The 144,179-nt window shown below is 36.8% G+C and overlaps 1 protein-coding gene across 6 annotated transcripts; it reads left to right on the top strand.

The window, feature by feature from the left end:
* Positions 1-28,477: 28,477 nt before the first annotated feature.
* On the top strand, positions 28,478-140,672 carry STXBP6 (syntaxin binding protein 6). 6 transcript variants are annotated; one of them, XM_038180191.2, is made up of 8 exons: positions 28,501-29,234; positions 32,327-32,470; positions 33,886-34,112; positions 67,424-67,607; positions 117,829-117,959; positions 119,705-119,870; positions 132,218-132,375; positions 137,482-140,672. In XM_038180191.2, the coding sequence occupies exons 4-8, from the start codon at positions 67,454-67,456 to the stop codon at positions 137,503-137,505; spliced, it is 633 nt and encodes a 210-aa protein (XP_038036119.1). In that variant the 5' UTR covers positions 28,501-29,234; positions 32,327-32,470; positions 33,886-34,112; positions 67,424-67,453; the 3' UTR covers positions 137,506-140,672. The 6 variants fall into 6 exon arrangements, with proteins under 6 accessions (XP_071895023.1, XP_038036119.1, XP_038036118.1 ...); XM_038180190.2 differs by lacking the exon at positions 32,327-32,470; XM_027458350.3 differs by lacking the exons at positions 32,327-32,470; positions 33,886-34,112 and having other exon boundaries at positions 28,504-29,234.
* Positions 140,673-144,179: the final 3,507 nt, after the last annotated feature.

The following is a 144,179-nucleotide window of genomic DNA, read 5'->3' as shown; positions in this document are numbered from 1 at the left end:
CCAGCTCAGGGCACCCTGGGTCCCAAAGCCCATCATCGGCATTGAAGACAGAGGCAAAGAAGGTGTTAAGCGTCTCTGCTTTGCCTATGTCATTGCCTGTGAGAAGACCTTCCCTATCAAGGAGCGGCCCTATGTATTCTTTAGTTCTCCTTTTTCCATTCACATATCTAAAAAAACCCTTTTTATTTTCTCTCACAGACACAGCCAGCTTCAACTCTAGGTGTGCTTTAGCCACACGGATTTTCTTCCTACAAACACGAACAGCATCCCTGTATTCTTTCCATGTCACCCGGCCCTCCTTCCAGTCGCGAAACACTCTCTGTTTCCGCCTAATCTCCATAAGAATGTTCCTGGTCAGCCACGCCGGCCTCCTGCCGCGCCTGCCTGACTTGCGGTATTTAGGAATTGATCATTCACTATACTTTACAATAATGCTGAAGAAAAGTTTTCTTAGATGTATTTTTTTGTATGTCCTTTTCAATGTTTAGATGATCCAAATAAGCAGGAATTACTCTCAAGAACAAGACAGATCTTTAATTTCATTATCACCTGCGCAGTTCTGTAATCTGTCATTAATACACTATTCAATTTTCATATAACAGGTAAGTTTTTAATAACAGCTAATTCATATTTTAGAAATAAAAGTCAAAACTATTAATATCCCACTAGGTAGCTAAGCACAGAAAGGCAAGGTGACATGGTCAGGGACATACAAGGGAAAAGTCCAGTGCTATCTCATATGCCAAGTACAACAGAAAGTGAAATCCAACTACTTATTTTCCTATATAAATTATTTTTTTCTACAAATGTTAATATTCTTTCTCTTTTTCACTTCTCATCCTAACACAGAAGTCAATTCTCTCGTTACTGATCCTAGAAATCTATGTATAAGAAAAATCATATATATTATTTATTTTACATATGTAAAAATATGTATAAAAATTATTTTTTTAGAGGTTAGTACCTGGATTTCAATAACTGATTCCAAGTACAATCTTATTTTGTTTTCATGCATAAACCAGACTTCAAAAAGTCGTAAACAAGCAGCAAGAAATAATCATTTTCCTCTATCTCAAATCAATATTCAATGCCTACAAAAATATTTCTCTAAGAATTCCCTATGCTCAGAAACCAAAGGAGAATATAAAAAGTATTTCATTCAGCTTCCTCTTCAAACAATTTCTGCAGAACTAAACGTTTCTCTGAAACAAAACATTTTTTGTGTATGCAGGAGAAATGCATTAACAATCTGCAATAATGCCACATGTGAATTCTCACTATAATATAAAGCAACATTGGCTCAATGCATAAAACTGACTTTCCATTCTTTCTACAAAATAAATTCTCCAGGGAATGTTACAACAATGCTGTGGCTTGACACAGCAGGCAGCTCAGCACCACACAGCCATTCGCTCACCCTCCCACTGCCCCCCGCCCCCACCCCCCCCAGTGCGATATGAGACAGAATCAGGAAAAAAAAAAAAAAAAAAAGATTTTTACTTTTACTGTACAAAAGGGTTGAGATAAAGACAGTTTAATAGGGAAGAAAATAAAAGGAAATAACAATAATTAATAATAATAACAATCACAAAGCAAGTGATGCACAATGCAGTCACTCGCTATCCACTGACTGATGTCCAGCACATTCCCAAACATTGGTTCCTCCCCACCCTGGCTAGCCACCCCATATTAATTGTTCAGCATGATGCCATATGGTATGGGACATCACTTTGTCCAGTTTGGGTCAGCTGTTCTGCTTCTGTCCCTTCCCTGCGCCTCGTGCAGTTCCAGCCTCCTTGCTGGTAGGGCGGTGTGAGAAGCTGAAAACTCATAACTTTTACTTATTGTAAGCACTGCTCTGCAACAATTAAAACATCAACATGTTATCAACATTATTATTATACTAAATCCGAAACACAGCACCATATCAGCTATTAGGAGGAAAATTATCTCTACCCTAGCCGAAACCAGGACAGGCAATGAAAAATTCACCCCAGCTATTTTCAAAATGTTATTTCTTGCACTAATTGTAATTTATTCATCAACTTGTTTACTATGCAAATCAATACTCTAGGGAAAAAAAAATAATGAATCTGCAACAACATAGACTTTTATTTCTAATGCTCTGCTACATTTGCTCAAAAGTTTTATAAGGAACTGTGGTGAGTCAGATGGTGTCTCCAAATAGAACGGTTAGAACGATTTAAAAATGTATATTTAATTAGTTTTACTGGGGGTTAACCTTGGCTAAGGGCCAAACTCCCTCTCAGCTCTTGCTCACTCCCCCTCCTCAGTAGGACAGGGGGAGAAAATAGGATGAGTCAGGATAAAGACAGGGAGATTGCTCACCAATTACTGTTGCAGGCAAAAGAGATTTGACTAGGGGAAAATTAATGTATTGTCAATTACAATAGATTCAGGTAGTGAGAAGCAAAGACAAACATTAAAAACAAAAGCTTGTCTTCCTCCTTTACATGCTCAATTTCACACCAGACTACTCCACCACCGAAGAGTGGTGCAGGGCAGTGGGGAGAGGGTTATGGTCAGAACATGACAGCTTCTCTCTCCTCCTTCCCTCTCACACTTTTCCCCTGCCTCAGTGTGGACTCAGCCCATAGAGTGCAGTCCTTCAGGGAAAAGCCTGCTCCAGTTTGGGCATAGTTCTCATCAGGAGAATCTGCTCAAGTGTGGTCTCTTCTAAGGGTGCTGTGGTGCTTGAAGCACCTCCTCTGCCTTTAGGTGGGTCTGGCACAGGGCAACCCCTGTCCTCCTACCACAGCAACCAACCTTGGAGCCCCCCCAAACTGCTAAAACCTTGCCAGTACATTCATGCATGTGTTATGACAGTTTCATAAAGAACTATGGAGTAAGGACATCATGGTTTTAAAATTCTTTTAAAGATCAAGGGCCAGATCATCATGTGTCTCCTAGCTGACATTGATTAAGACAACATATCTGAGACAGCCCTAAAATGTATATTTTGTTTGTACTAAATACATAAATACATACTAAATACAAGAAACTTTGAGGGCACAGTTGCCCTCAGAAATGGAGAGTGTGAGCCAAAACAGGTTCACACATAATTACATTACAGGCTGAACGATCTTCTTTCTGTTTTGTTTTGTTTTTTGTTTTTTTGTTTTTTTTTTTTCCTGATTGAGCCAAACATGCTGCTGGGCTGCTACATGCCCTTTGTACTCTTTGTTAGATAAAGCAGGTCTTCTCTCTAGTTGACTACCCTGTGATTTCTGTTGTCATTAAATGACACAAATTAATTAACAGATACATCAGGCTTGTCCAAATAAATCACACCTGAGCACTTTCTCTGTTTTCCTAGAGAGAAGTAAAAATAAGCTGTAGAAAAATTAAAGCAACTCAGTTCAAATAAAGTATCCTTATTCTATAGCTTTAATAACTCCTTTTGTGTTTATTATATATCTTCCTGTAATTGTTTCCCTATCATATAACCTTCACCTTGGGAACACCACCCCACACCCACCTTGGATTCCAGGGTAGTATTTTTCCAGACTTGATCAAACTTTAAAGAGTTTCATAAATTCAACTGAACACTGAAATTCAGGTGCCTAACTGTATTTGAATTAAATGGATGCTGTTTGCAACACTGTAAATAGTATTACTGAGAATGCAGAACAAAGATACAGACCAGATGTATCTGAAAGACTGTATTCATTGTGCTGGTTACAAGCAATTCGATGGTGTTTTCCCAGGTATAATAATAGCAATATGTTAGTCAAAGAACAATTTTTGTGATTTTGTTTTGACATTATCTAGCAGGGTTTGTGTGCTTTAACTCTCCAGTGATTAGCATCTATATTAACTTAAAGCTTTAGTTTGTATGGCATAAAAAGCAGGTTTCTTGTTCTCTTTATTTCAGTAACAAACTCCAGAGAATTACCCCATAAAGTTGAACCTGAAAAAAAGGAACAAAGATAGAACCCCATCTGGAACCCAAACTGATTCATAACTAATTTGGTGGCTTTTGAAAGCTTTGAGTTGGCAATGCAGGATTGAAGATTCCATAGTACCAGTTGTTGATTTCTTTTCTTTTCACATTTTGGGGATGTGTGGAGAGAATTATTACTTTGCTTGAATTAAGATGTGTCGTACAGAGAAGAGAGCAATTTTTAAGAGTGAAGAGCAACTTGAATAGCTATTCGATATATTAAGTGAAATAATGGTGCTGACCAAGCAGAAACTGTTTGAAAAGATGAGGAAGAGCTGTATGTCTGGAACAGTTATTCTCTGAGGAAGTTCAGTGGATTGTGCCAGACAGAAAAGAAAACTTGCTTCAAAGGAGAGAATAAAAACTAGAAAACTAGTAAAAAAAAAAAAAAAAAAAATGGTTGCTATTGCACAATAAGGCAAATTATGTCAAATATTTTATCTGATGTCCATTTTTTATTTAAACATGCAATATCTAGCTACAATGTATCAATAAAAATTAATGAACTTGATGGCTTTTATAATATATGTACATCTTTTGATGCAAATGTCCCTGAAAATGTATGCAAGCACAAACCCTAAGTGTTAATTAAATTTTAGATCAAATTGTTTAAAGAGTCACATAGGTGGTGGTTGTTGTTCAATAAATGCTTTTAATGAGCATAAAATGGCAGATATTGGTAAAAAACATTCTTGGTCATTGCTAATAACAAGTTCCTAAGCTCATTCCTCCTATCTCCTACACTGGCAAAAATGACTTTGTGCTTATATAGTGAACTGGGTCAGAGACCAGAGATCAGATAAATATGGAAGGGAGAAAGAGGGAGGAATAATTTTCTGTCAGATCAGATCCTGCATCTGATACACTGCCTTATCACGTGAACAACTTTATGACACAACTGAGCCATGAGAGTAGGCAGTACACAGGTATATAGTAACCACGACTTCTTTAGGCAGAAGTGGCAACCTACAATTGCTGAAGTGATTGCTGATAAATTCCATTTTGAGAAGCACCAGATTCAGCCTGTGGTATGAGTTTACTCTTCTGGTTCCAGTATTTTCTAAAATAATTGTCAGGCTGACTTTTTATTAGAAGTATTTATTTATAAAAGAATTATCTATGAAAGTAAATCAGATCCAGTAAGGATATCAGTTATCCAGTAAGGCTAACAAAGTATAAGATATAAAAACCTTATTTCTCTTATTGTTTGATTCTTTTTTTTTTTCCTTATGTTACATGTTTCTTTCTTGCTCTTTAGCCTGAATTTTACCATTTTAGTCTCTACTTAGTGATACATTAGAAGCTATACTGATAAGGTAATTTAAGATCTGTTTTTTAACCTTCTCAGCTATATGCAGGTTACCCTGTCTGTATACCTAATGAACCCAAGCATCCAGTTGATCATGACATTTATTTACGTTTTATACATCAGTTCAGAAGCCAATGTTGTGAGCAATGACCTATAGTGAAAATTTTTCAACAGATTTATGTCAAATGAAAATTAATGCTCACTTTCTAACAGCTCCTACTGGATTGTTGAGCAAGCAACAATCTTACATTAAATTCTTGACCTGACTTATTTCTGGCAATTGCAGAAGCTGAAGGAATGTATCATGAAGCCAAATTATGCTCTGCGTATAGCTGCTAAATACAGGTCACTGTTTCTATCGAGTGAGAAATTCCTTGACTTTTCCTTTTTCTTTCTTCTTTTATGATAACATTTTCTGTAGGAGATTCTTCTGTTTAGCAGCCCCAGAGCCATCAGCAAATTCAAATTTCTGCAATCCAATGCACAACTTAAAAGATTATTTAACTGAAACCTTCATTTTTTGCTTCCTCTACTATAATCTGGCATAAAAATTACTTAATTTATCAGGAAATTAGGAAATATTTTCTCTTCAGACAGTAATTTTATGCTGTTGATAATCTCCTTTGTTGAGTAAAACCTTGTATAAAGAAATGAAACCAAGTCTATTTTGGTTCTTATGTGCCAGTAGCAGATGACAACATATAAAATATTGCATATATCTGCTCAGATTTCCTGTTGCAGTGAAGAGGCAGAAAAGTACCATTGATCACCACTGCAGATGAATCTTGTCTTTCTTAAATGACAGCAGAACTAGAACTTGCTATCTAGGTCCATACCAAAACTAATTTGGGAACCTTGCTTCTGTGCATGGTGGAAAACAAGATACAACATGAAATTTCACAGGCCAGAAAAAGTGATATGAACAATTGGTACACATTAGAATTCTTCAGATATCATCAAATTATGTCTGGAAAGTTGCCAAGCAAAAAAGGTCATGGGGGTACTGGTGGACAGTTGGCTAAATATGAGGCAGCAGTGTGCCCAGGTGACAAAGAAGGCCAATGCCATCCTGGCTTGTGCCAGGAATAGTGGGGGCTGGAGGACCAGGGAGGTGATTGTCCCCCTGTACTTGGCTCTGGTGAGGCTGTACCTCGAGTACTGTGTTCAGTTTTGGACCCTTTGATACAAGAAGAATAATGAGGCGCTGGAATGCCTTCAGAGTAGAGCAACAAAGCAGGTGAAAAGAGTAGACAACAAGACATATGAGGAGCAAATGTGGAAATTGGGGTTATTTAGTCTGGAGAAGAGCTGAGGGGAGACCTTATCACTCTATACAACTACCTGAAAGGAAACTGCAGTGAGGAGAGTATCAGTTTCTTTTCTCAGGTGACAAGCAATAGGATGCAAAACAATGGCCTCAAGTTACACTAGGGAAGCTCAGGTTGGATATCAGGAAGACTTTCTTTACAGAAAGAGTGTTTAGGCATTGTTACAGGCTGCCCAGGGAAGTGGCAGAGATCTCATCCCTGGAATTATTTAAGAGACATGTAGATGTGGCTCCTAGGGATAGGGTTAAGTGGTGGACTTGGTAGTAATAGGTGATGGTTGGACTTACTTGATGATCTTAGGGGTCCTTTCCAACCTAAACGATTCAATGATTTATGGAAGTTATTTTTGGACAAGTGGGCAAAATATGCAAAGGAGTGTGTCAGAGTCTCCTCTGCAGTCCTCTGCCCTCTGCCTCACATAATTATGACAGCCTAATTTTGTGGGACCTTTCTGGTCCCAGGTTAGGATGAACATATGGCCATCCAGAGGAAATAAATAAGTGAGGTGTTATCTTTGGTACAGGTACTGCATTGTGGATCAGCCCAGACTAAGCACATTATCACTCCTTCTCCAACATGAAGAGTTTTACCATTTGTTGTGGGGCTTTCTGGAGCTGAAGTGCTTTTTAATTCTGGTTTTACTTCCAGGAGGGTATCTCAGGCTGTTTAGGAGATTTTAAAAGGGATTTCAAATAAAAGTTTGGTTTTGGTTTCATTTTCCTGTAAGATTTCTGCATTAGTGCCAACTCACAGGTGTTGTGGCTATGCATATATTGAGGAAAACAGGCTCAAAGATGCAACATAGTCCTTTAAGAAAAGTGGTGTGCTTTTCACTCTACAGCTTACTCCCTGGTAATTTATAAAGACAAGTGAAAGAATAATATCAGCCCTTTCTGACAGTGGAGCACCATGTTTTAACACTCTCATATTTCAAGTCTATAACGCCTAAGACTGTGTCTGCATATTATGCAGGTCTGCAAGTGAGAAGTGTTTTCTGTGTCCTTTTCTGTTCCTCATTAACATCTATGCAAGGACAGCTGCAGCTTAGCCTCTCAGGAATCATAGAGATTAACTATCCACTGTTCTTGGAGACAACCATATCAGCTGCAACATAGATTTTACTGGTTTGAAGCTTAGATAGAGAATGAAAGTGCTAAGGCATAGAAGTGCGAATGTAGAGCAGGAATAATTTTCAAGGTAAGATACAGGCAATTTGGTGCCTGCAATTAAAACAATAGAAACAAGTATCTAGAAACACGTAACTTGCAAAATAAATTTCCAATCTATCATGCAAATTGTCTTTTATTTTTCATTAATCTCATTTTTATAGAAAGAAATAGTGCTAAATTCTTTAATATGTGTCTGTTTCATGCATTTATTCCAGGGTTTATGAATGCTCATATTAGCTCTGAGTAGGTGGCTGGGTGGCTGCTGGAATGGGCACTGACACTGATACCAGGATGCCTTAGCATTTCTTTCATGTGTTTCCCTCCTAGCCAGAGAAGAACTTCTCCACCCCCTCATCCAGGCTACTAAAGCAAGCCCAACACTTTTGGTATAGGCAGAACAGAGGTTTGGTTACTTGTCTTGCTCCAGCTGCAGTGATAATTGGAGGGCTGTCCAAGTCATACACTTACTCATCACATGATTACATAACTATTTTTTTCTTTTTTCCCTTTTCCTGGTCCTCATTTTCTCCATCAGTGTACCTCTTTTCCTCCTCCAAAATAAGCAATCTAGCCCAAATTTGGCCCCAGTTATATCTGTAATCAAATTTGATATTTTTGATACCATTACCTAGGTAATCTCAACCTTATATATAATTATCAACATGCCTATGGCTTGCAGGATTGTACTCCTCTGAAATTAGGTGTGGTATTTAGACATTTCTCACGGTGAGTCACAGAATGATTTAGGTCAAAAGGCACCTCCAGAGGACATCTAGGTCAATACCCTGCTCAGAGCAGATCTAATTTTATCAGGTTTCCCAAGGCCAAGTCTAGTCAAGCCTTGAACACCTTGAAGGCTGGAGATCCACAACCTGTCCTTCATGGGAAAATAAATAAATAAATAAATAAATAACTTTAAAAAAATCGTTATAACTAGCATTTTTCATATTCCAGTCTGTGTCTGTTAAGGTCTCTCCAAAAGCTTTCTCTTCTCAAGGCTGAACAAACCCAATTATTTTGGTTTCTTCTAGTACGTCCCATCCTTTTTCTTGGGAGAGACAGCCTGCATGACACTACCTTGTCGGCTCCTGTCAGCTTCACACACTATTATCTGTCTCATCTGGAAATAAATAAATAAATAAATAAAATAAAATAAAATAATAATAATAATAATAATAATAATAATAACAATAAACATGACATTTACTTTTGGGTGTGAATAACAAAAACTCATTACCCTGGCAGCTATAAAAAAGAATTACAGCATTCATAAAAAGAATGCCTACAACTGATCCTATAAAAAAAAAACTATTGAGCATATTTTTAAGCCTCACAGAATTCTAAACATTTGTTCAAGCATTTTTCTAAATGTAAATAAATTTGGTTTGATTTTACAATGATAGATGAGCTCCAACTAGAGAAAATAAGGTTTGACTTTTTCAATTAAAGAAAAATATGAATGTATAGAAAAACTGTTTTCAACGCAGTCTACAACTTCCTCGTAAGGGGGTGTCGAGAGGCAGGAGACCTTTTCTCCATTAACACCAGTGACAGAACCCGCGGGAACGGGGTTAAGCTGAGGCAGGGGAAGTTTAGGCTTGACATCAGGAGGGGGTTCTTCACAGAGAGGGTGGTTGCACACTGGAACAGGCTCCCCAGGGAAGTGGTCACTGCACCGAGCCTGTCTGAATTTAAGAAGAGATTGGACTGTGCACTTAGTCACATGGTCTGAACTTTTGGGTAGACCTGTGCGGTGTCAAGAGTTGGACTTGATGATCCTTAAGGGTCCCTTCCAACTCAGGATATTCTATGATTCTATGCTTCTATGATTTTTGAATGAGCTTTATATTACACTTAGGAAATTTCTGTACATGTAAGAAAGGAAGATTAGTTACAAAACTATTTTTAAAATTGCACATACCACATTTATATTCATAATGTCTCTTGGAATTAAACTATAAATATTTATGAATTAATGTTATTAATTCTGTAGCAAAACAGATTTTCACTTAAATATTTCTGAAATAAGACTATTTTCTTGGATAATAGAATGCAAATGATTTAATAAATATCTAACATGATAGTTTACAAATAAATGTTTGATCTACTTTTTATTGCTATCACATATCCTACTAAATTGTGTACTATAGAAAGGATCATTATAGTAGGATAAAGCTATTAAACTGGCAAACTAAACCTTTAAATAATATGTGATATTGGAGTATTTTTTGCCTGAACAAATCAAGCTTAATCCTACAAGGGGGCCAGCTTCTTAGACACTCAATAAAACCAAAGAAAATACCTTCAGAACCTGATTTAGCCTATTAATGTATTGCCATTAACAAGTGTTAATTGCCATGGGACTTAAGAAGGGAACTACACTTCTGCTAAAATTAATGGCAACATAATTTCTTAAAACTTTATTTCTGTGAATTATTTTTCTCTGTGCAATATATTACATGCTACAGAAGAGATCTCCAGAGACTTAAGAGCAAGTATCAGCAATTTACAACTAACTACTAGCTGATTACCACTTAATTATTATTAGACGTTAGCTAATACTGCATTAATTCTGTCCATGAAAGATAACATTAAAGTATGTAACAAATGAAAAGTTTATATCCACCAATATGGGGAGCTCATATGACATTAGAGGATTAAATGCAGTTTGTTTAGGAGCCTTGCTAGGTTACTTGCTTGTGATGCATAGATTCTTGACAAGGTTTAAATAAAAAGGAGCACCTTTGTACCGTAGCCAAAGCTTCCAGAATTTCTGTTTTAGGTCTCTCCTCTTCTGTTGGTCAGAAGACTGAGAAAATAGACTTAGATATGAAAGAGGACTGCCAATATTTCATTATTTTTTTTTAATTAAAAAAAAAAAAAAAAAAAAAAAAAGTAACCAAGTAACCAGCATACAAGCTTGCCTATACACATAATTTCATGTTTTGCCCCAGAAGACAGTGGGGAAAAAGTAAAAACAAACAAACAAACAAACAAACAAAAAAGTAATGAAAAATAAAAATCTTCCAGTGATGGAAAACTTTGTTTCCTATATAATTTTAACAGGATTTTTCATCTTTAGCAACTTGAAATGGAAACTATTCCCTTTTTACAGCCAATCTAGGAATAACTTGCCAGGCCATGAAAAAGAATGAGACACCCATTTTCTTAAAAGACAACACCCAGTATGACAGAAACAAGTTTTGAAAGTGAACACAGTGGTTCAGAAGGTGGCACTGTTCCCCTTGCTGAGTTTAAATGCTGGCACGTGTACTGGGACAGGGTACAGCTATCTCTAATGATCCACTAATGTATATAACAAGGAAATGGAAAACTAACGTGTATTTTGCTTAATGTTTTGCTTATCACAATGTGAGCCAAGTAATATCCTATTGCAACTCATTATGTCTGTTACCTCTACCTTCCCTGCTTATAGGATGCAAAATCACCTCTTCACATTAGAGAAATACAGGCAGGCAACAGAATTTCATCAAGAATATATATATTTTTTATTGTTTTTCTCAAGGATAGGCATTTGTGATATGGTCTTTTATGTTTGTTCTGACCACAAATATACACCAGACTCAATAAATAGAATATCTCCTATTTCTGTCTTATCTCACCTCTGTAAACTAGTTGATTATTGCTTTACCTAATAAATAAAACAATATTTATAGCTTTTAGTAGTTTTCAGAAAGGAAAATAATCCACTTTCTAGCTGTAATGCATTAACTGAAAAGCTGTAAAATAACAGATGTCAGTGCAGATTGGATTTATTTTTCCAATATGCTTTTAAATGAATGAATGTGAAGCTGTTAATACTTGTTGTATCCTAGAAAGTTGGTTATATTTACGTGATTTTGATGTGTGTTTTTAATGCAGTCACATATGTGGGAGGTAACTGATGTCTGGCAGTTCCCCAAAAGAGCTTTGCTGCTATGAGCTTGTCATTTAGGATGACAGCCATCTTTCCTTTCCTATTTATTTTGTGATTTTTTTGAATCAGATTTATTTTTTTTTTTCCACAGTTAAATACTGAATTTAGCATTTCTACTCACATTAGAGCTCAATAGTCAGATAAGTGTTCCAACATTGCAATAGCAACAAAGGAAATAAGGTACATATATATTTTTCCTGGGAGACATTCTAGTCTCCTGAAATGGTCTTGTATTGTTGTATATAGATATACTTTCCTCTTGATACAGATAAAGAAATAGATGATGGTGCAGCACATGAAAGCATCTTGAGAATACTGTAAAATGAGATCCACTAGTCAGCCTGCAAAGGTTATGATCTGGAAAAATAACATTGTAAAGAATGACATCCCACTACTCTGTATACATTCTTGAATACTGCGGAGTCAAATATGCTTACTTTAATGGCAATTACTTTTTTTTTTTTTTCCACTTTAGTATTAATACAACTATATGAAAAAGCTGGACTGCAGTTTTCCTCCTACATCATCCAAATTGTCAGCTTAGTTCTGTCTGCAGAATCCTCATTAGTAAGGGAACTGTAGGGACAGAACAGCTTGCTTTTTTCAGATTCCAGATGGAGTTTGTAAATTTGACAGGTGGGGAAAAGAAATGAGTGGGAAAGAAAAATGTTCATACTTGTAAAATGACAAAAATCTGCCTAGAAAGTCTTGAGAAAATGAATATTGGACACACCAGGTTTGTATACTACATCTTTCCTGAGTATATCAGCATTTGAAGAGTTAATCATTCAAAAATACGTGTAACTAATATCCAAATAATGTGCAATTAGAAATATATAAAATTCATACCAGCTGAAATTGTTGCCCTTGAATACATTACTTTGCATAAAGACTTGCACTAGTAGGTGTCTCATTTGAACTTAATTTTCATGTATTCTCCATGTACAAAATATTTTTCTGCTGTAGAAATACCAGTCTTAGGGATGCAACTTATATGTTTCTAAAATTCAATTCCCTAATGTGTTTTCAGCCATCAAATAGCTATGCAGACCCAGTGGAATGCACTTTTTACTTTGCTTCACTGAGTTTTTTAAGATTTCACATTTAATAAGGACTTTCAATACACTGGATCCCTTTCTAAGATTGCAAGCATGACATTGTGATTTTCCAGATATGGGTATGAGACAAAACTGCACAGGGATCAAACTAGGTAGTCCTCTATCTGGAGGTCAGTACTTTTCTGCCTGCTTACTTCACACCTGTCTATGCTGCCCATCTTGAAATGAATCAGACTAAAATATATACAACAGTTTGTATAAATCATACTTTGAGTCCATGATCATTTTCAGATACTGAAGGAAATGGAAAGGAAGTCAGATTGCAGGCTTAAATGCTAAGCTTTGTACTACAAGACAATCAGTTTCTGTATTTCCCAAATGTATTTGAAAAGCAAAAGGTAAGGTAAGAGCATGACAAAATTTGAATGTATGATGCTGAAATATATGAGTGAAAAATCAAATTTCCTTTTGTAGTCTGTGAACATATACATGGACATACCTGATTGTACTGCAAATCCAAACTAAGTAGCTATGCCACACTGCTGGCAACAGCAGGTGGATATAGACCAATAAAAAATATAAAATAAAGAAACGTAATCTCTGAAGGGTGAACAAAAATTACTGACCTTAGGTGTATTCACGTGCTTAACTTTGAGAACATGAGTCATCATGCTGACTTTAGTAACATTATTCTAATGTTTCAGAAAAGACATTCCACTAAGGCTCTTGCAGCCTCAGGATGTAAAACAATGCCTTGACATACGTATTCTGTAAACAGAAACAGTCTGAAGTCTGGTGAGAAGAGACTGAATGATTTATTTTTTTCTTAGTTATGGAATGCAAAACTTCTCTTTGGGGTTTTAACTGTTTTTTGAGGTGCAAATGGACATGAGGAGGAACAAGTGCCCTCCTCAGAAGCATTAAGATTGGTCATAAAGATCATGAGAAGCAGGTTGCTGGTACATCTAGTAGTATTAATGTGCTAGTGAGTCTTTGTTAAGGAAATCAGTAAATAGAGAACAGGAAAGAAAAATCAGGGTTGATGCTTCTCTGCCTTCTTTAGTTTGGAGGTGGGTTTACTTATCAGGATCACAACAAAATTTACCTGCTATCTGCAATTATTCAGATATAGATGATTTACTTGATCTAACTTATTTTTCTGTAGCCGTTGGCCTTTCACTGTTTGGACTTGCATTTATTACAGCAAGTATCTTATGGCCTTCCATGCCTAGGGGTTTGCAGAGCAGTTGTGGAATTCTGAACAAAAAATTTTACTTCCTGGCTATCTATCATTTTAGGAAGATGAACTACATCACCCATGTGGTTTCTTCCATCCTATTTGGGAATAATTGGAGTGAAATACCTGATGATGCTGAAGCAATTCCATTAATTTTAATATGTCTGGATTAAATTTTAATTTACTTTAATTTCATTTTATAGGCAAGCTACTGTGTTTCCATCTGTGAAGTTTCCTATATATTTACATATATATATGAATAAATATATGTATTTATATATTCTATACAAATATATGCATTTTATACATTATATATGCTAATATTTAAAATATATATAGAAGTAATCCATGTCATATATATATAATATGTGTGTGTGTGTTTGTACAAATATATATACTTCTAGATCATAGCATGTCATGATACAGACTTTAGATGGCTTTTAAGCTCCTCCAGAGCATTAATAAATATATGATGGGTAAAATAAACAGCTATGTGTCACTGTGTTGAGTTCTACAGTACTTTATGGCATTTAAGATTCACAGTACAAGTAACTCACAAAATTCTTTTATGTCACTTATGATCCTAACCTTGACCTTTTTAAAGAGTGACATGCACACACACACACCACTTAGTTTAACTAAAAGAAAATGGAATATGATTATATTGAAAATAAGCAAGTTAATCCTGAAAAATAATACACTCCTTACCGTATTTCAAGATATTAAGACAGAAAACTTTCTTTCTGTCAGCTTGTCACTTTTGTATTACACTACTAAATTGAAATTAAAAAAAAATAATAATAATAATCTAAGTTCCCTCTAAAAATTTGCACCATTTTCCTGTTTTGTATACCATTGGTCTTGGAATACATGTAATTTATGAGTATTACATTTTCTTATTATAGGTTTTCTTATTGCATGTTTCACTTGAGGTTTCAAGAGGGAACCAAACACTGCTGAGTTTAGGATACAAACACTGCAGGAGAAAACTGAAATGCAAGGAATGTTACATGGGGTCAGGGCAAAGGTCTATCTAATCCCAGCAATGGCTGGAAACAAATGCATAAGGAAAAAGTACAAGAGCCAGGGTGTTTATATGTTCCTTCCCCTCCTTGATTCTGGTAGATCAGTACAGCTGGAGGTTTAAAAGCAGAATGTTGTACCTAATATGTCAGTGCGATTATCTTCCAAAATTATCTTCTCCTACTTCTTTTAAAACATTAAAAGGTTTGTATTTATTTTTTCCTTAGAGTGTTTTACCCTTAAGCTTTAAAGTTTACCCTTAAGCTTTCAAGCTTAGTGTGTTTTACCTACCTGTATTAGAGTATGAATCGAGATGACTGTGCTTTTGCCTAACAGAATTGTCCCTGAAGCTGTGAGTGTGTCAAATGCAGTCAAAACACCTAGAAAAACTGATAAGTAAAAAGCTGTTTCTATAGACCAAAACGGGCTCCTGGCAGAGTTTCAAAATCCAGATATAAATTCCTTCTGACCACAAAAGGCCTGCTTCTGGGTCACAGAACAGCAAGTGCTTTCAAGGAATACAAGACTCACGATTTTGCTCTTGGTGGAATGCAAACTTCTAAAGGCAAAATGCCTGCATCCCACATTCAGGAAGAACTATGACTCCTTCATATTTACAAAGAAATATTAAACTCCTAGATATCCTCTGTGGAAAAATGCATATGCTGTGAAAATATGTGTCCTGCCTCTGCAACCAGAAAGCATTGCACTAATGCCTGTATAAACTGTGGAAAAATATTTGGGACTTGCTATACTATGTTGTACACCAGAAATTCCTCAGATTTTTTTGTTACAGTTTGTTATATTTGCTGAAGTTGGATTGAGAAAGCAAAATACCTTTTGAAGTAGTATGCCACACCTTGTTGTCTTCAAAGTGCACAGAAGGAAAAAGAGTGTTCACAGGTTGACTCAAAGAATTCTGATTTCTATACTGATTACTGATTTTGCATCTTTAAGGATTAATCTAATCTCTTTAGGAAACAGCCATACTATTTATTCTCACAGAGGCCCTAGGTCAAGATTTATTAAAAGCATGCTTTTGAATTTTTCAGATTAATATACCATTGAAATGCTAAATGTCCTTACTAATTAAAGAAATTGCAGCCTATGTAGCCAAGGTAAAATGTATTTCATAAACTTATGCTGGAATCAAAAGCCACTGTATTTGTTTCCAGAGCACGTATTAGTGGTGTGTAGTAAGAACTACCCATGTTTCACTAATTTCGTTTCCAACCAAAAAACAGGTATTCTAAAAATATGCTTAAAATATTATTTGGGCAGCCTCTGAAAGCACTCAGCTTCAAATTAGTCATCAAGTACTGTGGTATAATTATAGTGCCTTAACATGCTGGATGTGGGGATCCATGGTGGTTCTCTTTGCTGAAGCACAGCCAATGGCTCCAGGATGGCCCTCCACCTTTGCAATTCTAAACATGCTGTTTGGAAGCATGCTGAAGATACTGTGTAGCTTATTTTTTTAACAAAAAATGTCCACGACAAGTGTGACTAGGCTTGTTAGGTGCCCTGGGAGGCTGCACCTTAGTTGCCAAACAGAGTGAGAAAATCGCTTCAGATTTCTTTACATGACATAGTAGGTATAAGCCCTTTTAATGGGCTTTAACCATTTTGATAGGAACTCCATACTAGTCTGGAGAATTAAGAGGAAATTTGTTGTATCAAATCACTGGTGATTTTGCTGTCTTCTTCAGTAGCTGTCTTACACCACCACACCACCAGAGGCCCAAATGTGCTTATCAGCTTGTTTTACCACTGCTTCCTGGTTAGCTCACATACTGGCACCAGTATCATGTTGGGTTTGAACTCTAAAACAGTGAGTTTGGTTTCCATCTGACAAGAGTATCTTCTTTCTCCAGAAGTATCCCCTAAGCCTCAGGACCCTCCCTCTTCTTCCACTTCTATCTAAGTTAGCTTTGCGTGCACTAAAACTGTCACACAGAGAAGCCTGATAAACAACCCTCTCCTTTCTGAGGCAAACCCATATTTCAGGTAACCAGCAACCACTTGACATGTACAGACCTTTTTTGCTCAGTCTATGAATGCCTGCATTATACACTGGTTTTGGAATATTTGGCATATAAAAAAATTTCTTAGGTGGTCCCCACAAATGCCTTGATCACCACCATACTTCAGCTTCCACTGAAAACAACTGTACGTAGTAGCAATCTGCTCTATGCAGAGATAGAAGATGCAACATGCAATCCAAGCACTCTGATGTTTGGCAAAGATGTGTATGTTGGTGTCAGAACATGATATAAAGAATTTGGTTTTGTTCCTCTGTCCCCTTGTCAATCCCAGATGAAACTTCATATTTTTCTCCAACTCTCTTTTCACTCTTTCCCTGTTCTAGAATGGCCAAGACATCTCCAGATTTGGCAGCTTGGAGAAAATCACCTATATTTTTATCCCGAAGTTGCACAATGTGCTGGGGACAGGCTGCTATGCTTCAGTGATCTCCCTCATGGCTTCTCCAATTTTTTGGCCGATAGTGGAACTCCTGCCAGATGGAGAGGTATTTAACATGCAGAAGGAATGCTGGATAGCATGGAAGTCTGGAAAAACATGTAACAACAGGAAAATTCTGAAGTAGCAAGTCATACATGTGATGCCTCCATCTAAGGAAAAGAAGCACACAAAGCACATCTGTTGCAGGCAAGCTAACCATACAGCTGGAGTTCAGATGTTCATCCTAGTTTCCAACAAGGCAAGGAGCTTGTGATGAATTCACCATTGTCTCTCATCAGGAGAAATATAACAGAGGTTAGTAGAGCATCCAAGACCAAGAAAAGAAAAAAGCAGACCTTTCCTTTCCTATTTCCACTTGCTTACACTTCTTAGCCTTTCCTTTTCTAGAGGAATAGCTAGAATAGCCCTGAGTCTCTTCCAGAAACCAGGATCTGATCTCCAATGTGGAGTTCAGCTACATTAAGGTCACTTGTGCTTTCTCAATGGAAATAAAAGTAGACTTCCACAGTCAACATCATCTAAGGCAATGCAAGAAATGTTTTCAAAGTATGGCAACATATTGAAATTATTTTTATGTCACAATAGCCCACAAAGACATTAAAACAAACAAACAAACAAACAAAAAACTTCAAGTTTAAAATTTTCTTCATTTATCTGAGAATGGAATTTTAGTTTTTTTTTTTTTCCTGTGATTTAAAAATCAAGTAAAATATAATATTGTTAGACTTGTCTGCCACTGAAAATCAGGAGTCTGAGTTCCTGCCCCATCCTTCTTTTACTCATGAAAGTATATGTTCACTATTGTAAACAGTGTGTTTTTAAAGCAATTTTATCTTATTTGCAGGTTTCTACTTTTCTGAAGCAATGCAGAACTCAGGTATCAGTATTCTTATATGCATATTGACCAAGTTGCATTTTTAACTTTTGAAAAAGGATTTCACATATACTGGGGGCAGAAAATCCAAGGGATGGTCTCTTTTGTATCCACTCCTCACAGAGATGATGGGCAAGAGATTTCCAAGTGGTGAATGCCACCTCCTCAGTTATTTAGCCAAATGATAGTCAACAGCAAGCTTGCTGGCTTCCAGCAAATATCTGTCCTTGGAGGTCAGTTGTTTACTTCAGCTGCTAAAGGTGAACTCAGCACAGACTTACATGGACATCAGCTCTTTCATCCGGAAGCTCTCCTGTCACTGATGTCCTGTCCTGTCCCTACAGCCCTCAGTCTGTATCTTTTTCACAGTTCTGGGTATCTGCAGCAGATGTCTGTACCTCTGCATGTTTATGAGACAGAAATCTGGCAGACAGATTCACTTCACTGCACAACTCCATAACCACTCGTAGGTCTGCTGTCAGGTTTCAGACTGGAAAGACTTCTAAAAAGCACTGTGGAAATGACTGGGCTAAAAGATACCAGTATCCTGGTAGCAATGTGACTCATTGTTTGGGAATTTGCTGCAGGGCTGACCTCAGATATGGGAAAGTCTATGAACCAGCTGCAAAAAGCCCTCCTCAATGTGCCATGCAGAGGAAAAACATCAGGCAATCTGGAAAAGCAGGCCACATGTTCACAGAGCATGCAGGTGTATATGCCATATTATGTGCTCTCTTTATTCATACCTGATCCTATATGAATCTGTACTACTTAATGATCTGGGAGTATACACGTCCCCTATAAATGAGAATGGATGCGTGGCCTTAGATGCAAAGAGAACCCTTTCTTTCCAAAAACCTTTTCTCTAGTTTAGTTTACCTTTCTGTTATGTTAAATTATAATTCTAGCCATTCCTCTCATTTTTATCATCTGAGAACAAAATCACAGTTCATTGAGTATTTCAAAATCAAATGTGTTCTGAAAAAAAATACAGAATTTCATGAAGTTTTCAGTTTATTTATTTTGAATGGTCTTAACTTCTTAAAGGACATGGTGAAGTTATCTGTATATAATGTTATGCACAATTACAGTGTATTCTTTATTATCTTGGGGAGAAGGCTTTACTATCACAAACACTTGCATCTTACACTGTTGCACACCAGAATATTAAAGACATACAGATAAAAGATGCCAATTGAAAAGAATAAATGTCTTTTGGCCTACAGGCTAAAAGTAGGGGAGGGACTTTGAAATCTTATGTCTGTATGAAAAGCTGAACAAAAATATATACATGTATTTCTAATCTTAGAAATATTTTCACTGGTATACAAGGAAAACATTTACTTTATTAAAGGAAAATGAATAGAAAATTTGGGGAAGGTTGCTAGATGAAAAGATAAGCAACCTCATTGAAATTGGCTAGTTACAAGAACCCAGTGAAGTCAAAGTGCACATTTCAGAGCTGGGCCAGATCACCCTGTAGAATAGTTGTCATCAGCACTGATGATGAAATGGAAAAAGGTAAGTTAGCTGCAGTGATATTCTTATTCTCAGAACACAAACTTTTAAAATTAACATTGGGATATAAGCAAGAGCATATTATTTCATGTTTTTCTCTTGCTCAGTTGTCCTTTTAACTTAGGGATATTTTTTTGCCTGACTACTTTCTTCTACTCCCCCATAGTGAGAACCAAGCATTATGTGACAAAACCTGGGAGGAGAGGGAGAGAGAAAAAAAATAATAATAATTAAAAAAAAAAAATGCCTTTAGGCACAAAAGCTAGTAAATACAGGCAAATTTCCAAAAGTTTTTTTCACTTAAATAAGATGGTGTTAATTAATGCTGATTTTAGCACTGCTTATCTAGACACTAAATTGCTTATAAAAGAGAGATTTTACCTTTTTTTTTTTTTTTTTTTTTTTTTTTTTTGCCTGACAGAGCTATGCAGGTTATAAATAGCACCATAGTGAAACAATGACACCATGACAATGTGCCAGATGACAATTATATAGCCTAGAAATGGAACAGAAATGAATTGCATGTACAATATCTTCTCACATGCTCTCATTTTCTACACAAATTCTCTTTCCTTACCTATCCTGTAAAATAACATTAGTCTTGAAAGAGGAATATTTAACATAATGCAGAGTTACTTCACTTTGGAGATATGCTACCATAGATCTGGGGTTGGAAAGTGAGGGGTTGGGAGCAATTGCATTGTTGAAAAAAAATCTGGATTATATTCATTACATGTATTCAACGTTAATTCTCTTTCTTCAATGGATTTATAATAAAAGGTTACTCCAAAATTTTGTCATTAATTACAGGTACTGAAAGTATTTTGAAAACAACTGACTCAAGACATTGGTTGTGTTAAGTTTAGTTATTGATTTATTATTTAATTATCTCTTCTCTTTCACAGACTGAGAATGTTTTACTGTTTTTGCTTCCCTTAGCTTGCAGGGAGTAAAGTGTAGCTGAGAGCAACCAATCTGGAATCCTTTATTTATTTATTTCAGAAGTGTTAACAATAAAGCTTAATGAAGACAAAGCTTAGGTTGCAAAGAGGGTCTGCCTCACTTATCCTAACAAACATTTATAATTAACATTAATAATGATATGAAAGGAAGTTAGTTTGATTATTGTTACTATTATTCTGAGAATTAAAAATTCTCAGATGAATTGCACTTTGAAATTAATCTCTGAGTATTCAGAGCAAACTTCAAGTACCTAGGAAGCTTATAAGCCTTCTCAGGAAGTTAGCATCACTAGACATTATATAGGTGTGTAGTAAAATCAATTTTCTTATATGAAGGAAAAGTAATTTATTCTTTTTGAAAGCCTAAAGCCCAAACATTTTTAAAGCACCTTTCATTACACATGATCAAATCCTTAAAATATTGCATTGTAAATGCATTCACCTTTTTGTTTTTTTTTTCCCCTAAATTTATTCTGTCTGTGTATATTGGCTACATATAGCTGTCGAATCAGCATTATTACTCTTTAAAGAAACCTGATGGTGCTGTCAATTGTGTTATTTGGTAAGTGATTTCTGTTGTAAGTAAAATCATGGGATCAATTAGACTTCACCTTCGAAAGAAATACACTGGATATCTATTGCTTTATTTTTCTGTGCATATATATATATGCATATATATGTATGCTGGTTTTGACATATGTTGTTGTAGTGGGTTTACGTGGCAAAGTTTTGGTAGCAGGGGGCCATAGGGGTGGTTTCTGTGAGAAAGATCTAGAAGCTGCCCCATGTTTGGGAAGGGCCCTATTGTTTTCCAGATCTGAGCCAATAAGCAATGTTGTTTTGCGCCTCTGTGAGAGCATATTTAAGACAGGGAAAAAACGCTGCACCACACAGCAGCTGGGAGGGAGAGAGCAGTGAGAAACGGCCTTGCAGGCACCAAGGTCAGTGTAGAAGGAGGGGGAGAGGTGCTCCAGGCGCCGGAGCATAAGTCCCCTGCGGCCTGTGGTGAGGACCATGGTGAAGCAGGATGTCCCCCTGCAGCCCATGGAGTACCACGGTGGAGCAGGGTTCCATGCTGCAGCCCATGGAGGAGACCAGGTGGAGCAGGTGGCCCTGCAGTGATGGAGGCTGCCGCCTGTGGAAGACCCCTGCCCGAGCAGATTCCGGGCCGGACCTGTAGCCCGTGGAGAGGAGACCACGCAGGAGCAGGTGACCTGGCAGGAGCTGCTGCCCGTGGAGGAGCCAGGTTGGAGCAGTTTGCTCCTGAGGGATGGACCCTGTGGTACGGACCTATATCTGGAGCAGTTCTGGAAGAGCTGCTGCCTGTGGGAAGCCCACGCTGGATCAGTTCATCAAGGACTGCATCCCGTGGGTGGGACCCCACAGCACAGGGGACAAGAGTGACCAAGAAGGAGTGGCAGAGAAGAAGTGCTGTAGACTGACCATAACCCCCATTCCCCCATTCCCCTGTGCCGCTCGGGGGGAGGAGGTGGAAGAGGGTGGATGGGGGGGGGAAGGTGCTTTTGGTTTCTTTCCTTTGTTTCTCACTTCTCTAGCTTGTTAGTAATGAGCAATAAATCTTACTATCTTCTTATGCTGAGTCTGTTTTGCCCGTTACAATAATTATTGCGTGATTTTCTCGTCCTTATCTCAACCCTTGAGCCCTTTTCACATATTTTCTCCCCATTCCTCTTTGAGGAGGGGGAGTGAGAGAGCGGCTGTGGTGGAGCTCACTCGAGCTGAACCACAACAGTTGTCTGACTAGCTCCCTCAGGGAATGGTGTTATTAACCAGCTAACAAGGAGTGCAAAATTATCTATTGAGCATTTGATTCGTTGTCAGAATACACAAGCCCATTTCACCTGACTTTTTCAAATGCTTGGAGGGGATGGGTACTACACAGTGTATGATTTGAAATTTTATTTTCTTAAATATAAGATAAAATTCAAAAGTTATTGAGTATACTTTAAAATTTGTTAAGCTTGCTACTGTTTTTTTACTGTATGCAGTCAGATACCTTTAAAAGTTTGAGATATTTACAGTGCTTGAACTGATCAAACTCCAAGGCTCTTCTCTCTGAAGTCTCTTCTCCTGACGGTCCAGGTGGGTAACAGAGGGTAAGTACACAGCTTCACAATGCTCGGGCCTCACCACACAAGACTGTTCCACCTCTAGCACAGAAATCCCCAGGCACCTGTACTGAGCCTTTGAGGACTGTTATTAGCTCAGGAAGCTAATAACGTTCAATTATCTCCCCATAAATGCACACATAAATATATATGTATATAGGTTACAGATACAGATATATACATAAAAACATATGTTCATTAAATAGGCTATGAATTTCATTCTTAAGACCACTGATTCGATTCTTTTTGCCTCTAAAGACAAGATTTACTTTATTGTCATTGATATGGGCAATGCATCTTACAGCTTTCAGATTGTAATTTGGATTCTGTCCAATAATCCTAATTATGCTAAAGCCGCACATTCTCCCCTCACACATACTTTCCTATCTGTTCATCTGTCCAAGGAACCTGTTCACAGAAATTGTGACTAATATAATTTCCATGTAACCTCTAGCACTTGCTAACACTGGACCTCCTTTAGTGGTAACTAGTTAGCAGAGCCTATAGTTGATTTTATTAGAAACAGATTTAAATCTAGTCCTGAATTTAACACAATTTACTTCAAATATTAAGTTTACCATACAGAGAACTTTGAAATTATTTTTAATTTGATGTGCTCTCAGAAAAAGCAGACAGATGGTAAACGGTGGAAAAAGGAAGGCAAAAAAAAAAAGGAGGGGGGGGCAGGAACTCAGGGCATGTGCTTGTATTTGTATGTGCATACCTGTACTCAGTTATGGGCCCAGGCACTTGCACACACAAACAACATTCATCTGTCCTGCACGGTCAGCTGAAAGGCAAGACAGTTTGATCGCTGTTCTATTTTCTATGCATCCTCCAGCATGTAGTATACCTTCAGTTATCTGTCTATACTATCTTTAAATCTTGTTATTATCAAGATGTTTCAAATATGATCTTTAACTTGAGGAAAATACATTTCTTATATGTTTTATGTTTTAAATATAAAATCACATATTGGTTTATGCTCAAAAAAAAAAAAAAAGGCCCATAATCATTGCCATGATAAAAAATGAAAAATGAAAGGTTTTCTGCAAAAACAAAAATTTTCAAAATCAGTTGGAATATTTTTCCATTCACAGATTCAAGTTGAATTGAACAAGAAGGTAATCTAGGAAGTGATTTAGGGAGGAATACTACAGAGCTAATAAAATATTCTCCAAGTGCTTTGTAGAAGCATCATAGAAGCATCCAATTCTGTCTGCTTTTTCTCCACTTTATCGTAAAATTTATTTTTCAAATAATTTATAGGTACAGATTGCTGGGTACTCTCAACTCCAAAGCTAGAAAAAAAAAATAAAAAATAAAATCCACAGCTCTCATTGTTTTAAAATTAACTGTTATGAAAACACATTTCTAACAGTTCTGAACTCCTCACATTTCATACTCAGCCCAATGACCTTTAGCACTAGTCTCCACATGGCTATGATACTAAGCATTTAGTGATGATAAACGGAAAGGCATGCCACACAAATGATAGATAATTTGCTGTTGCATTCCCCATACCGTATTACAAATCACACTACAATTTCTGTGGTCAAGTCATGTCCATCATCAGGCCAGGCAGCAGGTGACATCACACCTGTGAACTCCCCTAGTAAGCATTACACATAGATCTTATCTACTGTTCAAGAGAAACCTGCAATTAGCGTATAAGCCAATCAGGTCTAATAAAATGTTACAGTCTTCATAGTCTCATAAGCAAGCACTAAGCAAAACCTTTTAAACCTCCTACTGGTGTCTAACCCACAGCATGACTTGAAAAGGACATCATGAGAACTTTAGGAAAATGTCACAAACTCTTCCAAGACCTCTGAGGTTCACTTGTGCTTCTTGCTGCATGTTCCAAAGCTTTCTGAAATATCACTGGTATTGAAAGACAATTCTTCTTTGTCTCATTTTTAGGTAGGTATCTTTAAACTGGTCCCTGCACATCCTGTGACAATAAACTTTCGTGCATTTATTTGAGGAAGCTGAGCAGTTCTAATGTATCCTAGTATTTTGAGATTCTGATTTTACGCATACACACACACACCTATATATATACACCTTGATGTTATCTTAATTAGATTTGAATCAAGGGCTATTTCTTTTGGACTGTGTTTATTCTTAATTAAACACTGTAATTTTCAATTGGAGATAAGACTTAGGGGAGATCTGGGTTTGCAGCTAGGGATATTACTTTTAATCTAAACAGGAAATTAATAAACATCAGAACATACCAGTGAAAAAACTGCTTTTTCTGCGAACACTAATAATTCCTATCAATTCTGTGTAGCAGGTTGTACGCAATTTCTTTTTGTTAATCAATATTTATTAATACTGAGCACTTCCAGAAGAAAATATCATTCAGCACGGATGACAGAAACTATATTTTTATGTTAAAAACTTATTTGTATATTTTGAGAAATACCGGTGGAATCCTGCCAATTTATTTTCTTACTTATGCATGCATTCTTTCATCATCAGAAAAAGCAATACTGCTCATTTCATTCTGAAGCAAAAAGAAAACCAGAGTTACAGTCCTTCAAACAACATGCTGGGGATATGCTATATTTTTGTAGGATACACACTGCTCATTTCAGATGACTAGTTCCTGCCTTTATCTACTCTGAGTGAGGGTCTACCCCTACTGCTGCCAGCCCTCCACAGCCACCACCTGTGACTCTTCTGGCTGGCTGCTTGCCCACAAGGTAACAGCAACACCACTGGCTCTAGAGCCTGACCCTGCCACCTACCACATCCCCTGACTCACTTCGTTACTTGTAAACACAAGCTTGGATTTGCTATGCGGGGTTTTCTGATCTGAGGGCTCTGGCAATTAGCAAGAATAGCACTGCATGCAAGTGATTGCAGAAAACAATTCTGGCTTTAACTGTGCTGCAGCCTGAGAAATCCAAATGTCTGAGACACAGCTTCCCCCTCCACATAGTTCATTGTACCATGCACTTTCTTATGAGTTGTTATCACTATCTTGCACCTGTCAAGCATTTAAATTGGCTAATGACTTTAGCTATGTACATGAACACCAGCACTTGTTGTTAGCAGCCTCGTTCATTCAGTTTATGCTATCTATCTTTAAATGTTATGTTTGAACATTTCCAGCCTGCTCAGCTTCCCATATAGTACTCAGGTGTCTGCATGGTCTTTTGTTAGTCCTGTGATGGACTACAGACATCCTGCTCATTACTCTTTTATCAAGCTGGTTATCAGCGACAGTCCTAGGTACTCCAGTGGTACAGCTGCACAGCTGTAATAGATTTCCTGCTTTCCAGGCCTGCACTTGGAGGCAATATTTCTGGGAAGCAGTTTATTGTCCGAAATTTGATTTTAAGAATCTTTTTTATCTCATGTACAAGCCACTTCCACAATCTCATCTGCTCCTGGAGAAAAGGCTAAATTTTGCTTTTGGATATTTGGATGTGTCTTAGGCCCGGATAGCCATCAGGAAGATCTCGGTAGCTCTGTTTCAGTGGAATTTCAGAATCTGGACCTCCCCTCTGATCCCACAGGACCACAGAATGTACGGAGAAGAAGCTCAGTGTCTTTTTTTCTGAGAACTCAGCCCTGCCAACTCTCGTGGCTCTGAAGAGACGTGCTTTGGCAGAATTATTGAAAGTGGTTTAAGACAGTATCACTTGCCAGGTTTAAGCTCTGTCTCCTGGCCAGAGACTGCTGTAAAGGATGTTTAGGTCAGAAGTGAGGTTAGTTAACACTGAGGTAGCAGAATATGGATTTGGGTAGGAGAGACAAAAATGAATGACCTGTTCTACTGTGAAGACAGTAACCTCTGTGAAAGAGTCTGGCATACTGCTGTGGGCACTAGGCTCTCAAATTTATTCATTTAATTCTACCAGACATCACTTGGCAGAACCCTTCGGCACTCAAAGTATTTTACATGGTTGATTGACAGATCTCTGTATGAGTTATATGTACATGTAAATGCACTTACTTGCCTGGACCTCTTTGGCACGAAGGCTGAAGTCTGTTGGACAGTTTTGGTGTGTTAATCTAAGTAATAAATACATCCAGTTGTAGGATGGGAGCAATGGCTTAGCACACGTGCCACTTGGCCTGACAAGGCCCAAGGACATTGAAGAAGGCATTTTACAGAAACACTACAAGTCACTGTAAATGTTTAAACATAAACTGAAGTCCATCAACATAATTCAGCATTTCTACTAGCAACAGTTAACTTACCAAAAGTAAACACCATCAGATCAAAAGATGATGGGAGCAAAATTGAGACATATCTGAAAGGCCCGAGAGTAGCTGCAAAATTAAAAGCTGGATTTCGAGTTCTGCTCTAATTTGAAATATATCACCTGCAGAGAATCTACGGGGAAAGAAAAGAAAGAAACAACCACCACAAAACACTAGAATAAGAATAAAGGAAAAAAAAAACATTGAAGGGTTGACAAGTGTCATTTTGATTGTTCCCAAAAGCATATTCAGCTTTTTTTCATCTTGGTTTCTGGCATTAGGCAATTAAATGACCTTCTCAGCTTGTGTTACTGTTCTATGTGGTTGTGGAGACATTAGCAAAGTTTAAAAGACTCGGTATTTATGTACTAGATAAAAATAGATCACATTTCTGGACATTCCCAAGTTTATCCTTCTGAAAAATGACAGTCACGAACTCTTGAAAGGACTCAGTATGGCAACAGTTCTGATTGTCCCTGCTACTATGTGAAGAAGTAACCTTGTTTGCAGCTTTGCCTCTTGGAACTGTGGCCTGTGTTCCCGTGTCCTTCTCAGGGCTGTGCATCCAGCCACAGGACCGGGAAGCCGGAGACATTTAGCTGTAACAGAAACTGGGCTCACTCACACAAAACAGATCTATCTTTTGGAAATTTATTCTTAAAAACTGAAGGCCACTGGGGGCTGAACATCTTTACATTTAAGATGAGGAGGAAGTAAGGCGTTTGTGGGTGGCTGTTGCCTCCAACAAAAGTTGATCGGCCTGTTTCCAAGACACCCGTGCAAAAGCTATTGAAATTAACATGAGTCATTCACTGGATTTCAGAGCACTTTTAAGGGAGGCCTGAAGGAGCAGCAGTACGTCAGACTGTAATGGTCTGAGAGACTGAGGCCCTTGTGAACAACTGCCACTGCACTGCATCGGTAACCATTGGATTAAATGATGGGGACAAAACACACAGTGAGCAACCAATAACAGTACATTTTGTGTAACAAGCGGAAACTGTACTAACTACAGTTCACGTTGACAATCACACAAAAATGCAGTGTTATAAACATTGCAAAATACAGCACCAAAATATTTTGATACATCGAGAGTGTTTATTTTCATACTGGGCAGCACATTGTCTTTAAGCACTGGGTTCTCAGCGCTGCCACCGTGAAGAGTGGCAGCAGTCCCAGCTCTGTGGCATGGGGCCGGACACCTCCTAGCACCAGAGGCGGGGCGTGTGGCGACAAACTCTTTGCAGCCTCGATCTCTGGCTGTGGGCCGGGGTCTGATGCTCCAGCAGAACGTGATGGTGCTGCCCTCAGGGTCCCAGTGTGAGCCTGGGCAGTCGATTCCATTCTTTCCTGACGGGAGGTTCCCCGTCGGTGTTTCTTTCCGTGCTGTTGTTCCACCTGGGCGCTGTTTGGGCAGGCAGAGCCCGCCCCACACCGCCGGTACTGCGCTCCAGTTTTCCTGCAAAACTCACGAGAGCGCTAAAAGGCTGCTTAACCGAGTTGTTCGGTTAAAAAAAAAAAAAAAAGGCTGCTTTAGCGAGTAACTCCGCTCCGCAGCTTTGTCCGCCCGAACTCTGCAGCCGGGGCTCGGCGCTGACGTTGCCCGGCGGGGCTCCTTTGTCCCCTCCCCGCCGGCAGGTCCCAAACTCTGGTCCCAGCGCGTTGGTTTCCTCCCGCGGCCCGGAGCCTCTTCCTGTCCCCACTGCCGCCACCTCCACCGCGCAACGCCCGCTGAGCCGCCGGTTCGAGGCCGGCCCGGGCCGGGACCGGGGCCAGCGCGGGCGCCGAGGCCGCGTGCCTGCCGGCCGGCGGGGCTCTGTCTGCCGGCCGGCGGGGGTCCCTCGGTCGGCGGGCGGCGCGGATTGGCGCAGCCGGCGCACGTGGGGCCGCCCTCACGCCTCGGCGCTGGCAGCGCGGCGGCCGCCGCCACGGGAGCTCCGTGCGGGGCGGCGCGGCACCCGGCCGCGGCGAGGAGGGCGGCGGGACCCAGCCGAGCCGAGCCGAGCGCAGCCGGCACGAAGGTGAGCGGGGGGCGGCCGCGGCGCGCTGGGGGATCCCCGGGGGGAGCCCGGCAGGGTCGGCTGTCGGAGCACACCCCAAAACCTGCGCGACGCCGGCGGTGGGGGTCCCCGGGTTACCCCCGGTGAGCTGCTTCGAGGGGTGGAGGGCGGCGTACAGCCGGCCGGGAACGTTCAGAGGGATCGGCTGGGCTGCTTCCAACTGACGGTTTAGGGGTAACCTTGACAGCCCGGGGGAGCCGCCGCCGCTGCCCTCCCTGCTTTCTGCTCTCAGCGGCTCCGTTAATGGGAAAGTAAAACTTGGAGCGCCTGGCTGCTTCTGTCGGCATCGCCGGGGCACTGCCGCTGCTGAAGTCTGAAGTTCGAGGAAATATTATTGACCTTTATTTAGAGAAACGTGCGGGGCTGCTTTCACCTCGTTTTGCCCTCCGCCAGGCAGAGGAGTTTGCATTTCGCGAGTTGCATCCCTTTTAGAAGCCCTGCGTCTTTCCATAAATGTAAGCGAGCTTTCGGGATATCTCCAGCTTGGCTGTTTTCCCTTTATGAGTCAGAAACAGTGTTACAGCTTTTCATTGCTTGAACGGGATCCACAGCCCCGTGGTATTCCTTTTAAGAGTTTTAAGAGTTCCTGCTCATGCGGTGGGAATAATCTGGCATCTCTTTGTGTTTGGCGTTACTGAGGACAGGAGCAATCCTTTCTCGTTGAGCAAGGCTGGAGGATGTCAGCGTGGTGTCTCAGTTCTCTTTGGATTACAACATCTCCAGGCTGCAGCATCTAGTTATGGAAGAGATCTTGGTGCTCTGCCATCCCTCTCATAAGAGAGGGGCAAACAGGCAGCACTGAAATTGCATCTTGGTGGTGATGTACTCTTTTTCTAGCAAGTCATAGGTTGCTTTTCCTTATATCATTTCCAAGCACACCTTGGCTCTTGAATTGTTCTGTGAGTGTAGTTGGTTTAAAGAGTCCTTGAAAACTCCAAATGTGGTGGGCTCTGAAGTAACAAACAAACAAACAAAAAGACATGTTTGGGATAGCTTGAATGAATAATCACAATGATGAGTTGGTTTTCTTATCCTCCCCCTCTCCCCCTCCTCCCCCCCCCAAATACAGTTTTACAGCTTCTTGCCCTTAGGAAGAATGATCCTCCTTGGGGATGATGGTACTCTGCTTGATACATTACTGGAGGAAAGCTCTCTTTCAGTAAAATGTTTTAGGGCCTTTCTACCTGGGGGGATGCAGTTACTGCATAGTTGTGCCACATTAATTTCCCTTGTGCACATTCTTGATTTACATTAAGAATATGCCTTAAAAGTTGGATGCTACCTTTTAAAGATGCATTAAGTTAAATCAAGGAAAAAGGAAGCACTGTGACGTTTTCAGGGCAGGGTGAAAGCACTCCTTTGGGAGTTAGCCCAAGCACCATTTTGTGATAGCTTCCTCAGGTGAAGGAATTGCCAGGTGGAAAAAGTCTTGAAGAACTGTGCTATGGAAAGTAGGTGTTCTTTTACCACTGTGTACGAGTGTTTGCTGTGGGGATTGAGACTGCTTTGAGTTACACATGTTGATTTCACATCTCCATTTTCTTTATCTTCACATTCCTGAGTGTCCCCTCCGTATGCAGTCTGGATCTGAACACTTTGAGTTAGGGAGGCATGATGAGAATGCAGTTGAAGTGTGCCATGGGAGGCCCAGGGATAGTAACTGCTTAGGGCTTTTTTTTTTCTAGATGTGGATTCAGATCATGTCACCTCTTTTTTGTGCGTGTGTGATTTTTTACGAAGTAAGGATGTGTTTGAAAATAAGCTAACTGTAAAATCTTTAGTATGAAGGGGGTTTTGTCCCCTCCCAATTGTGTATTTGTTCATTATGTAGGCTACTCATACTAGAAGCTCACTTCTTAAATAAGAATCCCTCAGTAGATACTTTGTACTGTTGTTAGTGGATTAGAGCATAAATTTTAGAGACCTTAAAAATACCTTTTATCAAAAATGTGCAGTTTTTTAAAAATATGGGACAGAAGACCTGTGTTGCATTATGAATAAAATCCTGTAAAAACAGATTCTATAGAGCAGTAGCCATAGGTCTGTTTTTTGAAGGAGGTAAGCTGTTTGAATAATAGTGCATTTGTTCTTTCTTCCTCTTTTCATCCTCTGTAACTTAACATTCCTTTTCAGTGTACAGCTGGTAAGTTAGCCTTGCCAAGGTTGTACAAAAGTGTTTTAATCACAGTTTTGGAAGCCAGTGTTTGGATAACATGATGATAGATGACAAATTAGTTTCTCCTGTTTTTAACCAAACAGGAATGCTCTAGCTAATGTGTATACAGAGACAAATCAAGTCCTTCAAGAGAACACTTAATTTTCATACTCTTGATTGGCAATCTGTAGTGATGTTGGGGATTTGAAAAACAGATGAACTGAAAATCTGTGGCATTAATTTTTATCATAGCCAGATATGCCAGTGAATTCATTAATACACTTTTGGATATGACTGCAGCATGCAGTACTGTGTTAACTGTATATAAGTGTCTAAATTTAGTTGTTTGGTTTATTTCTTGTTGTTTGGAGTCAGGATACACAGACTAGGGCTATAATCTAAACTAGGATCTTACCAGTGCTGATGAGTATCACCTGATTGTTTCTGGTAGTTTGTAGTATAACATTGGTTCTCTAACTTGATTCTACAAGTCTTTAATTGAGAATAAGTAAACCTTTTTTTATTTTTGAAAAAGTATGCTGGTATCTGAGACAATTTTTTTAAATAATAACATCAATTACAAACAATATGTTAACAAGAGACAGAAAAGGCGTAAGTGTCATAGAGCATTTGAACTCTCATGTAAGTGGGGGAACTCTGGTTTAAGGGGACGAGGGAAGGGCAATGCCTCCCATTCCTGCCTTTTTCCTTTTTTTTTTTTCTGCACTCCTCTGACTAAAGTGCTACGTCAGAAATGAATGATGGTTTCTCAGGAAGCAAATGTATTTTTAAGGCTATATATAGCAGAAATAAACTTGTGAAATGTATTCACTGAGTAATAGAGGGAAGAACAGAGACTAGACAATTTTTCAAAATCAGTGCATTCAAACTCTTTCAGACTCCTGATACCCTCCCGCCATCCCCAGAGGTCGTGTTCTGGAAATCTGTTTTCTTTCTCCTGTGTACATTTCTTGAAGACCCAGTTGAGTTTGGTCATACAGTGTTTGTTGTGACAGCCCAGACTACATAGCTGAACATTAAGGTAAAGCTTGGGTATGTTTTTCCATCCCAATCTTAGGCAGACATCCCCTGCACCTGAGTTCTTTGACTTTGAAACACAGAATGATGCTGTGGGGCTTCTTTGTCACAAGTATGAAAGGTCCTAATTCCTTGCCAGTTAGGATTGTGTGACTGTAGATTAGCTCAAGAGTGTTCTCTTTTCTTCCTTTCCCTTCCATATTTTTTATTAGGCAAATAGTATTGGGAAAAGCATCTTGGCTGTCCTTGAGTGCTGCAAGTTTGGGAGCAGTTTGGACTGCAGTGCTCCTGGAAGGGTGGGCTGTAGTCTTTGGAAGATTTCATAGACATTGGATTTTTTTTATGTTTGGAAGATCTACCTTTGACAATGTTAAGGCAAACATATTTAACTTCTGAATTTTTATATGCAGATTTCAGTTAGTGATAATACAGTTACAGTAACCCCAGGGAAAAAAATCTAGACATTTCTGATCTGTAACATTTTGATTTCCATAATAAAATAAGGATTATGAGAGCTCAGTGGAGCAAAATTATGATTGCTCAGTGGAGCAAAATTCATACCAGTGGTTATGAACATGAGTTATTAAAGGTTTTAGTGTCATGAGCTGATATAGATCAAAGTCCAGCACTTAAAGGCGTTTCTTTCTTGCCCTTTAAACTTGGTTCTATTCTCGCTGTGGGCATGAGAGCAATGCCAGCTCCAGGAGTTTTCTTTTTTTTTTTTTTTTTTTTTCCCTGTGCCTTGGCAGAATAGCTGGCATGGTAGACTTTAGACACTTTCTCTTCATTATCTTTTCCTAGAGATCGCATGTGATTTTACATCTGTGAAGTTTCCAAGTAGCATAAAACTCAAGTGATGTAATTACAGCTAGATTTGTTAATGACAGGGGGAAAAAGCAAATTATATATGTCTGTATGAAACACTTCAGATGGAGAGACTTTGCAAAGCAGTTTTCAAGGTAGGTTCAGTTTGTCTTGTTTCCACATAAACCAGTTCAGCTAAACCTGCCTTAGTAATAAATAGTAAATGTGCATGGAGAGGAGTTAACCAACTACCACTCCAGTTAAACTGAATCAAAACTAACCTGGTTAAGTGATGAATAAAGTTGTGCTGGAAACAGTTCATTTTGCGTGAAGCATTGCTGTAAAGTAAAGTTAGAAATAGAATTTTTATAAAATTCGGTGTTTGTCTGCAGTTAATCTGTGGAAAAAAGTCCTGTAAGTATTTTTCCTTTCTTCTTGGTAACTGTGCTGGTCAACAAGCTTGTTATTTATGGAGTTTCGTTTTGAGTCTCCTTTTCACAGATGATTCTTTGCTATACATGCTGGCTGTCAGAAAGCATTTTTCATATCTTGCAATTAGTTGATTATAGAATGAAAAGAATAATTCCCTAATTTGGCTCTACTTTTTTTTTTCAGGATAGTAAAAGTGCAAAATTGGAAAGTGTTTCAGTTCCACTTCAACCTTGCTGGTGTAATTTTGAGGAACGGAAGAGCAAACATTTGGCCATATGCAATCCACACTTGGAAACTCCCTCTTGGCAGTTAGAAGTTCAAGGATGTTAACAAGCTGTCTCTTGAATCGTTTGCTTTGTGGGCCATTATGCAAGGACATCAACTTGCCCTCTTGATTTAAAGATGCTTAGGTAATCCTTAGTATTAGTACAGAGAAAGAAAAGATATAATCAATTAATTACCGGCAGATTTCAGATGGTGGATTTCTGTGAGTTCATTTATTTTCTTGAACTTGTATGGCAGTTTCCTAATGCTGTAATAAAGAGCAACTGAATATACGGATATGCCCAGGGGTTAGTGACTAGTCTGTTAGCAACTTTGTGATTTCTGTATAAAACACTTCAATTAGTTTTATAGGGAATTCATTCACTGTGGGTTAACAAACAGTTCTATACTCTAACATTATACACTTGGTTACTCTGTGGGACACACTGTTGGGGTCTTAGTCTTTCAGTCTTGTTGCATTGAAGAACAGATGGGTTTTCAAAGGAGGTGTGTTCCATTTACTCCTAGCAATGCAAAGGACTTCTTACCGGCTTCGTGGTGGCCCTCAGCTCCTTGTTGATACGCAGCTTCTGTACCTTTTGTTGTTACTAGTTCTTTCTTCACTGAATGCAAGTTATGTGATGCAGAGAGACAAAAAATTGTCTGGTGTCGGTATGCATCTTTCCACTGGGAATGACCAATAAAAGAACATATCTTCAGCTGTCTTTTGTCTTTGAAAGCCAGATTTAGAGGTAGATATCAAAACTCAGAATTCGCACCTTAGTTTTATTAATTTTAAAATATATATCTACACAAAAGTGATTGCCTGAAGAAAGCAATCTGACATAAAAACATAAAAAGGAAGATCACAGAATCACAGATGGGTTGAAAGAGACCTCTGGAGGTCATCTTGTCCAGCCCCCCCGATTGGTTTTTGGTTTTGAGATGATTGGAATTTGTTTTGCAGATCTATCATACCTTTCTCTTTAGAAGAAAAGCTGTGCTAAGATTAGCTTTTGTTTGTTTTGTAGGATGTTGAAAGGAAATTGCTATTTGTAAATTTTGATGTTGACTGGTTCAGAGAGAATAACAAACCTAAGAGATTTTGTTTTGTTCTTTTCCCAGTGCTTTGTATACAGATTGCCAACTGAGGTCAGGGAGGCATTCACAAACAGCATGGAGTTTTAATTTACCAGATCTGAAACTTTCTGAAGTTATCTTTTTTTTTTCTGAGCCATCTTAAACTGGGAACTTCCATTATACCACAGGTGACTTTCAGAAACAGTAATATTACTTCCCTCCTGCCTCCCTGTGGCTTTTGACCTTAATGCGTTGCTCTCATGTTAGGAGGTTGCATTAACAATCCACGTTGTATTAAAAGTGGTGGAAGAGTGATTTCATTTCTAGACAGAATGAATGAAGTTCTTAGTTAATAGACCTGAAACTGTGAAATAAACAAATTACTTATTTTTATCTCATTCAGTACAGATGTTCAATTACAATATCAACACACTTCCAGTATGCCCTTTGGGGAAGGATTATTCTTGACTGATTTTAATTCAACCTAACAAAAATGAAACCATGTGTCAGTTTACTTAAATTTTAAAAACATCAGTTTCACTGTAGCCTATATATACTTGCAGCTGTTCAGAAGTGTGTGTCAGAGCAGCAAAGAATGGTTCAGTGCTGTGTCAGGTGCTGGATACTTTCTGCATCATTGGTAATGTAGTAAGGTTTGTATTTGAAAAATGCAACCCAAAGTGAATATGTATGTGTGTTTAATTTTTTTTTTTTTTTTCTGTACAACAAACTAATCTGAGTACATTATGTTAGCAGACGGAGGTTGCTTTAAGGTAAGATATTTAGGTCACTTTCAATTTACCAGGGCCTGAAGTATACATTTGTAATTGGTTGTGGACAATTCTGACTTAACTCTTACGGAAATTAAAGAAGAGGCTGTAGTTGATTTGACTGGGAACTGAACATAGTACCTGGGCGTGTTTCATCCTGTGGAGTTGCTTCACTTTTCTAGCTCATATGGTTTTAGGTAGGTTTCAGGCAGTGCTTTAGTATGTAAATATGGGACTAAGTGATATGCATTTTTCAAATGCTAAGATGGTAGTTATGTAATCTGTTCTTGAAACACCCAAATATACGATTAAGGATTGTTCTCATGATGATGATTTGTACCATATGAAGGTTTTCATTACCCTGTAATAGAAACAAAGTGCATTTGTGGTTCAGTCTGTGCTTAAAACTTGAGTCCTTTATGTCAGGCCTTGTCTTGCACTGCATGTTATGAGTTTATACTGTGACACCTAATTATCTCCAGGTCTATGGTGTCTGTGTTTCCTGTCTAGTCAGTGGAAGTAGTTGGAAGCCTTAAGGGCATGAATTGGAGCATTGTAGTGTTTCACAAAATAGTAATGGCATTACTTCAGTAAGCAGTGTGAGAAAGCATGGGCAGAAATAGCTTTTATGTGAGTTGGGAATAATCATAGAATCATTAAGGTTGGAAAGGACTGGGTTCTGTCCTGTTTACACATGTTAGCCCACCACTCTCCATGTAAGCCCCAAGTTGATACTGAGTTGTGAGTGGTTCTTTTTCCCAGCTCTGTGGATCCGCTGCTGGGCAACATCTCTGTTTGAGCTGGGAAAGCCTTATGAAGGTAAGAGAATTCATTGATCTATGAAGCTTCTTTGAATTATACTAGGACTGATAATTTATATTTAATGCCTTGATGGGATTTCAGATATTATGTTTAATATTTAAAAGTAAAAGTAAAACCTATGTGTCTTGTGGTATTTTCACTATAAGCACTTATCTGACAGAAGATTAATATACCAGCTCTTATAGGAGTGAGAAACTAAAAGCTTATACTTTGATTAAGAAATTTAGTAAATGTGAGCTTTGTATAGGGCACCCTTAGATCATCAGAAGAATCAAGTAAAAGATTCAGGTTCTCTTCAGTTGCTAGGCAGTGTTTCAGTTGGGGGGGCAAACAGCATATGGTTAAAATTTTAACCACTGGTAATTTTCTTTTATTTATTTGCAAGTCATGAGCTTTAGCCTTCTAAAAAGAGAACTTTAAAGATACCAGATGAAAGCTGACAAATATCTTGATGCTATCATCTTATTTTCCATAAAAGAAAAAAAAAAGTGTACATGTGATATGTGTACACACACGTATTAGTCTTAGTCACAGGTAAAATAAAACTTTTTTTTTTTAATGTTGTCATTGTGGAAGAGCCACTGATAGTTTTGAATGGAAGAATATCCTATTCCTAGTTACTTGTGTATTAATCTACTAATGCTTCTTACAGAAGTGACTACTTATGCATGAGAGTGTGCAGAGGTCTGGGCTTAGGTAAAGCTTGATCCTGGTGTCACTGGAGTGTAATTACAATGCTCTCCTGTGGTTATTAGGTGGGTGACAAGAATGTTTGCAACTCTGCTTCCCCTCCCTCTCCACTAACTAATTAGGGAGCTGACTGCTTTGTGGATGTTTGGGTAAATGAAACTGGGAATTCTCCAGTGATACCAGACGCTCATTTATTTGATGTTTGTCCCCTATGGAAGCTTGTGAAGCAGTGTACTGTCAAGTCAAGATGCTGAGTTACCATGTGATTAGATGCTTGTTTTGAATAGTAATAGCTGAAGTGAATGATATGCAATCTTCAAATTATCTACCTGAAATCTTTGGAGAGACTTTAAGTACTGTTTTTTGTGTGTGTGCAGAAATAATATTGTTATTCATTCAAAAGCTAGCTATGTACAGTTTCGGATTTGTTCTTTGTTTTGTATTGATTTACTGGGAAAAGTGGAGGGAGGGGGTTGTCTTTGCCAGCAGTCCAGGTAGCACTTTGAATGCTAAGTGGGCCTTCCCTACAGCTCTCCTCTGGAGAAGTAATGGGGCTGAGGAATGCAGCTGTGCAACATGTAGTCTGAGTGTTCATCAGTGGCTGTCACCTGGGGTTGCACAAGTGCTTCCCAAATGCCAAGTTTTTCAATACATCCGGGAGCTAGGTGTGGTTAACCCCAGTTTACTGCTGAAGTGCGTGACCTTACATGAGTTGTTTAGGGTCATGCCACTTCAGTCATAATCCATCATTCTTTTTCCATTTTTAAAGATTGCCAGTGTATCAGACTTAATTTTTATCTTTTTAAGCAATCCAGAAAAAGACTTGAAGTGCACCTCAGTGAGCATTTGAAGTCCCTTGGTATTTGAAGCCATGGATTTATGCCATGTAGAACCTTGCCCAGTTGATAATACAAACTTCTTCCCCTTTCCATTTTATAACAAAACAGTTATTTATGTTTCTAGAATAAAATAGGCAATGGTGTATATGGACTACTACGTTTCCTGCATGTGTCTGCTGTATTTTGCTCTGTCATCTGACCTACTTTGTGTAGATACCCTGCACAAGAAGGAAACAAATTTCGCAGGTGCAGCAATAAAAGCCACCCATGTGAACGCTTAGGTGTGGGTATTTCTTAGTGACTTGTTCCTGATTTGGTAGCCAGAATTAAAGGAGTGCATTTGCTCACTTCCTGCTGTTGACACAGCAGTAAATCCAGAGTTAGCTTTCTGTATGTTCCTTCCATTATGCAGATTTATGTCATGTTCTTGCAACACAGGCTTCCCTGAACTTCAAGACATGTTTTGAAGTTAGTCTCATACTTTGATAAGAGAGCTCTTATCTGTTTCTGCCTGTTTGTTTCAAACCCATCCCTTCCAAAAGGTGGCATGAGAAAGATGTGACAGTTTTTCTCCCTCCAATATTGAAAGGGAATCCTGCTTTCCTGAAAGAGTGAAAAATGTACTTTTGCTGGTAGTGAGAGAGAAATATCCTTCTTATTTCATTGTGTGCTAACATGAGAGTAGTGGGGATCAAAAAAGTTTAACCTGAATGGTGATACAATGTCTTGTAATAAGCTCTTCTGAATAAATTGTTCTGAAAATGGCAGATACTATAAGACTTGAGAAAATACAGCAGTCCCACTGTAAACACAACCAAGATAGAAGGAGGTGAGAATTCAGTACCTCAGGAACACAAGACAAGTGCATGAGGAGCCTTTATCACACTGAGGTATGGAAGCTGGTAGGGCTGTTTATCTGACTAATGAACCAGTGGCACTGGTTCAGCTGTCCTCAGCAACGATTATTCCCATGACCTGGGCCTGCATGTTACCCTGTCTAATCTCGCTCTTAACATCTTCAACCTTTATCATTTTCACTACTATTTCAGTAGTTCTCATCATTTCATTTTGTTCTCGTCTTTTGAATGTGTCTTTAATTATCAGCCTGCTCTCTTTCAGACGTCATTTGGTGGTCCCCTGTGCCTTCTTAAAGGACTTTGTACGTGTGTATTTCCCTGTTGTGTTTCACCTTGAGCATAAAATTCTGCATCTGTGGAGAGAAGATTTTGACTAGAGATTGATTCTTCCATGGACAAGCTAGTCCTCCTCTGCTCTGCTCCCCCCCACCCCTCTCCTCCCCTCCCCTCCCCTCCCCTCCCCTCTCCCACCATACTCCTTCATACTTCTTCAGCTTATCTTAACGCTGTCTTTTAGGAAGGGGAGAATGTGACTTCTCTAGCTCTTTGTTTCTCTGTGGTTTTCACTTCTCTTTCACATTTTATTTTATTTTTTTTCTTTCTTGTGGGAGTTGCATACTTTAAATGAAACAAAGTTGTTGGTGATAAGGGATGGAAGGCAAGTGTTCTGTAAATACCACTGTGGTACATTCTGTGTCTTTCCAGATCTGCTACACTGTAGCAGGAGGTTGTGAAATATTTTACACTCATTGAGTAAATAGTAGCTGTTAAAATAAACACCCTTATCCAGGTCTGGGTAGCTTTTTCTAGAAAAACCTTGAACAAAAAGCTGGGAAAATAATATATAGAGTAAGGGGTTGAATTTGAGAATGCAGAATGGACAGAGGGCCCTGGAGATATGTTAGATAGGTAACTAATGGTTGTTCCTTCTGCTATATTGGAGCAAAAGAAGTCAATGCAGTGCTATTGTGGAAAGGTGAAAATAGAAATACGTGTTTGTTAAAGGAAAAGACAAATTTTGGATGGTGAGTGTTTTTTTTTTACCTCTAAGTGTAGTGTTTACAAGTCTAAGATAGTATGTACTTTAATACCATGCAGAGTATTCTCTATCTATAAAGCCTAAAATTGGATTAATGCAGATGTAAAGACAAGAGAAATAGACCCGTTAGTTATCTTTTGATCTTTCATTGAAAGGAGCAATTGATTTCATTGTAAGATTATCTGTATCACAAGGTACAGGGTACTGAATAGCTGCCTCCTGCACTTGTTAGCTTTTTCTCTTGTTCCAGGAAGTCTGAGCACTTTAAACACTGTTAATATATTCATCATACTTATATATTTTTATTAAGAAAATTTCTATTTGTTACCCATAGCAATTTATTTTACCATACATATGTAAATTAATTAGACATCATCTATTTCTGAGACTTCTGCTTTTTTAGAGAGAAACTCATATCTTTTCATGTCTATAATGTACTTTTTTTTTGGTGTTTTATGTTTCATTCTAGTTTGAAAAATAGTCCTTGTATTGAATATGGATTTTCTAAACTTAGGTATCTGTAAAAATCTTCTCTTATATAGATTATGAAGCTGAATAAAACCAACGGTCAATTTGCAGAGCTTCACTTTTAATATTAATAGTACACAAAAGAGCTTAGAACAGAAGTAACCTGAGATAAATTCTGGATTGATAATTTGAGTGCTGGTAAATGATTTATTGATTGGGTTGATTGAGAAAAGACACATTTTTTTCTTTGGACTGAACAGAGAGCTGAGGCAATAAGTATTTCTTGGAAGATTTTTTTCTGAAGTTTTATTAACACTGTATCCTTACTTGATTCCAGATGGAATTTTTCAGTTCTCTTTGGGATTTCTATGAAATTGTTCTTTCTACAGCAAGCAGATATTCTCTAATCTCAAGTATATAAATGATGCTAGAATTGTCAAGCTGAGCGAGCAACTTAAAATAATGAGTTGCAAAGAATTCAAAGTATGCATCTGGCTATTAGGGCCATACCCACACTTTTCTGATATCATCCTTATTTGAAAAAATCTCTCTCTCTTCACTTACTGTGCAGATGGCCATACAAAAGATTGCTCTTTCAAGAGAGAATGAAACGTCACTAGGCATAGTAGCTAAAAGCACAAAATGCACTTAACTCTGTCCTTCTCAATCTCTAAATCTCTCTGTCATGTGGATTAAAAAGCAGCTCTCATACAGATGAATCCTTTGACAAATTGATATCCTTGTAAAAATTAAATGAAAGCCTTTTAAGAAGTTGCAAGAGCAATGACTGTATCATTCTGTCTGCCTGCACTCGTGTATACCTTGTGTTATAGATACCGATTTTCCCAGAGTTGCCTGTCTTTTTTTTTTAACAACACTTTGTGTATGAAATTTTCTTGGAGAGACAGAAGATTCTCAAATGGAAGATTCACTGAAGAGTTATTCTGTTCTTAAAACTTGACATAATCAAATCTTAGAAAGTGACAACTGTCATACTAATATAATATGTATTAACATATTAATGATTATATCTGTGATAAAAAATATGGTTGAATCTTCCTTGCATTGGGAAGGATACGTGTGCTAGGAAGAGATGATAAATGTAAACATTTATCTTTGATGCTTTAAATATCTGTCCAAAGATCTCTGAGGAATTTTTCCAGTTGATGCACACAGTGGGCACAGAACATCATTAACCTTTGTCATGCTTTTAGCCCAGCAGGCAGCTAATTACCACACAGCCGCTTACTCACTTCCCCACAGTGGGGTTGGAGAGAGAATCAGAAAGGTAAAGTGCAAGAACTCATGGGCTGAGACAAAGACAGTTTACTAGGTAAAGAAAAAGCTGCACACACCAGCAAAGCAAACTCAGGAGTTCATTCTCTACTTTCCATCGGCAGGCAGGGGTTCAGCCACTCCCAGGAAAGCAGGCCTCATCTCACATAATGGTTCCTTGGGAAGGCAAACTCCATCCCTCCAGACATTCCCCTCTTCCTTTCTTTCCCCCAGCTGTTATTGCTGAGCATGTCACCATGTGGTGTGAGACATCCCTATGGCCAGTCTGCGTCAGCTGTCCTGGCTGTGTCCCCTCCAGCTCCTGGTGCACCCCCAGCCTCCCCAGTGGCAGGGCAGCACAAGAATCAATGTCCTTGTCTCTGTGTGAGCACTGTTCTGCAACAATTAAACTATTGCTGTGTTATCTCGACTATTTTCATTCAGAATTCAAAACACAGCATCATACCAGCCTCTGCAAAGAAAACTAGTTCTATTTTAGCCAAAAACATGACAACATTAAAGAGACTTCTTCCTATAGTACAGGATCTGATGAATTTGACTCCAACGAATGCATGATAGTTCAGGGTTCTCCTCCTCTCAAAGAAATCTATTTCTCTGTTTTTAAAAGTCTGTCCTGTTCCCATTGCAGGCTTGTCTTCCTGGGAAAATATAGTTCTCTTCTTTTCTTTCTTCCTATTCCAGTTTCATTCTCCTTATCCTGGTCATGCAACTGAGTTACTTTTATCTCCTTTTCCCTCCCTTCACCAAATCTCACTTTAGAAAGGATGGTTAAGAAGACTGTAGTTGCAGCAGGATGCCTCCTCAGATTACAGCATGATTATTCTGAAATTTTATTACTAAAAAGAAGACTTCAAATTAAAAGAAAAGTGTTGAGCTATCAGCACAAATGATGTTTAAGATGATGTAGAGTATCATGCATGTTAGGATGAAGAATATTGATCGCAAAACAATATTAACAACAGTAATTGCAATAGGATTTTAACAATTCTAGGATTTTCTAGCTTATGAAAACTTAGTTGAAAATGCTTTTGTTTTGACTTCAGCTTACATTCTTACAGCTGTTTGCCCTTCTCACTGTATAGTACCCTGATAGTGCTCAAAAATCCCTGAGTTGAGCCATTTTTCTTCCCTTTCAGAAGAGAACAGAGAAGACGATTGTTTTGTGTGAATACAGCTCTAGAACTGCGTACATGGAAATACTAGATCTGAATTGTTCTTATTGCAGTTGTGAGAAGGCACCAAAGTAGTAAATTCTATTGTGCAACAGTAAAGACAGCTAAAGGACAGTAAACATTTAGGTTTTCTCTTGAATCAGATGTGTATTTTTTATTTAACAAGGCTTCATGCTTTTGGAGTGGAAGAGTGGGGAACTTGGGGCAATTCTACGGTGAGGAGCAATTTGAGTTTCTATGTATACCTTTTTTATTTTTTATTTTTTAAACCTTGGATTTGCTGGTTGTCAAATACCTTGCAGCAGTTAATGTATTTACAAAAGGTAGAAGGAATACCACATACATCTTGAATGCTTAGCAAACATTTGTCCTTTACTTTAGACAAGCTCACAAGTGTCAGAATAAACTTATAAGGCTCCAAATGTGCTGGTATACTAAAAGCATTAGTAACCTCAGCTGGAACACAGCTGTACGAAAGCATCTGAATATTATCCTTCTATGAAAGGACAGAAGCTAAACTATAAAATAACGTATATATTTTACCCACACTGCTGCACAGGGTCACTGCAAAGCAATCTTTCTGAGCTGGATTGTATGCAATGTCAAGATGATAGGAAGGTAGGTATGAGTGGTGAAGAAGTACCCCTGTTACTGACAGCTTTTTCTCTGCAAAACAGGGAAATCCAGTTTGAACTACTGAAAGAACTGGGGTAGGCACAGTTCTCCTGACTTCTTAAAAAATAAGATTCTGAGGAGGGCAAGTTGTCCTTCCAGAAGGCAGAGAAAACCTAGTTGCAATAGAAGGGCCTAGTTTTTCCTGCTTGTCTGTGAAATGTAACTAGCATCTCTGCAGTTCAAGGAAGGAGAAGAGAGAATTGGGCAACATCTTTGTGAGAGCTGTGGAGTCCACAACAACTAGGTTTGAGAGTGTTGTAAGAAACAATTCTGTAATCTGATGACAGAGTATGTCCAGGGAACAGTGCTATGCTTTAGCTTGGGGTCTTCTCAACTTATGAGAATGAAAAACAAATTACATGGGCTCAAAGGGAAAATACAATTCATCAGACTTCATTGTCATTGAGGACAGCAGTAGTAGCCAGAACTGCTTGTTGATTTCAAGCAAACTAGGTAGTGTCATTTTATGTGATTCTAGGTCTTTTGGGATTTCTAATCTTGTTTATGAAACACGGGTAGCTTGAGGAGGTTGTGGGTGTGTGTTTCACATGGGGCCTTTTCTCCCTTTCTCTCATCTACTCCCTCTCCATTCATATTTTGAAGTTACACCAGATTTTTACTGCGAGCTTCATTCATAAGTGGCTGCACATGTGTAGGCTTCACCTCTCCTCCCTACTGAAATAACGCTCAGGAAAGTAAGGTAATTATTGTGCTCACTGAAAGTATGTTGTCAAGTAATAGCAACAAGACCATTTTATTAAGGCTTAAAACTGTGCTAGGTTGCTCTCTCATCAAAACACTCTTCTTCAAAGAAAATAGATTTTTAGTTCTCATTTTATGACGTATTCAAAAATGTAGTCTACTAGCATATTTGAATTGGAAGAAATAGGCTCAACAGTCTGGTTAGTTAAGTATTTTTCCTGGAATTAAAGTTATGTAAGAAATGGCAGCTGGGACACTTCTCTGTTACTGCACCTCATTCAGGGAGCACACCCAAAAAGTCAATAAACTCAGACTAGTGTGGATCCGAGCAAGTAATGTTCCAAGGTTATGGCATTCAGATAAAATGCTTTGCTCCTAATTCTTTTTCTTCTATACCACCTGCAAAGTGCTGAAAAAAATGTTACATACATTAAAAAAAATTACATACATAAATTGGGCTTTTAGATAAATTATTTATTCACCTATATCAACTATTCTTTCCTGTATGTTGAGATAGAGAGAAATTTGGGGGGTTGAATTGTATTAAAATACAATGTACAGGTAGTCCTTTATGGAAAGGGGTCTGCTGAAAAAATTGTCAGCCAATGGGTAGGAAACTGGTGCTGAGGCTTGTTAAAGGATATGGATTGCTTAGGGCATTCCTCAAAAGTGTATCTAAATAGTAAGCACAGGTCAGGAGTTACAGCTCAACTGATCTGGAGTAGAGTTATTGAGCAGAATGTACTACTCATGGTAAAAAATTATATTTCCTTTGTGTCTGAATTATAATAATGGCAAAAGGTACAGAATGTTGGTGCTGATTTAGCATAGAGGCTAACTTTATTCTAAAACTACATAATAAGAAGCAATGTTGCAGTAGCACTGAGGAAACAAACAGTTCCTGGCAGACGCTAGAAGGAATTATATTGATAAAGTTAGTTGTGTGAATTTATTTATTTATTTATTTATTTATTTACGAGGTGGAGGTTGTGGTGCCTCATAAAGGAAGATCTCTGAAATTTTCTGTTAATGTGAACAACAGTGAGACTTCCAGGATATGGTTCTCTAAAAATTCACTCTCATAAGGCAAGTGAATGCTTCATTGCAACCATTTTTTATTTTTTTTTAGTCTTTTGATCTACAAGTCTGTAGACATCAATCTCAGTGATTCAAGCTCATGATTGTTTGAATTTTAATAGAAGCATTGGTTTCATATTGAAGCTTCTGTAATGCCAGTGGTGGTTGTTTAATGGAGTTTACTTCCATAAATCTATTTCTAAATTTTAGACTTCATTAGTAGTGCAGATACTTCACACAATCTTAGAACCCCATTCTTCTGAATTGTTTTTCCACGTGGTTTCTGGCCAGTGGACTCCGTGTTGCCCTGCCTGAGCAGGGTGTTGTGCCCGGGACCTCCAGAGGTCCCTTACAATATTAACCATTATGTGATATCCTTGTTTCAGAGTAAATGAAGAAGGCCCATTTGGCTACTGTTTTCTACGAGTAGCCATGGGAATATTCCCGGATATTTCCAATCTAGCCTTTGCATACTATTTTTTTCTTTCCTTCTTGGTTTAATAACATACTGGCTAGAAACCATACAACCACTCTGTCAAAATACTGTCTTAGGAGGGGAGAAGGGATGCTGATGCAGGTCAGCAGAAAGATGCTAAAGTAAATGAACTTCCATGTCTAATGTTTTATTTCAGTATATTTTCAGTGTGTCTGTGTTCACTCAGAACAGAATTATAACTAATTAAGATTGACCTTTCCGTTTTCATGGTTTTGTGGGGTGTTTTTGGAACATCTTGTTTCTATTAGTAAGCCACCTGTTAGGCTGAAGTATTGAGGTTTATCAGTCAAGTTCGTAGTGTTTTTGTTCCTTTTCCTTACAGAAAAAGATATGCTGTCTGCTCATAGGTGACCTATTTGTTTTGTGTGATGATGCCAGAAGGTGATAGCTGGCACCTCGCTTTTCCATAAAATTTAAGGATGCTTTTTAATGAATTTCCTTTGCTGTTCTTTAAGGGAATTAATTCACATATCACAAGAAACTGCATGGAAGTTATGTACAGTATTGCATGGCTGTTTCTCTTTTGGCAATGCTTAGTAAGCATGTTTCATGATCCCAGTAATTCTGTTCAGACTAAGCCTAATTTTGGAAAAAAGAAAAACTGATGTGTTGTCTCTGTCTGGACTCAAGGCAAAAACTTTGTAACTGAGGGAATACATGGTTTGTGTTTGAAGAAATTAATATCTAAAAGGAAAACTTCAACATGAGTTGGAATCATATTTTTTTAGTTTGATTTCAGCTGTTATTGAAGAGGGACTGTAATTTAATACTTCATTTAACCTTTCTTCATGAATATGCTCTAACTATGTCTCTGGTCTCTCTCTCTGTTTAGATATTTGATGACTCTCATTGTGGATTTTTAATTATACGAAAATGGCAACTTTAGTATAAGTGGCAGTTTTTGAATCCATTTTCAAATAGACACTTAAGATTTTTGTTCAGATTCTTGTAGATTGCTTTAATGCTGTCACACTGCTCTGATGGGTTCATAGAGTCTTGTAGCAGCTGGAAAAGAGTCTGTCTTTTATAACACTTATCAACATCGCCTTTTACAGTCCGTACAGCAAGCCATCTACTTCTTACTGTGAAAGTGCTGAGCTATTCTAGTTTAGGCGCATGTGACCTGTGAGTCTGTTGGACACCTCTACCCTATGCATAAGCACTGCAATTACCTCATGCTTATATATCACAGGCACGGGCGCTACCCCAGTGCATAACACAGAATGCGTATGTAAGAGAGGAATGCCTGGTGGAGCAGTTCAATTAAGTGTGGTGCAAATAGGACACATGCATCTTTCAGACACGAACTGTATATTCTGCAACTAGTACTGATGGTTGTCTTCTGGACTGATGTATCTATTGTTTTGATTGGTCAAATCCTGATTATCAAGTACAAAATAGAAAAGTATTTTTTTTGGTTTTTTTAAATGAAGATTTGGAAGACTGAGATGTAGGTTTTATTCAAATTCTGATCAAACTAGTTTAAGATCAGCACAAGGACAATGTTTTCTTATTTTTAAATGCCAATTTATTAATCCTACTACTGCTTTTTAAGATACCTGTGCATGTCACATAGGCATGCAGCTTGGTGGTGGTTGTGAGTTTGAACTACTGCAGGTGGCTCAAGCAGTACAAATGACATTAGTAGGTAAGTGGGTAAAAAGATACTGAAACTCTTGGTTTTATATCCTGGAGGAAAAAAATACCTCTGCAAGGAGGTTACCTTGGGGTGGCTTTAGAAATATTTTGGACAAATACTAGTTGTAAATGTGTGCTGGAGTCCTCCCTAGGAGGGACCGGATCTTTTGAAGTGCTTTCCATACCTGTTTTTCAGAATTTCCATGAGTTCAGCTGCTTTCTGGAGCAAAAACTTCCACAGTCTTCTAGTCCTACCTCCCAGAAATAGAAGTTGGCCAGTTGTTTCCAGTTTCTACCATCTGATTGTTTCTACCATCAGTAATTCTTCATGGGTAGTTTACCTGGCATAGGTGCTAGTTCATTTAAAAAGAGAAAATAGCAATAGAGCAATCTCAGTGTTGCTTCTCTATGCAAGAGAGATGGCTAAGCAGAATGGGTTTGTTTTATCAACAAGTGGATATATATTGGTTACAATTGGCAGTTATGCTTTCCATTTCATACAAACAAACCAAAAGCAGAGAAAACCTGTGTGAAATAATGAAATCCTTGAAATTCACCAAGGAATTCACTGTGGAATTATGAAATTCAACGTCAAAATTTTATATGATTGTTCATGGGGAAGTTACAGTCTCATGTTTTCATGGAAATGCTCTTATGTATAGCCAGCATTTTGAGAGGTTAATTAATCTGTTAACATTTGTAACCATTGTCTTATCGATAGTTACTTACTAGTGATCTATGCAATATTTTTTAACTGCATAAATTTCTCATAAAAAAAACGATACCAAAATGTTAATTTCACTGTTTCACTTGTCAAAGAGCTATGCTATTTGGACTTCTTTGTTCAGATGTGGTTATAGTTGCAAGGATTTATTTATTGACTGATTTGTTTGTAATTCCTTTAAGTTTCCAAGACCAAGTCTCCTTGGCATTCAGAAGATTGCCATTACTGACCTATACTGAAATAGAACCATATTGAACTGTGAAGCAAGACTGTTTCTTGCATAATTCTCCTTTCAGGCCTGCTTGGTTTATCTTCTCCTAGGATGGAGTTATGCCCTGAAGATGTTGATAAATATTGATAAGGGTTGTTGCAGTCTGAGCAGTTACTTATATTATGCTTGAACTGTTCCTGTGTTTGAATAAGAAGGAATTTTTATTGACACTGGTATGATGTGTCAGGCTCAGTAATTACCATACTGTTGTTAGAGGGGATATCCATCTCATCATCTTGATTTCACGTGAAAGAGCTGCAAGGCTTGGCAGGCCCTTTGTCTCATTTTTTATTTTATTTTATTTATTTATTTATTTATTTTAACATGCTGTTATTAGGTTAGAGTTGCTTGTGTCCTTTTTCTTTCTCACTAAATTTCAGCACAGACTTGGTCAGCGTAAGAACATTCTTATGATGCTGAAGAGTGTTTTGAGGATTATCATCCTTCAGTTTTATTCTGTGCTTTCCGACTTTCCTACAGAAAGCATCCTGGCTGAGAGACAGTGTGGCCTTTCTCAGTCAAAGCCAAATCATGCTGCCTCTGTCCTTCTGCAGAAGTCTAGCAGTCTTCCCTCTGAAGATCTGTATCTGCAGGTCTGAGGTCCTTATTGCCCTTGCTAAACACAAAGAAGCACAAGGTTTTCAGTTCACTGATGTAGCTTTGTGATGCGTGCTAACAGCCTTCCCTCTGTTCAGCTGCTGTGCTAGGTGGTCCGTTACCTAATTGCTTTTTTCTTTGAAAATGAAAAACAGCTCAGTCTGGCTAATGTGGCTGAATAGGAGATAGTACTCTGCAAGCTAGTGTTGAGGTGTGTGTGGGATAAGCTTCCTCCATCATGCTTCTCTGCTCTCCCTGGTTTGCTGTCATGTCGGTAGCCTCCACTCTCAGGTGATTTGCAGTCTGTTATTTAAAACCTTCTGAAAGCAAGTAAAAAATCAATACTGTTTGCTTGATTTCTTCTTTTGTTTTTCCCGTTCTCTGTCACAATGAGACTTGAAATAGCTGCGTGATAACAAAAGGATCCAGTATAGACTCTGGATCCCGCTTGTTTGTTAGTAAATTTGCTCAAGCTGTTGCTGATGTACATTGTCCTTGTGCAAATAGTTACTTTTGAGCCACTCTTCTGTTTCCTGTGTTGATTGAACTGCCTAGGCACCCCATGGTCTTATAACTGCTAAGACTATTCAAAATGCCTATTTAAATATGAAGTTTTTTTGTTTGCTTTACATTTAAAAAAGTAAAGGATTGCAGAAACACCAGTGGCTGTTGGCTGTGCAGGAGGCTGGATTGATGGTACTGTGTGTTGTTTTTTTTTTTTTTTTTTTTTTTTTTTTTGTTTTTTTTTTAAACACACACAGAATGCGAACAAATTGGTAATCCTTTTTGAAAACATAAACCATTCTTCTTTAAAATACTTTACTAGCCAAATCTTTTGACATGAGTATCCTAAATTTCTTTTGTATAACAAGACTTGTTTTTCTGCTGCTAGCAGTATCTAAGTAGAAGAAGCTAGTAGTGGTATATATTTATCTTGTTATGGACACTGTGTAAAGGAAACAGTTTGGTGGAAGTATTTTATCTGATGTATCAGAACAGCCTACTCCATTTGGAAGAAATGGTTTTCTGATTTATTTTAAGGTAGAGGGTAGACAAAGAGTGGCATAATTTCAATATTGCCTTTCAAAGCTCTGAAACTAGATTCATTTTGATTCTTATTGGGGAGAATAAAATGGGAACATGTTACAAAATTACATCTCTAAAGCCAGTACTTCTCTGGCTAACAGGAAGTGATCTGCTGATGGAAATGCTGGTGTCCTGAACTCTGCACAATACAGCTGTGTTGTAGCTATTACGTTCTGTGCCTTTTGCATCTTTGTCAGGTAGCTGGCAGTGCAGTTACCAGACCTGAATGTCACAGTCACACGTTGTTAGCTTTGCTGCGGAAAGGGAAAATAAAGGCTGGTAGGGAAGTGGTGATTCTAATGTTGTTTTTGTATTGGTCATATCAAAATAGGCATTTTACTAAGGAATTGCTGGGTGCCTCATACAGTGGTACTAAATTCTTAAGTCTCCAACTCAAATTCCATCTGTTTGATCAGAATTATTAGTCTTAGTTTGGGCTACTCCTATATCTCACATTAAAAGTATTCACTGGTTATTAAAAACCTTCAGCATTTCAACTGTTTGGATGTATGTCTCCTCTTACATTTGGTATGAAAAGCTGGGGGGGGGGGGGGGGGGAAGCTTTCTTTTTAGGATTGAACCTTATCTAAGGCAATGAATAAAGAACTGAGATCCCCTTAGATGCTAGTGGAAAGTAATATAGTAAGCATAAATAGGATATTTTGGAATTATAAGTTTCTGAAGGTGTTTGGAGCTGATTTGCAGTCCTGTGGATTTCACTGAGATATAAGTGCTCAGACCTTGTTAATGTTTTGACCTGCCAGGTTTTCTTCACTGAAATGCAAATTAGACACACCTTAGAGTAGTGTTGTGAAAGAAACCGGATAAAAAGGAGGAAGTATTATGTTAGAAAACAATGAGCCATGTGCAAAGGAGGATACAGTGATGACAGGGTGGGGGAGGAGATACGTATACACAGGTAAATATATCTCCGTTGAACTGGTTAATGCTGTGATTCTGTGCGTTTTAGGGTTAGACAAAAACAAATGTTTACAGAGGGAGGAGGCAAACACCATGTAGTGGTTCCTAATTTAAGTTAGTGCAACTCCACCAATATTAGGCCAGTATGTAACGAAAAACACTGTATTAAAAAATTAACAAGTTTTTCTAGATGAAAACACTCTACTGTTTGGAGATCTGATATCAAACTAAACAATTCTGAAAGTTATCAATTATTTGAGAAACTGTACTTGGGTCTTATTTGCTTCTTGTGACATTAAAATAACAAAATATTATTTTAATGTTTAGTTTTTGATGCCTAAGACCTATGGAAATAAACTTTAAAGTTCAAAACCTGTATATTTAGAAGCTTCAGTGTTTTGCAGCTCATAATTGGGGAAGTAATTCTTTATTGGCAAGAGAATGTTTTATTTTTCTTAAATAAATTTTTCAAACATCTTCAGCATCAACTGCCATTTCAGTTTTGAGACATTAGTGTTAAAAAGGATAAGGCAGGAGCATGACTGAGGTTTCTGTCATGCTTTATTTCCTGCATACAAAATGAAGCCTGATATTTTATGAGCAAGACATACTAAAGTAATTAATTCATCATAAACAAAACAGCTGTCTCCCAGAAGAAGAAAAAAAATGGAAGAAAAAAATGCTGGGGATAAGAATGAGTCATAGGTTTGGGAACTATGCTAGTCTCTGTGCAGTGAGATCACCAGAAGACTTAAGGGTTTTCACTGTGCTTTCCAAGACGAAAAAACGTGTTGTGAAGTCAGTAAAACCTTCTTTTTATCCATTAGGTTTTGAAATACTGGCTAGTGAGGATACTACATCCCTGTATTCTCTGCATTCTGTGCAGTAGTGCCTAAGCTCAGAGCCATCTTTTCCTGGCTCTGAGCAAGTATGACTACACTCCGATTAGAGAATTAGATGCTGTCAGATTGTCTCAGACCAGTGGTCAGGTGGAAGAAGAAAATGACTCTCAAATTCTTGGGCTTGCACGGGAAACAGGGAACAAAGGACATTTCTTCTCCCTGCCCCAAAAAAATATTTCAAGTGAACAGTATTGAAACAATGGGTTTATTTTTTCACTGAGAAGTCATTCAGTGAGGATAACCCCCAGTGAAGTTCTCTGCTTTGCAGCCATTGTTGCCTGCATGTGGCAAATTACAGTTTATGAAACAAAACGGTGTCAGTAACTGTACACAGACTTGTTCTCTGAACTGTCACCAGCATTAGCTGTTTCATCTCTTGCTCACAGAATACACTCTCTGTGGTTAAGTACTGGTTCCAGGAATTGCAACATACTGTGGATGTGTCTTGCAGAAGTAGAATTCCCTAAGTGTTTCATAGAAAATACTCTCAAGATATTTTCTCAAGAAAAGCATAGGCCAAATCATATTATGCTTACCCCATGCTTCATATTATGCTTACCCTTTGTTGACCATAATCTGTAAGAATGCAGCAAGCAAATGTAATGTTCATCAACTCTATTGCGTATATTTTAAAGATCCAGCCTTCTTATCTGGAATTTGTACCATCCTTTTTTCATTGTTGGGACCAAGCCTTTCTGCCATTGGCATGTTCTTTGTAAAACAAGTAAACATTAGCATCTAAACAACCTAGAGTTCACCAAGGTAGGGCATGCAGAGGATCACAGTTGAGAAATAGTGAAGGGGACATAATAAGCAACATGAAAGAATACCTACCCCATATCCCTCCCTTTTCTCGTCCCCCCACCTTGTAAACTGTAAATTTAACTTAAAATTAAAATTCTTAAAGTAAAATTCATAGCAGGCACTTGTGTTTTGCCAGTGGAAACTATTAACAAGCACATGAATGACAAGAATGTAAGTGGGAAGACCCCACTGCAGTAAATTATGCTTGACCAACCTGATTACCTTCTGTGATGAAAGAACTTCCTCAGTGCATGAGAGGAGAGCTGTAGAGAATGGACAAAATGAGGATATATGTATACCTAGTGCAATTTATTTATTCCTGTTCTGATGTTATAGCACTTTGAGAAGTAGGGCTTTGCCTCCCTTTTTCCATAGCTCCCATTCATTTTGTTTTGTCACTGGAAGAATGTGGGTTCTGTCTTACCCTGCTCTCATTCCTTCTAGGAGATGGTGATGTGTGTGTGTGGGGGGGGAAGTTTTACCTTTTCATCTTGAATGTAAAGATTGTTTTTAACTCTCTTGTGGCAAAATGTTTAACGACTGTACTACCTACCAAGAACTTTCTAATCTAGCACTTCTTGCATTTAGGACTATACTGTGCTTTTTTTGTTGTTGTTGTTTGTTTGTTTTTTAATTGATATTTCAGTAGATGTTCTCAGTGTCTTTCTTCTTCCTTTCTTTATTGCAAGCTGGGATTGCCCTCTTCTGTAAGTTTCTTGTCTTTGCCTACACCATTTTGACAAACATACAGTTGTTTTATCCTTCCATGTAACCATGCCTAGATTGCAAACCTGTTAAGGTGGCTGTAGTGGGTTTTTTCTTTATTTTGTACTCAGTGTTGCTCTTTGTAACGTGGATGAACCAGGCATTGAAATGAGCCGTGGTCTTGGAAGTTGGTCTTGGAACTTTTGGAATTTGTTTTTCAATTTCTTTGCTAAATTTTGGTAGCCACTATCAAGTGAACTTGTTTGAAATAAATTGTCATAGTGCTTTAGTCTAATGAGTGGACAAGTTTCCACTGGGTTCTTCCATGGATTCTGGAACCATGTTTATTTAAATTCTGTCCATGTGGAAAAAAATTTAAAGTAAAAGGTAAATTGAAGTTTGACTTGGATTATTCATTATTATATTAACTTTTTTTTTTCTTGTAGTTGATTTTGTAGGTGGGTGGTTTTAAGGAGTTAGTATAAGGAGATAATGCTACTGATACCTTTGTTTGTTTTGCTTTGTCTTGAGCTTCTCTGTCCCATAATATACGAAAGGAAAAGTCTACAGCAAAGATTACTTTGTCTAATATATCAGAGTCTAATAGCAGTGGGTAGAGCTTGGTGTGAGTAGAGCTAGAGCAGACATGTCCTGTGGAGTATTGAAAAAGAAAAATCAAAGCTGTGGAGAGGAGTCTATAGGTTCATTGCACCAGGCCATCATAACTGATGCCTCAGAAACGATGAGGATTCAAGAGCAATCAAGTTCCTGAGTGTAGTTCTCAGGCTTGTTTCTAAAGGCATCTACAGAGCTTAGAGTGTAGTCTCAAGACTGAGTTAACACAGTGAGCTGTAGATTATTGCCCAAAGTAGTACATGTTCTCATGAATTCCAGTGTTGATACTAATGATGTGCAGCTGCAAATTTTAGTAGAGGATTAATGTTCTGATGAATCAACAAAAAGCTGAGAGATGAAAGAGGCTGACCACTTCATTTGGCAGCATCCCACAGTTAAACTGGCATAAGCTGGTGCTGAAGAGCAGCTTTTGGCTGAGGACAGGATTAAATTGATTTATTTGTGAAATAGTTTTCCTACCTATAATCGGGTATGTCTAACTTTGAGCTATTCTATGTATTGATACTCTTGCGTAGTGGTAGCTTGGTTTTGCACACATGGAGGATTTTTTTCATAAAGCTGTTTATGCTGGAAGAAGAATATTACGTTTAAGATAAGCATGTATGTATTCACTTGGATTCTTTTTGTAGTCTGGACACCATGGTAGAGGATTCATGGCTCGCAGTTGTTAAAGATGTAATCTATTTCTTCATGTTACTCTGGCAGAAAGTATCTGTTGGATAAAAATCTTAAGATTGTGTGGGTTATGTGCTTGTTCTTTCAATTGGATGCAGTTTTATCTAATGGTGTTGCTAAGGAGTGTGCCTTTTGGTGTTTTTGTTAGATGGTTCCTGGCAGTAAAAAGTCTGGAGATGTCGTTTTCTTTGTAATATCAATGTTTACAGCTCAGCACTAGATATGGGATGTATTAAGTTGACTTTGGCACAGAACCATTGCAGAGGGTCTGTTGCTGTGGTAGTTAATTTTTATACTTCTGAAATTGATACGGAGAAATTTTTATCCAGATGAAAATGTATATTTCTAAACTCAATGTACTTCTGGAGCTATGGCTATCTTTGTATAAACCTATGAAGATGTTTTGAGAGATGTTGTTTTAGGGTCTATAACTGTGCCCACCATTTAGAGAGAATGTAAATTATTCATAGGTAAGTTGTGAGTGGGAGGATATCTGATGCATTGATTGGGCTGGGATCAGTTTGAAAAATGCCGTTGGTTTGTTTTAAAGCAGCACTCCTGCATTGACACAAATGGTTAGATGCCTAAGAGTTATAAATGTAAGTTCTATAAGAAAGAAGCATAGAGTGAAATGAGTGTTGCAGGGTTTTTGTGTTGTGTGACCTCTCATATAATACCCCTTCCTCCCCCAATGTTTTTTACACAAGTGTAGGTGTAATTGTTTCAGTGTACCTTCTCATGCCATGCTGTACTGTAGTTAGACATGTAAAACATAATCGTTGAAAATGAAAGCATTGAGGGAAAGGTATACTACCATCTCTCTTTTGGGAAAATGTAAAAACATGATAGAAAACTTACTGCTTTGTGTCTGGGCTGTTTAGGTTCCTGTCTCTTGTGCATCTCTGTACTGTAATTTCAGTGTAAAACTAGAAAATGTAACAGTGTGTTGTACAGGTATCCATATATTGATTAACACAGCACTGATCTTTAAGAGTTGTTTTTTTTTTTTTTATCTAAAAGTTATTGCTTTATGTAGATTCATAAACTTGATGAAAACTTTCATATCCTCAGGAAATCACTTGTGATATCTCGTGGTGTGTTTATATACATACATATTTTTTAATCTGGTTTCCAAAGGGTTATCATCACCTGACAAGATGATTTCTCGCTGCCACCTACATGTTTAATGGAAATTTTCTATCTGTTAAAATAGAATGCTAATTTGCAATCAGTGGTAGAACTATGAAAGCATCAAGGGAGAGGAAAAAGCCAACAGTTTCCTTTCTAGCTTTCTCATGTTTCTGTAAGACTAAACAACAAGATATTCATTTTAAAAAAAGAACTCTTTAAGTGTATAAGGTCAGTTTGCAGTAGTTTTTCCATTAATGTTGTCAGGAGTGCCGAGTCAAACAATCCAACATAGTTGGAGGGGGGACAGGGAGATGGATAGTGTTTCTAATGATTTCTGAGATAACATCCCTTGAACAAAACACTTAACAAAGCCTTTTTCTTTCTTTTTTTTTTTTTTTTTTTTTTGTAGTTTTCTTCAATTTGTAAGTCTTCTGGGAGTTTTGCAAGCTTAATTGGGCTCCCCATTTTGAAATATCTGATACTTACACTTGGGGGATTCATGGGAAGTAGTATGCAATAAGTCAGAAATGTCTTCAACTTGTTATTTGCCAGAAAATCATAGTTAACTGATAGAATATATCAGGACACTACTAACAGATGGTTTACTACTTTTGCATGTTTTTTGTTTTCACTCAAGTAAAATGTTGGTGTAATGCTTAAAGCATTACAGAGGTCTCTCTGCCCATACAAAGATTTTGGTATCTAAGAACTGGGTGATGGAAGAAGTCTTTTGACAATAGCCAGTAGGTATTGATATATTTAATTCTTAAAAGAATTATATATTTTGTCAGTAAGTGATTTTTTGCTGACGTATTTGGAGTGATTGAAAAAATGTTTTTATTTACCTGAAAAAGCTGATTCACCTTGTGTGGGTGAAGTAGAACACTTCAATTACTTGGAGTTATGTTTCATCCCCTTGTATTGCTCTGCTTTTGTACTTTTCCCTGGTGTTAAAAGTAATATAAAAGGAACATCCCTTGAGTTTACTGAGATTACTTCCCTTTTCCTCAAGATGTGGGTGTTGCAGATTAGAAAATTGAAAATTGAGCCTGAGAGACCCAAGTTTGTTTCTGGCTTCTCTTTGAGATACTTGATTTTATAGATGATGGCAATGTGAAAAAAACTTACAGTTTATACCAATACTAGTTACATCAGTATGAGTGGAAATAAAACTTAAGTTTTTGGAAACATGATGATGGAAGAGTATATGAAATGCACTGGTTGTAGTGAGCCATTGGTAAAAGCACTGTAAGATTGCTGAAGCAGGTTTTTTCTTCAAAACACCTTCAACTAACACTGCAGTAATTTCCTCTCTCTTTAGCAACCTGTATGCTAAATTATGAGTCCATTTAACACCTGGTTATTCAATAATTAGCTAAACAGTACTTGCAGAGTTTGTCCTTGTTGAGCAGCTGTGATTGTTCATGCTAATAAGGGAAAATTGTGTTCCTCTGAGACATCTTTGCCAGAGTAGCTCCCCAGACTTAATGTGCTCTAGTTGCACGGGACATACTGCAGTAATAGCATTGCATAGCATTTTTGGATATTCTCATTTGCAACAGGTTCTGATGGATTTTAGTGCAGAAATCAGAGTATATGCTAACAGAGCCTAATTTCCAGCTTTCCCTTTTGCCATGCCTCTGTTTTGCCCAACAAATAATAGAATCAGTACACCAAGAAATTTGTTCCTATCTTGAGACATGTCCTTTCTTATCAATGAGAAACCTCTTATGAAGTCCTGTGTTTCACCATTCTTTATTTGGTTCAATTTTGTGGATTCCTTTTTGCAAGTTTTGGTTTTGAAAAAAAAAATGTTTAGGTTGTCTTCAGCCAGCCAATTTCACACTTCCATCAGTTTGGTAGAAGTTCCTGACATTTCAGAATCTGTCTTTTAATCATTGCTTCATGATCAGTACAAGCTAACACTGCTGGTGCCTAAGGCAATCCCAGTGTTATCCCTGCTTTTCCTTCCCCTGTGCTATCACAATCAGCTGTGTAGTGAATTGAGTGAGGGAGCTGTTCTGAGTAAAACCAAAACTAATTACTATTTTTCTTCTTTTAAACTGGGTTAAACCTGGATTAATTCTCTTGTCTAATTCACTGCACTACCATATAAGCACTTTTTCTTTAAGGAAGAAAAGGGCACAGGGAAATTGATCATTTCTGACAGCACAGATGCACTAGGTGGGCATTAATTAATTTTGAAACACCAGAAACATCTGAAAGAAGCTCTGGAACACTACAAATGGCAGTCCTTCAAACTGGTTTTTCTTTTCATTAGGGAAAGGGGGCTGCTGTTTCTCTCCACGGTTCTTAAATTTCAGTTTTTAATAGTTTTTCTTTCCAGATAAATTCGATGAACAATGGAATAAAACCTATTTTTTAAGGAATTAGAGGGTGACTAGAGAGATCTCAATTGATTTGTTTCTATGATAAGGTATTAGACCATGTGAGTAAGTTAGAACTGGCAGATAGATCACAACTTTAAGGATGCCTTAGATATGGTCTCATGTGATATGAGTCACGAGTGAACTAGAGAAATGCAGTTTATATGGAAATAGCATAAGATGTAGGAACAGAAGAATGATTGTAGAACTGTTTTCAGAGGAGTTGGTATCTTTCTTGTTCTAACTGGAGGAGTAAAGGGAGGCTGCGTTAGCTCCCAAACTGTCACTGACTAAAACGATGGAACACAGAATGTGCATACTAACTTTCAGTGGGTGTCAATCCAGAGAGATCTGCAAATGTGGAAAGGCAGGCTTGGAATTCAAAATGATCTTACAGTATTGAAGAAATAGCCTAAAAGTAGTAAATACAGAAATCTCTTGTTAAGTGGGAGTAATGAGTTACTTAGATGTCAAATGAGAAACAAGTTGTGTAGTAGTAATTCTTCAGAAGAAGATCTGAAGAATGTAGTAGACAATGGCTTTTGTTCTCATCTACATCTTTTGCTGATATTTTGGAAAAGTGCTTCCAGTTGACTTTGCCTTAAAAGAAGCTTGAGGACTGCTGTCCAAAAAAGATGTAAGCTCATGGGAGGGAGTCTAGAGAGGTCAGGTGTCTGGAAGCAGAAATCTGTGAGGAATGACGGAAGGAACTGTGGTAACAGCCCACAAAGTCTAAAGGCAGATTTAATAACTGGTCTTAACAGCTAAAAATGCCTAAAAGGTCATAAAAATTAAGCTGACATCTTAAGACTATGATTTTCAGTGTTGCTATGTGGAAGTAGTAGCTCTTGCTGCTATGAATGTCCTGATGTCCTTAAGTAATAAATATAACTTCCCACAAATGCAAATGTGGTATCTCTGGGGCTTTGTTATAACATCTGGCAGTTCCTGAGTTTCTCTGTGAATCTCTTTGTGAGGTTAAAAACATTCCTGTTGCAAAAAGATAATTCCAAGGGCAGTATTCCAAACCAGTTCTTGGTTGTCCTTTAATAAAACAGTTCATGCTTTGAATAGTGTTGCTTAATGTGGTATTTTCTCTCCATATTTTCAAACTTGTGCTTCCTCAAACAATTGTGACTTTCAGTTCTGGGACTCTTCTAATATGAAAATACAGTAACCCGTATCCACCCACATGTCTTCTTGTACCATCTCCTATATAATTTTGTATACCTTTTGGGCAGAGTTCAGACAGTCTCAAAAAAGCACAGTCATCCTGCATCTTCTGCTTTTGCTAACATCTGTCTTGAGGAAGTAAGAGTAATTGATGTTGTGTGATCCCTCTTGCTCTCTCAGTTTTAATAGACTGGGGCACAGCTCAGGAATGAAAACAGCTGCTCTGTCTTATGCACAAAAGTGGATGTGGTCCTCCTTAAACACTTGTACAATTCCAGTGATATGCATGGTAATCTCTCATTGTAAGCGTGTGCTTGGAGATTGTGTGTGTGTGTAATGGAGGGAAGTAAACAAAGCTTCTAGGTGAACTTTTTGAAAAAGATAGTTACGGTCTGCCAGATTGAGGCACTTGACGATGTAGACTAAAAGAACATTTCTGGTTTGCATACCCATTTCTTTATAAATACCATTTAGAACTCTTGATGGTATAAGTCTTTTTAGTGCTGTAGCTCCTTGCAAGTTGCACAGAACTTAATCATATTCCTTTGGAATGAAAGGTTCACCCTGCTTAGGGTGAAGAACCATGTCAAACATTGATATTTTAGTTGCTTATTGCTTCTATTAGACATTAAAATATTACAACCATGTACTTTGCCACTCCTGTGTATTGTTTTTTTGTTTCCTTGATTAAAAGCATCACATGTTCTCAAGCCATGAAGTATGGTACCCAGCATGTCCTTTCCCATTCCATTCAACTTATTCTAGAAGCCCTTTGAGAGTCATAGATCATTCAAAGCAGGATGCTTTGGGGTCAAAACAAAACAAAACAAAAAAAAAAAAAAAAAAAAAAGAATGCTGGGATTCTGTTGAACACCTGTAACCAATCCATAGTTTGGTTAAAAACAGTTAAGGGTTGTAATTCTTACCTGCAGTATGGCTACCAGACACTGGATCATGTGTTTGACTGGCCTCTGTGGGATTCACTTAAGGGGCTTCTTTGTTGTTTATCTTTTGTTTTAGATGTATCTTGTTGATTTGTTGTTTTAGATTTAGGAGCCGTTGCCCTCCGAAGTCTGCTCGTGTCCAATTCAGCTTGATTGGGCCAGCAGATTGTTTAGTAATTATACTGCTAAGTAAAAACACATTTTGTGTGACTGAATTGCCACTTAACTTGCTGGCTGCACAAATATATTTACAATTCCATAATTTTCATATTTTAGAATTAATTTTTATTTTAGAATTTATTCAGATGAACCACTCATCACTGAGAGCTTATTTGAAAAAGTAAATTGGAAATGTGACTGCAAACAAAAGCTCTGGAGAGTGCTCCCCCTGCCCAGTAAATACTTGGAAAAGCCTGGAACTCTTGTTATTAGGGTGTAATAGATATTTTTTTTTCTGGCCTGTACAATGGTTTCCGCTAATTAAAAATTTCTCAAAGAAACTCTATTTTCACTAATGGAGGGATCACAGAAGATACTCTGATCTGTTATTTCAATCCTTTTAAAGATTTTTACCTCAAAGTTTTAAAGCAAAGTTGGTCTACTGGTTAATCCTTGTTTGCAGAGCTAACTAAACTAGGTGTTATGCTTCTAGGATAATGTTAACTTAAAATTATCTACTGCAGACCGGCTCTAGAAACTGTATGTTCTAACATTTGGTTTTGGAGGACTTACACGTTATTTGTCTTTGTTGTGCTATGATGCTATACTTCTCCAAAGATGTAATAGCTAGTTGTTCGAGACAACAGGAAATACAAAACTTTTGATGAATGGAAATGATCAAACACATAGTCTCAACATTTCTAGCAAGTAAATACCAGATAATTATCAGAATAGAAGAAGCTGGGCCTTTAATAATGTTGTCTTACAAAGATGTCTGAAGTCGAGGTCTTCTGTCAGGATGGCTAAAAGCAAATTTGAGTGCTTGTTAAAGCTATCAGTGCAGTCCAGCAGTAGTTAGTTGCACACTGTACGCAGAATTGCAGTGGTTACCCTGTCCTGCGAGCCCACCCCTGCTTGTGATTAAACAGCATCTTTGCATGTAATGACGCTTAACATGCTGAACATTTTTTTTTAATCATTCACTCTCTTGTTTCTTATTTCTTCTTGCTGACTTACAAGTTCTGCATGCTGAGGATTAGTTTCCCCAGTGTGTCTGTGTACCATTACCTCAGCACGGATATTGCAACTCCCTTTCTTTGCACTTGTTTGCGTGGCCCTAGAAAACATCTGGGTGTAAAGATAAGTCAGGTGCATGTTGGCAGGCTGCCAGAAAGCTGTCTGAATTTTTGGCTGACCAGCAAACTATTTCAGCTCATTGTTTCTGAACGTGTGGGATCTCTTCAAGTATCTTCTTAGTTTTATTTAATATAGTTTTAGAAATTACCTTTAATTCCTACTTCCTCCTCTGTTCCATGTACCGTGGACTGGTCAGCTTGTTCTTAGGAGGAAATTTTACTGATACAAATGCCATGGGAAAGCATTGTAGCACAGAAGGGTTTGAGGTGATGCAGTGTACATCACGCACTAGATCAAATCTGCACGGAAACCTCTTCTCTCTGGCATTTGTGTAGTGCTGCGGGTGCAGTGAGCATCCAGACATCCTGCTCCATAGGACTGCAGTGGCTGGAGTGAACACCCACAGGAGGAAAATGGAATTTTCTTTGTTCAGCCAAGAGCATCATTAGAATAATTTGAGCAGAATCAAGTATGTAGAACAAAGGAAGTGTGTGAGGCAGGTTAGTGTGGGCTCTTTACTAAGACTCTTGCATTTACTGAAATACTTAAATCCCCCTTGCCTCAGAGGGGTAGGGCCTTAGGGCCTGGTCTGCCCTGCCCCTGTCAGGAATGTTTTGAGCAAAAACTCTTCTGCCTTCCCACTGCTCAGAGAGCCTGCAATAACATTTTTTACTTTAAGGCATTTTATATTTAAGCATGTTTCCAGAATTACTTTTTTGGCCTAGATATTGAAATGGATACTTCTGAAGGAAATGTGAATTTATCCAGGATGCCTTTAGATAAATACATACTGAGACCAGCACCTTTTTTTTTTTTTTTTTTTTTTTTTTTGCTGAGGCACCAAGCAGCTGACATGAGAACTGTCGTGTACAAAACAGAACCATTCACTGGGAAAGATCAGGTTGTTGTCCCGTTATAACCACAAGTCAGGTGGTTAAGGAATGGTTTATAGAGGTCAGCGCTTCAGTCCCTCAGGGTTATTATGATTCCCCCAACTATTGGGTAAGACCTATGCGATTAAATTCAGAGGAGACTCTGTGATTAAAAAGGATCGCTCCACAGCCCTGTATAAATTGCCTAAAATTTCACAGATGTGTATTTATGAGTTGGATCCTCTTGGATAGATTGCAGAGAGGTGGATGTTGAGTCATGTATAGAAACAAATCCATTTTAAAGGGAACCACCACTCCAAATCTATCCAAAAGAGAATCCAAAAAGAGAAGAGATACTTCATATTTTGGATGCTTGAATCTGTCTCTACATTCACAGGGGGCTGTTGTCTGGAATTGATAGTGATGGCTTCCATCCTCCAAACTGCATTCTGAATCTCTCTCTTTGTATCAAACGAAAAGGACAACAAAATATTGTTAAACAGTAAAATAAGAACAGTCCAGAACTGATACAAAAAAAAAAATCACATCATGGCTTACATTTTTTAGTTTATCCATATATTTTTAATTTTGCCTTTTACTTGTTTTTAATCTATTGACACTCCCTGCCCCAGGAGTTGCATAGGCCTTTCTGTCAAGTAAGCTCAGGGTTTGAAATCCTCATAGTGTTAGTAATGCATGCTTAATAATACAGTCATGTGTTACCAATAATACAGTACATATTAATAATGATAACAATCCTAATGATTTTAATCCAGGCAATATTGCCTACCTTCCTTTTTCCATCTCTGAAAAAGATAATTGTAATAGAAAGTCAATATGCAGTAATTCAACTATTTCTACATCTACGTGTGTATGTGTGTGTGTGTGTATATATATATATATATATATATATATAAAATATACATACATACACAAAGACGTATAAAAATTATGACAACCTGGACAGGTAATTAAAAATGAAGGTAAGAGAAAAGCTGCTGCAGGAGGCTGAGTAATTTTTATTATTATCAACCCCCTCCCCCCCCCCCCCAGCTGAATTTTCCCTATTCAGTTTTCAGCAGAGCTTTGATATTAAGTCAAACACCAAGAGTCTGGGGATGAATTGCTTTCCTGGCATTCTTAATAATTTCCTACGCTTTGTGAGAAAGGAGATTTTTTTATTTTTTTTCTTCTCAGTTGTAATTAGATTGCTTTTCTGTAAAGTTCAGTAGACTTCTGATGCCCAAAATAACCTTTGTTAAAATAGCATAAGTTAAAGTGGGGGGAGAAATACTTACATTCCAAAGTATTTGAATTCACACACAGTGGAAATCCACACAGTAGTGGAAAACTGGTAATGATTTGAATTCTTCATGGAGCTAATGCCAAGAACACTATTATATAAATAAATCTGCATGTACTACATGAAGTATTGCATGTACAGCCAGCATCTTTTTTTTAATTAAAAGAGGTTTTTGTTGGAGGATGGAAAAAATTGAGAGTTACGCGTATTCATTGAGCAAGTCTTCCTTATTTTTTTTAGTAAAACAAATAAAAATACTGTACTAAAAATGCTTTTGAAAAAGAGGAGTGCTGGAATGTTTTGCATATTTAACCAAAGGTTATATTAAAGTCTTTTACATAGATCCACCAGTAAATATGGAGAAGGTTACTTATTTATACCTAGCTGCTGGTTTTTGAACTATGAGAAACAATTCAATACAAACTATACTTACTGACAGCTGAATCTCAGAAGTCTGTTAACACATAAGGATATAACTGTTGGGTTGGTGTTTTTTCTTGTTTGTTTTGTCTGTGCTAATGTCGGTTTCCATATTAGACTCAGAAATCATGTCAAGTATTAGATTAATCTTGTTATTCTGGCTTTTGAGAGAGCTATATATGTTGAGAATGATTCTTAAACTAAATCTTGAAGTATTATATGAAAGCTTTGAAGCTATAAGGAAATATTTACTGCTACAAACAACTTTAGGTAAGAAAAATTGAAAATAGGGGGCACTGAATTTAGTGCAATCACTCCTTTCTTTATAAATACATACTCTTAATCAAGGAGACGTTTTACATCACAGACTGTTTTTGAAATCATGCTTATTTTGCAGTGCATAAATCTGAAAATGTCTGAGAACAGCAGTGGTCCGACAGTCTAGTTGCAGAATTAACAGCCTCAGATTGTGGCTAGCTAGAGAACCTTTTTCTGTAACACAAGTTTATTTTTTACCTGAGAGAATGTGTTGGTTTTCCCATAGAGCCACTTATTAGAATTAGTTTAAGCATGTGAAGGTCTGACACTGAAGTTATTTTGGTAAAGATATCAGTCTTTATCTCAGCCAGAAGGAGCTCTTTGTGATTAAAATCATAGTTATTAACAGTGACCTTGAATTTTAAATAAATAAATAAAATAGTCCTAACATGCCAACAGCTCACATGCTGGTATATACTGCAGTTATTTCCATAATACAGAACAGGGGAAAATTCTGGTACGATGACCACAAATGTGAAAACAGACTTTTCTAAATAACTTACAGGTTACTTACAAAAGAATCTTTTTGATTCTTTTTTCCATGTTGATATTTGTTGTTAAAGGATAGGTAACTTTCATGGTAGCAGTTAAAAAATCACATCTTTTTGGAAAGCTGAACATTCTTTCTTGCAAAAAAACCTTTTTCTCAAATTGGTCTAGATTTATCTTTTACAGGGGCCACTTTTAAATGAAATTGATTTATTATTTTTTTTGGTAGGAATGTATGTAAAATGACTTCATGCTATGACTTATCAGAATTTGCACAGCTCTAATGTTGGTTAACTGTTCTGAAACTGGAGAGTGCTATTGCAGTTGTGTGGTTTTTGTTTGTTTGTTTGTTTATTTTTTGTTTTGGCAAAGGATTCTATTTGCACCCCAAAATAAATAGCTTGTTAACTTGATTTGGACCAAATTGTGTTCTCTCACCTCCATGAACACAGGTATTGAAAACAAAACCATAACAGTATCATAAATAGGTACCAACAAAATGCTGAAACTGAAAATGCTAAGACAATTCATTTGCTGATTCTGCGTAAACTAATATGATGGTTCCATGACTCTCTTGGATTTATTATCTAATCTGACCAGAATTTGTGTTTCTCTTGTGATTAAATTGTGGCAAATATCATCTGCCAATATCATCCCACAGGTAGAATTCATGGCTTCATTAGTTGAGACCTGAATGACCATCTTTAACTTTCCTCTAGAAAGCCTGAAAAGCATGCATCTGTTACTTGTGTAATAAAAAAATGAAAATGTATCAGGAGACCTCTCATTAATTTGTGATGCAGATTTAGAGGTTCTATGAGTTTTTCTAATTATTATTATTTTATTTTAAATTCTGTATTACATAGTGTCTGAAAAAGATATACTGGAGATATTTTGTGCTCTGTTTATATAAATGAACTTCAAGTCGGAAACAAAAGATCAAGTAAGGAGAAAGCTGAAGGTAGCAGTGTCAGCATGGGACTGGTGGTTCTTGGAGATAAGGAATGTTCCTGTTAGGACAGGCATTGAGCAAATAGAAAATGGTCAGAGTGAAAAATAAGTTAGGCTTGAGACATCAAAACGAACCTTGTTCATTTTAAACTTCCCTGAATAAATAATTATAGGGCAAGTGATTTAAAAAGTATATGAGGATCAAAAAAGAGGATTGCTTCTGGCTATGAAGTTTCTTTAGATTTAGCAGTCTGTTAGTGGGACCTACATACTTATTAACAGATTTCACTGGAGAGTTATTTTGAGTTATAAACTCTGTCATCATAAAATCAGAGTTATATCAGCTCTGTGACTGAGTTCTCTATTCTTTTGTTAGGTTCCTCTGTAAGTTGTGTTCAGATGCACATTTCTTTTGCTGGACACGCCTGAATAAGCAGCTTTCCTCCTGCTCCTTCCCTGTTATGTTTTTTTTTTTTCTCTCCAAATGTCTCTCCTAAATTGATTGTGCTATTACGTGATGAAACAAATTGAGGAACTGACCTGGGTTAAAATTACTTGGCAAAAATGAAGAGGTGTGGTTTTGTCTAAGCTGATTTTTCTGATGCTGTTTTCCTGTGCAGTTGCCCAATCGGCAATTACAGAGGAGTTGAGGGGATAAGTTATTAAAGCTGCAAGAATTGCAGGAGCTGCTTAAGGAGAAGCCCTGTGACTGAAAGCAATGGTCCTGAAAGAATAGTCTTACAGAGATTTTAGGCTTCATGTACTTTCTGTGAATGCTGCTACTTATGCTGCATACTGGCAGTATAACTGCCAGTATGACCTAGCTCAGAGTGGAAGCTGATGAATTTGACCACAGGCTCAGTTCAGTCCTTGTGTACATGGGACAGATGAATTTTCCACCAGTTACCAGAGAAAGAATTAATGAAGCTTTTATGCAGAATGAATTTAGTTACAAAATCTTCTCAGTGAAGAATTTGGATCACACTGAAGTGCTAGTATGGACTGCTCATGCCCAAAATAGGCTAGTTTGAGAGTTTGTGTGGATAACAACAAATAACTTCATGGATGACTACTTTGAAAATTCTGCCTCACAGTATATGAAATTCTCTTGTAAATTCTTTAAATCACTAAAGACTTTATTTGAAGTTCAGAGGTTCTAATGTAAGTCAGCTGGATTTCCATGTAGCTTTGGAGTAGTTCCTAATACTTTTACTTATGATTTTATTTTTAGAGAGTGTGAGTCTGCTATATCTGATCTACAATGAATGCCAAATCTGCAATCAACAAAGAAATATTTGCCCCACATGATGAAAGGATGCTGGGAGCTGTCCAAGTAAAAAGAAGAACAAAAAAAAAGATTCCTTTTCTAGCTACTGGGGGTCAGGGTGAATATTTAACGTACATCTGCCTGTCAGGTAAGATTAAAGATTTGGACATCCATTTGTCTGTTTTGGTATTTTTGATTAACTGATTAGATGTTATCCCATAGCTGCAAGGTGCTAGGTGACTTGAATCTTAATAATGGAAGCAGAGAATAATGGCACTTGAAATACAGGCTATTAATATTTATACCATATAATAAATTGAACAGGTGGTTTCATTGTTCAAAAAATGAAGTGTTCTCACAGCATAGCTGCAGAATATGAACAAATAGAGTAATTGGAAACAGTCCTTGCTTATTGATGTTAAGATCTTTCTTGGAGGGCTGAACTTCATATTGTTTGTTTCTGCTTTTTATGCCCTGAAATTTCTAGTTTGAAGCAAATGTTCTTTTCATATTTGCCCCTGTGTTACAAACTTTTTGGGTCTTTTAAATATGCAACTTTCAGTTAAAATATTTTCTGTTCAATGATACACAGCACCACTGTTGTGTTTGATCTCCTGACTTTAAAAGGGGTGAAGAAGGATATAGTTTGTTTGAGGAAGAAAATGATGTATAGTTATCAGTTTTGAGGTCTCACAGGGAACAGGGAAATGATCTATTGCTGCTAATGTGCTCAGGTGAAATTCATTTGAGCTTCTCCAAAGTCAGACCAGTACCAATGAAAGTCTGAGTTTTGTGGAACAGACTATGTAGTAGTAGTTGTCTGTTTAGCATCTGTTGTGCTTGGTATATATTTATCCTTTCTAATAAAGGTAAAGGTACATTTATTTATTTTAGTGAAAATAAATGAATGAATTTCATATTTAAATGAAATTCATTGATTGGGTAACCTGTGGTTAACTATGGTCACAGATTTTTGGCTGTATTTTTTCTTTTAAGAATGTAATTTGGCTTATGCTTTGAATACTTTCTGGTTATTATAATTGAAAGTAAGATAAATTTTACCAGGATTATGTCTTGAAGCAGTTGGACAGTTGTTTGTGATACTTGTTTGTCTGTAGATTACACCTGTTTTCAAACTTAGCATGGAATTCAGTTGCTTGTTAGGCATTCAGTGCAGTTCTAGATTTCTAGAAATACCCAGCCCTTCCTCCAGGTACCTCTCTCTCAGGAATGCAGAAGTCCCCCTGTATTTTCTGTGTCTGCCAAGTGAGTGTGTGTGATTATCTTTGATATCCTAAGGTGCTTTAGGCATATTTTTGAGTATCAGTTGCCTCCTTAGAGGGTGTGTATCTCACTGCAAGTAAAACTAGCAGTCACAGGAAGTGCTCTTGTGAAGTTCAGAATACTGATACTGTTTCTGAAGTAAATGAAAGATTATGTTTCATGGACTTTGTCAAATTTCTTTCCACAGAAAATTATATTAAACCTTTCAAAATGTAGGGTGTAAAACTCAGTGACTCTACAGCTGTTAAGACATCACACACATGCACAGAAAATGTACATTTATTAAATATGTTGCCAAATAACATTTGTATATGTATGTACAAGTACTTATGTTAAATATAAGCTGCAGAGTATCTGTACACACACACTGAGGACAATAAGACAAAACAGATTCAACACTTCTTGCTGAGTATTCTGCTTGCCATTCTTCCCATGTACGGTAGTTTCAAGGAAGAGTTTGATTCACCTCGTCTTTTCCCTGAGGTTGTGGTTTGGATACCCTTTTAAGATGTAAGGATTGCAGGCCTCAATTCCCCCAGGTTGTGAAGGAAGCTGAATCTAGGTCTTCCATCTTTGAAATAAATGTTCAGATCACTAACTTGTTTTGAAGCAAAGGTTCAACTCTTACTCATTTGGCAGTCAATTTTTAAGAGTCTTGAAGATGTTACATGATCTTAGATGCATCTAATGCCATTCTGCAACAGGATAATGCATAATGAGTAGGGAAGAAACAGCAGATGTCCTGATTTCAGCAGAGTTTCTCATTGATGACAAAGAGAAATATTCAGGGTCTAAATAAAACTACTGTATGTTGGTCACTGAAAAGCTGCATAATTGAACTAGGAGAGTTTTGTGTGGCTTGCTGTTAGTGAGGTTCTGCAGGGGAATGAGACTTTGTTATTAAGATATTTAATAATAATAAAGCGTATGCTATCAAACATAATGTATGATCAGTAATTTCAATTGACTGAAGAGGCTTGGGAGGGGACTGCCTGGCTGTATTCATGTTTGAGGACAGATTCAGAATTCCAGAGTGATCAAAAAGTTGATGTAATGCAATAGGGTCAAGTGCAATTAGTTATTTAGTCAAGAACAATCAATAGCACAAAACTAAAGGGTGAGGAAAAAATGCTTCTGCCACTGAGGTTAAAGGAAATTGTGACAAGGATAAACTGTTTTGCTCTTCCCAATGGCTATGAAGTGATAATGGTTTTAGCTGCAACGAGTAGTTCTGTTATATTTTTAAAAAGTAAATAAAAGTAAAATATAATTTAGTAAGGATATATGGGAATGGCAGTTGTGCTGTGTCCCCAGATGGTCTAAGATGAACTATATATGGGGGTTAAAGAATGTACTTGGTGACTTTCCATTTTTTCTGTGATTCAGTGCAAATTATTAGAAGCACTGACGGCTAGCTCTAGATACTAGTTTCCACTTCAAATGATGTATGCTTTAATGCTGTGTTGCAACACCTATCTTAGAAACAACTTTATAAGCCCTTTACTCTTGTCCCACTTTTTCCCCAGGTTTTGCGACATATTAGATAAATGTAGTGAGTAGAATATATATGTTCTTAGTTTTCTTAGACTGATTTGTGTGGCCTTTACTAGAAGGAATATGATAATTTACAGGCTAGAGCTTAATATGTCAGTTGAAAGAATCCCCTTAGAAACCAATTTGTTATGAGGATTATAAATGTTTGGGGATATAAAATGTCCTGCCTACTTATAATTTCATTCAAGATGGGGCACAGAAATCTAGACGTCAACCATTGTAAAAGCTATTTCTACATTCTACTGTTTGTAGCTGAAAAAATTACACTGTTAACAGTTGTTTTCCTTTTCTCTTTTGAATTTAAAATACATTATATCACAATTGTTGTCTACCCACATTTTTGTAAATACAGATCCTGAGCAGGGGGACTGTATCACTGCCACCTGTAGGACTCAAATAGCTGGGATAGTAAAGCATTAGAACAGTCAAATGATGAAAACAGTGAGATGGGAGAGTAAGAATGATTATTTCAATTTTTTATTTGAAGTATGTACTGGGCTTCATATTTGACAATACTAAATATTGGTTAGAAGGAAATACCTATTGATGCTCCAAAAATGTGTACATAATGCTGTCAGCTGCAACTGAAGGTGGATTAACGTAAGGATGCTGTAGGACTGTTTACTGCGACTGTGGAGACATGCAACCTGGAGCTCATTGTAGTGGCAGGGCTGACAAAGTTAGACTGGGAAGCATAGCCAAGAGAAATCTTCTCAGAGATATTTAGTTGAAGAACAGCAAGCAAGGAGTAGACAGATGGGAAACACAGAGGCTGTAGGCAGAACAGAGAAGACGAAAACTGGGATTTTTTTTTTATGTAGGAAAGAATTTGACACAGCGAAAAAGCAAGAAATTCAGAGCTGAAAGTGGATATTTATCACCTCCTCCACACTAGCAGACCTAGTGACAGTTATTGGATCAGATCTAAGCTTTAAATTTGTCACCATTGTCTTATGTAATTGAAACATAAATGTTTAAAATAGTTTTTAGCCTTATTTAGAATGCTGAATTAAATATGAAATACTTAAAGGTCACTTCAGAGATACAGGATGCTGGCCATCTCTCCTACCTGCTTGTGTGCAGTTCTGTGTGTTATTTCCTTTGACATGATATCATTATGGCTTCTAAGTAACTTTTAATATTAAAAAGGTTTTTAATTTCGTATAGTGCATTGGAAGTGTTCCAGTTTATACGTATGGATGTGGCATTGACCTTTTCAGGACTAAAACTGTATTGCTGTTGCAATAAGCTGAATGAACCAGATTGTTCCTTTTGAACCTGAATTCCTGTGTGTGTTAACACTTAGCTGTTCCACTTTTTCTAGTCCTAGTTAAAAGCTTGGAATTTGAGTGTAAGTTTTAAAAGCTAATACTGTTTAAAACTGGGAGTGGAATCCTTTTTTTCTTTGCTGTCTCCAAATGAAATTAACATATTAACATTGGATGGCTTTCATGTGAAAGTACAATCTATTGAGAGTGATGGGAAAAAAAAAAAAAGCCCCAAAAGTGCACAGAAATTGTTAAGAAACAACATACAGATATAACATATATTCATTTTTGTCTTTCTTCATTAAAATTTAACCTCATTGACCATGTCACTATTATTTTCAAACAACAGGCAGCAAATAGCTTAAAAAGCTATTTGCAGTTACCACAGTATGCGGAGGTGTTGTTTGTTTTTTTTTTTTTTTCCTGTTTCTAAGTATACAGAGAGACAGGTCTACCTTATTAGCTTAAATAGTTTTGTGAATACCCTCAGTTTGTGCTCTTACAGCACATTTACTTCAGCTAATATCTAACCACACTGCTTGGTTATGCTTCCAACATAAGCATCGTATTCTATTTTTGTCTCAAGAGCCATAAAGTTGTCTTTCCAAATATAAACTTGTTATTCCTTCTAAACAGATGGCTCATGGAATAGAATATTACCTAGGAATGGCCTATATCTCTTCTTCCTTTGAAGGTAACTTGACATGGCAGTCAGAAATTCCCCATAATTTCATGGGGATTTCCAGTGCTGATTATATGTAATTGACCTGTCCAATTTTCAGTTCAGTGACCATACAGAAAGTAGTGGGAAGGAGTTTCAGATCAAAATAATTCATTTTTTCTCCTATATCTTCTCATTTTTTCTTGTCAGTTTTGGTCCTGTACTGAAGTGACCATCTGCCAATTTATTTTTTTCATGTTGAAGAAAACGTTCCTTTTTCAGGAGCTTGTAGTGCAGAGGATTCTCATGTTTCTTTCTCGGGTTGTGAGAAACAAAAGTGAATTTCCTTTTTCTGTTTGCTTTCAAGGAGAATGCTGTACTCAACTCATCATAGGGTGTAATGAGTAATTTTTTGGGACAGTTTCCTCTGTTTAAATGTTGTACTGGGGAGTGAGAATGATACTTCAGTATTAATGGTCAGACATAGTGTGTTCAATTTGGAGGTGGATCTGGCCTACGTGGATGTCAGGCCCTCTACTGCATGTTTAATTACGTATGCAAAGTAGTACATCATCTACATGAGAGATTCAGCCAGCTCAGAAGAACATGAATACTAAATGGCGGTTTGTTCTTCTGCAAGTTTTGTGTGACTTTGAGAGCTGTTTGAAGACAACTGCAGGGCAGTTGTGGTGGTTTCCCTAACCCCACAGATTTCCAGGTTGGAACAACAGGTGGAACATCTGGGCATGCATTGGTATGTGTGTTTGATCAGGGAAGATATCTCCGGTAGCTGTACTCAGCACAAGGGCTGCCGGTTACAAATCATGGCTTTAAGGTGTAAAAATTCATATTCTGTGTCCCGGTGTACTGTGTTTATGTGGTAAGGCTTTGGTAGCAGGGGGCTGCAGGGGTATTATCTGTGAACACAGCCCAGCAGCTGCCCTGTGTCAGACAAGAGCTGGTTCCAAAAGGGACCCGCTGCTGGCCAGAGCTGAGCCAGTGAGGGAAGCTGTTTGTGCCTCTGGGAGATTAGATTTATGAAAGGCAAAATATATAAAATAAAATACCCTGCTGGGCAAGAGCTGCTAGGAGAGGGGAGTGGAAAATGTAGAAAGAAACAACACTGCAGACAAGGTCATTGCAGAAGGAGGGCAGAAGGTGCTCCAGGCACACAGCCAAAGATCCCCTGCAGCCTGTGGAAAGGCCCCTGGTGGAGCAGGCTGTCCCTCTGCAGCCGCCTGTGGGTCCCACGTGGAGCAAATCTCCACGCTGCAGCCCATGGAGGAGGAGCAGATAGAACAGGTGGATGTGGCCACATGAAGCCTGCACCCCATGGAGAGCCCTCACAGGAGCAGGTTCCAAGCCAGAGCTTGGAGTCTGTGGAGAGGAGTCCGTGTAAGAGTAAGCAGATTATCTGTTGAGGGTGCTGCACATGGGGGACCCAGGTTAGAGCAGTTTGCTCCTAGTGGGTGGACCCCATGGTACGAACCCATATTGGAGCAGTTCTTGAAGAGCTGCTGTCTGTGGGAAGCCCCCACAGGATCAGTTCGGGAAGGATGTCATGCTGTTGGAGGGACCCATGTGTTGCAGTGGCAGAGTGACCGTGAAGGAGCGCATAAGTGCTATAGACTGACCGCAGCCCCCATTCCCTGTTCCTTTTCACCACTTGAGAGGAGGAGGTGGAAGAGGGGGAGGGCTTTTTAGTTTGCTTTTAGTCCCTCAGTGCTCTAGCTTGTTACTAATAGACAACAAATTACATTAATCTCCCTTGAATCTGTTTTGCCCATGACAGTAACTGGGGAGTGATCTTCCTGTCCTCGTCCAGACCCTTGAGCCCTTTTTCATTGTATTTTCTTGCCCTCTTCCTTTGAGGAAGGGGTGTGAGAGAGCAGTTGTGGTGGAGTTTAGCTAGCTAGCCATCAGGATGAAGCCACCGCAGTAAGAGAAGAGGAATATTATGTATTCCTCTATCTTGGATGAGTTCATTGGATACTAACCATCACTACAGAAAAGCATAGTTCCAGTTCTTCACCTAACATTTTTTCATTTTATATGATACCTGATAACTTTCTGATGGCCTATGGAGAAACTAGTGCAGAATTCAATGGACAGGACTTTGCTGTGCAGAAAATGAAAGTAGTGTTCCTTCTGTATTGGCAGCTTTCTATGTCAAAGCACAGATTCATTGGAGACTTTCTCCTGTTGACTACTGATCCCTCTAAACCCTCTGTGTGTAGTCAGTACCTGCTTTTGCTTCCAATTAGACTCAGGTGTAACCTATACAGATTTTGTGCAAGTTCTGCATTCATGTTGACCAAGTCAATGATAATTTGCTAGTGTGAGTGGCGTTACTATTACAGCATTCTGTGGTTTCCAACATATGCAATTCAATGGCAACTGCTTTGTGTTTTTTCTGGAATTCTGTGGGCTGATGCCTCTCACTGCCTTCGTGGTGCCTACGCTGATGTTCATGTATCTATATAGTGAGTTGATTATCAGCTTATTGAAACTTTTTGTCATTAGTGTGCAGCTGAGCTGGTGCAAATGCATAAGCAAGGCTCTCTGGCCTTGCTTCGTGAACTTCATGAACTTGCATTGTTATGAAACCATTTAGACAAGCATTACAGTTGTGAAAAGCAAAGTACAATGAGGAAGATGCTACATGGAAAACTTTTTTAAACAGTAAGAATAGCAAATAATCGGTGTAGATAGCTTTGAAAAAATGTATAATCTGTCATGGAGACCTTTGGGAAGAAGCTGTAGAATTGTGCCAGGAGTTGCATGAAAGGTGACAGATTTTGCCTTCAAGATAGAAAAAGAGGCTTTGAGAGATCACTTGGGTTTACTTCTAGACACTTTTTTTTTGATGACCTCATGATTGCATAGAGGACATTTTTCAGAGTAGCTTTAGGGCAGAAGAAAATAGTCAATACTTATATCATATATGAAATGGCATATAAATCTTGTTTCCATATTTCCATTTTCAATACTTTCAAATTTGAATATCTGGAAAATAATTTTCTGGGTGCATATAGCACACTATATAATACTTAGTTGAAAATTGAAGCTTATAGAAGACAAATTTGTATATTTATTTTTAGTCCTTCTAGCCATGGATCAGTCTTGAAAAAACAGCTTTCCTGTGGAAATACTTAATTTACTGAAGAAGCTTTCTAGGAAGCAAGTTGAAATATGTAAGCTACATATACATAAAATTTAAGAGAATTTGCGAGAATACCTTAAAGTTAGGAGGTTATGGCAAGCATTGAAAAGTGCTGAGAACTATGTTCTTTTCAGTATGTATGTTTTTTGCTTCAAAACTTTGAGTGTCTGCATGGTGGAATAGGCTCATTACACTTTCTTCTTTGCTTTGCTTCATTAATTTAGAGGCATCTTGTTTGATCATTCCAATGCTTTCTGTTCTACTTTTGAGTGAGGAGATAATGCCTTCTTGTGATTGTGTACATGACAGATTACTCTATTTTCTTTACCACTTAGTGTGTTTTAGGCTGGTGTTCATATTTTTTTGCTTAGCAAAGTTATTTCTACTGATATTTAATGATTTTTTTTTAATTTTATACTATTATGAAAAAAAAAGAAACAGGCTTACTGACACCTGTAAGATTGATATGAAAGCAATTTCTACATAACAAATTTGCAGTTAGAAAACATGCTTATACCATCAAATATGCAAGAATGATTATGGGCTTTCATTTTCCCCTTATTAATGTTTTTTCATAAGTCAATCTGAATGGAATTAGAATCCCTTTTAAATGCTGTAGAATTGAAGCAAATGGGCCTTTTCAATACCCCCACCTTGTCTTTACTAGGGTTTCTTTTAACGTTGATTAACCACTTTAGGAATTTGGATGAATTCTGACACTTTCTCTGCCTTTACTTCACCTTTTATAATAGCTACCTAAAAATCATCAACAGCTTTTGATTTAAAACTCTTGAAAATATTTAAATTTTGTTAATTCTGAAGTATTTTAAAAATTAAATAGAAGTGTGATTATGCAGAGGCATAGTGTTATCAATGTTATCATTAGCCTTTTTATTGAGTAAACTAGGGACCATTACAGCCTTGATGATATTTTTGTTCAAATGAAACAAATTACAAGGGATGTCTCAGACCTTGTCTTCTCTAACATGAGCCTTTAACAATACCTGTGTTAAGGTGTTAGCTGTTTTTCTGGTTTGTTTTGCTTTAAACAACAATATCAACATCAGTTTTGAACTGTGCTTAGTGGTGCAAATTCAAATCCTTTTTTTTCTATAACCTGGAACAGAAATTAATAACAATAATAATATTTTAAAAAAAAGCAAGCAAAAAAAAAAAAAAAGATTATTTTCCTACCAGTTCTTCAAAGGAAAATGTTCCTGAACATCACCATCCCATCTTGGGATTGTCTTCTTTAAGACAAAGGTTTAATCTTCTAGATACCTATAGGGCAAATGTGTGTCTTCAATGTTATGCTCAATGACCTGTATTAACTGTTCTGTGTTGACTGTTAAGTTGGGTAAAGGAGAGTACGGATATTTTTGAATTGTTGCTTAACATGGTTGGATTCAGACAGTATTCATATATGTATCTGTATAAATATACACTGAATACATACATGCGTATGCATATGTATACATACGTATGAAGTTTTCATCTGTGCTTAGCTACTAGCTTCAGGGCTTGTTGAAAATGTAGCAGCAGTTGTTTGCAGTAATGCTGGTTGATACTAACTGATAGTGCTCAAACATAGCCTGTATGGTAGCTCAGAAGACTGACAGCACTGACAAAGGTAACGTTCCTCTCAAAACCAGTTTCCCTGTTGCGTCACAGCCTCATGATTTTGCCAAGATGTTGACATTGTGGGTGCACAGCTCATATGAAAATGTCAAAATATAATTACCTTCATCTACTTCCAATAGTGACTGTGATAGATTGTGATACTGAATGGAGTTCTTAGCCAAGCCTCTCCTTTATCAGAATTTGTTTTGGTTTTGATAGGTATTTTTGATATTTTAACTCCATAGTACTCAAAAGGATTTTTAGAAATCTAAAAACCACTTTATCTTAATGCTAATAAATGCTAACTTCCATTAAATAAAAGGAATTTCAAAAATTAATTCATGTAAGGGTCTTTGAAAATCTTTACCCGTGATCAAATTACATAGGTAGAAAACTGGTGGCTGTTGTGTGGGAGCTGGATTAACTTTCTGTTCTTCATTATCAATCTTTTTTGTATTTATTTAAAATAGAGGAAGGAAGATTAATGTATTTCTTTGGTAGGTGGGCTAATTTATTGATCGTATTCAGAGTAATATTGTAATATACATTGATGCTATGATCCTTTCTGACTGTGTCCAGTTGTTCAATTTAAGGTAACCAATTCTTTTTCCATAAGAATTTTGCTTAAGAGGGAATCTTGTTATAGGAAATCTACAGAACTGTCTACTTAAAAGCATCTGGTCAGATTGTTTTTTCCTTTCTTCTGAAAGCGGAGAAATAATGTATGTATGCTCCCATGCATACATCCTTCCAGTACAGTACTTGGTCTAATTTACATGCAGGAAATGCTTTCTAAATTGCACGCTAAAGGTGTGCAGTTCTGTGTCTGACCGTTTGATGTTTCATAGAATTGCCAGTGGTTTTGCACTTTGATTTTTTTTTTCTTTTTATTTTTTTCCAGAATAGAACCGTAGCAGGTTGAAGCTTGACAGTTACCTATTGTGCATCACTTTGTTTTATGAAATGATACATAGATCCAAGGAACTTGTATTACTAATACTACCTTCAGCTTTACTCAGAATTGAACTTTTCGAGTTGCTTTTCCCTCCACCTCACACACACGTGTGTTCCTTGGAACAACTCACAAAATACCAAATCAGATGATTTTGGAAGGAAGAAAAACGGAAAGAAAAAAAAATCTCACACACACAAAAAAATAATCACCAAGCAAAACAAAACCATAGAAATCCAGAAAACACGGTGGGAAAAGTAAGGAATCAAATCTGTTTCTTTAGTCAGACATAACTTTTGTAATAATCAAAAGGCTATCCCTTTTGGTTTAATATTCATAAATATGAAGCATGTATTGATGCAGTAAATTACAAACCTGTATGTTGGAAGTTTTACACTGGACGCTGTATGTTGTCCTGTTCATCACAACTGAATCTTAATGAGGTTATTCTTAGCTGGAATTTGTAGCCCTTCCATGGAGGCATCCCAGAATTACTAGGAAGTTTTACAGAAAGTGGTTGAGTTGCAGCATTCCTTTCCCATCCTTCCATGTTCAGAGGAGGTTGGCAACTGTATTCCTTTATCCATTCATTGGAATTATTTATGCTGGGTGGGTTAGCATTTCTAAAGAGTTGGAAGTAGCTTCCTTCAGCACATGCAACATATTTCACTGCAGTGTTTTGCCCAGAACACGGCAGATGCTTGCATCAAGTTTACTGCCAGGTTAAAATGTTTGAATGTCATGCTGTCTTTTGGAGGTGGTTCATTCATTCGTTGTCCAAGTGAGATTTTGGCGGGGGTTAATGCTATCTTATATGTGATAAAAATGCAGAGCTAGAATTAAGGATATACTGAACAGTATTTTGTGGTAACTGCTCCTTCAAGTTGAAGTATGGAACCATGAACATAAGACCTGTGTATTTGCTAACTGCTAGCATTAGAGGAAACAGTTGTCATTTTACCATGACGATTAAAATTGGTGTGTTTTGCTTTGAGGTAGGGTTCAGTTTAAACAGTTTTCTTAGTTTTCATGGTACTGGAGAGTGGCCTTTACAATACTCCGCCTCCTTGTGATGTGAATTATTGAACTTTAATCATATGGGGTCGAAAGCATCTTGATCGTTTCCTTGCAGTTGCATTTCAGAAAGCATTTCTGCCAACTGCTGTGTAGTTTTTCTCTTTGTAGCTTCTAAAGAAGGCTATAAGTTTTCTCCCTGACCATTGATTGCTGTGTCACAGACTTTGAGCAGATAAACATCAGATTAAAATCTTATCCTTTTATAGTACTCCAAGCTATAGGAATTGAATCCAGTATGTTGTCATAATTATGCTCTTTGAATTCTGCACAATCAAATAACTTTCAGTGTAGACCAGCCCATAAGAAGTACTTAAAAAAGAAAATGCAAAGCCAATTAGAATATTTCATCCAGCTCTTTACTTTTGCTTTTACTGTTGCTTTGCCTGAGATGACTAATGCAGTCCTGTTCTCTAAATATTTTGTTTGTGAATTTTACTTATAAATAATAATAGAAGTGAGTTAAATAGAAACAGAACAGGTCAGGACCAATAACCTGGCTTGCTGCTGTGATTTGCCTGCATCCCCGGTTCATCCAAACTGTTGCCGCAGGACCTTCAATACTGCTCAAGTAGCAGACCGTTTAGGAAACCCTGTAGGGAAGGAGGTTTGAGCTAATTCTGTCCATTTCTCCCTCAGTGGTGTAATATCCAAATATTTCTAACTGTAACTGTAGTACATGTATGTATGCATATGTGCTATCTGAAATAAATGTTCTGTATTTACAGCAGCCAACTTTTTCCCTCCAGTCTGCTTAGACTAAGATTTTTACATAACTTGGATTTTGTAATCTGATTATGCATATCCTAACAAGAAGGGAAAAAAAACAACAAATGAAGGGTGGGGAGGCTGAGAGAATATAAACTATGTAAAGTTTTGTTGGCCCTGTATCAAGGAGGATCTACCCATTTGTCCAAGTTAAAACAATCTCTAGTAGCTGTTTAGCTGGAACTGCTTCATAGAGAAAGTCTGCCCCACCCTTTCAGTGGTGCTTTTGCTGTGTTTATTAGAGCTCAACAGTACATAATAACCTTCTGTAGCCTCAGGGAATGATCGAGTTACAGCTGTACTGCAGCTCAAATTTTCTAACAGTAGTGTTTGGAAGAATGCCTCATTTAGGTGAAATTTTCCTCATAGCCTTTTGGCCTCCTTTTCCATTATAGTAGTTTAAACAGCTACCTTCATCTTTGAATGGTTCTTCTGAAATGCAGATCACTTCTCTCTAAGCAGATGAGTACTGTGAAACTACAATATCTGTGAATATAAGAAAATCTGCGTTACATTTTTTTCATTGCTTTACAGACATCTCATTTACTATGTCAGAGCATTGTCTTGAGACACATGCAAATTTAGTTGTTTTCAATAGGGGACTAAATCTTGATTATTTGGTCTTCTTGAAGGTTGCTTGACACAGTGTTTTCTCTTTTCTGTTGAGGTATTTTAGGCTAATGAAGGACCTTACAAGATTTAAGGTAAATCCCCTTTTTAGGGTGTTGGTCTGAGATACCGTTATAATATTATGGAATATATGCATCACATGGTGAAGTTCCTTAGGCAATTTTATCTGCCTAAAACTAGGAGGCTATTAAAAAATTGCTTGAAGAGTCTAGTTGTCCATCTGTATTGTCTCCTCAGATATTCAGAGGACAGGCTCAGCTGGAAGAGAAGCTGCAACATAAACTTCTTGCTGGATGAAATAACTACTAAATGCTTTTCGTGGATAATATGATATCAGCCCCTGCTGAGTTAGTTATCTTAAATCTCTGCCTCTTGTCACTCTTTGGAAAACAGTAGTGATTGTAGGAGCTGTTTTCTGTGACTGGATCAATGTCCGGAAGAGAACAGAACTTTTGATTTAAAAGAATATTTTCTTGCATAATTTATACAAAGTATGCTTTTCCTGAGTGAGGTGAAAAAAATAAAAGTAGAAATAAAAAAAAAAAGCTTTCAGCCTCCAGTTAAAACATTCATCTGCAATAATGGCAGATTATTAAAGAATTGTTGATGGCTCAAGCACTTATTTTTTCTTAAAGTTGTCTAAAATATTGTCCAGTATGATTTTTTGACAGCTAGAACTTGTTAGATCTACTTGGAAACAACAGCCTATGTAGAGAACTTTTGAAAAAGTTCTGGAATGATTTTCTCCTTAATTCTTGTATTCAGATGTCATGGTTTCTTTAAGAATAGGTTTCTTATATTTAGCCCCCCATAAACGTAGCATACAAGTACACACAAACTATCCATCAACTGTACCATCTGCCTGATGAAGTGCTGGTTGTTTACCCAGTGATCATTGTGTAATTGAAACTACTTGAGAAGCAAAAGGACAAAAATGAGCCTCAACTATGGACAACATAAAATTGAAAAAGTTTTGAAGGGATGCTATGAAATTTGTAAGGAGTTGAAAAAAGAGGGTTTGAAAGGTTCTAAACTGGTAGATAGACCACTGCATTTCACTAATTAGAAAGTCATGAAGTATTATTTTTTTATTCATTTTGACTCTCAAACACCATTCTAATTTGTTAGTAAATTTGCAGTGCACTGTGGTTTTAAAATAAAATGTTTTCTTGCTAAATTAAAAAAGATGTAAAAAAGAAATCTTGCCTTTGAATCAGCTTCTTGAAATAAATATTGTTCTGTTTCATATCAGATTGTTGAAAACTGTTGATAAGGAGAGATGTAGCCTAATAAAGCATTTTTGTGCTAATGTCAAATAGCTTCTTTTCTTGGAAGAAAGGTTTAGTAGGGGAAGAGCAGAAGAGAAAGAGTTACTGTGTAACCACAAATTAGTAGAAATAAGGACTTCTCTTGACCCCAATAACGTATAATAATGTGATGATGCATTTTGAAAAACAGGTTGTTCAATCCATTCTGAAATCCTCTGAGAAATAAAGCACTTAATTGTTAACCTCCAGTGGCAGTGGGTTGTTTTTTTGTTTGTTTGTTGTTTTTGTTGTTGTTGTTTTATCTAGTTCATGGGAAACAACATAGATTTCATTAAAGGCTCTAACTACCTTTTAAACATTACAAAACCTACTTTTTTTTTTTAGTGATATTTCAGTACTTCTATTACACTAATTAAATAGGGTATCAAAAAATTAGTGTGTAGTAAGACAATTATCATTCAAGTAGTCTGCTTAAATGATTCAGAACAGCAGTGTAATCAGTAGAATTATTAAGTCAAGAATTGTATTAGTTCTTCATTTAGATAAATAGCAGGAACATGTCTCCAGGACTTGAGTAATCAGGGTTGTGTTATTGCTTTGTACCACTTTGGACTCAATGTTGAATGGAAAAAATTTCATAATTAGAAATTTTTACAGAAATCCCATGAGAGCTGTAGAAAAAGTCTCTGCACTGAATAATCGTGGCAAGATTATGGAAAAGATCCTCCTGGAAACAATGTCAAGGCACATGCAAGACAAGGAGGTGATCCAAGACAGCCAGCATGGTTTCACTAAGGGCAAATCGTGCCTGAGCAGTGTGGTGGCCTTTTGTGTTGGAGTGACTACGTCAATTGACAAACACAGACCAATCGATATCATCTACCTAGACTTCTTCAAGGCTTTTGACAACAGTCCCACATGACATCCTGGCCTCCAAACTGGAGAGAGATGTATTTGATGGGCGGACCATTCAGTGGATAAGGAATTGGCTTGAAGGTCACACCCAGGGAGTGGTAATCAATGGATCTATGTCTAGGTGGAGGCTACTGACAAGTGGTGTATCTCAGGGGTCTGTCCTTGGACCAGTTTAGTATCTTCATCAATGACATAGTGGGATTGAGTGTACCCTTAGCACATTTGCAGATGACACCAAGCTGAGTGGTGCAGTTGATACACCAGAAGGAAGGGATGCCCCTTGAGAATTGGGCCCATGTGAACCTAATGAGGTTCAACAAGTCTAAATGCAGGGTTGCTGCACCTGGCCTGGAGGAATCCCAGACAGAATTATAAACTGGGAGAACTCATTAAGAGCAGCCCTGCAGAGAAGGACTTGGGGGTTCTGGTGGATGAAAGGCTCAACATGAGCCAGCAGTATGTCCTGGGCTGCATCAGCAGCAGGGTGGCCAGCACATCAAGAGAAGGGATTGTGCCCTCCTACTCTGCACTTGTAAGGCCCCCCCCTAGAGTACTGTGTCCAGGCCTGGGGCCTCTAGCACAGGAAAGATGTGGACCTTTTAGAGTGAGTCCAGAAGAGGGCTATAAGGATGATTGGAGGCCCGGAGCACCTCTCCTATGAAGAAAGGCTGAGAGAGATGGGAATGTTCAGCCTGGAGAAGAGAAAGCTCCTGGGAGACCTCATTGCAGCTTTTCAACACTTAAAGAGGACTTAAAAAAGGAGGGGGGAGTGACTCTGCTCAATTAAATAATGACAGGACAAGGGAAAATGGTTTTAAACTAAAACCATTAGTTTAAGCTAAAACCATTAGTGGCAGGAAAGAGTTGGGAGACTAGTTGGGAGACTTTTGCATCATTATTCTGTCAAAGGACACAAACGGTATGTAAATACACATAACTTCCCTTTTTAAAGAGGGAAGGGAAGGGGGAAAGATGGCAAAGTAGCCAGACTCTTCAGGCTTTCTTCTTGTGTTCTTTCTATCAGTTTCCCTTTTCCACTCTCATCTTTCTTGCAATCACTAAGTAGATCTGAGGAATGGGTATTTTTCTTTTCATAGAATCATAGAATATCACAAGTTGGAAGGGACCCATAAGGATCATCAAGTCCAACTCCTGGCACCGTACAGGTCTACCCAAAAGTTTAGACCATGTGACTAAGAGTACAATCCAGTTTTTGTTAACATCATTCAGCTTTGTTGGGTAGACAGCACCAGTATGCACTATAAAACTTAGGAAGTTAGTTGTCTTGAAAAGCAGGGAAAATGTAGTTTTATAAATCTTGAAATGTATAGGAAATACGAGAATATGTGTTGATGGAAGTCAGACAATTATTGTTGTCATTTTCCTTCCTGTTCAACAAACTTTCCTGAGCCCATAATAAGGATCTCTGAATATTTAAAAGGAAAGATCAGTCTAGGGAATATTTGTGTGAGCTTAAGTTGCACCCCATAGAATCTGTAACCGAATTCTTCAGCAAGTCTGGAGACTAGTCTGCTTATACAATAGCAGAAATCCTTTGTCCTGGGCATATCATTTTTATCAAGTTCACTCAGACAGGTGTACAATGACTTTACAGAAAGATTTCATGACTACAGAAGAGACAGGTTGCTGGAGAGGAGGGAGAATGATTACTTCTGCAATATGATTGTATCAGCATGCTTCAGTGGAATGATTTTTGTAGTTGATGTTATTTAGTGGTATTTTTTTCTGGCATTAGCTGCAAGTAAAATTGAATAACAGTGAGGAAATGAACTTGACACCTCTTCTAGAAAAAGAGGAAGCCACTTTGTTTTCCAGAAAGTCAATTTTCAAAATTTGGTTTGAAAATTTCATGCTTGCTAGGTAGACGTCAGCTGTTCCTTGTGTGCATCTGTCACTTAAAATTGTTAGAGGTACGTTCCATGTCAGACTTTAAATTTTCAGCATGGTAGACCTTGAGTGAAAAAAAAAAGCTTTTTAAATTTTTAAATTCCCTCTGAACTATGACAGTCATAGTATGTATCAAATATTCTGGCAAATTTTAAAAGTATATTTTTGAAAAGAAAACCCTATTTGTTTTCTCTACTATCTAGCAATTATGCACAGCTATTGTTTTCTGAAAGAAAATGAGTAGGGCAAGATTATGCCAGGTAAAGACAAAAATACCACCCTTCTTTCAAGTATGTCCTGTTATTTTTAATTTTGTTCCATTAGTTTGGAATGTATCAAAACATCTCTCTCCACGGATGTGTTTAACTGCATTATACTACTCTTGAGGGGAAAAGTATCAGAAGATACAATTGTTTTCAGAAACCCTTTGAAGATAAGTCAAAGTTTCACTGACATTTCTCAGAATAAAAATAGATGTTCACTTTCTTATCAAGTCTATTTATTAGAAATATTAATAGAAGGCCCAATAATATAGCAGGCAAAAAAAAAAAAGATCAGTGTAAGAGTGTTTTCATGCAAATGACACATGTAAAATTTAAATCTCTTTAGGAAGAGATGAAGTGTGATGTGATGCTAAATTGTCTAATGTACTCAAAAAAAAGAAAAAAAAAGAGTTCTGTCTGTCTCTGCTTTTCCTATTTTAAGTATTTTTTCTGTAACCTATGGTTTCAGACTGTTTCAGCTCAGTCTTGGTCACTTTTTTAATAAATTTCATAAAAGCTGTTCTCATTTCTTTGCTTACTGTGAACGTATTCAAACATTTATGCTTTCTAATTACCTTTTTATTTTTAAATCTGTGTGGCTTCAGAACCCTCGATTGCTGATTCAGGGGGAATAATTTGATTTCATGCTGTCCTTCCCATTTTGCATTTCTAAAATGCATTCAAAGGCTGGAAAACGTTTGAAATGCCCTTTTTATGTGAGTAGTTTCTATAAAAACTGTTGCAGACAGCTTCTTTTAGTCTTCTTATTCATGGATAACTCTAGCAAGGTTTTTCCTAATTGTTTCTACTTCCAAATTTTCTGTTTCTTCATGGCTAATTAATTGGATTATTTCTGCTACCATATATATATGTGTGTGTGTGTGTGTGTATATATAATATATATGCAGCCTCTTTCTACTCTTTCTAACTATTTTCTGACACCTGATTGTCTCTTATGATTGTGTTAGACTGCAACACCTTCTTGGAGAAATTTCTGTCACTAAACATAGTTCCTCACTTCAAGTTAATTCTCATTTTAATTTTGCGCACTTCCTTCCTGAATGTGACTATTCACTAGTAACATGCCATTGTCAACCTGCCTCTGTTTCTGCTTAACTTAACTTCCAGATGTTGAACTTTACACAAGAGTCTAAGTTTTTTTTTTAAACAGAAATAGCACTGTCTTTCTTTCTCAACCGTTGCTTATCTCAACCTCTCTTATTCCTAGCCCCGACTAGTAATATTGATGTTTGTCTTTTAATGTCATGTGATTATTCCATCTCCTTTTACCTTCTTTGCTCTTTTAAAGCAGTCCATTCCTCTGACTCTTCTGTCTTATAGCCGTACTCTTTAATTCTCAATACTACTTCTGCTCCGTTGGACCATATTTTTGTTTTGCTTTGCTTTGTTTTTTTTCTTTTCCTTTGTTTCTAGAATCCTGCTACAGCTGCAAACCCAGGCTTCCGTTATAGCAGTTCTGTGAAAATTTGATATCCTATCACTTGGCATCGTTCCCTGCTCAGGAGGAATCATTTGGAGTTTAGAACTCCTGTTCCTTCTTCTCCCTGCACTCATTGCCTTCAGCACTTTTGGATGTTTGCTGTTTTCTGTTGGGTTTTGTGAATTCCATGCTCTGATTGTGTACCTCTAATTTGAGGTCAAAAGGTATCATTCAGTTGATTTGTGTATTAATTAATGTACTTTCTCATGAGCAGAAGGGCAGAGAGGTTGTTCCTGAAAGACATTTATTTTTGACCACAGAGACTGGTTTTAAAAATCTAGGAAATTAAGAAATTAAGAATCTTGCTGATCTATATTTTCAACTCTGAATGAGTGGATGATTAGGACGTGTTTGTGTGGATGGATCATTGGAAACAACTGCTACATTCTCTTATTTTTTTTTTTTTTTGATTCAGCTGTAAGTTTCTAACATAGCTAGTTCTGATTTTTCTTCCTTTTCACTTGTTACAACATATTACTAAATCCTCCAGCAGTGCAAAGAGAGCTTTTGTTGGCTCTACAGTTGTTCATACTTTCCTTCTTTTTTGCATATTAATCTCAAGAGAAAGAGAATTCACAGCTTCTTCCCCTCTTTTTACACAGTGGTCTGCATAAATAAATGCATACGTTTTTTTTTTTTTTTTGAAAAAAAGGTATGTTATATCATCCATTTGTTGAAGCTACATTGAACAACACAGGAAAGGAATACAAATTGATCTCTTTTGACACATCTATCCTCATATATTTTAAAACTAAATTCAGTCATAGTTCCTCTGTTTGTTATAAACTGTCTCACAGCATTTCTTGAAAAAGATTGCAGATAAAATTTGAGTAATATGGTGACTTAATTTTTTCCATAAAATGCTTTCTCTGATAGCGTGACAAGTTAATAACACAGTTTGTCAAACATCTGTGTGTATATAGAAAACAGAATAAAAGAAATGCAAATTATTTGGGTCTTAAAGTGATGCCAAAGCAGATAATTTCTCTTACACCATAACAAGAATGCATCATTTTGAGGGCTGATTTAAAATTAAATAAAACTATTTTACCTAAGTATGTAAATTATTCTGAAAGGATAAATGTTTTCTTTCATTTTTAGCATTATACAAATACCTCAAGAACTGGATGGATTTTATATTCAATAAATTCTGGATATTTAATAGTGCACATATAACTTTGTCAGGCTATGTCTTGACTATATGCTTCATCTGTCAAAGCAATCTGACTCAGAGTACACATAGAATTTCCTAGAATAGGAATAACTTGACTGACATGCCCTTTATTTAAGATGTTATTTTTACTGAGCCAGTAGTTTCATAGCCTAGTTATCAATATTCCTGAAACAAAGACAGTTACCACCAAGTTGCTAAGTGACTGTAAACTTGCATGAGGGGTAAGTAGTACTGTAAGGACAAGAAGTAGACAGCTCACTTTTAATGGTTCTGGTATAAAGCTAAGAATACATGTATTTGTCTGACTTCTCAAGTTCTTGTTTGACACTGATGTGGATACAACTGTGATGGAAATCAGTTTTATCTTACTGGACTGTAGGTACCATGAGATATGTTAGAAGAACCTTGGGATCATAATGTGGCCCATTGCAGGGCCACCTTCCACAGGGAATGCTGCTTCCATATTACCCAAAGAGGTTGGCTTGTGCTCTGATACACATGTGGGAAGGCATTCTTAATGTTTCGCTAATTACATTGCTACAAGCAGACTGAGGCAGGCAAAAGGAGATTGATTTATTAAACTGATGAATATCCAAACATACAAAACCTGTGCTGGTAGGATCCTAGGATCAGGACAGGGTCATGATATTTGAGGAGCAAAAGGTAATTGTTATACATATCTCTAAGAAATAGTGTGTCCTTGGAAAGCAAACACTAAGTGATGTAATGAATATTGTCCTTTTTTTACCTGGACATCTTTAGAGCTGTTTTGTTTTGTTTTGTAGAAACAGAGAAAATATTCTTAAATGGTTTTTGTCATTTTTGCCTGAAATTACTTTTGTCTTGCACCAGGAGTGCTTGACACACAGCTGATAACAGTATCTGATAACAGACTTCTAAAGAATTTCATATGGTTTTCTACCAGCTTCAGTGCAACACTTGTTTGAGGTACATTGTCAAAGGAAGTTGGTGAGGTGTCAAGAAGCATACTCCAGACAAAGGGGAGTGGAGAAAGAGAAGAGAGCTGCAGCATATCTGTTCATATCTGCAGCAACTATATCCTACTGACAGTACAGCCAACCTATAAAATTAGATGAATACTACCATATCCAGTTCCACCAAGTCTTGTGTTATTTTGCTGCATTTGTTCAGAATGTCATTAAAGTTATTACACAGCTGTTTAGGTGTCTGTGTCCAACCTTCTGTTTGATTGCATTCAAACTTGGTTATTGCTGTTCCACAGAAGCTCTAGCAGGGATAATAGCACACTATTTGAGATGTGTTTGTTGTGTTTTTTTTTTTGTTTGTTTGTTTGTTTGTTTTTGTTGCCTTGTTTTGTTTTAAGATAAAGCATTTGTATTTATTTTGCTAGGAAACCTTGACCTCTTGTTCATATAAATGTTTTGATATGGTGCAGGAGAACAGAAATTATTATCTTCCCAACAGAAATTCCTAGTCTCAGGAGTTCTGAGCCACTACTTCACCCAACTAATGGGATATTCAGTGCACTCTGACGTACTGTATGGAACATCTTCCTTTGAAGACTGAAAGGTTTTGGATAAGTATGCTGTAAGGTCCTGCCATTCTGATTCCTGTTTCACATAGGAAAAGGAAACGTTTACTTCCAGTTGTATGTGGTATATAAACATTAAGAAAAAAGAGCCCCGAGACCTAAATCCTGTTATCTAGAACCTCCATCTGTGATAACTGTGGTCTTGTAATGGTAAATTATTCATCAGCAAGATCGTTTTAGTCAGAGGTTATGGATTACATAAGATAAGTATTGTTTATCATAATTTAGTAATAAAATCTAATAATTTCCTGCTCGCATGCTGTTGTATTTTTTAACTCTACAGGGTCATCCACATGATAATCATTCTTGGCTGTATCTCATCTGTATTATGTATTCCACAAGATCTCTGCTGGTGACATTTGTATAAGCTTTCAAGATGCAGCTGCTGCTTATGTTGTTAAATCCTTTTCATTATGTATTCCTTTGAATAAGTTAAGCAACAATGGCAAGAGTGAAGTCTGGGCTAAACAACTGCAATTTGTGTAGTACTGTCCAGTATACTATGACCAATTTTAAATTTCAGCATTATTAATATACCCAGAATCCACTATGAATGTGCTATATAACTTCTAAAATTAAACTTCTTAAAGCTGAGCTTCATAGGATGGTACAATGAATTCGTAAAAAGGCTGGGATTCTTATTGAAGTTAACTATTACACTGTATTGGCAAAAGGAAGCCCTCAGGGTAATATTAATCTGAGGACAATGGTGGTAGTTACAGTATGAGATTGTAGTTTAAAAATAAACCGGTGATAAATCCACATATCTTTAGCACTGGCTGTTAGAATTTATTATTTGTTCACAGAAAGTCTCCTAAACAAGAGAGCCACCCCTCTGCAAAACCGTACTTATAATATCATGCATTTTCTAATCTCTAAAGAAACAACCCTATCTGAGAGTTGTTCAGCACAAAAACTTGTCTGCGCTGCATGTGTGGAAGGCTAAGAAATTCCAGGAACTCTAAGTAGATATTGAGATGGTTGACTTTTCTCCAACACGTACAAACAGGAAAAAAATGTAAATATCAGTCAAGTATCAGTTTGTTTCTGCTTAGAGTACTTGAGCTACCTGGTATGCATCATTCAAAATCCTGTGGGCTTTTGAATCCATGTTTATTTGCTCCATTGAGAGGAATATATGCAGCTCTCATAACTCTTTATCTTTCTCAGTAACTCAGATGAGATTTTGTGCTAGTGAGGAGGAATCCAGGCAACCTGAAGCAGAATTCCTGTATTTCTAAGTATTTCCAGACCTAGCATGTATAAATGCACATGTATTGCAAGTCCTGCAGTACATTTTATGATCTTTGTGCATGTAATTGATGCATATACTGTACAGGTGTTTTTGGGATCTCGGGATATTATTCAATCTCCTCATCTCACTTGAGCAATAAATTTGTGGTAGATCATGAATGTAGTAGATCCTCTTTCTTCATACGTAAAACACAGTATCTTAAGCAACTTTATATAAGTGGGGTTTCCCATTCCTATCTGAACAAGAATATCCCTAGCAATGACCCAGAGAACTTGCCACAGCATTGACACAGGCACACACTGACGTATTTATGCTCTTGTTAACTGTAATGATTTGGATGAGTTTTGTAATATATTCAGTGACGCTTATTGTTTCAAGGTTGTAAGGCTTTAATTACATATTACGTTTTGGCATTGTTAGCGGCAGTTAGGTCCAAGTCCTAACTGCCAGTTCTGGTGTGGGAAGGGGTATTCTCGCACTTCATAGTCGATGCTTTTGCTAAAGAGAGTAGCTTCTGGGTAATCCAGTAATAAAAGTAGATTAGATATTCCTCCTGAACAAAAACTGAACTTAACAATAGCTCCAAAACATGACTATTTGCTGGAATAAATAATCCCCTTATAAAATTTCGTATATTAAGCTGTCATGATTTTAGAAGCAGCTTCACAAGAAGCCCAATTTTTAATCTGTCTAGTCCTCTCCTGTAGCATAGATCACAGAATACTGCCCTGATGTTAAATTGAAATTTAGTCATCTGTTATCCAGGGGTTACTGATTGACACAGTCCTGTTCATGGAAAGCGAGGTATTAGCTCAATAGTGTATTGGGGGATGCGTCTCAATGCAAAGAACACAGGTCTGAAAGGAGCCTGCAGAGCAAGTCTTTCAGCATGAGTCTTCACTCTTAATGTTTTGATGGTAGCTCTGGGGGTTGCAATTTTCTCCCTCTCCGATGGCACTGCAGTTTGTGCAGTTGCATACTGACCTACAGGAGCTAACTCAACTGCAAACTAATTTCTTTTCATGCATTTTTTTTAGCTTGCTCACTTATGATTCCTTTTGTGACTGTGAAACCCGCAGTATGGGACACAGTAAATGCTGAGACAACCGGAGGAGACAGCTGACAGCAGTACCTGACTTAAGCCATCGAATTACTGAGCTTCTAAGCACTCTCTGTGCTGTCTCTGCTCTGCAGCTCTTGGTGCTGCTACAAATCCTGCACAAACTGATTCCAGTCATTTGTCCAGAGTTGTATTTGAGATTAGTAAGATAAGTGAGGTCCTTGATAAACAAACAAGACAGTAAAAGTGAAATTATATATATATATAATTTATATACACACAAATTTTTGTATAACATTGTGTAAATGTTATTTACACACAATATATATATTGTGTGTAAATATCTATATCTATCTATATCTATCTATCTATCTATCTATATATATATATATTGTGTGTAAATTGTAACAAGAACAAAGTGAAATTCACATGGTGGAGGTATTAGGCAAGGAGATTTCCTAAGCAGTAGCTATAACCATTATATCATTATTTACTTCAGATGTGCTTTTTTCAAAGATTAGAATGGTAGTTTGCAGAGAGTGCCTCTAAAGAATTTGTCATATATACTACTATATCTATTCCAAAGGAGCTAAGGGACACAGCTGCCCATTAAATAAAGATGATGTGGGCAAGCTGCTCAGTATTCTCAGCCACAGAAGGGTTGTTCACAACCCAGATAAGTATTCCAAGCTGGTCACTCAAGCCTCTCAAAGCATCTCAGCAATTGTTGCGTGTGTCCCATTGTGAAGATGATGCCTGTCATATAGGCATTTAACCTTGCCAGATTTATGTGAAATGTGAGCTATATTTTATTTGCCACTAATTTAAGATTTAGTATGTATCAACCTTGTTTGTAGGTGGTCTCAAATCTTCATGTTTATAATTTATTGCAATATCTTAATTTTGTATTTATTGGAAAAGTCACTGTATAATTATCCTCCATCCTCATCTTCCTCAGGATAAATGTTTTGATTGGCAGTATTGGGCTAGTTAGGGGAGAACATCTGGCATTATTACTTTTGCTGTCACATTCTAATCCTTTTGAATGTCTCATGGTAGAATACAAGTACAGAACTGCTTCCTTCTTAAGCAAAAGTATTGCTTCAGATTACATCCCTTGTCCTGCATTTATCTGCAAGCATGATGCTAACGTGTTCCATGGTTATAAAATAAAGTTATATAGCTTGAAGGACTTTATTACTGCACAGAAGACCTTCCTGCAAAGCAGCAGGTTATTTAAAATGAAATCAATGACTTGTGGACAATTTCACAAACACAGAAGGGTGGAAAAGTTTCTGCCATTTTTTGAGATCACTTCTTTAATGTTCAGTGTGTGTGGGTGATGTAGCTGTGAATCATCACTTGACTGATGATGCATTTCACCTTTGCTTAAAAGAAATTGATGTGGTTCAATTACTTGCTTTAAAGTAATCTGATCCCAGTTATTTTCTTCTGGCCACTTACAATATCTATTATTCTGGGAAAGGTACGTCCTAATTCAACACAAAAAAACAGCAGTATGAGACATCCCTTTAAGCTATAATTAAAAACAAGAAGCCTTATTATTCCTGTATTATTGTCCAGTAATCTTTGAGCGTTTGTGATCTATTGAGACGCTTTTTTAAGCACTCTGTTCATCCCTACCGTAGCTGCTGTTATGCTTCACGCTTTTGAGTTTGACAATGGAGATTGAGAGATTGAGATAAAACCCTTTCAAAATGGATGGGGCTGTTCAGCGCCCTTCCCCTGTAATCTTAGTCCTTGCATCCTTTCAATCCAAATGCCTTTTCCCTTTTTCCCTGATGTTACTTGTAGTTTCTGTAGCTATTCAGTTTACTCTGGATCACATTAAATTTCTCATGTTGGCAGTCTTTGCAATTATACTGTATTCAGTAAATCTCTGACAAGGCTAAATTGACTTCTGAAGAGCCTTTTGAAGGCCTCATTACCATTAGTTTTTGTCCTGACATGCTAATAGGAACATATTCCTGCACTTCTAGCAGTGCCAGAGAATTAAGTGCTTGAATACCTGTCCTTATGCAGTATAAATTTTCTGGGTTAATGTTTATTTCTCTTTGTTTCAAATAGCATATTCTTTACAGTCATGGTAGAATTGGGTCTGTATAACCCCTGGAACTGGGATGCAGATGTGGTTGCATAAGAAAAATTAAACCAATTGATAAAGCAACATACTGCTTGTACTCTTTCTAGCTGGCAAAATGTATTTAGGTTCATAGGTAACTGTAGATTTAAGATTTCTAGTTCATATAAGGGTAAACCATTTCAGTATTCTCAGCCCTGGGAAGAGAACAGCAAGGTTCACTGATTGTCCCTTACCATGGTGATGGGAGGTTTTTGTCAGCAAATATCATAGACAGCTGTGTAGTAGTTAGAGAAGTCAGGTTATGCATGCTAATTACTTTATCACAGTGTTTCACAGATATCCTGATGTCCAATTTATAATTTTTTGAACAGTTTGAATTCTGAAGCAAAACTTGTTGATTCTTGAAAATGTAATGACAGAAAAGGTGCCAGGGAAGAAAGAATATTCTAAGAATAATGCTTCACTGTTGTTTGTTTGCTTTTATGCATAATTTTTATTGTTTACCCTTTGATTTCTGAAATCTTCACATAAAGAGGTTGAGAGGAGCTATTAAGTCCTTTAAAGTGAGGGGTCCTATTTCTTCAACTTTTATTTGATTATTTCAAAGGGAAGCAAAGTACACTGGTTTTATTAAAGCATCTTACTCAGCAGTAGGATGCTCTTTCTGTACTGAAACTTCAGTATTTTAAGCAGGTTACAAGCTAGGAATAATTACTGGATGGAAGAAGCAGAAATCTGTGAAACAATGAAAGATTTCTCATTAAGGGAATTAGTCTCAAGGGTAGGTTGGTTTTGGTCTTTTCTTTTTTCTTTTAAGATGCTACGTCTTATTCCTACTATTAATGCATACGTAAGTACTGAACGCTCGTAAATTTTTAAAACTTATATTTCAAGGAGACTTCTGTGGTGGTGTTCTCTCTCTTAAATCTTAGTCTGAAGCAGCTTAAAAATTAGAATGGCTTTGTTGCTAATTTTCTTTTTTTTTTATTTATATTTTTTACTTAGGCTTGGACTCAAACTTCCCACTGATTGTCCAGGTTAGTTTTCATGGGAGGCAGGGTTCCGACCTGCAGGAGCTACAGTAGCTCTTGCAAATATGATGCTACTATAAATTCACAAAGATGCGAACATGAATCTTTATGGTGTGGAGCAAATCCTTTGGCTCTTCTATGTGAAACTAAAAACTGAACTAAATACCTAAAGAACTTTTAAGTTGCTGGGGTTTTGCATTTTCAACTATATTTTTTTACCTTTCAGTTCTGTTTCTGGTTCATAACACTGTTCTGAATTGAAATTTGTATACTCAATGAAGATGAAAGGGAAAAAAATCTATTATGGAAAGTAAAGGTTCATTGAATAAGGTGTGTGTTTGCAGGGATCAATCTGTGAAAATTAATATTTTTACTGCTTTTGTGGAATACTTGTTTCTCTTTAATGGAAGTTTTGTCACAGTGTTTCTGTCCTGCTTTTTTCTTTTCAGATAAATTTAATAAGTACTACATCAGACTTTTGTAGAAGGAAAGTATGGAAGCACACTGTACCTCCTTAATGGGTTGAGAAGAGCAGAGGTAAAAGCCAGCTATAGATGTACCATGTTTGACCTGCTTTGAATTACCTCTGTCCACTGAAAATGTGTGCTTATCTGCAGGAAACAAAGTTCTTAAGTGATTCATTAGGCAAGAACTTTTTGTACCAAAATTGATTCCTACAGCCAATCATAAATTGTAAGCCATGGTAACATGGTAATAAAGCAGGACTTGATACAGTGCAGCAAGTTCTTCCAGGCTGAGCAAATCAAAGCAGTTACTTATGTCTGAAGCAGGATATGGTTTGACACTGCATGGTTGAAATCTTTCTCAGTTTAAACAAGAAATTAGCCTTAGGCCAAGAGTATAGAACAGTGGCTTGGAACTGTTTTCCTCCTGAAACATCAGCCAGAGATGTTGGCTGGTGATAGCTGGCTGTGAAATGGTGCAGAAGAGGAACCGTTAAGGAAAAAGATTGTGCCAAAACTTCCTGTCTTGTTCTCTTCTTATCTTGACTAAAGAAAGTTGTCATGCTGTTGTTGCAGGACTCAGATAGGAAAGGGAAGTGTTACAAGTCTGAACTCTGCAGACAGTACTGGCATATAATAAAAATGTGCAGTTCAGTTAAGCATTAAGAAACAGTGATATATTGGGCACTAACAGTGAATTTCCCAGCTCAACTTCCGGGAACGGCATACAGCTGAGCTCAGTAAAAGAAATAACCTTTTTTTCTAGATGAAAGATACTTTCCCTTGCTTGTACCAGTATACCCAAGACTTCTGTAGTATTCTTTTCAGCTCAGCATCTTGCTTAAGCCTTCAGTCCTGTAAGGGCTTCAGAGAAAGCAGCTAAGAAATACTTCTCTCAGTATTATTTGTTTTGGTTTGGTTTTTGTTTTTCTCTGAGTCAACAAAGTATTTACTATCTTTCAAGGAAACATACATTAAACATGTTTACATTATGTAGTATAGTGGGGTTTGTCTGAATAGCTTAGTTGATACTCCTCTATAAGGAAGAAGTAGTTTGTCTATGGTTAGTGTACGCAGTGTAGCAATGCTGAGAAACAGCCATCTAGTCCTGCTTTCCTTGATACTGGCTAATAATACTTGGAAAGCAAATATAAGAAAAGGGCACTTTAATTATGAACTGTGTGCATAAATACAGTGTTTTTGTTTTTGTTTTTTATTATTATTATTAAACTAATTTGATGCCTTATAGTTACTTTGAGAATTTTTGAGAAAAGGGAGTAGTTCTTCCGTATTCTTCATCTTCTTGCCATCCTTAAAGTTAGGAATTAAACTCCTCCACTGCCTTCACTCTGTAAGTGCTTGGTTTGTCTTGATACCACATAGCAAATGTAGCTTCAGAAGATGTTGTCCAATAGCTTTCTTTTTCCTTATATAAACTTAATATCTTAAGTCTCTTCTAAAATGTATTTTCAATTTATGTAGCATAAGAAAATGCATCAATATTTCATCTCACCTCTTAGATGTCTTGTTAATTTTGATCAATATTCAGATTTTTTCTGAATTGCTGTAATTGCTGTTCAGTAATATGGATATGCTTCATGAACACATCACTCAGGACACAGTCCCACTTTTGAGGGTTTGCTACAGGTATTAATAAATTAACAAATGCAACTGTCTTTTTATAGTATTTAATAACTTTATTATATACTTCAAATACATTTTATACCAGGCTTTTTATTTTAGAAGGGCAAACTTATGTGTTTGAGGAGAACATGGCTAATTATTGGGGTCTCTAGCTACTACTATTAGGATTTGATATGTCTACGATTTTCAGCAAGCTGTGAAAGAGTTTTATTTCAGATAGCATAATGGTTTAAAGAAACTGAAAAAGCTATGGAGTTATTGCTGCCAGCACTATAGTTCAAGCTCAAGCTATATAGTTCAAGCTATAGTTCAGTTACGTTCACATCTTAAATAATAAATTTTGATGTAGTTTTAAGCCATTGAGAAACGTCTCATACATATAAACCAAGTAATTTACAGTAAGGACAGCAGATACATTTTGTTTTTTGCTGCACCATTTTACTGGTTTTATCCATGAGTATTTAGGCATGGGGCTAAGAGGGTAATTATAGGAAAGCCTTCGTAGTGTAGACAGCAGACAAGCCACCGTTCCTGTTGATTTTTTACCTGTAAATTATGCATTAGCTAGGAGCAAATTTTTGAACAATGAGGTTTAAAATAACAGAATATATTAATACAGTGTATTAGAGAATAGGAAGATCAAGAAAATGTTCTCTTATATGTGTGGTATCAGTTTAGTTAGGCTCTTTCCTTTCAGAATGGTGTCTGATTTAGGGGGTATGAAAGCAGGGAACAAAAAAGAAACCCTTAAAGGGTCATAACCAAGTGATGATGTTTAAAAAGGCAAATATAGACACAAAAATGCATGTAGTTAACATGGTAATAAATTTCATAACAGTAATATAGGGGTTGGTTTGCTAAATGCTGACATTTCAGTTAGACCTGGTGTTTGGAAATTTTTAAGTTTCGTGATGTGAATTTGAGTGTGAATGGGAAGAAGCGGGGGAACAAGTAATTTGGTAGAAGTGTTCTGGAGTTTTGTTTTTCTTTTACTTAATTCTCTCACTTCAAAGTAACTGCAGTTTTTAGAGTAGTCAGCACACTAAAAATAGTTGTGACGTAAACGTTAAGAATATAGAATGTATTTGAACAGAAGTAAATGCTGATGCTAAGATGGCAGGTAGTTGAATAACAGCATTATTTCTGACTGGTAGGTACATAAATTATGTGTACATTTAGAGTCCATTCGAGCTTTCACTGTAGGCTTATGTAACCATTACTTAAGTTGAAATGTGTAAATTCTCTGCTTACTGTAAAGCTCTTAGACTCAATGTGTGGTGTTAAATAATTGGTCTGATCTTAAGTGTTAGGCCTGTAGCCTTCTGTAATTAAGTAACATTGAAAGAGGCTATTGGTTAGGGTAAAAAATTTATATTATGCAAAACTCATACCAAAAGCAAAAGATTACTAGCTCACTGCTTCAGACTACAACAGTAAATCTATGTATTGATTTGAATGGAATTTATAAATCTTGATGTAAATCTAATAGTGACATTATGGGAATGCAGTCACATAGAAGACTAGCAAAAGTTTCAATTCTCTACCTTTCCATCCTTGCAAGCAAATAGGTACTTTGGGTTGAACATCAGGACTGCAAGGTGAGGGGAAGAGCTGGCTGAACCATAGGGGTCCAGGGTGTGATTCTGACCTCAGTGTCTCAGAGTCCCTCTATCCAGCAGTGAATGATATTATGCAGAGGCCGATCCTAGTTCGTGCACTTGTCTATGACCAGGACCATGGGATGTGTTGTGTTTCCCTCAGTTTGCAGATGATACCAGACTGGAGGGGAGCAGTCGATAGATGGGGAGGGGATAGGACTGTTAACAGGCTGCCTCTAGTTGGAGGAATGGGACGACGGGCACCTTGTGACATTCAGCAAAGGCAAACACGAAGTGCCCAAGGCTGTCACTGATACCAGTGGACATCTTTTCCTCAAGACTGGGTTTGGAGATGTCTCCAAGTCCTGAATTAACTCTGCTTTTAATGACAGGTGCATTACAAAGGAACTAGGATGCCGGTAAATGCAGAGCACTTAGAGAGAGGGAAGCTTCTATTATGACAAAACTGAAGTGATTTTATCCTTGCTCCTGAGAACTATTGTCCAAAGTATTGCTGCTGGGTCACAAATTTGTTTATTATCTTATTCAACATTTAGTAGTGAAGTGTTGCAAGACTGTAAGAATATCATGCTGTGAGAGAAATGGCACTTGAATTTAACCTTCCCAAATCAATTAGTCTCCCTTTAAGGAAATTCCACAGCAATTTCTTATTTGTTGAAGATGATAATTGAAGCTTACTTTACAATTATAGCTTTCCTGTATTCATTGAGAAGCTATTGGTTAGACATGGTTTTATTTAGTGTGTTCACGTACCTCAATGCAGAACAGGTGGACCTAAAGTTGTGTGTTTTAGGTTAAGTGTTGTTGAAGCTGAACACAAATCATCTATTTTTTTCCATGTGATGTCTGCAGCAAGCGTACTGAGACTATATTGCTGTGGACACAAAATATAAGTAGTCTCATTTCAGGACTCCTCTTTCAAATAAGTCTGAATAATTATTTTGACCTGGCCTAGTTTGATTCTTCTGGTTCCAGGTTGGAAGAAACCAAATGCATGCTTCGAGAGGGTTTCTTGTGAGATATGTGGAGTGCTATAGGTTATCTGTGCTGTTACCTCAAATGCACTAGGATGGACTGAAAAATAAGTTCGTCATGAGACAAGAAAATGTCATGAGGCAAGAAAACTGCACTTTCAGTTTTCACTTTGAAGGTTGTGCATCTCTTTAGGGGTGGTTGTAATTATAGTTCATAATTTCAAACGTGTTTAGAAAACCTTCTGGAATTTGTTGCATTTTATCACATCTTAACAGTGCCAGTTACCAGATTTGCCTGAGTTTATGCTGGTCTGCACCTCATTTCTTACCACAGAGAAGCTATAATTTGGCCAGAAGAATTAAGTACAGGGAGGCATAATGAGCAGTTCATCCATTTTAGAATAAATTGCACTAATTGCAATGTGCAATGATTATATAGTGACAACAGTAGGAACAAATCTGCAAGGTGTTACAGTGTTGCTTGTAGCTTGTTCTCTTTATGTTCAGACTTCGGTTTCACGTGATGAGACATTTAATGGCACACTGCTTGTTTGTTTGCTTATTTTTGGCAGCATTTCTGCATACCCAGATTCTTAACTTTTTTTTGCTGTTTAAAGTGATCCTACTCTATTTCTCCCTGGGTTGGGGAGGTGTTTGTCTTCCATATACTAGAACCTTTTTTCAGTATTGGAGCACTGTGGTTTTCTTCTTCTGATAAGGTGTTTGTTTGTGGGGATAAATCATTTTTTATTTAATTGCAGTAGTACTAGTTTCCTCTGTTATTAAAAGCAAACAAACAAAACATCAGGACAATAGCTCTACACCTCTGTAGCTATCATACCAACAATCACAGCGTGGTTCTAAGTTACAAAGGCATACCTGCTGCCCAAAGTTTGTGTCCTGGTTGTATAGTTGCCCCTTGAAAGGGGCGAACATAATGAAAATGTTTTTGTATCAGAACCAGTGTGACCAGCAGGGCTAGTGAGGTGATCATCCCCCTGTACTTGGCTCTGGTGAGGCCGCACCTCGAGTACTGGGTTCAGTTTTGGGCCCCTCGCTACAAGAAGGACATCGAGGTGCTTGAGCAGGTCCAGAGAAGGGCGACAAAGCTGGTGAGGGGCCTGGAGAACAAGTCCTACGAGGAGCAGCTGAGGGAGCTGGGCTTGTTCAGCCTGGAGAAAAGGAGGCTCAGGGGTGACCTTATTGCTCTTTACAGATACCTTAAAGGAGGCTGTAGCGAGGTGGGGGTTGGTCTGTTCTCCCATGTGCCTGGTGACAGGACGAGGGGGAATGGGCTTAAGTTGCGCCAGGGGAGTTTTAGGCTGGATGTTAGGAAGAACTTCTTTACCGAAAGGGTTGTTAGACACTGGAACAGGCTGCCCAGGGAAGTGGTGGAGTCACCATCCCTGGAAGTCTTTAAAAGACGTTTAGATGTAGAGCTTAGGGATATGGTTTAGTGGGGACTGTTAGCGTTAGGTTAGAGGTTGGACTCGATGATCTTGAGGTCTCTTCCAACCTAGAAATTCTGTGTGATTCTGTGATTCCGTGAATATTCGGTATTCCTGATTTCTTTGATCTATATCTTCATTTTTCAGATCTGCCCTTTTTATTCATTTCACTTTTGAAGTCTTTCAACTGAGTTTTTTTTTTTTCCTTCCTCCTGGTTTTAATTTGGCTGTAAATATAAATGCATTACTCATGCACACAAATTGTAAAAGAAAACATACAGTTTTCCCATCTCAAGGACTGATATCAGAGTCCTGTGTCTGGAAACACTATGGATATCACTGAAAAAAAATAAAATAAAATCCTGTGCATGTGTTTCCTTCATCTTGTCTCTTGTTTACTGCCCATTCACTTACACTTTGACTGGTTGTTTTCCGGTAGGAAATTGATCTAATTCAATCATGGAAAACACACACCGTCTTCAAATAATTCACATTTATCTGTGTGGACAGAAACAGTCTGAAGAATGATGAAAAAAACAAAACAAAAAAACACTAGTACTTCTAACAGTCAAGGTTTGATTTCAGTTTTGGTGGTGGGGTCATTTTTGGTGCTGCTTTTTTTGTTTGTGTGGGGTTTTTAGCAAAGCAGATGCATAGGCTTAAATTTTATGAGTAAATTGAGCTTTAGAGTTTTGATGTTTTATATTTTTCTGAGGAAGACTTTTTTTCTCTTTGTTTGCCACAGCAGACCAATCTAAAGTGAGATTGTATTCAAACACTAATCTGCTGCTGTGTTTCAAATGAGGCATTAGTATTCCTTCCCTGTCCATAAACCTTGACGTAGAGGACCAGAACCTTCAGCTCAGTTGACCCTGTGTAAAGATGATTAATAGCCCTTCCAAAGGCCACCGCAGTTGTTCATAAAACATGGCTGTTGATGTCTTTCAGCTTCTGAGGTATCCTTCACTAATCTACTAATCTATGTTCTGATTCCATCATTCAGCCTCTAAAAGCAGAGTACTAATATCTATGCAAGAGAAATGTTGAAAATAATGGCAAGTTGTCCTGTGAAGGAGGAGGAGTTTTTTAATTATACCTTATTGGCAAAGGGAGAGTGGCTTTATTTTTGATGTTTCAGAAAAAAAATGATATATCAGTAAAGTCTGCTTGACAGTCTTAAATTGTCTTTGGTGGTAGAAAGAAGTACATGGGTTTTGTTGGGTTTATTTATTTATTTTAATGAAGTATAGAGAACAGCAACATGGTGACAGTAATTTGTAAAATAAAATAATAAAAAAACAAAAACCAAGAAACTATATAATCTGTTTGGGTGGTTACAGTACTTTTGCCAGTGAGATATTTACTGTTTTCAGTTTTTCTTTGAAAAAATAGTTGTTGTCACAGGTAGGCATAGATGCAACCCAACTAAAGCAGTAGCAAACTATTAATCCACTGAAGAGCAAACAATGAAGCCTGTCTGATGTAGAATGCACAAATCTTATTGTGAAATATAGTCACATCATATGGATTTTAACAAACCTGTTTGATAAAAAAGTAAAGGAAGTTATGATCCTAAAAGATACAGGAAGTTATGATCTTAAAGACATTGCTAGTGATCGTGGCAATTACTTGCAAACAGGTCTTTTCAGTTACAACCAATGTGTCTCTAGGGTGGTAATAAGTTTGTGTTCCTTTTGGTGGATTTGGTGTGGAATTATAAGAATCATTTTTGTTTGATTTTCTGAAATGTAATTAAAAAATGTTTTCCCCCATAATAGCCCAGTACAATAAGTACAGTACAATAAAAAAAAAGGTTGATGAACAGCATGTCAGCTGCTATCAAGATCTATAATGTGCAAAGAAGTAAGGTTAAGCTGCTCATTTTTATGCTCTAAAATAAATTAATGAAGAAAACTTCTTTTGTAGCACTGACCGCATAGATTGTTTATTTTTTGGAGCAGTTTTTAGAGGAAAAGTTTCCAGAAGAACTACTATGAACGGTAAAATACATTACCACAAATGAAAAATTAATGCTGTATTACCATAGTAAATTATTAAGGTTTTTAAGATATTCTTTTCTACTTAAAATGTTAGAGTTATTTCTGCATTCTGCTGTGGGCTTTTGAGACATTTGTGTCTGCAGTATATCAACATTTTTCTCATTAATCATAAGTCATTTGTATCCTAAACCTGTTTTAGATTTTTTTCTTTGGTTTAAAGTGTCATGTGCTATGTTATGGTCAGGACAAAGTTCAGGTTAGGTCTTTGTATCTTTGCAGTAAAGAGATTAAATCTGAAACCAAAATTAATTTAATTGATAGACTCATAAATAAACAGAAGACAATAGTCTTCCATATTAATGGCAAGAAGATTAGGGGCCAATAAGCACTCTATGGCGTATACTCATATGAGGACTATGCCTATGAAGCAGCAGTATATAATCCTGTAATGTAAGGAGCTATACATCGTAAAATACATAAATTAATAGTCCTTAAATGGAAAAGAAAAGCAAAGTTGGAAAAAAAAAAAAAAAAAGGAGCTGGTGGTATGCACTTGAGTTGTTTAGTCTTACCTTTGTATGTATGCCCATATGCAAACATAGCAAGGAAGGTAATTAGCTGGATGTACATAAAAAAAAAAAAAAAAAAAAAAAAAAAAAAAAGTTGTATTTACTATACAACATTTATTATTATTTGAGCAGTCTGAGAATGTACCTTTTCAAAGTACGTTTTCAAAATAGTTGTTTAAATACATAGTCATCAATCACTCCTCTATGTGACTTCAGGAAGTTAGCCTGTTATGTGAATTTTTGAAGACATGGCTCAGGTAATCTTCCAATCTGTGACAGTGGTTTTCACCTTAAACTTCTGCTAGTCAATATTCTGGAGTATGGAAGTTGTTAGGAAAGTCCTTCAGCCATCCTCTAACTGCATATCAAAATGAGACCTATGTGCACATAACTGTCCCATCACAAAATGGATGATGGCCTGTTACTTTCTGCAACAAATTTTCACCAGATTCTGGGGTTTGTTTTTCTTTAACGGCTAGGAAGGCTCTCTGTTATCCTTGGAAAAGAGAGGCAACTGATGCTTTTTGAAACTTTCTGTGAAAGTTTTCCTGATGAACAGTACAGATGAGAAAGTGACAGTGCTGATTGCAGCTATCACTTAAGTCAAATTTTCAGCCCTGCCATTTCAAGATTGTGCATATGAGAATAGTTTTGTTGAAATAAAACTATTAGACGTAAAAGAGGCAGTTGATGCATGTTTGGTGTTCTTTAAACTGAAATGTCTTCAACTGGAAGCATCACAAGATACTTTTTCTTAGGATCCTCCCCCAATGTATGTACAGAAGGAAGCACCTACTTACAGAACAAATTGATTCTAAAACCCCTTTGCATTCATTCACTGTCATATAAAATGGGACGATATGAGACAGTTATATTTAATGAATATAAATAAAATTGAAATTGTTTTCAAAGGAGCTCCTTCAACTGCCAGTGGGAATCTATGATGTGCACTTACAGTTCATCTCTCAATAGTTAACTGAAAGTTTTCTGTTTTCAGTCTTTTCCAAATAAAAGTGTCTTTATTTATAAGAATTAGATCCATTTACTGACTCTAGCTGCAATAGAAAATTTTCTTCAGAGCAGCCTGTATGGTGCTGTGTATGGGATTTGTGAATGAAATGGTGTTGATAACACCTGCGTTTTGGCTGTTGTGGGCAGTTCTTACACAGCATCAAGGCCTTCATGTTTTCCCCACTACGCTCCTCTCCTTTACGCCAAGCAAGTGAGCTGGGAGTAAGCAAGAAGTTGGGAGGGGACACAGCTGGGAAAGCTGATCCAAATTGGCCAAATATATAAATGCCGTGCCATATAACTCAGCCATAATACTGAGGGTAGAGAGAGAAAAAGGCAGGGGGCTGTCTTCCAATGTGGTTGTGGCTTGGCTGGACACTGATCTGCTTGTGATGGGGGGCCTTTGTGTCACTTTCTGTTGTTTTCTTCAGTTATTGAACCGTCTTTATCTGGATCCAAGAGTTTTCTTGTTTTTGCTCTTCCCTAGCAGAACAGGAGAGAGAAATGGTGGGGGAGCGAGCGGCTGGCTGGGTGCTTGACTGCTGACTGGGATCAACTCACCACAGCTGTGGGTACAAGAAAAAGCTATGAAAGGGACAAACCCCTGTTTCAACAGTGTCATCAGAGTAGTACGGTTCAGATTACTCTCTTTAGTGTTTCTGCCAGCAGTTCATTCATTGTTTTTTTTCCGAAAATGCAAAGAATGCAATGGAATAAGAAGGATATATTCCATATAACCAGTTTAGAAATACGTAAGCTTAGTATGCACTGATGCATGAAGCGAATGCTCTTTCTCCCAACTTTCTTTGTATGCTTGTATCTTGAGCATTCTTCATCAACTTTAAATGAGCCATTTGGCTAACTTGTAAAAGTCTAGCTTTATCCTCTTTGTAACACTGATTTCTGAACTGCTTTCCTCTGATTTTGTTTTTCCATGCTACTGGTATGCTTTGTCACCTGTTGTTGCCAGAAAGTGGTGGTGGAAAAAGCTTTGTATGGATTCAGGAAAACCTTTTACATCACCAAATTTTTGCTGTTTTCCATTGTAATGTGAAGTGCCTCCAGCAAAAATGTAATAAGCACTGGTACCTGAGCAAAGGAAGAAAAAATTATAACAGCTTAATGTTAACTCTCTGAATGTTTCAAACCATTGAATGCTAAATCTATATATAAATAATACTTTAAGTTACAGTCAAAGAAATATATTTTCAGTTAGGATTGGACAGTTTTTCAATAAGAGTCTGTCTTTCCTTGAGGTAGGTGGAAGTTCAGAGTGTGGATTTTATGTATGAAGTGAATTGCTTGTGTTGAATCAGCAACATGCAATTCTTTACTGTTTTCAGGATCCCTATGAGAGGATTTTGGTAGAGCTTTTCCCAGTTTTTACTCCTGTGTCTTACAGGAAGTTTAGACGTGAGAATCATTCTGTGTTGTGTGACTTTGAGAAATTCATTCTCTGAGTATCATCTATAAAATGGTAATACTACTTATTTTATGGTGGTGCTCTGAGATTCAGTGCTTTGCATAGGACTTAGAGACAGTAGAATAAGAACTACAATAACAATTCAGTCACTAAATATTTTAGTAGATGTTCTAGTCCCTTACAAAGAAATCCTGTATGTTAATAAAAGTAACCATATGCAATATTTCATATTCCAAGTATTTAAAATACTACATGCAGTAACTCGGTGCTATCTGCTCATAGCACCTTCACATAAAATCTACTCCAGCATAGTTGTGAAATTTGTAATGTAGAGTGTATAGTGAAAATTTTTCTTGCAGTTCAAACACGTTTCTAGAGTCTCATGAGGGATCGATTCCTTCTGAGCATTTGATCTTTAAGCATACCTAGGATCCAAGTATTAAGAAAAATGAGTGTCTGTTTATGTAAGACCTGATGTGCTGTAATCCCAGATGTCTAAAAACTATTTCTCATAGCATGTTTTGCTGTTAATTTCAGCAAATGCTATGAAGTAACTATTGAAGTAACTAAGCAGTCTTTAATATATGTGTAGTATAAATTATCTGTGTAGTAGGAAACGAGATGTTAACTTGCTTTTGAAGTAGAACACTCTTCAAAATATTGTTCTTCTTCAACTAAGAATTCTGCAGAGTTTTCTGGGGGAGCTTTTTTTGTTTGTATCCATACTAGTGATAGAATACTTTTCCTTAGTTCATATACTAGCAATGCTTCTATGCTCTCTCTTTACAACCTTTTAGTATGAAAATGGAAGATGTGTATCACTTGATCTGCTGACCTGAAGTCTTACTGGCTATCTAATTATTTCTTTCCCACAAAAATCATATCGCTTAGATGCACTTCCAATTAATGAGATCAGGAACTCAGAAGCTTGCTTTTTGGACATGTTGATTATTTTGGAACATGCAGTCAGTATTTATCACTCACTTCTGGATTTGTCTGCAGCTCCTTGGTCATTTTCAGTGCAGTGCATTACAGGCTTCTAGCTCAGTCTCTAAGTGAGGGTTAGTATAGCACAAGTACCAAAGTACAGGTGTGCTTCAGTTTCTAGGTACTTCAATTATCTCCCTCATGTCTGCAAGCTGAAACAATCTTAGTGGGTAGCTACGATAAATCAAGTGCAAAGAAAGTTTAAAAATGTTACTGTTACACAAATTTTAAATGGAGATTGAACATAAAGCATGGTGGAAAGGGATAAAGGGTAAATACACAACCAAAACATTGGGCCCTAGTTCAGCAAGACACTTTTTTCTGGAAAATATATTTTCAGCATTTTTGAACATAGCTTTCAGTTCCACTTGGTTTTCAAATCACTGTATTCTTTAAGACTTTAAATTTTTAAATATTCCTTCCATCCCATGCTCTCAAAGTGCTTTGCAGACTAAATTGGAATAAAAATAGGTGGTGATGAGTTCTGACCCTGAAATGGTGTTGAATAGGAAATAGTGCCTGAATATCTTGGCAAGGAACAATACTATGTCTATTCAGATAACTGAAACTGTAGGGAATGTTTGCGAAGGTTTTAGGAAGTCTTGATTTAGTGGTTCATGTCAAGAATATGTGTTGGTTGATACCCACTGAAAAGCTGAGGGCTTTGCCATTGAACTTGGTGTTTGCAAGAGCAAGGATTGAAGAGACTTATTGGTGGGTGGAGAAGAACAGCACTATAGGCATTGGAAGTGTGACAAGGATGCTGTCTGCTGAACTGTCTGTAAAACACTGCACAGTATTCCATACTGTGGAGTTTTTTGGTCTCACCTCTTAACCATCTCAATAGTGTTTAATAAGTAAATTTGCAAGGACTGGCGGCTAATGTTGTTTTGTTGCTTTCATGCTTCTTAAAGCTGTTAAAAATTGCTGGGTATGAATGCATTTCAAAAGTGCGCATACACACACTACTCTGTGGAATACTGTTGGATAGGTAGGATATCAAAATAAGACTTATTGATACGTAAAATATTATTTGGATATTTTGAAGACACATATAACAGATGAACATTCTCCTAAATCTAGTAGTAGCAGTGCTGGTGGTAAGAAGTGGTGATAGTCATATTTTTATGAACTTAATACAAGTTCAGAGTGTTCATTATTATACTCACTTTAGAGATTTTCCTACTTTTACATCTCAGGCAGTGCGCTACCTGAAATGTGGGTATTGCTTGCTGTATTCATTTTAGTTGTATGCAGAAAATAATTCAGACCTCTTAAAAAAAAAAAAGTCAGCATGTGAAAACGTCCCTTCATTGCAGTTATTACACTTCTAGGCATAAAATGCAAGAAGGGATGGATATTAGGTTTCTATTGTGTAAATGCATTGTGGGTTATATATACTCTGGTAAAGTACTTTCTAGGTTGAGATTATTATTATTTTTTTTTCTGTTAGTGAATGGATAAGATTTAAGTAACTGACTTCAGTTAAAATTGTATGATGATAATTTGGTACTGCAGTTGTTGGACCACTCATTTTTCTTCCTACTTGGTCTTTTCCTTCAGTAACACTCTGTATTCTTTCACAGATGTGTTTGTGAATTTTTGGTTTGGTTTGGTTTCTGGTTTTGTTTGTTTGATTTAACTTCATAATCTGAAATTGTTGAAGTGCACTTTTATAGTTGCTTATACTGAGAACTGGATGCTATCATGCCACATGTGAATGTGATTTTTTTTTTTGTAGAATTGTCATCAGAAACTTAGTCATGAATATGCAAGAATCTTTCCACCAAGGTTCTGTCTTAGGCCCCTATGTAGTAGAAGATAAGGATTTTGTATTGAACAGTTACAGTAGAATCCTTAGGTGCATCTGCTGTATGCAAAGTATTTATGCAAAGTATTTACAGGTAGTCTCTTTTACTGTCTTTCAAGTGTTTGATTAATTCAAAATCAAGGAAAAAGCACAGTTTTAAAAATCATTTTTTTAAAAAAAACCTCCTGCAACTATCTATTCTATGCAATGAATATTCTATTGCAATGGTTCCTTTTACATTCTAGAATCTTAAGTCATTGAGCAATTTATTCCAGCACCTGAAGACTGTCCAGTTATCTAAGCAAACTTACAAATGGAAAACTATTCCCTAATACAGTACTTTTTGTGAGATACTGAGAACAAATTGGAACTTCAGTTTTCCAGAGCCTCTTCCTGCCCCTCAGGACACTTGCTGTGAGGTTCAAACATTGTTTTCAGGCTGATGAGGTAATTCCTAGTGTACTCCCTGCATGCGGATGCACATCTGTTAAATTGGATGGGAATTATGCCAAATTCCACTTTTTAAGAGAAGTACTTAAGTGGTATTGTCTTTAACCATAGTTGCTGGTGCTGAAATGACTAGAATGTAGCAAAAAGACTATCTCAAGACACATTCATGGACATTCAATGTGGTCAATATTTTCAGACTTGATTTCTAAAGTAGATTGAAGTGAGATTTTCTGAAGTATGCATGAGTGTTTGCAAGGCTACGTAAAGTATCCTCCGCAATGTTTGTGTAGGTTGCCGTCTTCATTTTAATGAAAAGAAAGTGAATAATATTGAAACTGTAAGTGATGCAGGCTAATTCTCAGTCACCAAATAACTTCTAGTTTTGAGGTGAGGCTCCACCATGCTAGAATGAGGTAAAATGCTAATGCAGAATGCTTTTAGCCAGGATCAACAGTAGTTCTGGGCTGGTTGAGAGGTCTCTGATGATGACTTTGGTCCCTGGGTTGTAAGGAAGTTATCTTTCTTCCCTGGGACATGGCAGACATACCTAATACCTTTTTGTGCAGCCGCAATGCCTTGGTAGATAGATCTGTCTGAGCACTATCTTGTTCCTCTTAGCTAGATTTTAATTTAAAAACATCTAAAGAACTCTTTTTTTCTTTTTTCTTTTTTTTTTTTATATTTGAGTGGAAATAATTCCAGTTGCAGTTGACTATCTGTATGCAGGAAAAAGGAGGTGGGAAGAGTTTGAAAGTTGGCTGCTCTGCAATGTGGAATAGTAAAAGGCAATTCCAACAAAACCTGGAAGTTCAGTCATCATTCTGGAAGTGAATATGTGTTTAATAAGATTCCTTTCCAAATATTTGCAGTTAAGCAGAAGCATTTTCTCTGGCTATAAAACAAAGTCTGCCATTCCTTCCACTGTTAACTGCATCTGTTTATACAACGGTGCCAAAATGAAAAACAATTACTTTGGTATCAATACATTAAACTATATAAAGAATAATTTCAAAAAGCCATTAATTTATAACTGTAATGCTTCTACTTCTCTAGCTTTAAAAGTTTGGTAGGAATAAAAAAAGAGGCTGTCAAACTGCAGTGGCTGGATTTTATATGATGTTATGGGAGTGGGGGGGTTAAAGTGATTAAATAGGCATAACAAAAAGCATTTATAAGGGCATGTATATGCATTGTTCTGTGAAAATAAAAAATGGAAAACCAGGTGAAAAACTGAAGGGAAGGGCACTGGTACTGGGAAAGAGTTTGTTGTTAATGCACTTCGTGGTATGTTTGGAAAACATACACGCACTCATATATCACTTCACATTGTCTTACGCAACATAAACTGTGTTTTCATGTATGTATTGTAACCCAAAGTATTTTTTTCCTTTGAAGACACAACAAAAATATTCCTTAAATTGTATTTTGAACAATGTAGGATGAAATCTTACTTAGAGATACATATTGCTTCCCTTGCCATATATTTTATCTGGAAAGCAGTGAGGCTGGCATCTTATTCTGGACAGTAATACAGAAGGTGTTTATTTAAGCAGGTGGGTAACACAAACTGTTTTTTGTTTGACCTTCTGGGAAGGACTCCGGGAAAAAGCATGTGTTTAAACTTAGGATTGGTTTGCCTCTGTTGCATTTGAAAACTTTTCCTTGTATTTTTCAAATTGGTGTCAAAATGTACTGTCATGCCTGAAGAAATGGAAGAAATTCATCTTTGATTAAACTGCTGTGTATTTAGGGTCATTGACATCCACTTGCCCTATTTAGTAAGTGGAGAAGATGGGAGCTATGCAGCTGTTCTATGCTTTTAGCTCTTTACATTTCTGATGGTGACAAAAAGCAGAATTGCCAAAGAAAGGAAAGAAGAAAATGGGTAAAAGTAGGAAATGCAATTCTAAGAAATGAAGTGACTTACAAGCCATTTTGACACCTGGCAACCCTTGAGGAGCAAGCAGACATTTAAAAAAGCCTCCTATCCCTTGCTTCATTTTTAGCTCCTTTTGCTTATTTTTGGTAAGGATTCAAGTCTTTCTCAGCTCACACTGTTGAATGGAAGAGTAAATAGGAAGTGCAAGATGCAGAAAGTCAGGACTTGTGGGAGTGCAAGGCCAAGAACACAAGTTTTAATTTGTGCAGTGCTTGTGATAACTACCAATGCAAAATAAGGATGAGAATAATATTGAGGTGAAAGTTTAGCAGGTATTTTGCGACTTTGGGGGAGGTGATGGAGAGGTAAAGTCTATAAGGTTCTGGAAAAGTACAGAAGATCCTGCGTATGTTCTCTTCTCATTCTGTTAATACCCTGTATTGTTCAGGTATCTAACCTGGGATCTCTTCTGTCCCACACACTTTTTAAATGAAACCTGTTCCCCAGAAAAAACTCTTTTTTTTTTTTTTTTTTTTTTTTTTTTTTTTTTTTTTTTTTTAAACTAGTCCCAAGAACTATATACTATATACAAATAACTATATGCAGTTCTGAAGAACTGTATCTGCATAGAACTCTTAGTGGAACTACCTATTTTCAGTTGCGAGCATTTTTTTTTTTTTCTGTGCCTAAAATTAATTTTGGAGGTGACCTGGCTACTTAGTAGCACTGCCGTCTCAGAGCATCTCTTTGTATTAGTAGCTGAGGTCTAAGAATAGTGGCGGGTCTCAATGTTGCAGGAAGTTGGACAACCACAGTGGTAAGGCTCAAAGTTCTGCAAGAATTAATTTGGTCCCTGTGTTAAATCAGTATTTAGTTGAAAATGCTTTGTGAAAATATAATGTAAATTTCGGTATTCAAACTGAAAACTGGAATTCATAGCAAAGCTCACAACTGTCATGTGAAGCTGCCTAGAAATAGTTTTCCTGAAATCCACATGGTATGCGAAGAAAATTTCATGCATCTGGTCCTTATTCTTTAGTACCTAAGTATGCTAGAATGCACCTTATTTAATTAATCAGCTTTATTTGCCTGACTGTTGAAAAGCTATTTGGGGAAATTCGGGAAGTCTTTTATTTGAGCCTTTGTCCATTTCCAAAATGAAATCTGTCGTGTGTTTCTTTAAACATTTGAGACATTTCCACCAGTTACTCTTGCCTTGTTCTCTGAATACAAAACCTCAGACTTGTGCAATGGAGAAGCAATTGAACAGAGGAAAAGAAAGGTCACTATTCTTTTGAAGGTCAGAAACTACAGATCACCTGACTAACTAGTAGCCATAGCTTGCTAGAATTCTGCACAAGACTGTCAGAATTTTAGTCAATGAGCTTTTGCAAGCGTATGAAACGGTTGTTCCTTTGGAGGCTGGTACTGAAGGGACTTGTTGAATTAGAATTAGATTTAATTGCACAAACAGAACTCTGGAGGGAAAAGGCAGCTTTTCAATATGTAACCCTGGAGAACTGAAAAGTATGGAGGAGTAATTACCTCTTTCACGGTCCGTTCATAACCTACTTTTTTTTTCTTTAGGAGTGGGGTTTAAAAAAGCATTTCTACCACAAGTGCCAAGTCATTTTTATTTATTAGAAAATCTGTATAAAATCTGTATCTGATATTAAATACTATGTTAATAAAAATGTGCTGCTTCTTTTAAATTTACTCTTTTTATTGTGATTGACTGAAAAGTTTCGAAAACTCTTGGCATCTAACTCTGAGAAGTTTTTGCTTTAGGGCAACATTTCTACAACAGGGTAGGAATTATTAAATTCTAGATGCAGTGACAATGAACTTGCATCACATTGCCATGGTATCCAGTTCAACATTTTCCTCACCAAAGATTTATTTTAAAGAAGTGTTTAGGCTCTCTTGCATTTTAAAGATTATTTTCCCCATCGTTATTATTATTATTATATGATATATTATACATTATTATTATATATTATATAATTATGCCATATAATATATATTATTATGCTATAAATTATATTATATGATATATAATATATGATTATATAATGATATTATATTATTGTTATTATTATCTGTTATTATTAACAGCTACTTTTCATCATTGGTTATTTGTGAGCTGAGGGATGAATATCCACTGCAGCTCTACAGGATGTGATATACAGCTAGCTTATGTTGACCTAACATTAAATTGATAGGTAGTTTTGTATTGAACTACAGATACAGCCAAGTATATTCAGTAGAACTCTTCACTCAAAAGCAAGCTTCAGTCTGTCAGTCTTACAAATTAAAGTAATTTTTTACTAATTTTAATTTTTTTTCTCCTACTTCATTTGCACTATTACCTTTTCTGAAGAACTAGTGACACAATAGCAATAAAAGCTTGGGCTACTGTAAGAGCTATGGAGTACTTGTGTAGTGTCCAGTTATTTAAAAAATAAAAATTTAAAAAATCCTGTTATAATGTGAACAGATGCAGCAATTGCTAACTGCTTCAAGACTGTACTTAATTTCTCCCTTCAGTAGATACTTCAATCACTCAGCAATTTAGAAATACACTGAGATATGACTAGAAATTCTGTGAGGCAATCAAACCATTTTTCATAAGATTCCTAATTACCTAAAGAGTTTAAAAGTTATTTAATAAACATACCCAAATTTAAAGAACATCCAAAGCTAAACACAGATATACAGAGTCAAGGCTTCAAGTAAAGATGTTTTTTAGATATGCATTTCAAATATGGTACAGTAAATTTCATAATGGGATGGTTTAGAACCTTCACACTATAACTCAGGAACAGGTATTTCGTTGCAGGTATTTAAGAAATTATCACTTCTCATCGTTTTGTCTTTTCTGTACATGATGTACATTTCAGAAAACTGACAAAAAAAATATATTCTGGGTTGCAGATGCAATGAATTTTGACTGTGACTTTTGTCTGCCTTAGCTTTCTTTCTGTGTGAAGAGCTGTATAGATTCATTGATTCTAGTGACATGTGGCACTGGATTCTAGCTTAGGTCTGGAGTTCAAATACATTCATTTTAGTGTGCTCTAAATTATGGGAGCAGTGACTTTATTAACTGCCACAACATGATCTAAACTTAATTATTTCTGCCTCTTAGTTTTGTTCTGCTTTTGAAACAGAGTGTTTTACTTAAATACATGTCCTTAAACTTTAACAACCTCTTTGAAACTTAATGCTGTGTCTTGTTTTTATTTATGACAAAAAAGAGTTAGTAATGTCTTAAATCCCAGAAGTAATGCTGTTTCTGGCTGAGTGCTTTTTGGTTATTTGTTAATATACTGTTGTGGTGGTGTTTTTTTCTTTTTTTTTTTTTTTCTTTTAAGGAAAGGTGCTCAGTGTCTTCAATTGTAAATTGCTATAGTTGACTTTTCACACATTCTTTCTTAACTTAATGTTAAGTGTATATTCCCAGAAATCAGATACATAAATCTGTTTTCCCTGTGTCATCATCAGATGCACATAAATACTGTGTGGACCTATCTATTGATGATTTTTCAAGCAAATATGTTTTGTCCGCACTGTTCCAACTTCATATTTTCAAGGTCTAATGTTCTTCTACCAAAGCAAACAAACAAAAGCAAACAGTAACACACGCACACACACACACGTACGCACACACACACACACACACAAAATTGAAGCATAATTTTAACATTGTCTTTTATTAAGGTAGATAAAGATTTTAGCAAACACATCTGTATGACTTGTCAGAAAGTGTGGCTAGGAGCATGTAATTGCTTCCATTTTTTTTCAAATTTTTTCAGGTCTATGAAAAGATTTCTTACATGTTTGCAATTTAACACCCACTCAGTGGCTTGTGTGAAAGTGCTGTAGTTTGCAAAGCAATGTAATGAGCAGCTGGTGAGGATGGCTTTTCCAGCTTCAAGGGAGTCTGTGCAGAGTTTTAATGACTTCCATGCTACTGTCAAGCTGTCATGGAGGCTTTAAATGAAGGCTTTAAAGCATGTTTGGTGGGTTTGTTGGTAGTTGTGCTTAGAATGTTCTGGAACATCTAGCTTTTTCCGCTAATACAGAGACACAAAAGGTGAAATCCAACTAAGTCTATTTTGCTACAGACAATAATTACAAATGAGAGACCTAAGGCAAACTGCCAGTATTCCAGGAGTGGCACAACAGCTAACTTAAGACCAAATTTTTATCTAAAACAATGACTGAGATGTTCAAGAGCCTTATAAGTTCTGTAGGACTCAGCCTTTCCAAGCTTTAGTGTGTTGTGGATGATATAGGACCAGTCTTCCACTCAAGATGTTTTTATACTTTATCACTAATAGGAATTTTCAAGACTTGCTGAAGCTTAGACACTCAATGTGATCTTTTTGCTGAAATGGTGACTACTAGCAGCTCCAGCTGAAGAGAAAGCTGCTGTTCATTGATTGTTAAAAGTGCTATACAGAGAAATTTAAATAATTAGATTATTCAAATAGGAAAATGGAAAATTAGCCAAGCAATACATGGAGTTTTTGACATTGTTTCACCATCAAATATGTAAAATCTGATATTTTTCACCTTGAAAGAATAAAGTACCTCTGTTTTGCAAAAACACCAGAATGTATGTCACGTATGAGCCTTCAGAGCAGTGAGAAGTTTGTTGAAATCAAATTTAGGGTTGTAGATCTCACAATCTGTTATCCATAAGATTCTGAGAAAAAAAATAACATTTGATTATACGATTGTTTTGTTTAGTGCTTCCTATTTTTAAATGCTTTGTTTTGCAACACTGCTGGTGTTGATTCTATACGTGGCTTACATATAGTATGCACGTTTTTACTTTTAACATGTCTAATTCAGCTGTATATTATTGTGTAAATTTTCATAGAAGTGGATAAACCACAGAAGGAATAAACCAGAGATCCTAAAATTTGAGCCACTCTTAGATAGCCTTCTACTATTAGTATTACATAGAAAATATATGGAACTGAGTCCAACATAAGAGAAAATGTATGGAACTAAAGTTTCATATTTCAGAGAGGTCCAAGCATGGAGACCATTGAGCAATCACTGAATCTTTAATACTCATCTCACTCACTTCTAGTCTTTGCATTTCAGTAGTTATTCTGATCTAAGTTTGCTGCTACTTTTCTGATACTGTGTTGATTTCCCCTGTTCTGTAACATTTGACCTGCGATTCTGAATCACATGCTATGTCAATTTGATTCTCAGTGTTTCAGCTGCTGATTAAGAGACTTCTGGCAATGTGTTCATTATATTGTCATCAATAATCTTGTCAATTTATTGAGTCCAGCTGTGCTTTCTAGTCTGAGGTAATTTCTCAGAAACAATTATCTACCATGTAGAACATTAATATCTGATTTGATTTAATGTACTAAATCTTCCATGTAAATAAATTTTCTGTTAATAACAAATTAAGTTCCCGTAAAGCTGCTTAAGCTTTTACCACAGCCATACACTGAAAATACGTAAATCTGAGATATTGAAAAAGAACTTATCATATTAATCAGAAATTCTGTTCTAAAGTACATTGAACATCAAGCCATGGACCTCTGCAATAGTAAATTTTCATCCTAAAAAGCAATGTTAGCTCTTTTCACCATGTGCAATGATGAGGCATTATATCAATATTTAGTTACTGTACACCTTTGCCCCTGAGTGCAGACGCATATGCAGTATGTGTCTTCAGCTTTAGAAGCCTGTTAGCTTGTTAGTTTTCCTGGTAATTTGGGTAAAGTGAGTGCACAAAAAGAAGCAATCCTTACTACATAAGTCTTGATTATTTAAGAAGCCTTCTTTAACTGCCAGCATCTAAAACCAAAGAGGAAAGTAACCATTCCCAATACTACTCTTTTTGGAGGGCCATATGGATTAAAAGGATTTTAGGAAATAGATCTTAGCATGGAAAACAAATAACACACTAGCCTTAGTATACTGTGTGGTACAATCATTCAAAAAAAAATTATTTTTTCACTGAGAGTGAAAATATGTTTTTAAGTTGACTTAACATACATCAGCAGAAAAATAACATGAATGTAATAGTGAGTGTGATTATATAAAACACCTAAAATTGTTTTAAACAAATTTACAGTGGTTTAAAGTATGTGTAGTTATACTGATGAAAAGAAAATGCATTTATATAGTACAGGAAGCCATTTTTCCTGCTGTTGAAAAGTTAGCTGTAATGTTTAAGTACTCTTTGAATACCTGATGCTGAGTTAAGGATGCACTATTTTGAGTATTTTATATTGACTTTTTTTTTCCCCCAAAAGCAGAACTTTCATGTATGACTTATTCCCATTGTTTATAATTTTTAACATACTTTGTTTGTAACATGCAAGACTGTTCTTTTTTATGGGCTTCGATTATGGTACCTACTATTTGGAGGAACAGGATGGAACGGTTTCCACAGGCTGTTGTTGGTTTGGTGGGTTTACTATCTTAGTGCAGTAAGTGTGTATACTTAAGTCTGACTGTAACATGGGAATTGATGTCATAGATGTTAGATGAATGAGAGCTACATGTAGCATCTTATGAAAAGACTGGAGAAACCTGTAGCTTTTTCAGTCCTTCACCAATATTGAAGTCAGTCCAAAGTAACAGTTAAATAAATACATTCATGCGTATATGGACAGTTGTCACGTTTGTTCTCTTAACTCAAAAAGGAAAAAAAAAAAAAAAGAGAGAGAAATAAACGAATAAGAGGCTGTATTTGAGAATTAGCATCTTTAACTCAGCATCAGGCATTCAAAGCATACTTAAACATTAGCTAATTAGCACGGTGAAACAAAAATACTAAGGTCACAGTAAAAATGCAGACAGGAAGAGCTCAGCTTTAGTTATGTTTTTTACAAACCGTTGGGAAATAAAGCTGATAATGGCTGTAGTGTATCTAATTATGAGTTGTATAACGCTTTTGTGAAATTGTACCATCACATATAGAAAATACACTGTCAAAATTGCTACTGATATGGTGAACTAAACAACACGTTTCTGAAATATTAAATCCATTTCAGTTGCATGCTTTTTCTTTTATATGTTTAGTGACAAACAAGAAACCAGCTCAAGCTTCTATTACGAAGGTCAAGCAATTTGAAGGCTCTACATCTTTTGTCAGGAGAACGCAGTGGATGCTCGAGCAGCTACGCCAGGTCAATGGTATAGATCCTAACCGGGTAAGTCTGAACGGTTATGGCAAATGAAAACTGAACTTTTAACACCTGATTCACAAATCAGTTACATCTTTCATTATTCAAATGGCAGATGGAATGATGAGATACAGGATTAAATGCAAATTCTCAAAAAAGAAATAACTTAGTATGGTATGTGAAATAGATTTTAATGGGAAAGATGGGAGGAGGCCAAAGCTCATAATCAGGTATTTTCTTCTTTCCTTCCTGTCTTCCCCTACTCTTCCTCCTGTTCACTCTCTTCTTTGTAAAGAAAAATAAGAGCTGTGTTTGTCTTGTCTTCAGCTATAAGCCTCTCGGGTTCCATTTTGGCATTCAGCTCTGTTGTAAGAGAAGTAAGCAGAAGCAAAGACATGAGAGGTTACTGAGGTTCAAGTGCATGGAAATATTTTGAATCTTGCTTTTTTTTCTAGGACAGTCCTCTCCTCAGATTCTTCTGCAGTTTTTATCATTCTGTACAAAGGGCTGTGATGTAGTTTATTTGCTAGTTTAAATTTAAAGCAATTTTTTCTTTTTGATTTAAAACAAAAATTAAAGCAAACAAAACCCCACAAAGTGTTTTGGAACTCCTTCCAGAATTTTTGCCTCATACATATTTTTTTAATGTGGAATATACAGAGTGCCTTGAGCTGTCTTGACAAAGCCACACAAATATGTAATAAGCTTACGAATACAAATCAGAAAATGATCACAAAGCAACTTAACTGTGTTCGTTGTACAGCAGAATGTTTGTAGATAACTCCATTGGTTTGCTCAGGGCTGTACTCTGATCAGCTGCCTAAATCTTAGCGGCTTAGTGGTTTTTCAGTATAGTCTTGTTAACAAAAATGAAGCCTTTGGAGTTTTGTGGAATTTTCTTTGAGTAAAGGAGCACTGAAAATGAAAGCAATGATAATGCAGATATGGGATATGAGTTTTAGGCCCTTTCCCATCAACTGTTAAGCAACTCTCTAAATAGCAGCTTGAGGTACTTTCACATTGAAAGTCCTATCAAATTCTTCAACTTATACACATTCCTTTAGGACTTGTTTTCCTGTGATTCCTAGTGCCACTGACTCAAAATAGTTTTTTGTATTAGTTTACGAAATGAATTCTAGCAAATATCACTAAATGTATAGCAGCAGTACTCTTACAGAATCCATTTACTTTTGTTGTTGATGCATGGTACGGAGGTGGGGTGTTATTTTATTCTGGCACTGCTCTTTTGTTCTTGTTATCCTGAGATCTATACAACAGTTTATGGTAATAAGTTAAATACAATAACTGCAACTTGCTATTTATTTTCCTTTTTTGGGTGAATATAAAGAGCAGAACCACATCTTCTATAATACATTGCGAGAGCAATTTTGAGACTGAGAGGCTGAACACATTAAAATAAAAATGCCTATGTTAATACAGAAGAAACATAGTAACTATATAGCTGTAGCTAAAAATGATTTCTTATGAGATTCCAACTTCTAATTCCTTGGTCTAAAACCCATTATTTTCAGGTATTTTTTTCATAGCTGAATATTCCTCACTAAAAGAAAAAAATATCTGTGAGAAAAATATCCTGCCTGTGTTTTCATCCAAAAATGTGCAAAAGAACAATAATCGCAGGATGGTCTTTAGTTGCATGATCTTTGTCTTTTTTTCCTACATAACTGCTTTTTAAACAATGGCAGTTCTACATCTTTTTCCAAATCATTAATAAAACCGAAGTAGTAGTAATGTATTTTTTTTTCTTCTAGGATTCCCCAGAATTTGATTTACTATTTGAAAATGCTTTTGACCAGTGGGTAGCAAGCACAGCTTCAGAAAAATGCACATTCTTTCAGGTTCTTCATCACACTTGTCAGCGATACCTGACAGACAAGAAACCAGAATTTATCAACTGCCAATCTAAAATTATGGGAGGTAAGTCAGTTGAAGCTGGAGCACTTACAATTGAAGCTGGAGTACACAACCATGCAGTTGGACATGAAATGATTTTCACCTGAGTTATTTTATGTTCAAATGAGCTTGGTACCTATCTACATCTTGAAATCATGGGTCTGAATACGCTGATTTCACGGTGGTGAAATACAGGCTTCACAGTTTCTCCATCAAGCACCACTTCAAATTCTTACAATATTTTTTTCTTATGTTTAGTTCTAGAGGTAATATCCCCTATCTGCCTTGTGAGGAGTCATTTTTCTCCCCCTCTTAGTAGCATTCAATTTGTTTCCAAAAATATTTCTGGGCTGCCTGGAATATTTCCCACACAAATCTGTTCTACAGGGTCATTTCCTAACAAGTGTTCCCAAAAGTGTTTATTACCAAATTCCTGTAGGTTTTTTGAAATTTACTCTGATCTTGACAGAAATCAGTTAAGTTTTATTTTCATAATTTGTTTATCCTAAGGTATCCATCTGATGTCTATCCAGTATTAGACATCACGTTTAAAAAGAAAGAAATAAAGGGAGAGGGCAGACGCAGGGGGACACCATCTGGATGATATATAGAATTGTTGTTTACCATCTGCTTCATGAACCACAAACACTGCTTTGGGGGAGGATTTTTCACTTATTTCACAAAATATTCTTTGGGAAAATAAACCTTACGGAAGATAGGTTACTTTATTTCTAAAAATAGTCACCTTTTTATCTGCTCTAAACCAGAACACTTCTAAAACCTTTTATGCCGTCTCTGTTCCACTCAGCTGGAATAAAAAGTTACTTTTGCTTTTTCAGTGAGTTTTGTAACATTTGATATCTCTAAACTGTCAGAGATGCACAGGCTGGCTTGGGGTTTGGTTTGTTTGTTTTCCCCCAAGATATCAAATACAGATGCTGCCAGCCTTACTCAAATCTTTCTGGTAGTTCTATCTTATAAAACTAGTATCTATTCCAGTACACCATCAGAAGTACATTTTGTGCACCCACCTTTGCTTTTACAGCAAAATTTTGCTGTAACTTTGTCTTCCATCCCTTTCTTCTAAAATACCAATGGTAAAACCTGGGGAAGGGGGGATCATCTCCAGTTTGGTGCATACGTTTTAGGTAGTGACACTGAGGTTACCACCAACTTTGCAGTCAGAGCTGTTCTGTCAATCATATTTTGCTTTTAGTGTCTTCTAAAACTAAGATAAAAGGCACAAAATTTTCTTCTAAATGTCCTTTTTTTTTCCTTCCTGTTCCATTAATCTTCTTTCCATCATCTTCAAAAGCTTTTGGATTACATTATATTTAAAACCTCAAAATGTATTTATCTTACAGAGGCATGCTTCCTGTGCTGAGTAAAAATAGACAAATAACTGTCATTGCAACTTTGAAATATCTCCAGTTAAAGGCAGCCCTCCATGATACATAGTGCCATGAAGTTAGTTTGGTTTACTAGTTTATTCTAGTTGGTCAATTACTTTGAGGCAAACAGAGAAATTCAGTGACCAGAAATAACACTATTCATTGACTTTAGAAGCTCTTCTGTTAGTTAGTAGCTCACTGGTTCAGACGCTCAGCATCTGCAGTTCTGCTAGTTCTCCTAGTAAGCCCAGAGATGGGCCAACAACACACCAAAATGCAGTTAGTCTGAAACCTGCAGTATCAGAGATGTGCATGAAAAATACAGGGAAGTATGTAACAGATTTCAAATTCATCCTCACTGGAGAAAACAGGGCATCAGTATAGCCAAGCAAGCCAAACAATGTATACCTGAGGATATATCTTGAATTACATTACAATCAGTTTAGAATTTGCAACTCTTCCCCTCCATTTTCCCCTGGTAATTAACCAAAGCAATAGATTCAAATCATTCTGAAACCTTAGCACTGTCAGATTATGGAGGAAGCTTGTCACTTTGTGCCCTTTATGTTTTAAAGTAGCCTTTGTTTTAAGTGATATTCTTTTGACTTTTCTGGGGGATATGCACAGTAATTTCCTCTTGGATGGTTTAACTTCTAATACCAAACCAGTATGTTTTAAATAAATTATTACAATATATGCTTACGTAATGTTCTAGATATGCACATCAAAGATGTAACTGTAACTATACATATTCTCTTAAAAAAAAAAAAAAAAGACCTAACTTCTTCCCAACCGGAACTGAAGATGAATGAACTTGAAGGGTTTGTTTACAAGCATATTAATTGAGCCTTAGTCCTTCCTAAGGGATGCAAGTGAAGAAAGTGAAATTCATATTGTTTCTGCAGAAAGTGCTTAAGAGCTTATCCTTAAGTGAATAGGTGTCATCCTGTGGAACTGGAGACCCTCTTCATTGACTTCCTGAATTTACTACACGCACACACGTGCACACACACACACTTCCTCCTACTGGCCTGATTCTTCTTTTCCAGAACTATTTTTTGTGTTGAGTATGGTGTAAGGGTGTAGTCTGTGGAGTTACATAGTCTACGCTGTTTTCTGTAACTTGCTTAATGACATTAATTATAGTGATAATGAGAACTGATTGAAAGGAGTGGGTGCTAATTCTCAGAACAAAGAACAAATTAAAATTTGCAAAGACTGTAATGAGATTCTTCCCAGTATTGTCTTGTATGAAATAGTTTATTTTTTGTTTGGAAGAGGCCTCTCTATTGCTTACATGTGATTTCTAGATGTTGCTTTGGGAAGTGGAAGACAGGCATTTGGAAAGAGGTTTTTTTGATTCAAGTAGGAAATACTTTCTCCTTCCAGGTCTTTCTGATGTATTGGCTCCAATACTGGCATATGTCTAATCTGAGGCATTGTTGTGTTATGTTAATTAAGTAACCAAGCTAATCATTTTTTTTTATTTAAACACATCACTGATGTTAAAAAAAAAAAAAAAAAAAGAGAAAGTTTGAGGTGAGCAGTGAGCTGAATATTTTTATTCACAGATTATGATCATTATAAAAACTTAATTGTTGACCTAATATTAGGCTGATACTAAGAATGCATTTGGTCTTTATATTTCTGGGTAGAACCCCGTAGACACAGTGTTTGAAACCTCAGATTCTGTGCCAGTAACAATTAGCAGTTGCTGCCACCTTTAGACACACATCAGAAGTGCAGAATCCTTGGAAAGACAGGTTGAAGGAAGATAATGTTCCAGTATTATTTTGTTTGTTTGTTTGTTTGTTTGCTTGTCCTACAAGCTTTGGTCACCCTGTCAAATAAATTAAAATATTCTTAGAAGTTCAAAGTAGTGATATCTTTGCCTCTAACCTTTCCTCTAGGACAGCTGGCAAGAGTTACTAATGGATCATTTTTTCTCTTCTCCAAAAATATATTGCCAGTGTGAGAATAGTAATGAGTTTCTTTTTTCGTAAGCTATTGATGCATCTTAGCTTCAGCAATCTAGGAATAGGGCTTTATGATGTTTTCATTAATTCTTTGGACTTATTTGAAGATGAAATTTCTACATGAAAAAGCCAGTTTGCATTCAGTTTTAGAATGCAGAGCTATACTATTTTAGAAAGTAGGCCACTGGGTCTTATTTCCAAATAAAAACAAGGACAAACAGTTATTGCAAGGCTGTATTTTGGAAAGCAGATTTCACAGAGGTTTTAAAGTTTGCTAGTAACTACAAGCTTTAAAGCAAAATATTTTTGTTCATGTTGTCTGAAAACCTTCTGTATGTTGAAAGAGATGTTCATGTGGTGGATGATATGTGGTAGAATACCACGTTTGGGACCTGGTAAACATATAGTAGTTTTTACCATACTGCGCAAGTTTAATGAATAACTAAATGAGACAAATGGAATTAGGATGGGAAGAAAGACTATTGCTCCCCCGCCCCCCCCCCCCAGCCTCATTCCTTTTAAAATGGATGATTTTTCTTTTAGAAGAAAAAGTATCCGATACTTTTTTTCCACCTCTTACCTGATATAGTCATAGAAGAAATGTGTGCTTGAGCATATTACCCTTACAGACTTCTACTTGTAAATTAATTCTGATGCAGGTGACTTTGACAGATCTAAACCAAAAAAAAAATAAATAAAAAAAAATCTATCACTTCATTTTGGCAGCATATTAGTATTTTCAAATTACTGACCTGATTAATCTTAGCAATGTTTCTTTATGGGAACTGCAAAATTCTTTGCATTGCGTTAAGATATTTTTTGCCAAGAAAATAAAGGTCAATGTCAGTCTAGAGACTGAAATATTATAAATTATTTTCTTTTTACTGTCAGAGACCACTTCAGGCACTTTTTTTTTTTTTTTTCTTATAAAATTATCTGCTTATATAAAAACTTCTAAAAGATTAGCTATCCACAGATACGAATATAATAATTTTAATAATATGCAAACTTTGGAAGTAATCTATTATGCTCTTGTTCTTCTGATCATCAAGAAAAGTAGTAATTATTGAGCCCTCATTGTGTGTAGTTATCACAGTTCTCCTATTGCAATACTACATATCTTTGAGAAGGTGGTAATGCATACTGGTAGATACACAAGTAGACAGACCACAAGTCTGATCCACTCTGACAATTATATTTACTTACTTGCTGTTTTTCTCTCCTTTATAAATCAAATACAGTTGATTTATAATGCAGTGCTACTGAACTGCTATATTTTATCTGTAATATGTTCCAGCACCTTTGAGCCATAACCTTGTTTGTATTTTGTTTTGTTGTGTGTCTGTGCCTCTGTTGTGATTTTTTTTTTCCCTAGGAAATTACTGCATTTAAACTGAATGTGTTGTTTATTGTGGCTTGACAGTTACTGTACTGTTGGTTTGGTTGTTGTGAGGTTTTTTTGTTTGTTTTTTGGCATGAATTCTGCTTGAAAAAATGCTTGCGTGTGAAAGAAAGTGAACAGTCTGTAAAATCAAATTGACAGAGAAATCAGTTTCTGAATGTCAGTCATGTTAGCAATCTGATTCCAGGACGAAGTAGTGTCACAGCTCCATCTATGACAACAATAAGCTTGTGTGGTTCCACTGTTGCAGTTCAGTGAAGACAAGAGATCAAATCCTCCAGTTGTAATGAAAGTTACTGTATCTGAGATGAAATACAACTGCCCAGACTCAAACTAATGATGTCATTGATGAGAACTTTGCAACATCTTTGAAGTACTCCCTCTGGGGAGCTGAGATTCGCTTTACATTTCTAAAGAAAATTGCTGAAGAAAAGTTAATTTGATAGCCATTTCAGAATGCCCGTTGTAGCATGACAGTAATTTTCTAAGGGTATAATTTACTGATTTTCTGTCTTTGTCTTCACAGTATTTAAACTCCCTCATAAAATTCAAAACGGATCAGATTTGCATCACCTTCACTCAATATGGACCTAATGCATTGTATTGCATCTCTGCAGCTGTAGAATATCTTGTGGGGATAAGAGGCACGATACTGGCATCGCTGTATTGATTTCCAGGGGCAGAGTCAGATCAAGTCTGAAATAACGATCACTAAAAACACCTAACTCTCCCATTGTTGAAGGTATAAATGAGAAGCTGGTCCAAACTACTGCAAGACCAGTTTCACGTGCTAATCGTGATAGATCCTGTGCTGCTATCAGACTCTGAACAAATTCTGTAGTAATTTGTCTCATCTCTACATTCCATTAGAAATGTTTCTTCAATGAAAGGATACATAGCTGTTGAATTTACGTTAGTATTTTCTATTCCATCTGCACTGCCAGACCTCTGACAAGATAAACATCAAATGACTTCTTTGCCTCTTTGGCAAAAAGAGGCAAAAGCACATAACCAGCACATAACCTTTGTTTACATGTATGTATGTATCTATATAACCAATATTTTTTTCTTGTCCTTCTCCTCTCCTTCCCTCCCTCTAGAGGACTAAAGCTGAAATGGTGCATTAAAGCCAGTTTTGGATTTGGACAGGAAGGTATGAAAAGCAGAGTTCTCTCAAGTGTCTTCTTAAGCTTGCAGTTAGGAATGTCATTGCTGTTCTGACCTGAACATTTTATTTATTATTATAGATTATTTAATAGTATATCCTTCCACTCCTACTGAATAAATGTTCAGTAATATCTTTCAGACTTACCTTACACCCCTCCAGGAACCATAGCAGACTCCTCTTCGTTCACAATGAACTTTCAGCTCACTTTATTTTTTTTCTTTTTTTTTTATATGCTTTTTTAGGCAAAATATCAAATTAAATGTATTTTTAGATGTATTAGATTTAATTCAATGTGTCTAAAAATATCTCTACTTCAAAATAATCTGCAATATTTGCCTGCATTTTTTTTATTCAGAACTGTTCTTATCCGCTGTTGGCATTAATGAACATTAAAAGATTCATTTGTGTGCGGAGAAATTGCCTAACCCACATCAAAAAAGTGGAAACTAGTGTAATCAGTCCTAATTTCAGGTGACTTCTTATTCTGATACCTATGCTACTTTCCCATGTAGAATCAGACTTTTACAAAGCTGGAACATTGATCTGTGACTTGAGAGTACAATGACTTGTGATGTTGTCTGATCAGTATAAGCTAACAAAGTGCAGTCTGACACCTTTGTGCTATCACTGCACCTCTAACTGAACACAGGATGTTCAGATAGAAACTGATCTGCCTGAAAATTGTTCTCTTCTGTTTATGTTCTGGCCTTTTTGTTCGGTGTGGATTTTCAGCTAGGTCAGTTTCTCAATCTGGTCATCCATCTGGCTGTGAAGTTACAAGTGCAGATACAAGGAAGACAATAGAAATGTGCAGGTGGTATGGGGCACCTGCAGAGGGGCAAGGCTGGCAGTTGTAGAGGTTCACATTGGCTTAAACTAGCTGTGAAACCCTATTACACTTTCAATTTGTCTGCCTCTTCTCTCTCCTCGATTTCTCTTTGCCCATATTACTTTCTTCCTTGTATTTTTCTAGAAAAAGTATTTTCTGGGAAGCAGGGAGGACAGTGTGGAGGAACAAACCTGTATACGACTTTTATCACAATAGGTACCAGACTGTGGTAGCTAATGCTTCTTTTGACAGTCATAAACTTTCCAAATTCAGGTGCAAAGACCTACAGAAGTGTTTTGTTTACTTTTAGAAAAGGTGGATGTCTGTAGAAATCCTTCACTTCAGGCTGAGCTAGGAGACTTCTAAATTTTAAGTCTCAAAGTTAATTTGGGAAGGACATTATTCTTCAAAGATAAATTGAGAAAATAATATTCTTATTTCAGTCTGCTGATTCAAGTATTTTAAATTGTAATTAAATTAATAAGTTTAGTAAAGGTACTACTTTAGTGAATGTTCTGTATTTCAGAACACTTGGTCATCCTTTCTGGCTGATAATTTAAATATTGAAATTATCTAGAGACTAACTGGGGGGGTGATGTTGGGAGGGTGACAATGTGGTGGTGAAGATGTTTCCTAAGTGCTTTCTAAAGGAAAAACAGCACTAAATAGCACTATACTGTACATCTTCTTCCCTTCTTCAGACTATTTTACTGCTTACAAAAAAACATTTCTTTTTTTATCTGCAAATTGTTCAATATCTTTCTCTTCTCTCCCAAGACCCTTAGATTTGTATTGATACTATAATTACACAATGCCTTTGGCTATTAGGTGATTAGTGCACAGGCAGTCAACAAAACACAAAACAGTAAAAATAAAGGAAAGCCATTCTTCACTTTGTTTCCAAATTTCTGTTCAACTTGTAGTGACAACAGTATATCCTAGTGTAAATCATACATTGTCATACAGGTGGTCTTGTTAATCAATTTGAACTGATTGCTGTTATACTTTTAACTGTACTTTATTCATTGATGCAGCTCCAGTTTTATGCCATTCAGTGGGAACAATATATAGCTCATTTTCTTATATAAATAGTTTTGGTGTGATGAACAGAACTTCTTAATTACCATAGCAATTCATGGTTATTTCCTTCTGGAAACAGAAGGTAATTGCTAAATGCTGTGTTAATGCATGTGCAATTAAAAATTAAATGCTTGTGTTTACAAATCAGTCACTGTAAAGTCTTATCACTGATGTACAGATAAAGCTCTGGATTAAACTGAAATACTTTTTATATGGCTAATAGAGAATGTGATGAACCTTTTATGAATGTGTGTTAAAACAGATCATGCAAACTGCAATAATGATATCTCAGGAGCCCAATTAGTTTCATCATTAAATAGACCAATTTCCATACTGATTGATGATAGTGTCTGTTTATCTTTCAGGTACTGTGTATGACAGGTTAAGAATGTTCTTTGTGCATTCTCTGATGCAGCTTGTGATAAGAAGGAAAATAAAAATTATAAATGAGGCTGACTGGAGCTGTGTGGTGCTTCCTGCAAAGTTTTGTTTCTTCAGTTTTTCTGTCCATCAGCAAGTAATGTTTCCAGAATTACTGGTCTGAAGCACTTTCCCAAAGGCCACTCTGCCTCTGCATTGTTTCTGCATCTTTGGGCCCAATCTGTTACGTATAATTGTATAGGTCACTAACAGAATTTTCGAAGGAGAAAGGAGAATTTAATTCCAGCAGTTCATATTCTGCTACAAGAAATTCAAAATGAAATGTCTGACTTGCTAAGCAAACTGGATTACCAAGCTGTGTAGCTATTAATCAGTTTGGAAATCTGAATGTCAGAAAATAAGACAATTTCAGATAAAAGGACAAAATATCATAGAGAAAAAAGAAAGCTATATTAAAAGCCACCCTATTAAGCCACTTATTTGAGTAACTAAAAATAAGTAGTATGCTTCTGTGCTTTTATATATAGCAAACATACTGTTGAAAAACATAGAATGAAATCCAACATCTGTCTTGATTTTAGTTTTACTGAAATTGACCTAAACATACACATTTTGCTGATATTAGAAATTAATATTAACCTAATTCTTTAGATTAAACTCAATATAAATGCGTATTTTCCCCGTGTCATCTGGCAGTATTTATTTGTTCCACCTAGTGCGTGAGTCAGCAAATACTGCTGGGTTAAAAATACAGGTTGTGTGCTTGCCCTTAATAGTGACTTGAAAAGAGTTGTTTCATAAAATGATGAAGTATCTTTACTTCTCTATTTTCCTTTCTTGTTTATTTGAAAGAGAAAAGTCTGTAGTCTTAACTGCTGGGATCTGCTCTACACAGCTAAAGAAAGTTGCATATGCTTCAGAAACTGGAACACTTATGCATACCATAGTTGGGGGGGTGGGGGAACAAACATCACAAGTATGTGACTCTGCATACAATGAAGACTGTAGGCATGCAAAATCTGCAAACACAGTACCTTCTAGATGAACATTCTGGGAATTATGCAAGTGGCCTCCTACTAAAAGCAACCCAGAACATCAGCTGATCCATACACATATTTTGGTTGTATTTATCTCAACTTGCAAGTGTTACAAAATCTCTTTCCTGAGAAGATGTTACATGAAAAGGGGTTTCAAGTCTGTTGTTGAGGGGACTCTGTATCTGATCTAATAGGTGAGACCTGAAACCTTCAAAGAGACAGAAAAAAAAAAAGTTAATAGTTTTCACATTAGTAGAAACTAAGCAATGATGAAAGACAGTTTTACCAGACTCTAGGAAAGAGGTACTGACTACTACTCTATTTATCTATTTATTTTTAAGTGATTGTCAGTTGACGGGGAGAAGTTTACATCTAAGCGGGTACAGCTCAGGCAGTTTTGGTATTCAGTCAGAGAACTAACTTCTCTAGAAATTTTGCATCATGTAGTTACCTCCTGAAGAAAAGCTTGAAATTTTTACAAGTTATAAGAAGAATGCTATGTGATTAGTTCATAGGAATGAATTTTGCTATTCGGGGATACAAATGTAAGGACAGTCAATCATACCAGAAACCACCTACATATGCCCTAGAAATATACTGATTAAATTTAGTAGGGTACTGAGATATGGATTTCTGTGTTCCTCATAGATTAGCATGGATTTTATTTTTTTGGTTTGCTGATGTTTCAGGTCAGCAATCTGTATTAACTAATATTTACCAATAAATTTTAAGATGATGTCAAGATGGTGATGAGTTTTATAAAGCTCTCTACACACTTTGATTCCCTTAAATTCAGTGGAAGCTTTCTGGTTGTGTAAAGTACCAACAGAGTTAATCCAGTGTTTGGGAGTTTTTAAAAATATTTTCCTAGAAAACTAATGCTGATTTTAGATCAAGCCATGAAAAAAAAAAGGAAACCATTTCCAGTGCATTATTGCCCAGTACATGTGTTTACAGGAAAAGTGACCTGAACAAAAGCCAAAATAAGCTTCTTAGAAAAATCAGTGGAACTGGCTTTAAACAAGCAAATTATGAACAAAGTAATGACTGACTGAAGAACTGTTGAAGTAAGAAAGTGCATGATATTTAAAGTGGTTTCACTGGTTTTGTCAGACTCCTCAGGGGCTGAAGAGAAACCACTTGAAAAGTGGTTCACTTACATCTTGACAAATTCCAGCACACAATATTCTTAAATATTCATCTCTTCAGTATTAATGCCAATTTTCTTTTCTAAATGCAACTTATTTTTTCCTTACAGAAGTAAATAAATAAAAACATCTGTAGATGTGTCACATCCTGTACATTTTGTGTTTTTAATTAGTAATGTGAATAGTGTAACAACATTGGCAGGCATGATACTGCATGGCATGCCTATCAAGTGTTGGCTTGATATTTCTTTAATTGATTCATCATTCATGAGTCAATGTGTGTAGGTTCTTAGGTCCCTTCCATCTCCTCCCCTTCTCCCCCCCCCCCAATAACTTAGTAATAGTTTTTATTTAGTTCAATAAATCTGGAAGATATTGTTTATTCACAGGGATTAGTGCATGTAGCTTGCGCTGCTGTATCATAGGCTACTTGGAGCAAATTCTGGTTTCACTCTTCATTGTTTGTTTGCAGTTTCTAAGGAAAGAAGTATTATCTGTAACATTAGTCTCAATGGATCTTTTGTTCTTGGCTTTCCTCATGAAAATTAGTAGCAAAATAACCATTCAAAATAATTTTGGGGTTTTATTCATTAACCTGAGAATATTTTTCAGTAGAAACACTTTTCAGATTAATTATAAAATTAGTAGGTAGGTGTTTATTTTCAGTTGTCTTTGTATGTCTGTAAGAATAACAGACTGTTGTAACACAGATTTGCTGTGGTGCTCACATAAGTTTTGTGTATTGAACTAGTTTTATAGTTTCATCAGCATAATGCATTTAACTATTGCATATTTGTTTTTAATTCTGTGAAAAAAGGGATCTGGGTGAATGTAACATTCAGGGTCCTAGTTCAGAAAACTAGCAGTGACAGTGTGCCTCCTGGTTAATACTCTGTGTATTGGCCTTTTGACTCTCACAGTGCCTTTGTATATGTCCAGATTATTGATTCCCTGTGAGGTAGATTGTTTTAAAGCTTTTGGAGTTCTAATGAAAGCTACCAAAGAACTCTCATACTACCATATTGTGGAAAGTTTAATTTTTACTAGTCCTTTTGCTGAAAAGAATAAAGGATAGGACATGATTTTTTGTTATGCATGGGTTCTAATACATATACCAGTTCATGCTGATGATGTGCAACTTTACATAAGGAGTTTTCAGTTTGTACTGCTGTATGTGTTGTTAACATTCATTGTCAGTTCCTTCAAGAAAGAGAATAAGCCATTTCTTGGGGCTCCTACACTGTATGCCAGAGAAGAATCAGATAAATTATTAAGCAGATGTGGATGATAAGGCTAAGGGTTTAGATGATACCGAGTCTTACTTTGGCTTTAAATATGAAGGTTTCAATTTAATTCAGTATGCTGTGACATGGAGCATAACCACTGTTTCACATGGAGAAGGGATGAAGATAGATCAAAGCAGCATAAGATGACTGTAGCAATAGTGTTTGGGTGGAATTGTAAATGAAAGATGATTATTATGATTATAGTACAGAAGAAAATGGTGCACTCCTACAGAATTGTCCTGCAGAGTTTTTCATTTATTCTACAGGGACATAGTGTGACTGTTTCAAAGAAAGTTACTCTATATAAAGAGTGTTTGGAAGAAGCTGTGCACTTGTAATCTGTGTCATGGATATAATAGAGTAAGCTCCTGAAATGGTGTAAGAGCACGACACTATAAAAAACAAACAAACAAACAAAAAAAAAAACTGTTTCCTTATATTTCCCAAGTACTACGTTGCAATACTGTCTTTTTTATGACACAATTTGATTGAAAAAACAGTAACTTATCCCCGTATCGATAACTGAACTAGATGACAAACATGACAAACTGGCAGATAACACATTAACTCAAGAACATTATAAATGAAAATATATTATTTACATTTATACTTTGTGTGTAATATAAAGTATATCTGCATTTGTGTATTTTAACAGCTTATTTTGATATTGCAGGAAACAGCATACTCCATTCAGCAGCAGACAGTGTGACAAGTGCAGTGCAGAAGGCAAGTCAAGCTTTGAATGAGCGTGGTGAAAGGCTAGGTCGAGCAGAAGAAAAGACAGAAGAGCTGAAAAACAGTGCTCAGCAGTTTGCAGAAACTGCACACAAGGTAGGACTTTGGGACAAGGCTCTCACATTCCAAGTCACACATTCCTTTCTCATGAGGAAGCTCTAGAAAGAAATACAGTCAGTCACTGTTTAGAAACAGCATACACTTTTCCTTGTAATTGTTCCTCATTTGGCTGATTTCTGATTTATAAATTCTGTGAATGGATCTGAGGTTTACTGCATTTCTACTTGGATTGAAATGAAACTACCTGTCCTAACCTTTCTGAAGCATATTTCAAATCCATCTTTCCACTCCTTTTATAAGAGGTTGTATATAGGAACAATTGGTACCTTCAGGCTGTTTGTTTTAGTTTGCTGTGGGTTTTTTTGGTACAAAAAATATTACATATTAGGATCCAATTTTGCAATTCTACTGTCTGTTCTGTGATTAAGTGGAGAGCAGGGAGTAACAAATACTGTCAAAGAGCATTCTGGATGCTCTTCCAGAATTCTGTTATTAAGTAAGAATTTCTTCATGCTTCCTTCTAACACTGAGATGGGAGAAGATAGATCTACCTTCTGATTTAAGGAAACAGCTACACATTCCTGCAAGAATGATTGCTTTACAATCAGAAATGCTGATAATGCTGCTCACACAAAATAGGAACTAACTTCTTCAGAGCATAGATTCTTTAATCTATTAGTTTCTGATCCCAGTCTCTAATCTGGCAATTTCTTTTTATTTTTTTTTTTATTTTTTAGCTTTAGATAGGCAAGCAGTTCATTGCTACATTAGTGTGACAAAAATATTAATGAGCTGGTGGTCAAGAAACATTTCACTGAGGCTTCAGACATTCTTTAGTCATATATTGAATGTCTGCCTGATGTCACAGTGGAGGAAGTAGGGGAAAAAAGTAATACAGAAGAGCCAAATCTGAAGAGCAGCTAGACACACCTATTGTGTCTAGACATACCTTTTTACATTGATGTGAATACCCACCCCTTTTTTATGTACATTTTAAGATATCTTGGTTTTACTACTAGTAAAAATTCCAGTCAATCTGCTTGTTGGCAGTCTTATTTTTGTTTTATTTTACTTTATTGTATTTCATTTATATACCAAGTTTTGAGGATATTTATTTTCAGTATGACTCAAACTGATTAAGTGCTATGTTGATAAATGATAACAAAACCATGACACCCTTTTATGTAAGGATATAAGAATATCTTAGGTTGCTTAGAATATCCTTAAGTGTAAATTTAACATTACAGTGATTAAAAAGTCATCTGTTAAAAGGCCATGGCAAAAACAATAGGAAAAAAAATGAGGATCATTTTTCAAAAGGAATCAGTACTTTTGCAGTAATTATTATCAATAACTGCATTTCAGATACATACTTTTCAATAATTTATGGCATATTTTTGGTGTTTTTTATGGGGAGTTTTCTGTTTGTTTTTTATTCATTTTGATGTTTATTTGTTTGTTTTTAAACAACTGGTGCATATGGAATGAGATAATGCTAGTGTTGAGAAGGCTTTAAAATTCAACTGTGTATCAGTAAACTGTGAAATTGTCCGGCTCTGTACAGACTGCAAAAACACACTGTGTACAGCAATATAGTGAAATTATTGTTAATCCACCTTTGATTAGAAGTCATAGGCTTGTGACTGTTTCTGAAGAGGTATCTTTTTATATCTGCAAATGTTATGAGGATTTTGAGTAACAGTTCCATCTCAGGAACATATGGATATTGCCTATTTTTGTGGAAGATATTGATAATACTGTGCCTGTTGCTTCTGCATGTGCATAATGGTGTTCAACTTCCATCTATCTCTGTGACAGAAATTGTGGGCATCTACAGAATTTGATTTGTTGACTTTATAATACATCCACAGCAGGCAGAATGATTTTCAAAAAAAAAAATTAAAAAAAAAAAAAAGCTAAATGTTATAAACGAGGTCTCAACTCAATCTGAATTTTGTAATATTTATAAAACAAATATTTCTAAAAGGTATAAAAGGCAAGTAAACAGCGCTGGGTGTGCGGGGAGTCTATGCTCCACCAACACGCACACACAAACATCAAACATTATAAATATACAGAACATTGCTTTACATACTAAACACAAGTATGCCTATACATACGTACAATCAGGAAAGGTAACAAACAATCCTCTAAGTTTCATGACTTACTAAACTCGAGTACACCTATACATATGCGATTCAGTGATTCAAAGATCGAAGCCGAAATTCCTTTAAGTGGTATATTCTTTACTGCAGCACTGGATGCACGGGGGATCTCTCCACCTATCGTGCATACCCAAAGCAGAAAGCAGTCTTGAATTTATACAATCAAACAATATTCTACAAGCGCCTATACATATTCATCACCTATCCCCGCCTTCCCTCGCTTTTCATGCTAATTAGCCTTTTGGCACCTTGCGCCTTCATAGAGCCTCCCAAGAATTGTGGGCAGGGGTCTTTGGGAGGAAGACCCCGAGTCTTCCTCACAGTGTACTTTTCACCTTTGGCCAGGAATCTGCTGAGTTGGCAGGTTTCTTAATTGCAAGAGCTGGTTGTTGCTAATTCTTCCGTTTGTTGTATCTTTATAATGAATTCCATTGTCCAGTTTCGAGATTTATAGTCCTTACATTTGTTTCTCCGTCCGTCTGCCGCTTCCTTATCATGAGTTCCAGTGTCTTGTTTTGAGATATACAGTCCTTGTCTGGGGATTGTCCTTGCCTCCCCAATGCCTCCTTAATCATCAGAAAAGGTAAGAAACAATCCTCCAAGTTCCATGACTTGACAGTCTCCATTTTCCACTCCTTTTCTTGATTACATACAAGTCTCCATTTCCCATTCCTTTTGAGCAATATGTCTTGCTTTAAGTTGTCAAGCAACTCGGTCTTCAGGCCTTATGTATCCCGTTCTTCCCGGATCGAAGAAAAGCATATCCATCTCCTTTTCAAGGCCAATTGGGCCTGGGTCAAAAGGCACGTCCAGGTCAGCAGGGGGCATAACAGCAAAAGCCTTCAATGGCAGTAGCTGTGGGGGGCCCATGGCGTAGCAGTCGGATCAGTAAAGGAGCCCGCAGCTCCCTCACTGTCTGGCAAACCACACGTTTCTGACTGCGGTCCCACAGGGCTCTTTAAGGCCTCAGAGACTGCTCACCAGGTGTCGAGCAGTCCCACTGCAACCTTGCCATTTTTAGTTGCAGAGTCCCACACCTTGACCTCAGTTTGGTTTCATATTTCAGGCTCATAATCTGTCCAATTGTTAATAAGGAGAATAAGCTGTAAGGTTACCAGGACAGTCTTTGTTCCTAAGGACGTATGATTCCCCATAATGCGCAACTGCTTACCAGTGAGAGGCAGTTGTGTGCGCAGGTCTGCTTCTCTCAGCTCGAGCTTCTCTCCAGCTCCAGTGCACCTATTTCCAGTGACTTTCTGTACAAGCTTCTCTGAGTGGTTTGCTGAGTTTGGCTGGACCTATCTTCATGAGGCAATCAAAGTGCCTGTTCCCATCCTGGTCTCCATTCTGCCAGCCTGTTCCTCTTCACTTCTTTTTCCTGCTTCTTTATTGATGTAACTTCATCGTGCTGCCTTTTTTTTTTTTTTTTTTTTTTTTTTTTATCTTGAAGGCAGGCTCCCCTCTTATACCCTTCTCTCCACAGCAGTTCTTTTCAAAACAACTTTTCATTGGTCAAACAACTTTGAATGTAACAACAACAGCAAACACCCAGAAACTTCCATGCCTTAACGGCTGGAGAACAAGAGACCAGCTGGAGAACAAGAAACCCTGAGACTGCATGGAGTCTCCTGAATCACCCTTCTTCGTTCCCTCAAAACTCTCTTATATTCCTGATGGCCTCGTTGTTTAGAGTCTAATATAGAGTCTCGACTCAAATTACCAGTCCATATATAACAAACACTTTCTGAACACAAGTAACTATTTTAGTTGGCAAATTTGATGCTTTCGCTGCCTAGGACATACTTTAGGCTTTTTCATGCTTATGCCAAACGGTGCTGCTTTGTTGCATTAGGACCAGAAGTCCTGGATTGATACTTTGCAGTTCTATACAAGCCAACTCTCAGGACCCATGGATTTATCTCATCAGGTCCTGTGAGCTTTCAGGTTCCTTATATGATCTCAAACCTGATCATCTCCTACAGTGAGCGGTTAATCTTTCTCCCAGTCCCTGCCTTTGCCTTCTGGGGCCCAGGCTATGTGGCTGGATCTCTTGCTAGTGAAGACTGAGGCAGAAGAGTCATTGAGTACCTCAGCCTTTTCCATACCCCAGGTAACCAAGTCTCCCATTTCCTTATGGAGAGGGCCTACAATTTCCCTAGTCTATTTCCCTAGTCTTTTATGGCTAGATTCTTGAGTATGAAAGGTTCGTGTCAATTAAATTTGAGTTATTTGTTAGTCCTCATTTCACTGTTAGCAAATGACATGTTAGCTGCACCTACCAGTTCAGGTTTCTAGATAACTCATCTCAGCTTTATATAGCATGCTATTATCTACAGATACCTTTTTTTATATTATACAGAGTCTAAAACTAAGTTCTCTAGTTGATATGGCAAAGTCAGTTTGCCTGCAGTTTTTATACAGGATTTATCTCACTTTAGCTCTTTCTTCTCTCTTATTCCTGGTTTTCAGTCCATTTTTAATTATTTGAACTATTCAGTAATTGTAGAGGTAGAAAGACAATCCTTAAAAAAATCCTTAAAATCAATCCTTAATTTTTCATCATCATGTAAAAGCAGAGCTGCTGAACAGGTGTTTTAAACTCTCTAGAATTTCTGATTGTAATAATCCAAATCATTAGGCCTAAATGACCTTTCTTACATGCATATCTCTGTATCTGGGCTCTTGCTTACCCACATAGTTCTCATCACACATAGCAAAATAATGGAACATTGGGAAACATAGCTCTGAAAACAGATAAATTCTGCCTCTTCACCATAGCAAACGGAAACTTTTAGATATCTAGCACAGAGACAATTTGCTTGCCTATCTCTGTGCAAAGAAGTTCACGATTTCTGGCTTCTTTTGGAGAATCCAGTTTAGAAACTCTTCTGATCCAAACTAGCAATGTTAGCTTTATATAGCCGTTGGTACAAATGATGCCTCTCTAATTCTTTTTTTCCTTTTTTTTTTTTTCCAGCTTGCAATGAAGCACAAATGCTGAGATACTGCCCAATGCTGAAATCTTCCTGAGAGAAACTGAAAAGTCTAGATTCAGCAGTTTTTACAGGAGATTAAGACTTGTGTGCTTTTTTCCTTCCAGTTCAGTGGAAATGCATCCTTTCAATTTCTGTGCAGGAAAAAATGTTGCATTTCTACCTTTTTGACTTACATTTTGTTCCTTTTTTTGTGATACTGCTACACAGTCCAGCAGTACTTTCTACCTGTATTTCTGTTGTTACAGGAGCCTAAAGCAAATGGGAACTGGACCAAATGACAAGCTGATCAGGATTAAAATAATAATATTCTTCCCCAATGCTCCTTCCTGATACTGTATGATACTTTTTCCTGATATTGTATAGCAAAGTTGTTAACTGGGTGTTGACGTTTGTGTGGAAATAAAATCCAAATAAGGGATACACTTTCCTTCATTTTATGTAGCATCAGCAGAATTTGAATGTTGGAGTTGATCACCTGAGGTTGTAACTATGGTGGAGATTACTGCTTTTTCCTGGGAAACACTCTTACCCTACCCAGTGTAGGAAGTTTTGCATGTGCCATCACCAGCATTCAGAAATGCATATTTGAATTTCATAGGGGAATCATTTGAAGGCGTTTGAATATTTCTATTTTACCTTCCAGATGGATTATTTGAGCAGTAGAGTGAAACATAAAGAATGTATGCTTGAAGTTTCAACACTGAGAAAGGAAGTAAATTATGCGTTTAAACACACATAGCTGTGCCTCAAACAGTCGAGTATTTAGCAATCTGCTGTAAAATAACATTTCATTTTCTTTATACCTATGATTCTCTGGCCTAAAGGCCTACATAATTGAGAATTCATTTTCCACATCATATTTTTCATAATCTTTAATAAAGTAAGAATTTTTGGGAACACTCCTGAGAAATTTGGTTAGAATGACTTTTGTCTTTAGTTAATCATCTGATTTTTAAAATGGAGGCTTTGAAAAAGCGTATCTCAGTATATTAGAATCGTACCTTCTAGTTTGTTTAATTTTTCAACATTTACATTATCACTGGAAGAGTGACTCCATACATCATATTATATGCACTGTATGCAATATATGGCCTGTAATCTTTTACAAAGATAAGCAGGTTACTCTTTTTTCTTTTTTACTTCACAGATGATTTTGTAACATTTTTAAAACATTCTAATATGCTTTAAAATTAAAAAACAAAACAAAAAAACCTGCTTTGTTTGTTTGTTTTACACCATTAAGGAAGAAATAGAAATCCTAGCAGAAGTTTCAGCCTTCATCTTCCAGAGATGCAGCTCTTTAAAAGCAATGCACGTCAGAATCTTCTGTCCTCATCTTACCAGAGATCCAGAAAGCTGTCATTAAATGAATGTACTGTAGTTTTCATTTTCAATGTAGAATTAGATATTTGCATTATTAATGACACTTTAAACAGTCTAAAGTCCTCAGAGCAGTGCTTGAAAGAAAGATAAAAGCTGCTGTAGTCATTGAGAATATTTTGGTTACTGTAAGCTGAAGCAACTTAAATTCTGTCTTGGAAACACTCATCATTAAAAGATGTTTGGCTTAGGGAAACATTCTTATATGAACTTAGAGACATCACATTGTTAAAACTGATTGCATTCAAACTTTACGTCTACTTTTTCATATATTTTAAACTGTTTTATATGAAGCTTGTTATTTAACATCACAGTGGGAATTGACAGAAGGCGTAAATTTGTCATCTGTGTAGTACCATACGATCATTTAGACAGATTTAGCATCAGCTCTAACAGTTACCACATCGTGCACTGTCAATTGAAAAGGAGTTTGGCCAGCTCTGTGTTACAAGTCAGAACAGGCTCATTAACAACATGAGCTCTGCACACTCAGTCAAGTTACTTACAATTAATGCTTGCCCTGGAAATGTCAGTAGCTTTCTGAGTGCCATTGTAATGACTATGGATATTTCTGCAAATCAATCAGGAAAACAGTCCCTCATTGGAAATTAAATTTCTACTAGAGACAAAATGTTAGACTAATTTTTAAAAATAGCTGCATTAGAATTCAGTCTGGGAGTACATATTTGACCACATAGGTTCTGTCAACTTCTTTTCCACTCTTTTTTTTTTTTTTTTTTTAAACTTTATCCTGCTGCTAACTTCCAAGTCCGTCTCCTGAGAGAAGGAAGGAATAGATTTTGAACTGCTGCCATCTAGCTGGCCTTCTGAGCTTGTCAATAATTCAGAAGACACGTTGAAACCCCAGATCAGATAAACCTGAAAAGAATTACTTGTCTAAACTGAGATAAAAAGGCATAGGTTTTCAGGTGTTTACATGAGTATCAGCTGAACAGGTCAAGGTCACAGCTGCACTGCTAAGTTCTAGGTCATTTGTGAGCTGAACTATTCTAAGGCATTGCTTTAATCTTAATGATAGTTTTTCAGGATTTTTTTTATATATCCTCCAGTAAAATGTATTGTGTTATGTATCATAACTCAGGACTTTTATCTCACCATCAAAAGCCATTTACTGTGGGAATTCTGAGTAACCTAGTGTTATTGAATGAAGGAAAAGGGGGTTATTTGTGTGTTCACTTTGTTCTTGCTATTCATTAAACTACTATATTTGGTAGTTTTTAGAAGAAAAAAATTAGAGGTGTATAAATGTCTATCCGAAGGTAAATCTTAGAGCACTGCAATTTCCTTCTGGAACTTAGCTTGTAGTGTATACAATATAGTATTAGATAGTCATGTATATAACATATACTATGATTCAGGTTAATGTTTCATATGAAAGAATGTATTTGTAAATTGTAACAACATCAATAGTTTCTTTATCCTTTTAAAGTTCTGCAAAGAATAAAAATAATGCATTGTTAGACTTGAAACTACTGTACTGCAAACTCTGTCTTAAAAGGCTACTTTTGTGTCTAGCAAAAGTTGTGCATTATGTGAAATATTAACCAAAATGTGCTCTCTAAAAAGTGATCTTAAAGGTTTTGCTATGATATGGCAGAATTGTAATACTTGCTGGTATCTATTGTAACCAATTCCTCAAGAAGTTCTCAGAGATGTAGAAATTTTGTGCCATTATGGGTAAAAAAATAAATAAGAATGGGACCTGCTCTCTAGGGTAATTACTGGAAACCATAGTTTTGTCATTAAATACTTTAACTGTGATCAAAAGAAAGCTGTCCTTGGATTTTTTCTATATGTCTATTAGAATTTGTTCATTCAAAATACAAATTATTTTAAAAAACATCTTTCTCTTTCACTCTAGGAGAATAACAGAACTGAACAAAAAATTAGTTTCCACTAAGGTGAAAGGTTTCGGGGGGGGGGGGGGGGGGGGGAGCAATGGGAACTAGGTAGAATGATTTCGTGTCCAAGGAGATTCCAGACCATACTTAACACAAGCAAGAATCCAACGTAAAAGCAGGTTGAAAAGAATTCCATGTTAAATTTTATTTCAATTTTCTATAAAATGCTTATTGATAAATTGTTGTTTTCTTTTGCTCGTCTACTTTTACTGATTTTTTTTAATCAAAATAAAAGCAATTCTGATTGTCCGGTGGGAATTAAGCTATAAAGGCTGTGTTCTTAAACTTCTATAAACACAGAGAAGCAATCCATATATTAAAATGAGGGCTGCTTGTAGATTTACATCAAGTATGAACTGATTCTGATGCCATCTGTTTGTTTTTTTTTTTTTCCAGGCTTTTACAAGGTCTGTACTATTTCAGCTACTAAGAGAAATTTGCTAGAACGCTTGTCAAAAGTCTGATGTTGAACACAGTATGTGCTCAGTGCCCAAACTGCTTGAAACTTTTACTAAAAAGAAATAGATCTCTGGTGGATCGGAACAGAAATTGGTCAGAAGAGCATTTTATTATAATTAACAAATCATAATTTGGCCAATCTAAAGAAGTTCTTTTCTATACAGTGGTGAGCAGATCAGTAAGATGTAACCAGTATTCACTAAGGATGTCTCAGGTTAAGAAATTGCTTTAATTTTTTTTTCAAAACTAATCACATGAAAGTGGTCAACTACCAATGGGCTAAGGACATGGACTTACCTAAAAATTGTTTTTTTCCAGTAATTCTAAAACTGAGCAACCAGTTCATAGCTCATAACCCCAGCTTGTTTTGTGCGTCATATGAAGCACTGAATGATATGTTTCAACTCTTTTTTTTTTCTTTTTTTTTTCTGAGCGTTTCTTTTTATTTGCTGTTATCTCATAAAATCTGCATTGTCACAATGACTGGGTAACTCCAGACTGAGTGTAAGCATACTGTTTCATGTATCTTGATTCATCATCAATGGTAGGCCTAAGTATTCTGGGTATAAAAGTAAACTTGTTAGCTAGGGAAATTGTATGGCTTTAGAAACATAGAAGATAGACATCTAACATAATTCCAAATGATGTTTTAAGTCCTTTCACAGCTCTCTGATGGTAGCTAAAATGATAGTTGCTTTTGCAGGGGAACTGACATTCTAGCCCATATTGTGTTGGAGTTTCATTGCTGCTAAAGATGTGAGGACAAAGTTTTGTTTGATCATAAGTGTTCTCGTCTGAATAGAACAGAAAGGAAACCTGGATAAAAATAAATAAATAAATAAATAAATAAAAAACAGATTTTGGCAATGTTTCATAATATATCAAAATGAAAATCTTTGTATGGAACTAAAATTAATTAACAAGCTGGTTTCCAGTCAAATCAATGAGTCAGGTTTTTTTTTCTCTCTCCCCAACCCCATCGCATTTCAGAAAGGTACAAGAAAGCTTTCTTTGCATAATAAAATTATAGCATGATCAGAAAAGAAGGATTTCTACAAAAAAGCATTTGAGGGAAGTATTAAGATTTTAATGAGAATCATCTTTCTTTCCAAAATGTTTACCATTTTTATTAAACATGGCATCTATTAACATTTACAACAGCTGTGAGATCCTTTATGTAGCTATGGTTGGCCCTCTGATAAAAAGCATTTGGCTTTAATAATAAATTGCTACATTCAGTTGTTTGAGCCTTGTAAGAGAGTTTAGCTCAGTCTGAAGCATTCCGATATTGCTTTTTAGGGATAAAGTATGAGTACTATTCATACTGCGAATCAAGAGCAGCTAAATTCTGAGGTGAGAGTGGACAAGATGAGGAGCATCTTGAGCAAGTCAGAAGAGGTTATAAAGTAACTGCCAAGTGAACTCTGTGAGCTCAAGTGAGCCAAGCAGCTCCAAGGAAAAAGAACAGCAGTGGTGGAGAGCTTGCCATTAGTGTTTTCTCACAAGTCGGCAGAGAACCATCTGTGCTTTTAGCAGCCAGTTCTAGCAAAATTCTTTCAGGATGTTCCCAAGTAGTCTTTGCACCTATGTATTGAGAAATGAGTGCCATGGGTTTTTATCTCATCTGTTCGTTTCTGTTGCTTTTCCACGTGCAGTCCTTCAGCATTTCCGACAAGCTGAAAACAGGTCTGTTAAGTCAGAGCACTCAAACAGGATGACAGGTACTATTCTTCATGGAGAACATGAACAGTCGTAGAGCTGCCAGTGTCTGGCTGAAATAATAGCTGTACATACAGGATCATTTGTAAGACAGATGGCTGAGAAAGGTACCATTTATCTGCCAGGCAAGGTTTCATAACCCTTAGCATCCATTCATGAGGGAAGCATCATTAACAGCTAGATGTTTCCAATTACCTCATCTTAGTGTTAAAATCCTTTCTTCTGAAGTCTCTATTCAATCTCCGCAACCACACTGAAAGAGGAAAAGGAGGTGGGGCGAGGTAGGGTATGTTTTCATGTTCATTGACATGGTAATGCTTCACAGAACGCACTCCTCTGTCTTTACATGTAAACAGTCTTTGAACAGTCTTTCCATATTCAGTAACATATTTCTCTCTTACTGGCACACTTGCAACTCCCTCATCCTAAGAGGTGGCTCCATGGCTTGCCTCTCATTTTTTTAAGACCATTTTGAAGCATGATCTTTAGCCCTTGCTTGCCCTTTGGTGTTTAACAGCTCTTGTGTTATTTATTGACTGCAGTTTGTTACTGTTTGTAGATGAAGACGGAGACGTGTATTGCACATAAAATGAGAACTCTCTATAAGGGCAAAGTTGTAGTGAAAGATTGAGGAGGACAAGATTTGTTAAATGTCAGATGTACATAGTGCTAGGCTAGTTGTGCTCTTCCTTAGTCTTACTAAAGGTTTTTTCCAAAGTCTGGGCAGAGGCTGTAATAATACAACATATTTATCTTCAATGTAACATTTTTCACCCTTCTGTAACAATTCAAAGAGAAATATCATCTTTATTTTTTTTTATATTTTTATTATTATAAACTAAGGTTTGCAAGTAAGTAATTTAAAATAAAATAATGGTCAGGATAATATAATAATAGGGACCCGAGAATATAAAAACCAGAACCTGCATCAGAAATAACAGCAGGCTTCTGGAAAAGACTTTTTTTTTTTTTTTTTTTTTCTCCTGCTCCAGCAATATATCTTTCATAGTATGCACTCTGCAAAGCCTGTGAAGCATAACCAGTTGTTGCAATTTTTTTTTTTCTGGAGAGAGACCCAGGGGTCGCAACACTAGGGAAGGCTGGGCAAAGAAGGCAGTAAAACTGCATCACTTCTCTACTTGGATTTTACAAGCACCACAAGAACTGCTCAAGCAGTTCTCTGACAGTTGCTGGTTTAG

Source organism: Anas platyrhynchos, chromosome 5 (assembly GCF_047663525.1).
Source record: "Anas platyrhynchos isolate ZD024472 breed Pekin duck chromosome 5, IASCAAS_PekinDuck_T2T, whole genome shotgun sequence".
Taxonomy (NCBI): domain Eukaryota; kingdom Metazoa; phylum Chordata; class Aves; order Anseriformes; family Anatidae; genus Anas; species Anas platyrhynchos.
This window is presented reverse-complemented; position numbering and strand designations above follow the sequence as displayed.

Coding starts and splice junctions, on each gene's coding strand:
- STXBP6 (XM_038180190.2), top strand. CDS start 67,454: ATGAATGCCAAATCTGCAATCAACAAAGAAATATTTGCCCCACATGAT. Junction 67,608..117,828: donor AACGTACATCTGCCTGTCAG/GTAAGATTAAAG, acceptor TTATATGTTTAG/TGACAAACAAGAAACCAGCT. Junction 119,871..132,217: donor CCAATCTAAAATTATGGGAG/GTAAGTCAGTTG, acceptor TTGATATTGCAG/GAAACAGCATACTCCATTCA.